We start from the raw sequence: 102772 nt of genomic DNA on the forward strand, positions 1-102772 counted from the left end.
GGTAGGACAAACAGGAGCAGTCCCTGTTTCGGGGAGAGATAGGAGCTGGGCAGAGGCAGCGCAAGAGCAGCTGAACAGGCGCTGGCTGGGGCGAGCCCTCTATGTCAGTCTCTTCTGCCCCTATATTCTGGCAGGCCCTCTGGCAGGGACAGGGTCACCTTGGCAGTGACTGTGCATCCCACACCCTTGTAGACAGGGGCAATGTCTTTTGGGCCTCCCAGGAAGATAAGCTCTCTCCTAGCTGTTCCTGGCTTTTACAGTTCAACAATGTCAATTTAGGGTTTTGGCTGAGAACACATGTCTCCAAAGGGGCAGTTGAAGGCACATGATTATCCAAAAGGATGTGGCCAGCTAGCCTGGAAGCAAGCTTCCTGCAGTCCTTGTGGCAATGGGAAATCCAGTTTGCGTGATATGAGGAGAGAGGCTCTTGAAACTTCTGAAGTTTAAGAAGCCTGGAACATTCCATATTTGTATTCTACCTACACTTTAGACCCAGTCTCATCCCACCATAGAGTGGGACTCTTCCCACACAACATCAATCTTTTCCTTCTCTGAGTTATTTGAGCACTAATAACCAATAACACAGACTTAGTTCTCAGCTCTCCTCCTATTGTTCTTTCTCTTTGAGTTATTTTTGACCTTTTGGATTGTAAATTCTAGAGCTTCTTGGTATTTCCCAGGTTCCTGGTATAACGGGAATGCAGGAACAGTTGGCTTTGGGGCTTGGTGAGAACGCACAGATGACTGTTGGATTGGCTCTCCCAGGTCATCAGCGTGTTGTGATTTGAGAATGTTGAAAAACCTGGTGAACCAAAAATATCTTCCTCTCCCCAACTGACCTGCCTTCCTTTTATGTCACTTCCTGACAGCTTCTAGAGAAGTGCTTATTTTATTTTTATTAAACATTCACCTTTTTCTAATACATTTATTTATTTATTTTTGGCTGCATTGGGTCTTCATTGCCGTGTGTGGGCTTTCTCTAGTTGCAGTGAGCAGGGGCTACTCTTCTTTGCAGTGCGCGGCCTTCTCATTGCGGTGGCTTCTCTTGTTGCAGAGCACGGGCTCTAGGTGCACGGGCTTCAGTAGTTGTGGCAGGTGGGCTCAGTAGCTGTGGCTCATGGGCTGTAGAGCACAGGCTCAGTAGTTGTAGCACACGGACTTAGTTGCTCTGTGGCACATGGGATCTTCCCGGACCAGGGCTTGAAGCTGTGTCGCCTGAATTGGCAGGCAGATTCTTAACCACTGCGCCACCAGGGAAGCCCAAGAAGTGTTTATTTTATTTGGACAAAGTATTCTGTCACCTGGGAGGGGTAATATGTTAGTCAGCTACCACTCTAGCAAGAATTACGTTCCTTAATTAATTGTTTTTAAGACAAAAAGAGTAGAAGCCTTAGGGACTGAGTCCTAGACCAGGAAGTTTTGGGTGTCAGAAGGTGGGGGAGAGAGGCAACGAGGGCTAAAGTCCTAAGGCCTTGAGTGGTGGGAGGTAAAGGCACTGACTGGGTCAGGGAGGGTCCTGGACACGAGTAAACACACACCAAAGACAAACTGATTTTATTGTTTCGCCTTCTGTAAGGCCGCCTGCATAGCAGAGGTAACTCATTCAGGAGACACTGTCTTATCCATTAGTTCTCTGAGGGCAGGGATGGCCAGTATACATCCCTCAGTCTGATCCACAGTACATGAGTGCATGTTCTCTTGGGTGACAAGAATGGAGCCAGCTTTGCACTTGCTCTCCATCTTTGTAAACATACTGGACTTATGGTGGGCCTGGCTTCACTCAGTGAGGCCTCCCCGTTGCCCCAGAAAGGGATCTTGAGATGCCTCCCTGCAGAGCTGGACTCGTACCCTTCTAGTGACTCTGAAGGACTCATGGCAGAAACCACAAGCAGAATTAAAAAGCCAGAACAGCTCTACTAAGTGCTTTAAGGAACACATTTTTTCCAAAAAGTATAATTAGTAAAAATATACTAGTTTTCTGCAAAACAAGAGGGTGATCTCTAAGCCTCCTTCTTAGGCCTGGTGGTTACTCGTGGTTCCCATTGAATCACAGTTGCTCAAGACGGGGGAGGCCTTTGGAAGCCGTCTGGTGTCCTGTGCTCCCGGGAACTTGTACGCCTGGCTGGTGGGGCTCTCCCAGACTGCTGACACCCCCATAATTTCTGTAAATCTCTGCTTTGTCTTTCTCCTCGGGGACCCTATCCTGTTTTCCCAAAGCCTGCTTCCTTTGCACTGACTCCTCAAGAGAGGAGTCACATGAGATACTCTGCTTCATTTAATTTTAGGTTATTGTTGCTGCTGTCAGTCTATTGAGGTTCTGTAATGAATGCCTGTATTGTTCTCAGTCCCCAAGCCTTTTTCAAATGATCAGCACATTATAAAACACAATAATGAGTCTAATTCCCCACCCCCCAATACACACATGCACACACACACGCACACACACACGCACACACACAAAATGACACTGCTAAGTCCTCCAGACATGAACGGTAGTGGAAAGAGTCTGGGATTTGGAGGCAACAGAGCAAGGTCACAAGCACTAAGTGGTCATCCATTTAGTGCTGGTGACCTTGGGCAAGTCGTTCATTCATTCATTCATTCATTCAGAATAAGCATTTATTCAGAATCTCCTTGTGTCAGTCTGCTATATAATCTCTGCAAAATGTTAACAACACCCGCCCCACTACCTTCCAGGACAGTTTGGAGGAGCTAATGAAGTCATACTTATGAAGTGGTCAAGGTAAACACTAAACAAGAGTACGTTGACGGTATTAATCAGCAAAAAGATAAAAACAAAATTGGAGTGTGGGGGACAAGGGCCCAAACCACAACACCTGATATATCACTTGTGTGAGAAATATACCTATTCTGCTGTCCGGTGGTACTTGCGCTTTTGGAGCCCAGCCTCTCCTCAAGCTGGACCTGCTTTGCCCAGGATACCTTTCTCTACATTTCTGTCTTTGGAAGCCCTGCTCTTTCTCCAAGGCCCTGGTCAAAACTTCCTCTTCGAAGAGGAATTAATTTCTCCCTCCCTCATGCCCCTCCTCTGCTTCTGCAGTTTGTTTCTAGATGGAGCCCTGTTACTACACTGACCAATGGTCTTGAGGGAGGTGACATGTTCTCCTCCAGGAATCTTGGCTCTGCCCTTTAGCTCATGTGACCCTGGTCAGGTGCACTGTCTTCTCTGGGCCTCTGTGTCCTCTTCTGTAAAACCTGCCTCCCCTTGCTGACTGTGGCCTTGTGCTTAGTGGGCAGGCCTCTGATGGATGTCTTCTGAAAGAGACTGAATGGCACGCATACTTTGCTGTTCTCCTAAGAATGTAGAGGACGTTCCACTTAACTGTGTGCAAGTGCAAATGAGGAATGCTAGGATCATACCCACTCAGCATTTGCTTCCTGCACTGTCACCAGGAAAGAGGAATTCCTCTTCAGAGGCACTCCTTTATGTTTCCATACCCCTGTGCGAGGTAAGCATTAAATTACTCAGCCTTTCAGAGGCTTGGGTGTGGGCAGCATTGACTGCCAGCAAAGAGGTGGACGTGGTCACAGGGAAAGGAGGTGAGGAGTCTGAAGAGAGATTTGGCCTAGGACTGGCCTTGCTTAATGGCACATGTTTATTTGAAACCAAATGTAACATATTTATTTAAAGTCAAAGTTTAGGATCCTGTGTGGTTTCTTTTCTGACACCAATTCTCCAACAACTGGGTGTCCAACCATTCAGTTCAGTTGTGACACTAACTGCCCAGAATTAGTGCAGATCCCACAGGTTCAGGGCTCAGTCCCATGAGACTGTCCCACTTCAGACGCCAGCCACAAGCAGGGGCCCTGGGCTACCCACACTTATATTCTGCAGACTATAAATTCAGGGGTTCCCATGGCTCCTCCTTAAGTTTGATAACTTGCTAGAATGACTCACAGAACTCAGGAAAGCACTTTCCTTACTATTGCTGGTTTATTATAAAAGAAACAAGCCAGGAACAGCCTGTGGAAGAGGAATGTGGGAGTGGGACTGCCAACCTGGCAGCTCTCTCAACTCCATCACGTAGGGGTTATTATCCAGGTTTTATTATGTAGGCATTGTTAATTAAATCATTAGCCATCGGTGATTGAAGTCAATCTCCTTCCCGGAGGTGGAGGAGGGGCTGAAAGTTCCAACCCTTTCTCTCTTCAAAGGTTAGTTCCTCTGAGAAGTTGCCCCCCTCCTGAAGCTACCCCAGGGGCCCATCAAGAATCACCTCCTTAGCAAATCAACTATACTTCAATTAAAAAAAAAAAAAGAATCACCTTCTTAGCATAAACTCAGGTCTCTTGCAAATAACAAAAGGCACTCCTATCACCCAGGAAATTCCAAGCATTTTAAAGGAGCTCTGTGCCAGAGACCTGGGACAAAGACCAGATATGTGTTTTTAATTATACACAGATCCCCTGATGTTGTTCTTACTTAAATACTGCAGTGTTTGGAGCTGCAGGGAAGGTGCAGGACTGGAGATGTTCTCCTCAAAGCTGATGGTGATCAGAAGCTTTTACAAGTCCTTTCTTCCAGATCATTCTGTGTCTTTGGAATGCCACCCACAGGGAAGGTCCCTAGGGCTACAGGCCCTTCCCTTCTTTCCTAACACCTTCTTTCTCGCTTGCAGACGGCAGTTCTTGGCAGTTCTCGCTTCTCCCCTCCCTCCCCTCCCAGAGGTCCACATGTCCGCTGCGGTGGTCAGCCTGGGGTCAGTGCTCTCCTTCCTCTCCAAGTTGTTAGTGGGCCACGACAATATGTTTTCTGCTGGCTTTGACCGGAACATTCCCTAGAAGTCTGGTGAGAACTTCGGACCCTGCTTGCCCCATTAGTGCTTAAAAATGAAGCCCAGACTCCTTCCCCTCACATTAAGCCCCAGACATGCCTGCTGGCCGTCTCCCGCTTCATCCCTCCGCTGTTCAGTCACAGGCAGCCGGGCCCTTGGATTGTTGTCCTTCAAACATCCCAGGGGCTTTTCCACCTCTTGTTCCTTTTCCCTGTTGACTTAAAAAAAATGCACAACATAGGGAGTGGCTGCAGTCTGATGGCTGCTAGATGACAGGTATTCTTTTCCTTCCTGAGTTCCCTCAGGACTCACCAGCTCATCAGTTGGCAGTGGCTGTAATTGCTGATGACTGTGACATCCTTTGTTTATAGGAAAGATTCTATTTCTCCTCCCCCAAATGTCAGCTTCTCTGCACAGCTGTCCTTCAGTCACAGACATTTATTTCCTTGCTCTGTCTGCCATTCCCTGTGCTGGACACCAAGGGAGCTGTGAGGGAGGACTGCCTAAGCTTTGCCCTTGAGGCACTGACTCTTCTTCCTTTTCAACAACTGTCTGTCAGGCCTCCTACCCTCCTCACAGCCTCTCACCCACTTGGCATCTGGTGCCACTTCCTTGTTTTGACATCTTTTCAGTTTCCTGTGTCTCCCCAGCTAGATGCTTAGATGGATTTCTTCCATCCACACCTGTGCTGAGTGTGTCCACTACAGAGCAGGACAACATGACCTGGCTCCCTTGCTACTCTTTGGTGTGTCAGATGGATGAGAAAGAATATTCATGACAGGTGCAAAGGAGGGGAACAAGCAGGTGTGGTGACGGGTGGTGGGTGCTAGTTTAGATGGGGTGTCAGAGGAACTCCTCACCCCTCCCACCCCAGAGGTCCCACAAAGCTATTCTTTTATTAAAAAAGAGGCCAATACATACTTGTTGAAAAATTTAATACTGTCCTTTGCATTTATTTCCATTTTTTAATAGACTTACAGACTTTCCATATAGAAGGGGTGTCACCTGATTGGAAAGAGGAACTTGGAGCCCAAGACAGAGGCACCTCCACCATCCACCCCAGAGAACTGTATGGGGGCTGCGGGTGGTGCCGCTCCCAGACACCCCTGGCCACCGCGTGACTCCACCTTCATGGCATCCTTCTGCCCTCTTTCATTCTGGTTCCACGTGAACTTGTTGCTCTGGAAATATGAGTCCCTAGACACCGTACTTGACCAGTGTGAGTCTGTGCTTGTAGGAGGTGCTGGCCTGGAGTGTTGCCGTCAGAACAACGGCCTTGTTGAGAGTGTTCTCTCTGAGCCAAGAGTTCTGCTGAGAGCTTTACACACGCTCATTTCGCCCTCACCCCTCGCAAGAACCTGCAAAGTAGTATCAGGTTTCGCCGTGTTTGACAGGTGAGGACGCTGAGGCACAGTGAGGTTGCAGAAGTGCCCAGAGGTCACTCTGCTGAGGGAGGCAGAACCCGGTCCAAATCAAAATCTGTCAGGCTCCAGAGCTCTCGGTCCTGGAGACCATGTCACCTTCCACTACTTGGAATTCTCAGGCTGCTTCCGGATGGCCTTCCATATGGAGGGCATAATTTAATTCTGTGGAATAATGCCGTGGGGCAGAACAGGTGATGCTAACTCTGAACATGGTGACTTGTCTGCAGTTATGTGGCCACCAGGGTCAAGACGTTCAACATCACCCCTCCTCCTCATTCAACTGTTCAACTGTCTTATAGCAGGTGCTGGGGGATTGTAGTGGATGCTGGTTTTGCGGGTGGGAGGGGGGAGGTAATGGTGGTTACACTGAGGGAGGGGTAGCCTAGAGCTGAGGTGAGGGTTCCATCCCTTGGATCCCCGGTTTTCCTTATCTAACGAGTGGTTCTAAAAACAGCATCCACCTTACAGGGGCAAATTTTGGAAGCTGCCTGCTCAGTCAGAGAGAACAGACTATAGTCAAAGCAAGGCCAGCCACATTGTGATGCTACTGCTTAGGCCACGGTTTCTAATAGGCACCTGCTGCAAGCCCAGCCCCAGTCCCAGTGGTGCATCAGGTGCAAGCAATGAAGCTGAAGGGTGATTCAGATGGGCTTGGCCTTGGCCTCCAGGGTTTATAAAAGAAATTGAGCGTAGAACCACTGATATGATCCAGTAGTAATACTACAGATAGGCCAAGGGGTGGACATGTTGGTAGGACAGTGTCTGTGAGCAGAGGAATCTTGAGAGAAATTTCCATAGAGGCAACAGGATGGAGGGTGGGTGATGGTGTGATTTGGACTGGGCTGGTTTTATGCGGATGGGATTTCAGGGGCTGGGAGAGCTGAGTATGTAGTGCAAAAGAGATTCTAGGAGACAATTCCAAGGCAGAAGTAGGATCAACTGCCCAGCCCTTCCTGCTCCTACAGAAGGGGAAGAAGAAAGCAGGTGCCCTATTTAGCAATCTAAATATGGCAGTAATAGGGATGTTAGTAATTAGTATATCAAACATCCCAGACTGAAAAAAAGCAGTCCATTCACTGTAAGGAATTGACTTGTTGGTATCAAACAGAAGGAGCCAAGATGGTACCTCAGTAGTCAGGGGCCTACCTCAGCATCTCTACAGCATTGATGAGATAAGACCATCGAGGGGCCATTTTAAAACTGAATGTATTTGTCCATATTCATTCATTCATTTCCAGACTGACAGCTGTGATTTTAATAGTTCTTTTCTTTTCTCTTTTTCTCCTGAAAGAGACTGGGCTCTTGTCATTACCCCACAAACTCTCAAATTCCTTGAGGACTAAGGAAGCAGGGAAATAAATAAATGAGTGAAATAACATACAGAGACAAAATGTTTATCTGGCACACAGTATGTTCTCAGTGAATTGCAAGGAGGCAGTTGGTAGTGGTGGTTGAGAATGCAGGCTCCTGACACTTACCGATGTGTGACCTTGGGCAGGTCACTTTATCACTCTGTCTGGTTCCACTTTTGTCATCTGGGGCCAGGAATACCACCAAACCCATAGACTTGTGAGGATTAAATGAATGAATCCACTTAGATGCATAGTATAGTTCCTTACACGTAATAGGCATTCAGAGAAGTTAGCTATTAATTGTAAAACTATTTTATCAACTTACTCATTTAGAGATGGAAAATTCCCATGCTTGTGGGCAGTTAGCATAAATGAGAGAAATGGGGGAGCTGGGGGGCCTGATCTAAACGGGAGACTGATGTTAAGGGGAGCGTGGAGCCGGCGCTGTGATTTTCAGAATCTCCTCTAGGAGAGTGTCACCCCAGGTCCCAGCATGGCTCCTGAAAAGGTAAATGCCTTTTACATTTTCTCTTCAAGCCCTTATGTATTCATTTATTTCTCAAAACCCTGCTTTTAGCGAGCGCAAAGCCTTGGCCAGATCTTGAGTTATGAGGTTTGTCCTTTCTCCTTAAGCCCACCTTACCTTTCTTCCGGGTAAGCGTCCACACGTTTCCTTCACGATCTCAGACCTCAACGAAGGGCGTCGAAAACTCAGGGCTCGCTGGTGCAAATCAGGAGTGACTGCAGAGGTGGAATTTGGGGCGTCTGCATCGCGCGTAGGGGCGGAGCGGGGTCTCCCTGCGGGACCCTGACTCACCAGCAGGTGGCGATCGGTCTGCGAGGCGTGCAAGGTTCATCCAGAAACTTGAACGGGATGTTGATGCCACTGCATGAGAGAAGCACAGCGAAATCTCGCCGAGCCGAGCTGTCGGCATCCGCGAAAAGGTGGGGAGAGAACGGAGCGCAGTCCCTCCTGGAGTGACACCACAAGTCTCATTCGGGAAGGCTTCAGGAGGGGTGAGTACTGAGCAGCGAACGGAAAATGGAGCGACGTCCTTTTCTTAGGGCATTGTCCGTGGCTTGTATTGACTGGCTTTCCGACCCTTTGGGAAATTTCTGGAAGGGAGCTGCCTGAGCAGATGAAGGGAGAGCGGGAAAGAAGCCCAGGAAGCCTGTGCTCCCACGCCGGGCGCTCTGCAGCTGTAGGAGCGCGGGTCAGCCCAGCCAGATGGCGCTGTCTGGCTTTCTCTGGGCCTCCCGTTCGAGTGCCTAGAGGTCCCAGCCGCAGCGGCCCCTCTAGCCGACTGGCTCAGGCTCTGTGGTTCCGGGCGGAAGTGAGGCGCCGAGCGGAACGGCCTCTGGTGACATTTTCTCCGGGCGGCTCGGACGAGTGAAGGGACTTGGCGGTGGAGGCTGCGGAGGTGGCGAGATTCGCTTTGGCCCCGGTGGGGCTCTGACCGCGACCCCCTGCTCGCCGCCGGGGCTTGTGCAGAGGAAGAGAAGGCGGCGGTGGCCGTGACGTTCAGAGTCGCCGCGGCCCGGAGAGACCTGGCCCGGAGGGGGTCGGTGTGTGCCCCGACGGGGCGCGCGGAGCGAGCGAGGAGGTGCGGGGCCGCCGCGGAGCGCAGGTGAGGTAGGAAGGGGAGCAGGGCCGCGGCCGGCTACCGGTCGAGCCGCGGGACCCGGGTTGCTTCCCGGGAAGGGTCGGGTTGAGTCGGAGGGGTGCGGGCCGCGGGCCGCGGGCGAGGCTCTGCGGCGTCTGGGCGTCCGGGTCGTGACGGGCAGGGCTGTCGGACGCCGGGTGTTGGAGCCCGGGCGTGGCGGGAGGCGCGGCCCGGGTGGGGGCCAGCGAGAGGGGCAGAACAGCCCGACCCTTGGCTTGCTCGCTCGCTGGTAATCCTCGCGCCCTCCGGGCCCGGCCGAGTTGGCGGGCCGAGCCCCCCTCCTCTTCCCTGGCCCGGCGGGTTCCTTTACCAGGCGGCGGAGAGGAGGCTGGAGGTGCCGCAGCCCGTGGGCCGCGCGGGGGAGCGGCTTCGCCGCACTGGAGTTGTCTTCACGCAACTTTCTGGGGCCCCAGGTCGCTGGGGGAGCGGCGGCGGCGGCGGCGGCTTTGCCAGCTGTGCTGGCCCCGCGAGCCGGGATCTGGCGCCGACACCTGCCCCGACTCTCGAGAGCCCGGGCGGCCGCCCCAGCACCGCGGCTGCCGAGGCCTAGGAGAAGGGAGGAAGGCTTTCTCCGGCGTGGCGCCGCCTGCGTTTCGGCAGTGCTTCCACTACCTTCGGCCTCCGGTCAATGGGAGGGATGTGTCAGTCTCCAAAATTGACCTCTTCTGGCCAGTTCGTCAACTTTATTTAGAAACCTGGCGAGGATGTAAACTGACGAGCCTCAGCTTAAAGATCATCGTCTTCTCTGACTCTTTTCAGAGAGAATTCTCCTCTTTTCCGCAGTAGTACTTCGTACTTTGTACTTTATTAATTGTAGCACCGATCTCAGTGTATTGTTGGGGCAGCAACCCCCAACAGAACTTCACGTCATTCATTCTCCCTTTTAAATCGTCCTCTCCGCTGTCACAGAATAGATGCTCACAGGTTGAAGGAATGAACGTCTGTACTTGTTCCAGATTGAACCGCTTGAACAGTTTGTGCTGAATGTGCTTTTCGTTTCTCGCCTGAGCTTCTGCTTTCTGAATCCTTCCACCCAGTAGGATGAAAAACCCACTGATGATGATGCTTTGTCAAGGTTGGACCTTTTAATTACAAATACATCTGGCAGTTTTGCTTAGGCTGTTATTGTGTAGTGTCGTTGGGCACAAGTTAACAGTTTGAATTACTCCTTTTCTTCTCCTGCGATAGTTTAAGGATGGAGGCTATTAACTTTATAATGCGGTGTTGCTGATCCTAGCAATCAAGATTCTTTCAGTAAGAGCATTGCCTTTTGATTTAACAAGCATTTTTAGAGGCCTACAATTATTACCTGATGTCCTGAGGAGTCACAATGCTGATCTTTTTTAGTAGGAAGTGTAATATTTTGGCCAAATAATCTGGCTAATAAAATGCCTAATTGAGTGCTTTATGCATAGTAGGTGCTGAATAAATAAAATTATGAATTAAGTTTGAAATCAGGAAACTAAGATGATATTTACTGTGATGACCTGTATGCTGCTTTATGAAGAACCTTAATGAAATTTCATGCAGTTCCATAAAATGAGAAATAAAAATATTTTTAGATATTTCTAAATCAGATTCTTTCAGAGTGCTTTTCAGTAATCTTAAAACTTCAAACTATATCTTTTTCATAATGTTAACAAAGTTTCCAAATAGGTGATAAAATATGAAAGGAAGGGAGAAACTTCAAGGTAATTATACTTGAGGTATCAGCTAAATATGATTTTCTAATGGAAAATTTTTTTTTTCTGAATCATTTTGTGAAAAATGAGGTGGACTAAACTGGAAACTTTCCCTACTGTTAGCTTCATATTAAGTTCACAGTGTAGTTGTTACATTACTCACTAATTCAGTTTATATTACTCTTAATTGCATTTATGAAAGTGTCATAAATGCTTTTTGTTTTATAGTCTTCATGATGAAAGATAGGTTTAGCTTTAGATTCTAATTTAATGCAGTTCTGAGAGAACTGAGTGCTCAATGTTTGTCCTTCAAAGATTTCTGTTTCATATATGACATTGGTACCTTAAGTGTCCTTAGTGTATGACTAGTAATTTCTGGGAGGTGGTGTAGTTACTCATTCAAGGGATTGTTTTGCCAGGATCTTCAGTCTTATGGTTTTATTTTAATGTGTGCATGAATAAAGCTGATATATGGGCGATTAGAATGTTTTTGTTTTTTTTTTTAAAGCTTGGAACTGGTGTGTGTGTGTGTGTGTGTGTGTCACACACACACAGTAGAGACCGAGACCGTATGTTTATAACTTCGGTAAATCAGCTTAATTTTCCTCCAGGTAACTAGCAACATGAAAACAGTGTATATTCTTGTCTACTGAATTGACAATACTTAAGAAAATCTGTAAAAGGTGGAAAATGTACTATTAATGTGTTTTCTTTTGAACCACAACTGATTTCGGTATTCTGTATTATTTTAGAAAAGAGTTTAGGGCCAAATAAAGTTTCTTGTGTAATTGAGAAGTAAAAATGAAATAAATGTATTGATAACTGGGTAAAAAGGTATGAGACTATAGAAGAGGGGAAGAGCTATTGAGGAAACAGAACAAAACATTCAGGTGGAACTTCTTTATTCTCACAACACTAATTTATTGATTGCTTACTGTGTGCCAGTAGTGCTCTAGTTGCTGGTGCTCTAGTGGTGAATATGACTGTCAGGTCTTGATGCTAAAGAAACTTACACTTTTTTTGTAATTTTAAGTTTACATTACTGTTTATGCTTTGTGTTGGACATTCTGTAGGTTTGGATAAATGTGTAATGACATGTATCCATCGTTATGGCATCATACAGAGTATTTTCACTGCCCTAAAAATGCTCTGCCTGTCCTTCGCTCCTCCACCCCACCCTACCCCCAACAGCCCCTGGCAACCACTGATCTTTTCATTGTTGCCACTGTTTTGCCTTTTCTGTGACGTCATATAGTTGGAATCATACAGTATGTAGCCTTTTCAGATTGGCTTCTTTCACTTAGTAATGCATATCTGAGCTGCTTCTGTGTTTTTTCATGGCCTGGTAGATCATTTCTTTATAGTGTCGAATAATATTCCATTGTCCGGATCTACCACTGTTTATTTATTTATTCACCTCCTGAAGCATATCTTGGTTGAAGGAACTTACACATTTAAACCTGGAGTTTGAGATGGATTTACACGTGGGCATTCCAGGCTAGGGAACAGCCTAAGCAAAGTTGTGAGTATCAGTGATCTTGGATGGTGTGGCCAGTGCCTTGAGTTTACAGAGGGATAGATGTAAACTCTGTGGGGTAGAGGAAGGTAGGGCCAGGATTATGAAAGTACCTTAGTCTGCTAGTGGGTTATTAATTTTTTTCTTTAAGGGGAATATGAAGGATGAGGTAGACATTCATTGGAAGATTTTTCTGTATCCTTAAGTTCACTGAGTAGAAGTTTTGTTGGTATTATTTCTTTATTATGGGTTGATTCTTGACAGCCAGACTAAAGTAATTTGATAGTTATTTTTCTTAAGTTGTCAAATTCCAGTCTTAAGTTTAAATTTGATTGGTGTCATGAAACTTTTCTCAATCCTATTTTAGCCTTTATCTTTATTTATTTTTCTTTAAATATTTATTTATTTAGGCTGCTCTGGGTCTTAGTTGCGGCACGCAGACTTCTTAGTTGCAGCATGTGAACTCTTAGTTGCGGCATGCATGTGGGATCTAGTTCCTTGACCAGGGATCGAACCTGCGTCCCCTGCATTGAAAGCTCGGAGTCTTACCCATTGAACCATTAGGGAAGTCCGAGCCTTTATCTTTAATTGAAACTAACTTACCTTACTCTTTCAGAACTAATGATTGAACTTAGGGAAGTATATGTTTTCTGCTTCTGTGTGGACACCTTCTCTTAGCAGAAGTGGGACTGATGTTCAGTCAGTTTTCACACATAGCCTACCGGCCCTGTGATGAAAGGAAGGAGCAGGGTGAAACTAAAATTATCTTGCTTGTTTTACTCTTTTATATTCCTAAACTGCTAGGAGAGAAAATGTGTATTATATATATTGTACATATTTATCATAACATATTAGTAGAAACCAATAATAGTAACTGTGATTTAAAAATACTGTGAAGTGACCAGTATGACTCAGGTTTGGTGGTTGTCTTATTTAAAATTTGTGGCGTTAATTTACAGTGAGTGTTTTTTATTGAAGTATAGTTGATTTACAATGTTGTGTTAATGTCTGCTGTACAGCAAAGTGATTCAGCTGTACATATATATACATTCTTTTTTACGTTCTTTTCCACTGTGGCTTATCACAGGTTATTGAATGTAGTTCCCTGTGCTATACAGCAGGACCCCATTGTCCATCCATTCCACATAATACTAGCGGGCATCTGATAACCCCAATCTCACTCCATCCCCTCCTCCCACCTTGCCCTGGCAACCACAAGTCTGTTTTCTATGTTACAGTGTTTGTTTTAAGTTTTGTTTCTATTCTCTTTTATGTCTTTATTGCAGATAGATACCTCATACCTCTTTGCTGAGATTCTGTCACTTAAAATAGCCAATAGATGGTGTAAGTCCTAAGTTACTAATTTGACTTTAATTTAAAAACTACCTGAATGAGTATTTTCTAGTTAAGATTAATCAAAAGTAGAAATTGGGGCTTCCCTGGTGGCGCAGTGGTTGGGAGTCTGCCTACCGATGCAGGCTGGTCCAGGAAGATCCCACGTGCCGCGGAGTGGCTGGGCCCGTGAGCCATGGCCACTGGGCCTGCGCGTCCGGAGCCTGTGCTCCGCAGCGGGAGAGGCCACAACAGTGAGAGGCCTGCGTACCGCAAAAAAAAAAAAAAAAAAAGGAAAAAAAATTTATTCGAAGAACTTAATTTGTATGTGGGGGCAGTTATACCTGGTTAAATTAAAAACCCATTTACTGAGCACTCAGGTGCCCAGGTGGAGATGGGTACAAAGATAAAAGAAATTTCTGCTCAAGGAACTCAAATCTAGGGAACCAGATGATTTCTAAGTTTCTTTCCGGCTCTGAAATGTGGAGAAGAAAAGTAGGCTGTAGGACAAAAAGTACTGTACAAAATAACTAGAGTATGGAGTTAGTTTATTTCTTTATAAAATAATTTAAAATTAGGTATTGGAAAATAGCATTTTTTTCTTAAATGGGTCTCTAAGATTAAAAGAAAATGATTGGAGACTTGAATGTTCATTTTTGTACTGCCAGTTCATGTACAAAATAACTTTTTCCTATGCCTGGAATACAAGTCCATGTATTAGTAAATTAGTTCTGATTGTTGTCCAAAGAGCAACAAAATTAAATGTTAGAACTTATTATAGCAGCCATTCCCAAGAATGTGGATAAACTAGGATTGTGTTTAGGTAATCTAGAAATTCAAGTTTTCATCGACATGGTTAACATTAGGGAAACCAGATACTGACGAAAGGGATCAGTAGAAGTTATTTTTTACTGAGTTGTCTGGCTTAAAAAAATTAACTTCTGTGATGTTCAGAGTCAGCATTTTGTTAGGTGCCTTATAATTAGAGAAGGGTATTGTTGGGGATAGGGAAGTTGGGTATGGACTAAAACTCTAGGAAAACAGGACTGTTTTCCTTTCTGTACTAAGAACAAAAACCTCGTGTGGTTAGAATTTTAAGCAGTATCTTGTCTGCCTTAGTTTTGACCTAGCATAGAAGCATAGTTTAGTCTTAAATCAGCATTATATCAAAAAGGGTTTCCCATTATTTATGTCCACTGCGATCCACTAAACAATTTGCTCTGAGCCTGAGGGCATGTATAGTAGATAGGATTTTGGCAGTATTTATTTTGAGGACCTCAGATCCCAGCATGTGGTGACCCCTCTTTATTTGTACTGTCTTCTGAGGGAGATAGAAAATGGCCAGAGGGAAATCTAGAAACCTGTATTTTAAATTATTCTTGATTTACGCTGATGGTGCTTTTGAGTCTCTCATTAGCAACGGTGCATTCTTTGCATTTGGTAACTTCCTTGGCTTCTTACTTGATGGTAGTTTATTCACAGCCCTGGTGCTAGGCCAGATACTCGTCAGTAGTAGTATCCGCAACATGAAGTGATTTGAGCAGCCATTATCACTCGTGGCCTATTTATAGCGCTTATATCAGTGGAGAAAAGGTTGGCTGGCAAGCAAGCAAACTGCTCTCTTCCCGTGGTTGCAGTCTTGCAATTTATATTTCAGTTCCAGGTAGGCCACATCTATTCATCTGCATTAAGTTTTAGTGTTCCCTTTCTGTACTCCAAACCTTTTGCACTCCAATTTCTTTCTTTTTTTAAAAAATTTATTTATTTATTTATTTATTTATTTATGGCTGCGTTGGGTCTTCGTTGATGCGCGCAGGCTTTCTCTAGTTGCGGCGAGCGGGAGCTACTCTTCATTGGGGTGCGTGGGCTTCTCATTGCTGTGGCTTCTCTTGCTGGGGACACAGGCTCTAGGCCCGCGGGCTCGGTAATTGTGGCCCACAGGCTTAGTTGCTCTGCACGGGCTTAGTTACCCTGTGGCATGTGGGATCTTCCCGGACCAGGGCTTGAACCCGTGTCCCCTGCATTGGCAGGCGGATTCTTAACCACTGCGCCACCAGAGAAGCCCTGTAGATGTTTTTATTTGTTTCAATTTTTGATTCCTGTACTGTCCACATTATCCATGCTACAACTTCTCAGTGGAAAAACTTACCCTGAATCCTGACAAATAATTGAAAGAAGACCTTCGAAAGCAGAATTTGTTTTGAGATGGTGCTTATTTAAGATAAGAATACTGTTGTCATTAAAGTATCTTAGTATTTATGTATACAAATTAGAAAAGAGGTTAATTTTTCTATTTCAAACAGTTTGAGACCATCACTGTTAAAGATGCATAGAATCTCTTCCTAAAACTGAATATCTGGGGAGAGGGGGCTTCATTTTGATTTTTGATACAATACTGCTTTTTACATTATTTGTGTTATGTGGCTTAAGATAGTTTCTGGTTTTGCATCTTTATGAATATACAATCACTTTATATAGTGTTCTCAATGTAAGGAGGCAGCTTTACTAGGCTGTTAGCAGTTGTGTCTTTTGTCTTATGTTTTTTTTAAAAAATAAATTTATTTATTTATTTATTTATTTTTGGCTGTGTTGAGTCTTCGTTGCTGTGTACGGGCTTTCTCTAATTGTGGCAAGCGGGGGCTACTCTTTGTTGCAGTGTGCAGGTTCTCATTGTGGTGGCTTCTCTTGCTGTGGAGCACGGGCTCTAGGCACGCGGGCTTCAGTAGTTGCAGCACATGGGCTCAGTAGTTGTGGCTCGTGGGCTCTAGAGTACAGGCTCAGTAGTTGTGACGCATGGGCTTAGTTACTTCGTGGCATGCGGGATCTTCCCGGACCAGGGCTCGAACCCATGTCCCCTGCATTGACAGGCAAATTCTCACCCACTGTGCCACCAGGAAAGCCCTTGTCTTATGTTTTTATCTGGAAAGATAAAAGGGGAGTTACTCTATCAGAAATCATGCTGATTCTATGTAATGGAATATATATATTTTTTAAACTTCCCTATTTTAATTAATTAATTAATTTATTTATTGGCTGCCATGTAGCATGCAGGATCTTTAGTTCCCTGACCAGGGATCGAACCCATGCCCCCTGCAGTGGAAGCACGGAGTCTTAACCATTGGACCACCAGAGAAGTCTCTGTTATAGAATATATTTTTATATACAAGTCACTAGTACTATTAAGCAAACAAGGTATGTATTTCATTAGTGGTCTTGGTGATATTTAGAAATGATTTGATTCATCAACCAATATTTGTTAAATATTATGTGTTAGGAACTGTGAGCGAACCGAAGATGATTAACATAATCTCTGTTTTCAAAGAAGATTGTGATATAATGGGGCTGAGGAGGGTGAGTAAAACATTTATACCAGTAAGTTGTATCTTTTTTTGTTGTAGTTTTTTGGTTTTTTTTTTTTTGCGTTACGTGGGTCTCTCACTGTTGTGGCCTCTCCCGTTGCGGAGCACAGGCTCCGAACTCGCAGGCTCAGCGGCCATGGCTCACGGGCCCAGCTGCTCCGTGGCATGTGGGATCTTCCCGGACTGGGGCACGAACCGGTGTCCCCTGCATCGGCAGGCGGACTCTCAACCATTGCGCTACCAGGGAAGCCCCCCTTTTTTTTTTTTTTTTCTTTCTCGGTACGCGGGCCTCTCACTGTTGTGGCTTCTCCCGTTGCGGTGCACAGGCTCCGGGATGCGCAGGCTCAGCGGCCATGGCTCACGGGCCCAGCCATTCCGCGGCATGTGGGATCCTCCCAGACCGGGGCACGAACCCGTGTCCCCTGCATCGGCAGGCGAACTCTCAACCACTGCGCCACCAGAGAAGCCCCAGTTGTATCTTTCAAATTGCTTTCCTCATGGTGTGTTATTTCCCTTCTCCCTCCTGTATAAGGTTAGCTCTTAATTTCTTGGGGTTAAATGTTCTCAGTCCTTTGTGTGTGTGTGTGGTTTGCTTTAAAAATCACCCTCTTACAGCAGTGTGTTTGTGTGCCACAAGTAGAAAATTCAGGTAATAATTGTTAGGTGCTAATTTTTTTGATGATTACTGCTTTGTGATTCTCTCCCACCATTAGAATTGGATTGTCACAATATCTATTTTGATATTGAACTTGTCTAACACTGTAGAATCTTATTATAATCTTTCTGTGACAGTTGCCCACACCAGCAGGAAGTAGGCACACAATACTTTTTGAAAGCCCTGCTTCATTGTAGTTTTATCTTCACGGGTTGCAATTTGTCTCTGGTCCTGGTCTCCTGTTCTTGTTTATATTTGAAAAACAAAACCAAGCAAAACTTCAGAACTCTTTAGGCCTTTTTTTTAAGTTTCTGAGTGTAGAGTAGGCAAATTTTGACAAAAACCTAAGAGAGTGGTTTTAAAAACCCATGACTGATTGTCATGGATTTTTTTTTTTAAACCTTGGTCCCAATTACATATTAGGGAAGTTACTACTGCTTAAAAAAATGAGTTAGCAGTAGACGCAAGCTATAATCTATTTCATATCATAACTGTCACGAAAGCAGAAACTTCTGTTATCTTAGAGTTAGCTACATTCTTATTGGTGGTCTCATGACTTTTTTTTTAAAGTCTCATCCATGTAAGAAGTAAATATTTTAACAAAAGTGTAGAAACAGTCCAATTGATTTGATTTTTACTGCTGGGAGAGTGCATTATTTTTGAATCATAAGTTCAGTAATAAACATGCATAGTTGAATATTTGAACTGTAAGGCAGCTAACAATTTTTAGATTTTGAAGCTAAGCCTATTAAAAAAAAAAAAATAGAAAACTTGTTTAGGGACTTCCCTGGCGATTCAGTGGTTAGGACTTGGTGATTTCACTGCTGTGACCCTGCGTTCAGTCCCTGGTAGGGGACCTAAGGTCCCGCAAGCTGTGTGGTGTGGCCAAATAAAAATTAAAAAATAAAAGTAGGGACTTCCCTGGTGACACAGTGGTTAAGAATCCGCCTGCCAATGCAGGGGACACGGGTTCAATCCCTGGTCCGGGAAGATCCCACATACTGTGGAGCAGCTAAGCCCGTGCCCCACAACTACTGAAGCCCGCGTGCCTAAAGCCGGTGCTCCGCAACAAGGGAAGCCACCGCAATGAGTAGCCTGTGCACCGCAACGAAGAGTAGCCCCCCCGTCTCCGCAACGAGAGAAAGCCAGCGCTCAGCAATGAAGACGCAACGCAGCCAAAAGTAAATAGATAGACAATAAGTAAATTTTAAAAATAAAAAATTCGTTTAGACTAGATTGCTGTGAGGCTATTTAAACTGCAGCTCCTTTGCTGCAGTTCTTATTAATTATTCTTAATAATTCCTCTTTTCCCTCCTTACATGGCATAGTTTTTACTTTCATTGATTAACCATTTCACATCATTGGGCATAACGTTAAGTCAATGCGTATGGAAAACTATACCATTTTTTTCAAATATAAAGATACTGAAGAAATGGTGGTTGTGTGGTTTCTATAAGATGAATTAAAACAAAGGATGTTTTGTTTTTAGGGAGAACTATCAAAGGAGCAGTCTTGTGTACCTTCTTGAGTGTAAAATGTAGATATACCTTGATTTACACAAAAGATGTGTATTTGTGGGCGAAGCCAAATTATGAAGTGACTTGGGTTTTTTATTTTTTGGCTATGCCGCAGGGCATGTGGGATCCCAGTTCCCTGACCAGGGATGGAACTCGTGCTCCCTGCAGTGGAAGTTCCTCAGAGTCCTAACCATTGGACTGCCGGGGAATTCCTGGTATTGGTTATTTAAATATTACTAGCTTGTACTAATTGAGCCATAGATCTAAGCAAAGATATGGCATGCATTTGCATATCTGGTAGCTGCTGTTTTGAAAAATAAGTAAATCATTTCTAAAGCCTTGTATCATTATTATGCATATCTGAAAGGACTCATGCTATGCTAATGATGCGTTTGTAGTTAAAGTCAGTGCTGAAGTAACTGCACTGTAGCAGAGTTTGTACTTAAAATTTTTTAATGGTTTGGACGTTATTAACAAATATGTCAGATTTTAAAATGTCCACTTAAAAAAAAATCAAGATGTCCTTAAGATTCTATTTTAGTAAAACATTTAATTTTTAAGTGATATGGGCCTTATCCACAGGGCCTAGCAAAATGTCTTTTGCTTAATAAATTCTGACTGTAAGTATATGTTCAAGAACGGGACTGCACTGGTGGTCCAGTGCTTAAGACTCTGTGCGTCCACTCCATGGGGCATAGGTTTGATCCCTGGTTAGGGAACTAAGATCCTGCATGCTGTGTGGCGCAGCCCAAAAAAAAAAAAAGTATATGTTCAAGAAATATTAAGTGTCTCCTATGTGTTGGGTATTTTTCTAGTGGTGCTGGTATAGTAATCAAGGAGACAAAATCCTTGCCCTCTTGTGTCTTATATTCTATGAAGCAGATAGGCAATAACCTAGACACATAAATAAGCAAGATAATTTTAGACACTTTAAAAAAAGAGAATAATGGGGTATGGGTGAGAGGATGCATTTAATGCATTCAGGGAAGGCCTTTGTAATGTAAATTTGAATTGATGCCTGAAATATGAGAGCCAGCCTGAAAAAGAGCTAGGGGAGTGCTTTCCTGGCAGTGTGAACAGCAAGTGCAAAATACCCTGAATCAGAAAAATTGAAGATTTTGGAGCCTAAAGAGACAAAATGATGCTGAAATGAGGATTGAGCAAGACATACCTTGTAAGCCTCAAAAAAAAAAATTCAAATTTTATTCTAACCGTAAGGAAATATATATAAAGAAACTGTGGGTCTAAGCAAGGAGCAGTCTTGTTTACCCTCTCCGGGGTAAAATGTAGATGTGCCTTGATTTACACAGGAGATATATTCTTGTATATTTGTGGGCAAAACCAAATTTTAGCACCAGGTTCCCCACGAATGTGTGTGTGTGATGGGTGGCCTTTCTGGCTGCCCAGGAACAGGTTATCTGTAAATGGTTTAGCAACAAAAAATGAATTTTAAATATCAGACTTCAAATATATTACAGAAACTTCAAATATATTACAGAAACTGTTTTAAAGGAATCTGTATTAAAACCTTATCTTTTAAATATATAACCTACTTTGTCTTTTGTAAAGATCTATGTGTTCAGAACTTTTATTTTGGTTACAGGAGGCTACTTGTGTAGCATGATCTAGTCTTAGGTTAAGAAGCAGGTTGGAAATTTGGAAACAGTTCTAAATATATCTGTCTAAATATATCTAAATATAACTTGGCCATTGACCTACATATTCTTTTCTTAGAAATGAGGATTATACATTCCAGGTTAACTATGAGCAATAATTAATAAAAATAATTAAAATGCTCTGAAAACCTAAATAGAATTGTTTAGATATGTTGTCAGTGTGGGTAGACCACTTTATTCTGTGTATCTTTTTAAATTACGGCTTTTATAAAGGCCTACAAATAAGCAATAAAACATTTATCAATTTCTTTTTAAAAATTGTTAGTGACTGAAAGAAACATTCTTTTAGTGGGTTTTTAAAATGGAATTGACTCTATCTTTTTAAAATAATCCTTGAAACTTTTTGAAAACATTGAGGTCTTGGCTAATTCATGGTTGAATATTTTATGCTGTGGCTAAAATTGACCAGCAGCACCCGTAGTGCCACTTGGAGGCACTGGTTTTCTGATGCTGAGAAGTAAAGGCCAGGGTAATGCAGATTGCGCTCATGTTACCTTTTCCATGAAGTCTACAAGGAGAGCCGCCAACTACAGGGTTTTCTATATGTTGTGACCCTAGTTCCTGTGAAGCTGTTTATTCAGGAGATGACTAAAACATGTGTGTGTGATCATACGCATTTTTTAAAAAGCAAAAATGAGATTTAATAGGTTAATTTAACTGTGGTAACTCCAGTGTGCATCTGGCCTAGCTGAATCTAGGAGTTCATTTGATATAATCTGAGCACTATTTTTCTTTCTTGTATACTGGCTCTTTATTGCTTTTACTTGTGGGCTTAATTTCCAGCCAGGCTTTCCTCTCATGAGGACAGAGTTGGCCCCCCCAGCAGCTCCAAGCCAACAAGTTTCCTCAGCATTAAAAAAAACCTAATAGACTTTATTTTTTAGATCAGTTTTAGGTTTGCAGAAAAATTTAACAAAGTACAGAGAGTTACTTTAACCCCCCTCCCCAGTTTCTCCTGTTATTAACATCTTGCATTAGTTTGGTACATTTGTTACAATTGATGAGCTAATATTGATACATTGTTAAAGTTCAAGTTTATATTAGGGGTCACTCTTTGTGTTGAAAAAGAGATACTCTGTTGAATAGCGTGAAATAACAGTTCTGTGGGTTTTGACCAATGCCTATCCATCATTATAGTATCTAACAATAGTTTCACTTCCCTGAAGATCTCATCTTGTTAATTCCTCCCTCTTCTCTACCACCCTCTGGCAACTTCTGATTTTTTTTTTTAACAGACTATTTAGTTATTTATTTTAATTGACTTAATTTTTTAAGAGCAGTTTTAGGTTCACAGCAAAATTGAATGTAAATTCAGAGATTTCCCATGTACTCCTTGCCCCATACATGCATAGTCTCCTCTATTATCAACGGTTCCCCCCCGCCCCCGCCCCCCCAGTGGTACATTTGTTACAACTGAGGAACCTACATTAACAGGTTATCACCCAGAGTCCATAGTTGACTTTAGGGGTCACTCTTGGTGGTTTATGGATTTGGATAAATTTATAATGACATGTTTCCACAATTACAGTTTCACTGCCCTGAAAATCTTCTGTGCTCTGCCTATCCATCTCTCCCTACCGCAAATCCCTGGCAACCACTGGTGGTTTTACTATCTCTCCATAGTTTTGCCCTTTCCAGAATGTCATACAGTTGGGCCCATACAGATGGGCTTCTTTCACTTAGCATTTAAGTTTCTCCAGTGTCTTTTCATGGCTTGAGAGGTCATTTATTTTTAGTGCTGAATAATATTCCATTGTCCCGATGTAACAATTTATTCATTCACCTACTAAAGGAGCCGTCTCCAGCCTTTTTGGCACCAGGGACTGGTTGGTGGAAGACAGTTTTTCCACTGATGGGGTTGGGGGGAGATGGTTCAGTAATGTGAGCGATGGGGAGCGGCAGATGAAGCTTTGCTCGCCCACCTGCCGCTCACCGCCTGCTGTGTGGCCCAGTTCCTAACAGGCCACGGACCAGTACTGGGGGTTGGGGACCCCCGTACTAAAGGATGTCTTCTTGGTTGCTTCCAGTTTTTGGCGGTATATTCTTAAGCATTTTTGGCTGAAAATCAGTGTTAAAAGTAGAATTATAGCAGAAGCATACTTTTTTTTTGATTATTACTATCACCAATAGTAAATATTTATTGAACACATTATTTTAAGGTATGGTGCTAAGTGGGTTATACTTTGGAGTGATGAGTAGGGAAGAACTTGGACTCTGGAGTTGCTTTAGTTAAAATTCTGACTCCAGTATTGGCTCTGTGAGTTTGTGCAAATTGCCTAACTTTGTACCTGTCTTAAAAATGGGTTAATAGTACAGTTGATCCTTGAACAACATGAGTTTGGACTGTGTGGGTCCACTTATGGGTATTTTTTTTTCCAGTAGTAAATATTACAGTACTACATGAGCCAAGGATACGGAGATCCGGAGGATATGGAAGAAAGGAGTATAGGGAAGGCTGACTATATTATACTGGATTTTTGACTGTGAGTAGGGTTGGGGTTGGGGGTGGGTTATGCATTTAAATGCTTAGCTGATTTTCTAGAGAGTAGAGAGTGCTTGATTTTAATAGTTACTGAGCATATATGCACACATCCACCCCCCCCACCCCCCACAGATAGATTGTATCCTTGGCCATCAAACAATCGATCCAGTCATGCCAAAGGCTGAATTATTTGCAGTTATTTTTACAAGAATGTAAGATTAGTACTAAAATACTACTTAAACAACTGTTCTGCTTTCCTACACCCATACAGGGTATATATATTGAGAGGTGTCTGAGCTGTGTAGTGCTTTAGAGTTTTTAAAGCATTCTGTAAACATTGTCATGTGTACATGTTTGTTGCCCTTAATAACCATTAGAGTCTGTATCCTTACTCCCTACTTCTTCTTATCTTTTTTTTCTTTTAAAGCTTGTATATTAGGAACTAAAGAAAAAAGATACTCATCCTTATTTATATAGTTAATGGTAGACCTAAGATTAGAATTCAAGTTTCTTAAATTATTTTTTTTCTCTACTTTGCTGCCTTTATTTTTCATCTGTCATTACTTTTAAGTATGATGAGAGTCAGCTGCAGAGAAATAGAAGAAAATGGTACTGATTCTCAAAGATTTGAAATTTTCCAGTTCATGATTTTATTTCATGTTTTCTTAGGAATGCCAAGGATATTTTAGTATTATTGGCAGGAGAATCCATCCGCACCTCTCCCAAGCATTAGATCTAAATATTAAATATCTTAGTGCTTCCTCAACATTTCTTTACATGTCTCAAAGGTACTTTAAAAAAAAATTGAAGTATAGTTGATTTACAATGTCTTGTTAGTTTCAGGTGTACAGTGATTCAGTTATATATATTCAGTTATATATATTCAGTTATATATATGTGTGTGTGTGTATATATATATATATGTATACACACACACACACACACACACACACATCTATTCTTTTTCAGATTCTTTTCCCTTATATGTTATTACAAAATATTGAGTATAGTTCCCTGTGCTCTACAGCAGGTTCTTGTTGGTTATCTACTTTATATATAGTAGTGTGTATATGTTAATCCCATCCTCCTAATTTATCCCTTCCCTCACCTTCCCTGTTGGTAACCATAAGTTTGTTTTCTGTGTCTGTGGCTCTATTTCTGTTTAGTAAATAAGTTTATTTGTATGTTTTTTTTTTTCACATTTCACATATAAGTGATACCGTATGATATTTATCTTTGTCTGGTTTACTTCACTTAGTATGATAATCTCTAGGTCCATCCATGTTGCTGCAAATGGCATTATTTCATTCTTTTTATGGCTGAGTAATATTCCATTGTGTGTGTGTGTGTGTGTGTGTGTGTGCGCGCGCGCGCGCGCGCGCGTGCGTGTGTACCATGTTTTCTTTATCCATTCATCTGTCGATGGACATTTAGGTTTCTTTCATGTCTTGGCTATTGTAAATAGTGCTGCAGTGAACGTTGGGGTGCATGTATCTTTTCGAATTAGTTTTCTCCAGATATGTGCCCAGGAGTGGGATTACTGGATCATATGGTAACTCTCTTTTTAGTTTTTTAAAGAACCTCCATATCAAAGGAACTTTAAACTCCCTATGCCTGATACTAAAGTCTTTGATGTCCCTTTCCCCTCTCCATTCACTACACAGGTCTTTCATGTTCCCTTAGTGATTGGTTCTTCCATCAGTCTAGTTGCAGAATCTAGAAACCAAGAACTTGTCGTTGATACCTGTCTTGATTTATTGATTGATTGATTGTATTGGGTCTTCATTGCTGTGAGCAGGCTTTCTCTAGTTGTGGCAAGTGAGGGCTACTCTTTGTTGTGGTGCGCGGGCTTCTCATTGCAGTGGCTTCTCTTGTTGCGGAGCACAGGCTCTAGGCGTGTGGGCTTCAGTAGCTGTGGCTCGCAGGCTCTAGAGCGCAGGCTCGGTAGTTGTGGCACATGTTCTTAGTTGCTCTGCGGCATGCTCTAGGTGTGTGGGCTTCAGTAGCTGTGGCTCGCAGGCTCTAGAGCACAGGTTCAGTAGTTGTGGTGCACGGGCTTAGTTGCTCCACAGCATGTGGGATCTTCCCAGACCAGGGCTCAAACCCGTGTCCCCTGCATTAGCAGGCGGATTCTTAACCACTGTGCCACCAGGCAAGTCCCGATACCTGCCTTTTTCACCTCCCGTATTTGCTCTATGATCTCTCATATTCACCCATATCTCTCTGTTGCCACTACAGTCAGTCTAGAGTTACTGAAATTTTTAGCCTTGCCTTTGAATTGTTCAGCTGACATTTACTCTTACCTTCCTTTTCCATCCATTCTCCACTGTGCAGCCAGAGTGGTCTTTTTATATTTATTTGTTTATTTATTTGGCTGCATTGGGTCTTTGTTGCTGCTTGTGGGCTTTCTCTAATTGTGGCGAGCGGGGGCTACTCTTCTTTGTGGTGTGCGGGCTTCTCATTGTGGTGACTTGTCTTGTTGCGGAGCACTGACTCTAGGTGCGCGGGCTTCAGTAGTTGCAGCACGTGGGCTTCTGTAGTTGTGGTGCACAGGCTTAGTTGCTCCGTGGCATGTGGGATCTTCCTGGACCAGGGATTTGAACCCGTGTCCCCTGCATTGGCAGGCGGATTCTTAACCCAGAATGGTCTTTTTAAAGTACAAATCAGCTTAAATCTATGTCTGCCTTCCCTATTTGAAACAGTGGGTTCCTATTTATTCCTCAGGAAGCCGTCCTAGATCTCCCAGACTATGTTACATTCCTCTTCTTTTTCTCCTTTCATGGTGCCAACATACCTTTTCTCTGCTGGACTTACCGCAGAAATAAATTTAATATTTGCGTGATTATTCACTTGTGTGATTATTTGTTTGTCTCTCCCTTAGACTCTAAGTTCCATTAGGAATGTACCATATATTTCCCAGTGCCTGGCGTAGTAGCTAACACTAGGTACTCAATAAATATGTGTTGAAAGCCTGAATGAATCCTCATGACTTTGGTTGTAGAGAAGTGACTTGTTTGTTCTGTGATGGACTTGAAGTGAAGAGGAAGAAGAGAGAATAAAAATATTAAAAAACACTATTTCTTGAAATTTGACTTTGTGCTTGTTATGTACTAGGTGCTTTAAGTGTCATTTATTTCATCCCACCAAGAACTGAAGTTTTACAAACAAGGAAAACCAATGTTAGAGAACATCAGTTTGCCAGTGGACACAGCATTTCCCTTTTCTCACCTTAAGACTGGTGTTTTTATGAACTTTTATTTTCATATTTGAAAGACATTGGATTACCATATCTCATGGCTGTTACCATATTGTGTTAGTGCTTAGAGTGACATTGATGAAAACTGGCAGCAGTTTTGTTTCTGTAGGATTATTGTCTTTGCCAGAATAGACCTGTCATCTAAATGTAATCAACTTTTAAAGTAACTCAAATGAAACTTTGAAGTTCCTTCTTGGGTTTTAAGTCAAGTACCTTTGACCTTTCTTGTTTCCTTTGATTTTTTTCCCTCATGTCTCTCATTATGGAATATAGGTTAAGATTTTGTAGTAGCCCTGTTACTCTTGTTTTTATTTTTTATATTTTTAATAAATTTATTTATTTATTTTTGGCTGTGTTTCGTCTTCATTGCTGTGCGTGGGCTTTATCTAGTTGCGGTAAGTGGGGGCTACTCTGTTGCAGTGCGCAGGCTTCTCATTGCGGTGGCTTCTCTCATTGCAGAGCATGGGCTCTAGGCGCGCGGGCTTCAGTAGTTGTGGCTCGTGGGCCCTAGAGCACAGGCTCAGTAGTTGTCGCGTACGGGTTTAGTTGCTCCATGGCATGCGGGATCTTCCCAGACCAGGGCTCGAACCCGTGTCCCCTGCATTGGCAGGCGGATTCTTAACCACTGCACCACCAGGGAAACCCTCTTGTTTATATTTATTGAAATCATTCTTATCTTTCCAACCCAGTTAAATTATTATCCTCTTTGTAGACACTTTTTCTAGTTCTGATCTTATGAATGTCCAGAGTTCTTTATACTTTCCTGTAGTACTTACCTAATTCTGTCCTACTTGTACTCAGCCAGTTCATTTGTGTGAACTACTTACTGTCTTTAATTGCCCTGAAACATTTGAATAGTAAGTTTTCAACAGATCTTTATTTTTGATTACACTTGAGTGTGAGTACTGTGACTTTTTCATTTTGTAGTCCCAAAGCTAGCATGTTGCCTGACACAGTAAGTACTTAATACATATTAGCTGAATTAAATAACGTCTGTCCTAGTCTTTTAAAAATGGTTTTAGGGCTTCCCTGGTGGCGCAGTGGTTGGGAGTCTGCCTGCCGGTGCAGGGGACACGGGCTCGTGCCGCGGTCCGGGAAGATCCCACATGCCGCAGAGCGGCTGGGCCTGTGAGCCATGGCCGCTGAGCCTGCGCGTCCGGAGCCTGTGCTCCGCAACGGGAGAGGCCACAACAGTGAGAGGCCCGCGTACTGCAAAAACAAAACAAAACAAAACAAAACAAAAACCCCCAAAACTTAGAGGAGAGTGTGACTGCTTTGAATTAAAGAGCGGAGAACCCAGTACCCAAATTTGTTTTTTAGTGGTCTGATGCCTATGTACTAGTTTTGAAAATTTGTGGGTATAGATTTTTTAGGGGGAAGAGAAGTGACTAAAAAATTTAAACATTGAAATTAAGAGCAGACTCACGTGAAGATTGATCTTTATTGTGTTTCTTGTAGACTTTTTATGTTGGGTGGTTTTGGGTCACAGATATAGATAGCTTTTTAGTATCAATTTTAAATAAAATGAATGGCTGCAGTAGACTAAATCTTGGAAAAAAACATGTTATAAATTCTATTTGGAACATAGTGATCTCTCAAGGGAGGTTGGTATAAGCCCTATCACTTGGTACTTGAAGCTAGATTAGATAAAACAGTAGAAGGTCACCTGTTTGGACCAATCCTGCATTGCAAGGGAATAGACAGGATCAGTTGTAAGACTTTTTGTTTTAAACTTAAATTTCTGTGACAGGGAAAATGTTATAGCCTCTACTCAAACGGGCAGAAAAGAATTCTTATTTTGTCAGTAAAATATTGACAAACTTTAAACAACCCTTTTTAAAGTTGCTTTTTTGTCTAAATAGAAAGCTGTTTGTTTTGTGCAAGAGAGCAAAGTGGGAATTCATGAATTATCTAATGCTATGGCTTGTACATGTCAGGAAGCAGTGTAAGTTAACTGGTTCATCTAGCTCATGTTTGAGGCATTACCTGCTTGTGTTTCTTACAGTTCTAGGGTGGTGATATGAAATAAAGATGCAGGAGTTCCCCATTTTGTAGACTGTCGAGCAAAATCTTGTCTAGAAGCAGTTTCACTTAGTGGGCTGTGCTTGTGTCAATTTGTGGTTTCAACGGAAAAAGTGCCTGTAAGTAAACTTGTAACAGCAAATGACTTGTTTGCATTTGCCGCATCAGGAAGGACAATACAGTGTCAGTTTATTCATTCATTCATTTTTGTGTCATTTCATGCAGTGGTGTTAAAGAATGGTTAACGATGGTTGTTCAAGGGCTTAAAATGAGAAGTGTGAACGGCAAGACTTTCTTATGTTAGGTGCTTAATGATTTTATACATAGCTATGTCAAAATCCTCAGGAGGGTTCCCTATAGTGGTCTCATCTTAGATAAGACCTCACTTATCATGGCCCTTTCTCACACCTCTAAGCGTACTGGAAGTTGTTAAACATCCAAGAATATACTACAAGAAGGAAGACTTTCTTCTCTGGGTGTGTTTTATGGATGTCTTTGTGGTTTTTCTTCTTCCAAAGATAATTTCTTACTTACCAGTTTATAGACTAAAGCAGCTGGTTCACAGTTGTTTTTTTTTAATTATAAATTTATTTATTTATTTTAATTTTGGCTGCGTTGGGTCTTTGCTGCACACGGGCTTTCTTTAATTGTGGCGAGCGGGAGCTACTCTTCATTGCAGTGGCTTCTCTTGTTGCGGAGCACTGGCTCTAGGCGCAATGGCTTCGGTAGTTGTGGCACGTGGGCTCAGTAGCTGTGGCTCACAGGCTCTAGAGCGCAGGCTCAGTAGCTGTGGCGCATGGGCTTAGTTGCTCCGCAGCCTGTGGGATCTTTCCGGACCAGGGCTTGAACCCGTGTACCCTGCCTTGGCAGGAGGATTCACAATTTTTAAAAAAGACTGTTAAAGTCTCTTCTCTGTTCACTCTGTTTTCTCCTTGGATGAGCTGATATATTCAGCTATCACCTCTGCTTATATTGATAATGTCCAAGTTTGTATTTCTGTTTTTTTTTTTTTCTTTGAGACCGGTATTCCTATGAGCATTATCTAATTCAAATCAAAGTTGATTACTTCTCTTTTTACTCTTCCTATAGACCACATCTTAGTTGGGGGGTTACCCTGTACCCAGCTGTATATGCTAGTAACCACCCAAGGAGTGGAGTATGTGTCTTATGGGTTGAGTTTGTGAATAATGTTCAAAACTTCTATATTTTTGCTGATTTTCTGTCTAGTTTTATACATTTAGAATGAGGAATTGAAATCTGCAGCTGTTAGTGTTGAATTATCTTCTTTCTATTCTGTCAGTTTTTGCTTCATATATTTTGGACCTTTGTTAAGTGCATATATATTTATAAGTAATGTATACATATACATATATACATATGTATACATATTTTCCTGGTGTCATTTCCTTTGTATCGTTATGAAATGTCCCTCTTTGTCTCTAGCAACATTTCTTAAAGTCAGTTTTGTCTGATGATGTGTTTTAGCTTTCCTATGTTTACTCTTTGCATAGTATAGCTTTTTCCATTCTTTTCTTTCAACCTATTATATCTTTGAATCTAAGATACATCTTTTGCAAACTGCATAAAATTAGATATTTTTTATCCAGTTTGACAATCTCTGCATTTTTTTTTTTTTTTTGCGGTACGCGGGCCTCTCACTGTTGTGGCCTCTCACTGTTGTGGCCTCTCCCGTTGCAGAGCACAGGCTCTGGACGCGCAGGCTCAGCGGCCATGGCTCACGGGCCTAGCCGCTCCGCGGCATGTGGGATCTTCCCGGACCGGGGCATGAACCCGTGTCCCCTGCATCGGCAGGCGGACTCTCAACCACTGCGCCACCAGGGAAGCCCTGTAGTGGTCTTTTATTTGTTTCACTGCTATATATGCTCCTTCATTGTAGGAATTTACCACAATTTATTTTACCGTTCTGTTGTTAATAGATGTTTGGTTTTTGTTTTGTCTATCACAAAACAGTGCTTTTATGACACATATGTTTCTCTAGACAGTGTTTTTCAAGCTTCAGGTTGCCAACTATTAGTTGTGAAATCATTTTACTGAGTCATGACCAGCACCAAATTTTTTAACTATATAGAATGGAAAAGAAAATATCTGAGTGCTTTACATAAGTTTTTTGTTTCATGAATATCACAAGAAGCTCCAGACTCCTTAGTCACCCTGTTTCCTGCACTCTAATCTCCAGAAAGCACTGCACATTCCCTGTTCTGTTTCTTCCCCTCCGTCTTCAGCTTCCTTCCACTTTGTTTTATCATCAGCAAAGACACCAATATTCTCAACCTCCTCTCTGAACTTTCCCTTTATCTTCTGATACTAATAACAGTTTGGCTTTCCCCTGAGGGCACTGCTTCACCTTGCAAGGGGTGGCTGTGCTTTGTTTTTGTTTTTTAAAAAATATATTTTATTTATTTATTTTGGCTGTGCCAGGTCTTTGTTGTGGCATGCGGGATCATTAGTTGGCGGCATGTGAGCTGGGCACGTGGACTTCTTAGTTGCGGCATGCATGTGGGGTCTAGTTCCCTGACCAGGGATTGAACCTGGGGCCCCTGCACTTGGAGCGTGGAGTCTTAACCACTGTGCCACCAGGGAAGTCCTGCCACTGACCCCTTTATATTGTGATGATTTTTGTTCCTTGCTTAGTGTCATTTTGTCCATTATTACTTTTGTCTTAATTCTTGGTCATTTCAATATACGCATAGATGCTTCCTCTGACACTGCCCACTCAGTTCCCGTAATGGTTTTGTTCTCTTCTCTACCTCAGCCACGTATTTCCATAGTCATACTCTAACCTATGTTTCTTGAACTGTCTGTTGTAAAGGGCCATTATATTTTTATTTACAATCCATCGTTGGTGGATTTTTTGGGTAAAATACAGTCAAAATCAGATACTAGGAAATCGAAATGCTCTTTGGTTGTCATGACAATATCAAATTGCTGTAAATTTCTAATCAGTTACTCTTAATTTCTACACTTCCCTCATTGCAGACAGTCATTCAAGGACAGCACTTTGAGTGCTATTTTAGATCTTGTTAGTTACCAGTAACTGCAACCCTTCTGTAATCTCAATTTCATTCACAGTGCTCTTGGACTACCACCTTCTATCTTTCCAGTTCAGTGTATACCCTTACTACACTGGGATGTCCATTCTGTTGGTCCTAGCACATTTTCACTACCCCATACCTTCTTAATGTGATCATTTAAATCATATTCTTGTACACATTTGCTTTTTCTTGCTTTGTTCTAGTTGCTTGGTGAAACTACAGTTCAGGTTAAATCCAGTGTCTACCTCCTCTGCACTTGGACTTATACAGCTGAACTTGAAAGGAGGAGTCACATCCATGTATACCAGTTTCACTTTACATTCATGGCTATAGCCCTTAGAGTGGGCCCTTATTATTGTCTGGAAATCATTTACTGTACTTGCCTAGTTTCTTCACTTTCTCACTATTGTTTCACACCTGGTCCTCTGATCAGCCTCACCACCATCTTACTCATCCTCAATCTTAACTGATGACCTTGCTTTCTACTTTCTTGAGAAACTTGTAGTCAGAAGAAAACTTCCACAGATTCCCATCATGTTTATCTTTGGGCCATGCAAGATTAGAATGACACCTTTTGTTTTGATGATAATTTTTGTGTTAAGGTCTCTTTTGCCTGTTAATCATACAGATAAATCAGCTGGGGGGAGTGGTTATATAATTTTCAGTTATTTTCCTTTAAACCTTTGTATGTCCTTACGTATGGGGGCTGGACATTAAACAATGACACAATTACTTAACTACAGTTATGCAAAGTGTCCTGAAGGAAAATAGGTGTGTAATATGTAGATAACAAGGATCTTATTAGTCTGTAAGGTACCCATGCTACCCCCAAGGAAGCAGTGTTTATTCTGATAACCTGCAAAGAGTAGCCAGCAAGAGGTCCCGCACAAAATGAGTGTGAAAGGCCAGAGATCTGAAAAAATTGTTTTTGTGACAGTTTTTGTAGCTAAAGAGAGCTGGGGTGTGAGTGGCCCAAGATGAAACTAGAGATGTGGACAGAGATTTTGAGCAGAGAAGAACAATCACATTTTACCTCAAGTTTCTGTTAATGGTTTCTACATAGTTTAGAAATTGAGTATTGTGAATTCTTTTTCACCCTGTTTAAGTCATTGTATTTAGCAGTTTTATTCTTTGTCAGATTTTCTGTAACGTATGTTAAACCCTTTTCCATTTTTCACAAACTCCCAAACCTGCCTTATTTTTCACCTTGTGTTATGCTTTGCTGACCAAGAAGGAGGTCTGATATGATACAAACTCCCTCCAGATTTTCCCAGTAGCCTAATTTACTCTTATACTTACTTTATACTTACCACTTCCTTATCTCCTCAGAGCAGGCAGTGTACTGCTTCCTTACCATGGTTTAACTTTTCTTCCTGTCCTCAAATTCTTTTGTGTTAGTTTCTTAATTATTACAGGACTAATAAAACAGTGCATTTTCATTGTCCAGAATTGACAGCCAGGTTTTGAAAATTATTGCATATGATTCTTTTTTTCTCTTTTTCCCTGTGTTGGGTCTTCGTTGCTGTGGCGGGCTTTCTCTAGTTGCGGCTAGTGGGGGCTACTCTTCATTACGGAGCATGGGTTCTAGTCATGCAGGCTTCAGTAGTTGTGGCAAGCGGGCCCTGGAGTGTGTGGGCTTCAGCAGTTGTGGTGCGTGGGCTCAGTAGTTGTGGTGCATGGACTTTGGGGGGGCCCAGGCTTCAGTAGTTGTGCCTCGTGGGCTCTAGAGCTCAGGCTCAGTAGTTGTGGCTCACGGGCTCTAGAGAGCAGGCTCAGTAGTTGTGGCTCATGGGCTTAGTTGCTCCGCGGCCTGTGGGATCTTCCCGGACCAGGGATCGAACGCGTGTCCCCTGCATTGGCAGGCGGATTCTTAACCACTGAGCCACCAGGGAAGCTCCATGAGATTGTTTTTAACTTATAAATGTTTCCAGTGGCCATGAATGTTCTGGTTTTCATGAATGTGTTAAGGAAAATTCATCAGAATGCCTGTTTTATCAGCAGCTGAGAACAGGACCTGAAAAAAACCCCAGATATATTGAACATTTATGTTTATAGTAAGCAAAAAAGTAGGCTTGTCATGTTAGATCAATAAATAACTCCATTTTTCAGATATCTTCTAGTTGCTGTCTACCATATAGTGAACTATCAAGTAACTTGATGGAATGAAGTGACAGAGATGTCTTATTGTGCCTCACTGACATACCATCTAGCTTAATGTTTGTGTCTGTCTGTGACTTATGGCACATGATCATTGCCTTCCTTAACATCAGTTGTTCAGGGTGAGGTATTTACTTGCTTTGCACATTGTTAGCCTCCTCTTAAAAAACCACTAGTTAATGAAGTTTGCACTGTATAGGTCACAACTCTTGTGGTTAAAGATTATGTCTTGTTTGTCTGTGATTAAGTGGAGTTGTAGCACACACAGTGGTGGAAGGATATTAGGTTCTAAAGTTAGCGTAGGAGGTGGAGAATGTGTGTAGGGGGTTTTCTTTTAACCCCCTTAAGTCATTCATAGAATAGAGAGTTTTAGGTTTTTTGGGTTCACAAAGTAGTTAATCTGTATTTAGTGGCTATTTTTTATGAAACAAAACATATGTTTAAACATTAGACTCATCATATTCAGCATGATGAGAGGTTTGTGGGAACTAGGAAGAACTGAGGAAATAGCAGATTCAGGTTTTTCATCTTAATGCCCCTCTAGAGCAACTCCTGTTGAGAGGAATGACAGCTTTGATGCATGTAATTACTTTTGTTGCCCACTTGCCAAATGCACGTAATTGGTGGTTTTTTTCCCCCTTTAACATAAGTGTACATTTGATGTCACTCCACTGTAACTCACTCCCTTGCTTCCTTTCTTTGAGGATTTGAATGTAAAAGTAATCATTCCAGTTCACTTGTTGTAGACCAGTTTTTTTGGAGCATTCCTTTTCATTTAAAGTTTACATACTTGCTAACTATATCAAAGCTTTGAGGATCCTTTTCTTGAACAGTTTAAATAAAGTTTTAAAGTTGAAAATCCTTGTTTGGTTGCTTGCTGGTCTTGCAAGTTCAGTAATAGAAGATTAATATTGTGCCATTTTTAGTAGCTGTGTATGCCAGTATTTTGGTCGTATTAAGTCCTCTGAATTTGACTGTTGTTCAAGCAAATAATAGATACATGTATTTTAAAGGCCTATATGATGGTAACTTTTGCTGCCCACTTAGAAAGGTAGGAATGTTGTGTTGATTAAATAATCTGCCATTTCCGTTTATTGATTTTTGTGTGTTTTCGTACAGGTTGCTTTCCCGTTGCATCTTTGACATAGTTTCCTAGACTCTGCTCCATGATTTAACTTGAAAGTCTGAAATGAAGATGGAGGAGGCAGTGGGAAAAGTTGAAGAACTCATTGAGTCTGAAGTCCCACCAAAAACATCTGAACAAGAGACAGCTAAGGAGGAAGATGGATCTGTAGAACTGGAATCTCAAGTTCCGAAAGATGGTGTGGTGGATTCTACAGTTCTTTCTTCAATGCCCTGCTTGTTGATGGAACTGAGAAGGGACTCTTCTGAGTCTCAGTTGGCATCCACGGAGAGTGACAAGCCGACAACTGGTCGAGTTTATGAGAGTGACTCCTCTAACCACTGCATGCTTTCCCCTTCCTCTAGTGGTCACCTGGCCGATTCAGATACACTGTCTTCTGCAGAGGAGAATGAACCCTCCCAGGCAGAACCAGCGGTAGAAGGAGACCCTTCCGGAGTGTCTGGTGCCACAGTTGGGCGCAAGTCTCGCCGGTCCCGATCTGAAAGTGAAACATCCACCATGGCTGCCAAGAAAAACCGGCAATCCAGTGATAAACAGAATGGCCGAGTCGCCAAGGTTAAAGGTCATCGGAGCCAAAAGCACAAGGAGAGAATCAGGCTACTGAGGCAGAAACGGGAGGCTGCTGCACGAAAGAAATATAACTTGTTGCAGGACAGTAGTACCAGTGATAGTGACCTGACTTGTGACTCAAGCACGAGCTCATCAGATGATGATGAAGAAGTTTCAGGGAGCAGCAAGACAATCACTGCAGAGATACCAGGTAGAGGATGTTTTTTAAACTGACTGTAGAGCACCTGATGGCATTTCTCAGCTCTCAGGCTCAGTTAGATGAGTGACACTTGAAAAAATCCAGGAGACCTGCAGCTCTGTGTAAATTTGAAGACTGCAGTGTATTAACAAGACATGGCCAATTTAAAAACCTGTTCTGAGGTTTCCAGTGCACTTTAGCACAACAGCCAAAAAAAATACTTAATGATAGGGACAGGATTATTTTTAAGTAATGGAATTTCTCACAAGTCTCTTTCTCTGTAACACATTACCTGAATTCCCATCATTGCCTTTCTAGCACTACTTAGATTTAATACTCACTGTTCAGCATTATTACTAAGTACGTTTTCCTCAGGAATAGGCACCTTGCTTTATTATATAGCCACTGCACTCGAGCTTATGGTGTCTGAAATAACATGTTCTACCTTTCGTTAAAGGTTTCTAATAACTATTCCTCCTAAAACAGTAGTTTTATGTGTCCCCCCCCATTCAGTGCATGTTTAGCTAGTTGTCACTTGCATTGAAAGGAATGTTTTTTGCAAAATTTCCCCCTTAACGCCCCCAAGTTTAAAAAGTACAGAAAAATCTGCTGTTCCAGCTCTTATTGGTATAAGAGTCTGTAATTTATTACATGTTTGACACATCTGCTTTCTCCATATTACTACGTCTGGTACTGTGTATGTACTACGAAGGCAGTCTTGAGATTTCATAGTGGAAGAAAGGTGAGGTCTGAATGGTTCTTGGGTGAATTCTCATTGAAGAGACTCTTTCGATTAGGAACATTCTGTAAAGTACATGGCATTTAATAGATCATGACAGCATTATTTATTGCTACGTTAAAGGGGGAAGTTTTGGTTTTCAAAGTTTTATGGGTGACTTTTTTCCTCCTAGTTTTCTGAAATGTTTCTGTTTCTATACGTCAGCATATTGCTGCTATACAAAGAATATTTCAAGATAAATCATATTGGTTAATTAAACCTATAGCTAACCAAACTTACAGAAACTCAGTAATAAGAATGATTTTATAGGTGTTCAACTTAAAATAAAACCATCATCCATATAGTATATTAAATATGAGTTTTTAACCATCGTTGGAAATGCTTACTGTTTTAATATCTATTGAATTCCTTTGGTAGTTCCTTATGTTAAAATTACTGGGGGAGGGGATTTAATTGAAGCTCATCAGATGACTGCATGAGAGAAGCAAACTTTGGGGTTGTTCTAAGGCAGGTTCTAGGTGTATTTCAAATTTACATTTAATATTTTAAAGAAAGCTATATTAACACCTATACAATTGTTTATGCATTCTTATGTCCTGTTCTAAGCTATTAATCAGGATCATGATGGATCTCTTGATATAGTGCTTACTTAATTCCACTCACTAAATAGATTTTTATGTAACTGCCCAATACTTTGTCTTTTTATGGAAAGGGAGAAGGTGGGTGAACAAAGTGCTCTTTGAAGATAGACCCCATTGAAGAGGTGGCATGAAAAATATCTTCGTGGGCATTCTCCCTATTTGGCTTAAATAGGTTAGGTGTGCTTTGTTCATATTTTCCAAACCTCTTTGCTAATTGACTACCTTGACCAGTGTCTAAAACTTCTAAAACATCAGTCTTCTGTTTCTTGTCTATTCTGAATTGTATACTAACCAAAACACCAAATTATCTGAATCTGTAATTTAGTTTCTGTTGTGCACACCACTTAATAAGTTGGTGGATTTTGAAAATATGAAGAGTTTTCTAAGGTAATCATGGAGAATCAAATGGGAGGTAAGCTGTAGGGCCACTGTATATGACTGCCTAGGCTCTGCACCACAGAGTTACAGAAGGCGCTGTACACATAAGCAGCTGTGAATGGTCTTTCCTGGAATTATGCAAAGCAAAGGTAGAACATCCTAAGTTTAAATATTAGGAAGTTCATTTCAATTATCCACATTGTTACCCCCGAAAAATTTTGACATTTTTCATTGCTGATGTCATAATTATGTATACCTCAGTTTCTTGAATCAGATTATAACTTTGGGGCAGGGGGGATACACTCTACCTTATAGCAAGGCAGTTGTTGAAAAGTTGTATAGATTGTGAAGATAGGATAAATTGTGAACTGACTTATAAGATGAGTGCAACACCATGGACATTCAGGTGAACTTAAACTGGATGTACCTAACAGCAAATCTCTTGGAATTTGAAATTTGAATCCAGCTGATTATACAGAATGGAAACCAAGAGGAAAAGTTAAAAACTGAGATTCTTGCTATATGCTTTCATCAAGGTACAACTAATTTAGTAATTCAGAATTGCTGTATTTATAAACTTTTTTTGGCAGCAGCTTAAACATTGAAGGAATTATGCTAAATATTCACTTATGCCAAACAGTTGAACAATTAATGCATTTTCTTTTAAAGAGTGGAAATAATTAATGCTGCAGACTTATATAGTGCATGGTGATGATTAATAATTGAGTTTGATATTTGGACAGTAGATGTTTATGAAGTGGTTTTGTTGTTGTTGCTTTAGTTAACAGTTAACTGACAGGCAGCTTAGTATCCACACTAGATCATTCTTTCTTTGAAGTTTTTGAAACTATATTGCTCTTTTAAGAATCTGGAGGTATCATATCAAGATAATTCTGGTACTTCTTTCATTTGGGGGACTTAGAGATGAGCAAAAATAGAGTATTTTGTAGTGCATATTAATGTGAAAATACTATGTGGTAGTCTTGAGTATTCAAGGCTTTTGTTGAGTGTCTCATTTATAGGTGATATTTTTGTATTATTAATCTTTATACTTTATTATTAGAGCATTATTTCTTCGGGGGTTGGGGGGGGTCAGTTTTTCTGTAAAATCACTTTGAGACTAGAGCTGTAAAGTCTGCTCTTGCAGGGATTTTTTTTTTTTTTTTGGCCATGACACACGGCTTGTGGGATCTTGGTTCCCCGACCAGGGATTGAACCTGGGCCCTCAGCAGTGAAAACTCAGAGCCTTAACAATTGGACTGCCAGGGAATTCCCTGCAGGGAGTTTTGATTTTAGTGAATGTGAATAAGTCTGTGACATCAGACTTCAATTCAAAAATTCTCTGAACAGACCAGCTTACATGCATCATTGTAGGTGGGCAGCAGGGAAGAGTTTTTCCAGTGACCGTTGTTTTTCATAAATATTTAGTATAGAATAAACCTCAGGGTAGCTTCATCTTGTCTTGGCTATAATGACCTGCTTTTGTGTGGTTTAATAGTCCACCATGCAAGTGCCCACTCAGACTGAGGTTCCAAAAATAGTATCCACCTTGGTAGGTAAGGGTCAGTTGTCTTGGCTGTTTTGCATTTTAGAAAACCTAATCGGTCTTTGTTGGAGAATGTCAGGGAGGCTGTTGAGGACACCTGTTTAAGATCATCTGAATCCTCAATCCATGTGGCCAGGCGCAGCTCAGTCCTACTGAAGCTAGGATCTCAGCACTCACTACTCACCCCACACAATTATACAGTGAAATTCCTCATGATAAGCTATCATTTTACCTTACAGTTTTTCTGAGGTAGAGGCTTATTACACTTGATCAATTAACTCTTACTTGGAAATGAAAAAAATTTCTTTAGTAAATCCTTTGTAGGAAATTTTGAAAATAGAAAAATGTGATGTATAAGATTAAAATCCTGCTTTTGTTAACATTTAAGTATATTGCCTTCCATAATATGTAACAAAATTTATCATACTATGTATACTTCTTTCTTTCCCTCTAACATTGCATTTTGAGCCTTTAACCAAAACACAGTAGTCTCCCTAAAACCATGTATGGATTTTGAATAATTTAGCTAACTATAAAATAACTTCCCTACTCCTGGCCCTTTGGGCTGTTTTTAGTTTTTGCTATTATGAGGAAGGGTATGAACACTTGAAGGCTCTTGACACATACTGCCAAACTACTTTTTAATACTTTATTAAGTTTATTCCATCCAGGAGCTTGAGTATTTGTTGCATTATATTCTTTCTATTGAGTGTTTATAAAAATGTTGCTGGTTTGATGGATGAACTGTATCTTTAATTTGCATTTCTTTGATTACTAATGAAGTTGAAAAATCATATTGGCCATTTGTATTCTTTTGGTAAACAGTCTATTCACGTTCTTTGCACATTTTCCTCTTGCTACACTTTATTTTTAAATTGATTTGTGAGGATTCTTAACCTACTGGGGATTGAATTACTTGAAAAATATTATTATTAATTTAAGCAGTAGCAACTCATGGTAGAAGATAAGACCCCCAAACCCATGTTAGGAATTCCATGACCTTTTTCCTATATTGAATATGAAGTGACTAAAAGCCCCATGTCCCCAATTTAAGCCTCTGTAATCTGATTGTATTTTGGTAGCTATTTAGGAGACTCACTAAATACATTGATAACAAGACACCGAGACTGAGTAATCAGTTGAAGACTGCCTGAAAAGTGATTAGTAAATGCAAACAAAGCAGGTAATATCTGTGCAGTTTTCAGTCTGGCTATATGTTAGAATCACTTGTTGGGGGTTGGGAGCATTTAAAACTTATGATGCCCAGACCCCACTGCAGACCAATTAAATCAGAATCTCTGGATCTGACCCAGGCATCAGCATTTTTCTCCCAGCTTTTTTGAGATACAGTTGATATATAACATTGTGTAAGTTTAAGTAAGGTATACGTGTTGATTTGATAAATGTATATACTGCGAAATGATTAGCACAGTAGGGTTAGTTAACACGCCTCTCACTTCACATAGTTATAATTTGTGTGTTGGGAAGTTTTAAGATCTGCTCTCTTAGCAGCTCTCAAATATACAATACAGTATTGTTAACTATAGCCACCATGCTGTATTACATCCTCAGAACTTACTCATCTTATAACTGGAAGTTTGTCCTATTTGATCACCTTCACTCATCCTTGCTGCACCCCGTACTCTCCACCAAACTACTCTGTTTTTTTGAATTTGTTTTTTTTAAGATTCCACATGCAAGTGAGATCATACAGTATTTGTCTTTCTCGGACTTATTTCACTTAGCATAAAGGCACCAGCATTTTTAAGCTCCCAGGTGATGACAGTGGGCAGCCAGGCTGAGAACTACTCAATTAAGCAAAGTGATATGTTAAGTCTCCCATAGCTAAAAATCATTGTAAGACTGGTAGTCTGCTTCTGTTAAGTTCTGAACAGTGTCATCTAGTTTTTAAATATGTTATTAGTGATTAATAAACATAAGCACCTTTAAATTTTACTCCATTTAAGTGATTATTTTAAAAGCATGCATTGTTTAAATGTGGTTTTCTCTATGCTACAGTGTCTAGATAATGTTACCTTAAATTTAGAAGCTTTGAAATCTTACTGGTGGGTATCCTTTGGCAATCTCTAATGTTAAAGCACCAAGGTATTATTTTCAGCCTGCTTTTCCTAGCTTATTTCCTAAAGTGAGTGCCTTTAAAAGCTTTGTGTATGCAAAAGCATAAGCTTTGCTTTTGATGTCTTTCTCAAAGTAGGATATATTTTAGTGTTAATAAAAGGACATATGTGTGTTTAAGGTGAGAATATGGTCCCTGGTTGTTGTTTGTTTTTTTTAATGTATTTTTTAGAGCAGTTGTAGGTTCACAGCAAAATTAAGCAGAAGGTACAGAGATTTCCCACTTATTCCTGTCCTCACATGCGTACAGCCTCTTTCACTATCAACACCCCCACAGAATGGTACATTTCTTATAATTGATGGATGTAGATTGACATATTATCACTCAGAGTCCACAGTTTACATTAGGGTTCACACTTGGTGTTGTGCATTCTGTGGGTTTTGTTTGACACGTATCGTTGGGTCCTCTTTTTAAGACTTCAAAATGTCTTGTTTTCAGTATTTATTGCTGGTAGTCATCTTTATGAGGCTGCAACTTATCTCACTGTCCTTAGCATAAGTATTCTCACACCAGTTTTTTGAATTCAGCTTTTAAATACTCATTTTCCAGTGTTTGTTGAAAAATAAGCAGCGCCAGAATCTGAAACATCAAAGTAGCCATATCATTTCCTGTCCTGTACACTTCAGTTTACCCAGCACTTATAATGGGGATAAACTGTTTAAAGAAAGTTTAGTATTCTTTAAATTCCATTTAGACTTTCCGTAAGCTAAATATGTTACACTTCGGGGAAAGATATGCCCTTCTTGAGGAAGTTTACTTATAAATAAGGTGTTTTTTTAAAAAAAATTATTTATTTTTGACTGCGTTGGGTCTTCGTTGCCGCGGGCAGGCTCTCTAGTTGCGGCTAGCGGGGAGGCTACTCTTTGTTGCGGTGCGCGAGCTTCTCACTGCGGTGGCTTCTCTTGTTGCGGAGCATGGGCTCTAGGCACGTGGGCTTCAGTAGTTGTGGCTCATGGGCTCTAGAGTGCGGGCTCAGTACTTGTGGCGCATGGGCTTAGTTGCTCCGTGACATGTGAGATCTTCCCGGACCAAGGCTTGAACCCATGTCCCCTGCATTGGCAGGCGGATTCGTAACCACTGTGCCACCAAGGAAGCCCTTTTTTTTTTTTAATGTGAAGAAAGGGGATGGAATGCAGTAATCAGGGGAGGAGGAATGAAATGAAGTTAGAGGGAAAGTTGATAACAATAAACGTTATGAGGTTTTTGTTTGCTAGGTAGAATTGGGCTAAAAATTTGTCCCATAGCCTTTTAGGCATTGAAAAGAGGTGGCATGACATAAGCAGTTCTCATTTTCTAGGAGAAACACTTCTTTTCTTGATACTGAGACCTGGGAAATTTTTCTTTTGTCTATTCATAAAAAATCACTATGAGATAAAGTAAACCATATTTTCAGAAATACCCTGAGATAAATGCAACAGAGCATTTCATAGGGTAGTTCTTTCTAAGACTTCTTGGTATAGGTAGGTGGTATAAGGCCAAGATTGATTGATTCCATCAGTCATTCATTCAGCAAATATTTGGGCACCTACTATGCGGCATTGGGAATGCAATAGTGAATGAAAAGTCCTTGCCCTCATGAAACTTAAATCTTTTCTGAGGAGACAGATAATAAATGAATTCATCATATGCTATCAGGTAGGGATATACACTATGATAATAAAGCAGGATATAAGAGATGAGATAAAGATGGACTAAGGATGGGGTAGAAAAGCTATTTTTTTTTTTTTTTTTTCTGTACATAGGCCTCTCACTGCTGTGGCCTCTCCCGTTGCGGAGCACAGGCTCCGGACGCGCAGGCTCAGCGGCCGTGGCTCACGGGGCCCAGCCGCTCTGCGGCATGTGGGATCAGCCCGGACCGGGGCACGAACCCATGTCCCCTGCATTGGCAGGAGGACTCTCAACTACTGCGCCACCAGAGAAGCCCAGAAAAGCTATTTTAGATATTGTAGTCAAGAGTGGTCTGAGGAGGTAACATTTTTAATAGCTCCCTGAAGAAATGAAGAGTTCAGTATAATTAGTTTTATTAGAAACCCAAAGTATATGGGACCCAAACCAAAGCTGATCTGGCCTAGTTCAAGGATAAAACACTGTATGTAGAGGAGCATATCCTAAAACTAGAATCCTATGAAACCACTGTTCTACTTGCTATTAATAGCTGTACACTATTCACACGTTTGGAAAGTGCTGGATCATGTGGAAGCAGATTTCTTTACTGCAGGACAACTCGGAGCCGTTAATGTGCTCTCCAAAGTGGGGAGGTTATGATTTGTAGCATATCCCAAACTTAACCACAAAACTTTTTTTTTTTGAGGCATACCTTTTAGCATCTTGCACAGACCAAGGTTTATAAAAAACTGACCCAGAGGTATACATGGATTATGCATATCCTCTGTGGGGTTTTTTGTTTTTTTTTTTAATTTGGCTAAGTCACGTCTTAGTTGCGGCACGTGGGATCTTCGTTGTGGCATGTGGGAGTTTTCCTTATGGCACTCAGGCTCTAGAGTGCGCAACCTCAGTAGTTGCAGCATGTGGGCTCTCTACTTGTGGCATGTGGGCTCTAGAGCGCGTAGGCTTAGTTGCCCTGAGGCATGTGGGATCTTAGTTCCCCAACCAGGGATCGAACCCATGTCCCTGCATTGGAAGGCAGATTCTTAACCACTGGACCACCAGGGAAGTCCCCTCTATGTGGTTTTTCCATAAGGAAAAAAAAAAATTTAACTTAAAACAAGAGCATTTGATAAAAATCAATTAGCTGACAATTATTGTATACTGATTTATTATGGGTCAGCTGTCAAAACAACTTTTAGAATTTTAAAGTCATAGTGTGAGAATATTCAGGGATGCAGTGGTTTTCAATCAAGGCTGTACATTAGAATCACCTGGAGAGCTTAAAACAAAAAGAACCTGTAATGTCTGGGAGCCACCTAGGTTTTGGTATTTGTTAAACCATTCCAGGTCTTTATGTTCAGCAAAGGTTGAAAAACACTGTTACAGATTAATAGTTAGTTGTATAGTAACAGAATACACAATCCTCCACAGATTCAGTGAAGCTATGAAAAATGGTAGTATCATGTTGTGCTTCTCAGAATTACCAACTTTTGTTTGGTTAATTAATTAAAATGCCCCTTATGAGTGCTATACCTATATGGCTGTTCTTAGTAATGCTTATGCCATTTTCCTGAATAAGCTTGTCTTAATAAAAATACAGTTTTCTGATTTAACCATGTTTTATCAAATGGCCTCAATGTCTTTAAAGCTGACTTCAGTTGTGCTGGGGGATCTGAAGGAGCGCCCAGGGAAATTCCAGGATTACTTGACAGGGGTGCTGTGTGTGATAGGTGCTGCATAGGCAGTGTCCTAGAAGAGGCCATGAGCTGTTTTTCCAAGATGCAGAGGCAGAAAGAGGAGAAGTTCCTGGTGTGGATGGAAAAGGTAACTCTACTTGACACTGGTGAAGAGAACAAGCAGCTACTGGAACCCAGGGAACTTAAAATGCAACTAGTTGGCCAAAGAATTTCCCCTGTCACCCAATCAGGTGCTTACATGCAGATGCCTGATTCCCAAGAACTGCCACAGCAGCCCTTTGTGACTTGTCACAATGTTGACAGTACATTAGAGTTCTCAAAGACATTACAGTTTTCCAATTAACTTTGCTGAAAATGGGAATATTACAGAACAACCTTTATCTGCTTTTTGAATTGTGTAAGAAAGAATATGCTTTTGCCCATTGTAAGTTTCTTTTGATGATGTTTAAAAAATGATAATAGTAAACAGTTTCTTTTTAAAAAATTCAGAACAGAGTTTGATAAATTCTAGCTTGAGTTTTGTTACATGTGGTTGGAACGTAGAACCATATTTATACGATGGTAGGGGTGATCCTCATCTTTATGCTTTTTTCATGCAAAAATATAACTAAAATATAAAATAGGGAATCTTAGTGAATCCAAGGTGGGTAAGTAGTTAATTCCCTGAGAGCCTCTTAGCATTATTCTCTACAAACACTGTTGACTCCCTTCTGATTCCAATAGGAGGAATGATGTAATTAATTCCGCTCTGGAGGTCATGAGTGAATATATTGCATGAACACTTTTCTATCATTCTTTCGTATGTCATTTAATGAACTAATTTGTTGCTAGTCTTTAATGAATTATATTAAATCGCCTTTGTATGCAGGAAGAATGAATTATTTTCAAGCAAATTAATGCTCTGTACCTACTATGCAAGATACTGTAGGGAAAGCGGATTAGAAAGGAGTTTGATTTCATGCATGAGAAAAATAGTAGTTTTCATTGTTACATAGATAAATTTTTATTTTGAGCTTTAACTTAAAGCTCAGTGCCTGAGCCAATTACCTGGCAGACATCATCCAGAGGAATTGTTTGGTGCTCTGATGTAAAGGGTACCTCTAGAGGATACAGATGAAATGGTCACTCTATTAAGGGTGTGTATTGAATGGGTTTTTAAATTACTAGTGACTAAGTGTATTGGCTAATGTACTACCAATTTAATTTTGTTTTCAATCCCTGGACTGAAAATAAATGGCATGTTAAAGAGCCCATGGAGTGTGTCAAAGGGGAGAAAATAGCACAGCATTGAAAGGTTTTGCAACATGATAGATTTTTAATGTGTGGCCTAGGACTGGGAGATACTGGTATTTTATCTTTTCTGGGTTGGTAGGAATATTGTGAGAAAAAGCTAAATTAGGAAGAAAATTTTCAGTAGGACTATATAACTTTGCTAACATTACCTGTTTTTTTAAAATTGTACTTTCTACTGGGTTTACTTACAATAAAAATTTAGTAGTCTTTCCCTTCAAATTTATAACCTAATAACTTCTCAATATGAATAAGGTTAATTATTTTAATATTTAATGTAGTTGCAACTTTGGAAAAGATCTAATTCTGTGTTTTGCAAGAGGAAAGATAGGTGGCATATTTGGAGTTTCATGTATAGTTAACACAAGAACAACAGGATTTTGAACTGCATAGGTCCACTTATATGCAGATTTTTCTCACTAAATATGTGCTGTAGTTCTATACGATCTGAGCTTGATTGAATTCGTGGATGCAGAACCAGAGACTGTAACATTTTATGTGGATTTTCTTCAACTGTGCAGCGCGGGTGGGAGCCCCAACCCTTGTGTTGTTCAAGGGTCGACTGTATAAACAATAAAGACCTCTGTTTTATTTTAGTAATTTACCAGTAACCACTCAGAAAAATTGTCACCACTTTTTCTATTTAGTTCTATATTCAGACATTTATACCTTGTAAATTAACTGTAATAGACTGAGTCAATTTATTTTGCTCTTCTAGTTTTGAAGTGAAAAATGACTATTGTGGTTTTTTTCTTTTTAGAACTTGATATATGAGAATTGGGAGTTTCTCTGAAATGATAGTGCAACACTTGTAAACTACTTCAGCCAATTTTTTTTTAAATTAAGTTTTATGTCAACAGGAAGAGCAGTTTGGTTTTGGGTGACTGACAGGTTTTTAACTAATCTGTAATCTTTACTTGTAGTTGCGATGTTTTCAGGGAAGTTTGTTCTGTCTTCAAATTCTCCCTGGCATCACAGATTTTACTAGACATGGATTCTTAGATATAAGAAAATGTTAATTTAATTTCAGCATGTTAACATGACTGCTTTTCTATGCATGTATAAACTGCTTCAGGCACTTAACAGATTTCTTTTTTGTTTCATGATTTAATATTTCATATATTAAGCATATAGTGGAATGCCTTTTAATTTTAAAATAGAAAATAATTAATGAATCCTTTAAGAATAACATATAGACATATTCCTAGTATTGACTGGGATGTATTCTAATTCTTGTTGTTACTAGATAACAGAGTAGGAGATTTACAGATTTTTTTTTGCCTTTTAGAGAAAAATGTCAATTTAATGGAATTATCAGACATAGGTTTTAATAATTGATATTCAAGGTAAAAATAATATTTTGAATATTTGAGAAGGTGTTAATAATTTTGGGAAGCCTTTTCTACATAATTTTGGATAAAGATGTGGACAGGTTTTGATAGAAAGAAAAGGAACACCAGAATATATTGATTTAATTCATAGAATATATGCCAAAATATTAAAATTTATTCTGAAGTAAAAATTGACATTCTGTGGTTTTGAGAGTTTAACCTTAAGAATAATTTTATAGCAGAAACATATATACAGGTTTCCCCCTGATTTTCAGTTTCTCACAGTGCCTTGAAAATGTGTTGCTGTCTTAAAGAGTATTGTTTTGAAAAACAGTAGTTTTTTTTAATATGAGTTGTGCTTTAAAGTGATTATACCTTTTCCAGGTTGCACAATTTAAAAATTCTTCTTTCAGAAAAATTTGTTTTTGTATTATGGACAAAGAAGTATTAAGTATTTGAAGTAGTTTTAAAAAAACTTGACTGCTGTTGTGGATTGTTGAATTCTCTTTCACTGAGGCAAAGTCTGTATTCCTAAGATTATAGTACTTATATGTACTAATACAAAGAAGTGGGAATTATTTTTAGATTATGTGGTGGCATTTTTATGTAGGTATTCTTTTAGAAGTGCCTAGTGGTCTTCCCTTAACTTCCCTTTAATTCCCTTAATTTTCCTAGAATTTTAAGAAGGTTAAGAAATATATCCTGTTTGGACTTTTTGTAGTGTATAAAGGGCTAATGCTGGACAGAAACTTCTTTCAAGTTATAGCATTAATCTAGACATGGTCCAAATGCTTTTTATTTAAGAATATAATCCCGTATCTGGATTATGTCATCTCTAATGGGTACATATGGAATTTAGTTGCTGGTATTTGAAAGGGGGGGCAGTGAAGATAAATGTTTTCTAATAATCTGTCTATAGACTGTTTTCTGCCTAGTTTATACTAGTTCAGTGTTCTAGGACATTAGATTTCTAATCATTTTAAGAGAATTTAATCAGCAGGTTAGAATTATCAGGTTATGCGAGCCACTCATTAGATGATAACTTTTAATTATATTGATGTGTACTTTGTGTGCTTATTAAAACTTGAGTGTAATAAGAGCTCAAATAAAATTTTAATTTAGAACACAGTTCAGTAAAATTAAAATCTTAAAACTTAATATTTTGCATGAAGTGTGTTTTTTTTTTTAAATTTAGAATAAAGGTTCTGTCATTTTGGGGCTCCAAGAGAAAGCCTGTTTTTTGTTACCAAGTCAAAGGAATAAGCCTAGTCTCAAGGGGGTATGTTTGTGCACGTGCTCGTGTATGTGTACCCACCTTCAGAATTTTGAAATAATTAATTCTGTATTTTTATTAATGTTATAGTTGGCAGGTTGCTGGAGACATAACTATGCAATAGTCTACAGGGATTTTAATGGATTCCGGTCATTAATGTATCCATTTATTGCTTCCTAAATGTGTGTTGAAAAAAAGTTGCCCACATACTAGTTAGGGTGATTAGTTAAAGGGAAAAATTTATTTCTTAGATTATCAAGTAAAGGTTTGGACCACTTGTTTGTTTCATTAGCCGACTGAGTAAAAGAATATACATGAACTAGTTTATTTTGCATCATTGCTTTTGTCATTCCTTAGTGTTAGGTATATTTAACAGCAGAGACTCTAGTCTCTGGGTCAAGGTATAGCTCAGTTTAATTAGATTTATTACTTAAAATTTGTATGCAAGTCAGAATATTAGAAATGAAGTCATTTTAAATGTATTAAATCTGCTGTTAATGAAAGAAATGCTATAGTGATTTCTTTTGTTGAGCAAAACAAAACACCCAGATTGATATTACTGATAATTTTCATTTTTAATATACAGCTAAATTTGCCTGATGGTACAGTTATATGAAAATTATAGGAAAGATGGTGAATAGACTTCATGCTATGTATCATCATTTGTTTAGAGTAACATATTATAGGCAAGTTATTTTACAGAAGGTGACTTTTAAAAATAATTACCTGTTATATTTTGTTTAACTTGTATTGATTTCCTCTCTTCTGTTGCTATTATTTAAATGGTACAGTGAGGGCACAATGAGAAAGATTTTGTGGAGTTCCACATGTCAGAAAATACAGTATCAAAACAATTTCAGCAAATTTATTAAACTGAAAATTTATTAATTTATTATTAAATTTGTTCTAATAAAAATTGTTCTCAAAGAATAATTCTCAAAATCTTCTCTAAAAATGGTGTATGTGCCCTTAATCACTGTACAGATAAGAAACTTGTCTTTTTAATTTGTCTAGAACAGTTGTATGAGTACATTAATTGTAATCAACGTGAATAACTTCCGAGTTCTATACTTTTCATTTTTTTCTTGATTTCTGTTTTTAATTTCTCTGACGTTTAGGAAAGTTAGTGGGGATTGAAACCAAACTGTTAGTTTACTAGTAATGAGTAGATCTTTTCATAGTATCTTAAATTACTACATCTTAAAATAGAAGACATCCTAAGAAATGAAGGAATAATAATCCACGAGGAAATGTATTCTTTGGTAATGAAGGTATTCATATTATAACTTTAAGATTTGGGAAGAATGTTATCAAATTACTGTGATTTTAATTTTTATTGCATTTTCTTTATATCTTTTACCTAACTCTGCATTTGAAGTGTATCAACTAACCTAGATAAATAAAAATTTTAAAAAAGAAATGTTTCTTGTTACTCTCTTTAGGATCATATTGCATTAGTTATAGTGATTCCCTGCCAGTTAATTCACATTAGGTGTTCCTGAGTCAGGAAACCTGCTTTTCCATAATGGAATTAGGTATCACTAATAATAGATTTTACATGATGTTTTTCGGATAATTTTCAGGTTTTTTTGTAGTTGGTATATCAAAAAAGAAAATAACAAAATACCAGTGTTAACATAAAAGGTGGAGATTCTTCTCTTTTATATGTCCTTCTAAGTTATCCTATTAAAAATTTAGGAATATTTAGAAAATATCAAAATTTAGACTACATTGAGGAATAATCAAAAAGCCGGAATGGATGTGTCTTTTGCAGGGTACATAGACATGAGGATGTAGCTAAAGTCATATCTGATTTTCATCTTCTTCCTTCGTGTATGTAGTACAGATATTTTAGTTTTGTTCTCTATAGATCTGAATCCTCAAAGCAGTAGGTTGTGGATTTGTCCCTGAGATACAAAGATAAATTGAAAGATGGTGACCTCTTCAAGTGCCCTGTTTTCTGTATTTAATCTTGAATATTTCCTTTTACTTCCTCTTTGATACTTTCAAAGTTAACTCTTCATCAGTATCGTAGGTAACTTTTCTGGGTGGGCAAAATGACCTGTTTTTTTGTCAGTATGATGTAAGAACAGATGTAATCCTTAAAACTTTATTCCTCCCTTGGAAACTATAACATCTAAATTTTTCATAATTGAGATGAGTATAATGCGAAAAGTACAAAATAGTTATTGACTCAATTTTATTTTTAAAATGTTTTTTTAACTCTTAAACATAAAATTTCAGTGCATATTGCTGCATTTCATTTTCATTTAGCACTATCTTCTTATTTTTCTTTTTTCTAAAAGAGCTTTATGCTACTGTTATAAAGAAAAGATACACAGTTTTGGTATTTAAAGTTGTTTTTCTAGAGATGGCCCTTTTCTATATAGATTTTTTGTCTTTTCTGGTTGATGTAGTTATCTTTTCCAAGAGATGCTTTGAAAATGACTGTTTTCTTTTTATTCGAATTGTTCTCGCTCCATGTGTGTATATATACTGATAGTAATAAAATACAGCATATGTATTCTCAAGTATTTTTTCTCATTTGCAAAATAATCAGTTTTCATCTTGGTAAATATTTGGATGTGTAATGAAAAAGCTGTTTTCTTATTGGATAGGTTCTACCAAAATGCAAATTCCCTTCTGCAACTCTTGAGGTTTTCCCTTTTTCTCAGTCCCTCAGGCCCACACCTTATTCCCCCTACACTTCTTTTCCTTACTTAGTCACCGCACACATGCTCCTCCTTCTTAGACTCCTCGCCTAGGTAATTTCTAAGAACTCTTCTTTTAGATGTAACTTTTTGAATCTCACTATCTGGATTGAGGCTGAGTGTGATTTCCACCCCCTCCCACTCTCTCTAGATGTTGTAGATAATGGCACTGGGTTTATTAGGCCCTTTAATGACTGGGGCAACAGAACCTCTGTGGGGTCCTTTGCAGCAAGGTGGATTTTTTTTCTCTCCTACTGAGGGGTTTGGGGAGATTGGCTGTAGTAAAGAGGAGAGAAGGGATTTATTCTGGGTTTTATTGTATATTACTATAGCCATTGAAATGGGAATTGAATGAGCAAACACTGTATTTGTCCATTTGCCCCACCTTTTCTTGGGCCTAAGACTTAGCAATAGAGAGAGAAGGAGGAGTGGTGTTTCCAGATGTCTCTGGGATACAAGAGGAATTCTGTTTCCTAGATTTGATTAGATTTCATACTGGGAGACTGACAAAACTTGTGTTAGTGCAAGGGCTCTCTCTGTAGGCAAGAATGATGCCAAATATGAAATAATCCCAAATGATCTCTATTTGGCTTTGAAACACTTTCATATGAATACATCCAAGCTGGCATTTCACTTCAAACAAAAATAAAAATACGAAAGCCACATGTGTGATGACCTCATTAATCCCAGCAAAGCATTTACTTAACAAGTGGGTTAATCTATGACCAGTAGAAGGCACCAGCCCAGTCAGTGATGATTTCTCAAAGCTTCTTGCTTGCAGGCTGTGTACAGCAGAGTTTACATACAAAGATAAGCAAGCAAATAATGAAGTAGGGTAGGTGCTAATTATAATGGAAAGGTGGGGCATTGGACCAGTGTTTGAACTATTGTGTTCTGTGTTATGTTTTTAACCTTAACCATAACCCTGTGAACAAACAGTCATACAGTTAAGTAGGCAGGACTTTAACCTACGTATTTGCTGCCAAAAATCTGTGTACTTCCTATGCTGCTCCCAGTCTCATTCTGTATATTTCCCATTCCCTCATCACTGATAACAACTGTAAACTATTCTGGTTTCACCTACCGAGGACTCAAATTTCTCATCTGTAAAATGAGCCTGGTAAATTATGTATTCTGTAGTTCTAAAATTCTGTGCTTTTTGTTGTTAACTTTGAAAAGAGGGATTTGTCAGAGATAAACGTAGTAGAGGATGTTAGGCTTTGGTTTGCTTTGGTTTTTTGTTTCTGTGATTCAAATTTTTTCCATGAGATTTAGAAGAGAACATATTTGAATAAAAGGAAACTAATTCATAAAATTAAACATTTGTCGATAATAATACAGAAGGTTTAAAGTCACACAGGGGTAAACTTCACTGTATCAGGAATGTGTGATGAACAGATACATCTGTATTTTGGTATTTGAAAAGTTAGAACCTGTTTATAGACTAGGAAGTCAGAGAGAGGACACAAACCTATCTAGCATAATATAGACAAGTTGATGTTCTGAAATAAATCATAGTCGGTGGATTGCTTGACCTTTTATTTTTCTTCCCTTGTAATGAGCAGCAAAAATTTCAAGATATTTCAATCAGGAGAAGAAACAGCACTTGGATTAACTACAGACCAAGTAGTTATTAAATAATTGTGTTAAATTTACCTTTATAGAGAGATGCTCTTAATGACTATAGAAAAACTAGTTAAGTTCATCATTATAAATTGATGTTGTAAGATTGACAGATACCAAATGGGAGAATGTACGGTTTGGATAACCTTTTATGTTGTAAACATGGACTGCTTAGTGACTACATTTTAAATTGGAAATGTTTCCATGTGTAATTTTACTTGAAGTGACTCTTTTGATGTTTTTGAAAGTCAAAATAATCTTAGTAGCGGTGCAGTTGTTTTAACAATCAGCGAGAGGAAGGACAGTAGCTTCATGTTTATTCCATCCTGTAATGAATTGGTGGAGTCAAACTGGAAGCGTAGCTAGCTGCTTCTGTTATTAATATGCTGAGTTTTTCTAGCTCCTCCTCAGTGGTTTGATTTTATTTTTTCCTTCAAGAGATACTTATTTTAAAAGGATCTTACCTGTCTCTTAATTCTGCTGTGTAGCAAGAATCGTGTTTTTAAAGAATATCAGAGATTGTCCCCATCAGTTAGCTAATATTCACACTTAGCGGTTCAAAGTCCAAGCCCTGAGGCTAAGTGCTTTGAACACATCTTATTTAATTTTGGTTTGCTAATAAGTATAAGATGACTTTGGAACACAAGATCCTTAATTGTGGTTTCTTGTTGGAAGGCAAAGTTGGAAAGGCAACCTTTCCTTTACTTTATTAAAGTTGATATAGTACTGACTTGTCATTGTTTGAATATACTAGATATAAAAATTGACAGTGATAATTTATTTTAATTTTTAAGTATAATTAAAATGTGAAAATATTACTGTCTTTGTTTATGATGAATACTAAATTTAAGCTAAGCTATAAGGTGTGCTGTTTGGAAATATGGAAGATACAAGAATGAAGCCAGATAACAAGTTTATGCTTGTATATCCTACTGATGAAGACTTTCAGACAAGTTATTTCCATGGGTAGGTGATGTTACTCTGCATGTACATATACACTTATACTTTTTGCATGATTTCACATGTAGGAGTGGTACAATTTTGACTTGACTGTTGACCTGTTGCCTCAATTTGGTTGTGGTGGGGGGAATGTGAGGGCAAGAGGTTGTGAATGGTATTTGTGATATAAATTTTAAAATAAATCACTATTTTTTTTTCAAACACAAAACACTTAATAAAGCCCTTTTAAAAATAGAACATTTGGTCAAATAGTCAATATTGTACTTGACCCTCATATTTTCTGCAACCAACTATTTGGACATCACACAGTATCTTATTATTCCATAATAATCATTTTGAACTCTGACGAGAACTCCATAAATGTTACAGCTTTCTTTTCTTTTTTAGAAAAGAAAAACCTCAGACATGAACCAGTTTTTTGCTATTTGATCTAAAATCCATTGCTAACTGATACCGAGGCCACACTCTTGAATTTTATGAACATGATTTACCCTTTTGGGAATTGGAAATTATTCTTAAGTAGTCAACTGAAATTGTCATGATCGTCAGAATTTCATATTGTGACATGTCTGTTCCTTATACGGTGGCACTTAACAACTCATTTGCTTTTATGTTTGGTCATTTTTTATTTTAAAAATGTTGCTACATAAACCTATGGCTTGGGAACTTAGTCTTAAGGGATAAGTACCCCAAGTGTGTTCCATGTTTTGTTTAGTGACAGTTTACACAATGGATGTTTGTATTAAAACAGTAATCCTTCATTGTGTTCTATTTTAATGATTCGTTGGCATATGTATTCCTTCATAGTCAAGAGTTTCATAAAATAGGTCTGTTTAATGTTAATTTGTTGGATTATATTAAGAAATCTTTATGGAAATAAGTGATTTGCTTGCACTTCATAAATAGCTCTTGGGGGAGGAAAAGCATTTTATTTTAAAATGGCAGTAGTAGTAAGGGATGTGTTTCATAGTTGACTGAAAACTTTATTTTTGCTTTCTGCTTTTATATTAGAAAAGGGTAGCATTTTAAAGCATGTATCTATTTTACAAGCATGAATATTGAATTATTTTAGCATGAATCACTGCAGTATAATTACTTCAGAGCTCAGCTGCCATTTTCAGCTAGTTAGGGTGATTTGGAGGTAGAAGGGATCTCTTTTTTCTAAGAATTTTAACATCTTCCTCTCAAATAACCCATAAGGTTGTGTATCATTTTCTTGGAGTATGAGCTGGTTGTTTTTCTCAGGGAAAATAAAATAGAAATATCCCTCATAAGACATCCAAAGCAAAATCCTGAAGATGGATTTCATGAGCATTGTCTTTTTGTAGCATATTGTAAGATGCATAACATCCCTACTATTATAAAAGAGCTTTACTGGAAATAGATGTCAGTCAAGTAGAGCTCTTAAAGTAGAAAAATATATATTTGATTTTCTTCTCTGAATCTATTAGGGACTTCTAGTATTAGCTACTAAGAGGAAGAAACTAGATTCATTCTCTTAAAATATAAATTGAGCTTAATAGTTTGCCTCAGTGTTTTTCTTTAAAAAATCAGTTTCACTTTCACTGTAGAGTCTTCCCCTTTTTCTTAATCTTTTGCTCTTTAGGAGAATGACAGGAATTCAGTGTAACTTTTGTTCAGTATATTCTTGTCTTTGTTCTTCATAATAACACCCTTTTTCCTCCTTGCCAAATGTGTCCCTCATCTTTGTAAGCTCGGGTTATCTCTTTCACTTTCATATCATGTACAAAATATTAGATTGTATAAAGTGCAGCTTTTCTGACCATGTAGAATCATAAGATAAAGACAACTGGCATTTAGGGGGCTCTTAGTTGCAGAAGTATTTTTCACCCCACAAGTTAGATACAAGTATACATTTTCTTTCCTCCCTAGATGGACCTCCAGTTGTAGCTCATTATGATATGTCTGACACCAGCTCTGAGCCAGAAGTGGTAAATGTGGACAATTTATTGGCGGCTGCAGTAGTTCAAGAGCACAGTAATTCTGTAGGAGGCCAGGACACAGGAGCTACCTGGAGGACCAGCGGGCTTCTAGAGGAGCTGAATGCAGAGGCAGGTTGGTCTCCCTCCCCCGCTCCCCCCTTTCTCTGATGGTATAGTATGCATGTGTCCTGGCAGCTATTTTCCTTGCTGAGGAGAGCAGGCCAACTAAGAGACATCTGGCATTAGATGATTGTGGCTTCCAGGGTGCCCTTTATAACAGAAAAGATTTGGGTAGCATGTCATTCGTCTTTCCTAATCACAAGAAAGCAAAAATGAGAATATCTAAGACAGTAATTGTAGGCATCGGTAGATTTCAGTATATGTACTTCTTGAGTTAAAAATGCCTAACATGTAAAAATTACCCAGATGACCTGATACTACCTCCCACCCCCACCCGCAATCCCATCCCCCCTTCTTAGTGGTTTCACTCACTTATGGACCTTATAGTTTGGGGAGGGAGCTGTTACAATTTGCCCTGTGGGGCTGTTGCAGTGCAGTGCTGCACTGTTTCTTCTGCCTCAGTGTGCAGTGTCCCTGTTAATTCCTTTACAGTTGTTCTCATTTTGTCTTTTCCAACTCCTTTCCGTTGCTGTCTCTGTTATCTCAGGAAAATCTCTCTACCTGTCTTACATTGTTTATCTTGGTTCTGGGATGATTCTTAAGAGTGATATTTTATTCTCTGAGAAACCTATTGCTGTTACCTTTGAAAACCTTGCACAGTGCCTCCAAGTCTCCTTCATTATGTTCCTCAAAACTCTTTCTTCCAACATTCTTTCTAATTTAAACCTTTTTCTAAAAGTACTAGTGCTTTTAGAAAAGTTTAAGAAAAGAGGTAGAAGGGATTGAGAGACAGACTGCTTATGTAGTGTGTATTTTCTTTAGTGCCATAGAAGGATTATAGTTTTCTAGTTAAATTATAAATTGCGTTGGCTTAATAACTACCTAAAACATTATTTTTATGGGAAATGAGTTTTTATTACAAAAGTAACAGTGGGTTATAATTTAGAACTTTTTATATTTAAATTGTTTAAAAGGGGAGACAGAACTCCACAGATCATTGTCATTAATTGTTCATTTCATAATCTTTGATTGAAACTGAATAAAAAAGTTCCTCTTATTTGTTGAGCTTCTGATTAATTTATTGTGACTAATTTTGGAACAGGACCTGGATTTAGTTTTAACTGTGTTGTGACTGCTAACTGCCTATTTAACCTTGGACAAGGCGATTCTCCTCTGGACTTCAGTTTTTATATGTATAAATGCTTGATTTGCCCAACAAGGATCTTTTAAGTATTTATTAATGTGTATAAGTACTTTGAAAAGAATCAAGTAGTAATACTTTATATCAAAGGGGAGTAGTTTATCTTAATTTTCATCCATTGACAGTTAAGTGATCCGTTCTACTTCAATTTTACTACCCTGTTTCCTTAGTCTTGCCATGAAATGTAGACCACTTTATAGTAAATTCTTAGGAAAAATATGAACAATTACTTTTTGTTATTTTGCTTTTCATACAGAGAATTTTAATATTAGTTTGAACTATATGGAATTGTTAATATTTGACTTTCTCATCTACAACAAATTTAGAAGTTTAATATGAGTTAACCTAAAAGTGCAAGGCTTGGGGTCTTACAGTATCATTAAAGTCACTAGCATTGGGTGGGGGGGGGGGGAGCATCACATTTTCAGGTTCAAGTAATTGTTAGCTTGATTATTTAAAAATACCACTAGCCTTTGGTGCTTAGCTCTAAGAAATAAAACATGGCAAAAATATTTGAGGAGGGGAACAGCCCCTCTCTACTCCAAAGCTCCCCTGAATTTGGTATTTAATGTCTGGCATTCCTGTGTATTCCTCCATACTTCTGCTGCATTTGTTTTGTATCTGTAAACAAGCATGTTTTAATACTAATTAGTATTACATAGAAGGCAATCATTTGCAACTTGCTTTTTTAGTTCAACATGTTGTGAAGTTTGTTCTTGTTGATGTGTTGCTATAGTTCATTTACTTTTCACTGCTATTTAGTATTCCAGTATATGACTATATCATAATAGACTTACCCATTGTCTTCTTGGACAGTTAGGGTACTATTCCAAATGATGCTGCCATTGACATTTCCTGTACATGTCTCTTGGTACATGTGTAGAGAAAGCACATGTGTGTGCTTTCTCTATATATTACAAATCATGTGTAGATCTTTGTATATTGTAGGACATGGACATCACTGTTCAAGAGATCCCCATGATATTTTCTTATGAAGCCATTTATTGTCTCATTCAAAGTTTTGGGTTTTTTTTAATATCTAACATGCAGGTCTGTGAGTAATAAATAAAACTTAATAATACACTGTAGTCTTGATGTAATTATCATAGTGGGAACCCATCTTGTGAATTTGAATATACTTACTATATCATAACAAAATGTTCATAGAATTTATTCTCAATTGCCAGTTTGTAGTTTTGATACTTGGGAGTATTAGTATCAATAAGATGGTCATTCTTGAGTTTGGAGTTTAAGATAAATGTTGTAATGGTTAATCTGAGTTTTCCTTCTCTCCCTCCCAATAAAATAAAAACCCAGTCACTGAACTAATTAATTAATAGCAGCAGTGGCTAACTGATAGCAGCATCTCAGACCAGGTCTACAGTCCCACTCCATTTAGAATCACATAAGCAATCATTAGGGATAGAGTAGCTTATCTCTTTTTCTAAGCAATTAGATGATGTTCTTGTATGCAAAATAGTTCTTACTGTTTAGTTTTAGTTTCAACCAAGGAAAAAGAGTTGAAATTAGGAAAGCCATTGGTCAAGAAAACTTTCTGACCCAGAAAACTTTCTGAACTTTCCATTTCAGCTCTTGCCATATGTTTACTCCTTCTCACTTGATGCTAGAAGTGGACAGTATAGTGGGTGGCAGCCTGCTGCCAGCAAACAGCCTGATTTTGAACCAGCAGAGCCACTTGCATACTGTGTGACTTCAGGTAAATTATGTAAAGCCTCAGTTTTCCCTATCTACAAAACTTGGATAAAACTAGTATCCACCCCAAGAGGTTATTATACTGTTATGTGGAATAACATATAATGTGATTCATATAGGATGAAGTACACAGCAGGCCCTCAGGAATGCTAACTGGCATTATGTTAATACATTTATGCTGAAGTAGACTAAGGAAGTGATTTATGGACCCAGTCAGTGGATTTCTAATTTATTCTCCTGCCCTGGAATGAGTTGCTCTTGCTGCAGTATTTCCTAAACTTTACCTGAGCATAGAAATTACCTGGAGTGCTTATAAATATTCAGACTCCTAGATTTCTCCCTGAAAATCTTGTAAATAGATCTGAAATGGTGTCTGGGAATCTGTTTTTAATAACTTTTGCATCGGACATGTTTAGGAAACTGTACCAGTATATCTGAAAATAGCTTGATTTTTGCTTATTGCTAATAACAGCTCACTGTAAACATAAATGTAGATGAGGCTAAAAGAAGCAGAAGTCTGAAGTACTCTTAGTGTGGAAGGCTTATAATTATTACACTAAATTTATTTATGTATTTATGCCCCCGGAAATTAAAAATTCTAAACAAATGATCTCATTTTTTCCATCAGCCTTCTTATTAAGAAGGTAGACTATGAGCATTTTCCCCATCCTTAAAATAGGTCTGGTAATCTTGATTTGTCCATAATACAAGCTTAGTTGTAGTGAAGAGAAAAAAATCTTGGGTTTCCTGTTCTTAGAGTAGGGCTTTTTATGATCAGACCAAAATGACCATGTTTCTATTGTTAGCACTATTATTTTTTAATATGTTTGTTTATTTATTCATGGCTGTGTTAGGTCTGCATTGCTGCGCGCGGGCTTTCTCTAGTTGCAGTGAGTGGGGGCTACTCTTCGTTGCTGTGCGTGGGCTTCCCATTGTGGTGGCTTCTCTTGCTGCGGAGCACGGGCTCTAGGTGCGCAGGTTTCAGTAGTTGTGGCGTGGGGGCTCAGTAGTGGTGGCTTGGAGGCTCTAGAGCGCAGGCTTCGTAGTTGTGGTGCATGGGCTTAGTTGCTCTGTGGCATGTGAGATCTTCCTGGATCAGGGCTCAAACCTGTGTCCCCTGCATTGGCAGGCGGATTCTTAACCACTGTGCCACCAGGGAAGCCCTCTATTGTTAGCACTTTAAAATCATTGTATCAAGTCTTGTGAAGGAGATCAAGTTTCCTCTTGTTCAGCTGGTACATGTGGACTGTAAGATTTTAGATTTCTGATCTCCTTTTCTCCCACTTTTTAAAGTTTTTAATATTTTTGTTGAAAAAATTTAACACACGGTAATAATTTGTTTGCTTTAAAGCTAAATGAGTAGTGATTTAAGATAGTAATCTTTTTTATACCTAGCATGCCACTGTCATCCAGTATGTAATAATTTTATATACTTCAAATAGTCTTAGGACTAGTTCTTAGTAGATATATGATTTAAAAAGAAAATGTTTGCCATGATAATTTAATTACTACCTTTTCTACTTTCTGATTTATTTATGTGTTGAAAAGATCTGTAGTGGGAGGACAAAAATTTAAAATTTTCTTATAGAGTGAAAGCAGTTATCTTTCCAAAGAGCTACACAGGGAAAGACCTACACAGAGACGGCCAGATGCCACAATAACTAAATATAAATCCTCTGCTTTATTTTCAGTTTAATATATGGTAATTGTGGTATTTACACTTTTTCTACAGAGCTTATTCTTGTTCTAGAATAGGAGTAGATTACTACCACTGACAGTATTTGAAGAACCTTATAACATCTTTGACTCACTTTTGTGTATGCTTTAGGCACTGCTTTGCCATTGGATTCTTTTGAGGTCAAGGGGGGCTGGTGCAGTGTGCATATGGCCCAAAGGCCAGAAGAGTGTTGGGCTCTGCACTAGAACTTCCAAAAGAATGTGTGACTTGCTGAAGAGGGTTACATTGAGAGAAAAGGACTAATTGTCCTGGCTCTGAAATAGAGGAGGGGATGCATTCCTGGCTGTTGGAGAATGCCATGGTGTCTCTTACAGAGCATGGGATCCCACAGATTTTGGTGTAGATCCCAGCTGACTTGTTACCTGAGTGGCACATTTTATTTAATGGCTCTGAGAGGAAATGTGGTAGAACACTCACACCATTAGTCTAGAGTTGTTAACACTCACTAGGAAATTCGTTTGTACCTTCCCACTCCACCTCATCCCCTGCCCTGCCCGCCTCCCCTGTTTTATCTTGTACTGACTTTTAGACCAAGCAATAAAGATAATGGCTACAAGAGCAGACCCTGATTTTAAGTGATCAGTTTTAGAGCATCATACAGGTTCTTTAACAATACTAAATGCCAGCAAATTTGGATTATAAATTTTATGGCCAAAAGTGCACCGCCAAAATGGTTTGGATTGATCTGATAATGTAAAAGCAATATGTAAATTATTAGTTTCTGAATACATAATGGATGAATAAAGTTAGAAGAATCTTAAATTTGGGTGATACTTAACTTGCTTTTTTTTAAAGATTTTAAAAAATATATTTATTTATTATTATTTATTTTTTGGCTGTGTTGGGTCTTCGTTGCTGCGCGCGGGCAGGGGCTACTCTTCATTGTGGTGCACAGGCTTCTCATTGCAGTGGCTTCTCTTATTGCAAAACACAGGCTCTAGGCACGTGGGCTTCACTAGTTGTGGCACGCGGGCTCAGTAGTTGTGGCTCGCGGGCTCTAGAGCACAGGCTCAGTAGTTGTGGTGCACAGGCTTAGTTGCTCCGAGGCATGTGGGATCTTCCTGGACCAGGGCTCGAACCCGTGTCCCCTGCATTGGCAGGCGAATTCTTAACCAGTGCACCACCGTGGAAGCCCCTGCTTTTCTTAAGATATAAAATTATGAGCAAAAGTTAGCATAGTAATTTTTCATTTCGTTCCTCTTTAAAAAAGAAAAAGGCAGAGTGATGATATTTCCTGATCTGAATTGAGGCTATGTAGGTGATAGGGTCAGGATGAGGGACCTAATCAATGAAGACTCGTTATTTGGAAATATTGATGACTGTGACATTTCACAGAACATTCCACAAATTGGAATTATAAATTAGAACTATGGAAATAGAGCTGGACACAGAGCTACTAAGAATTAACTAATTCTGTCATGTTCTTGTTGTGTTTTCTTAATTTCTGTTGTTTAAAAGCATTGAGTAATCAAGGAAGAAGAGTTAGGTTATAGCAACCATGACTTCTTACAATTTGCCTTTTCAGTTTGGTTTAATTCAATTAGCTTCTTTATTTTTAGTATGGTTAGGGCTGAGCCCGTTGCTGTGAGTCTGCCACAGGGGGTTTTAAGTATCTCTTGGGGCTCTCTACTCTTTGCTTCTTAGTGAGTAGGCATGGAGAGCTTGGAGGTGGCTGTCCATACAAATAATGAGCATTCATATAATAATGAGTAATAGTGATAGCAGGACTTAAAGTGGAGAGGGGAAGGAGAGAGGGGGAAGAAAGAAAGAAACTAAGTGCCAATAATGTTTCACATTGAGTGAAACTTCTAGAGTGAAAGGAAAACTTGGAAGATAAGGACTGCTGGTGTTGGTACTTGAGGATGGAGGACAGTAGTTTGTAAGTGATCCTGATCCCCAACCTGAGGTGTAGGAGTCAGAGGCCTGCAGGGGAGGCAGCATTTTCAGGAAAGTCAGGTTTCCACAAGGAGGTGAAGAGAAGGTTCAGTGCCGTTTTCCATAGAGCTAGCACTCCAGAGGGCAGTGGAGTGGAAGAGTTGTAGGAAGGGGAGTAATAGGTGGCTGGGGCAAAGGAGAATAACAACTGAGTAGGGGACAAGACAGACAAGTGGATGGTCCCAGAGGGTTGTATATTTTGTGAGTGGCGAGGAGGGTGGAAGTACGTTTTACTTCTCATAACCATTGGTTTTCCTCCTACCTCTTCCTGATGCTTTCTCATTTCGAACTGGCGGCGTTTTTGGACTCATACTGTTACTTCCACTGCACTATTCCTCTACCTCATTGAACCTATCACCCAGTCCTTTTTCACCTCCCCCTAGCTGCATTTCTTTACCTATCTAGCATATGTTAAGCCCAACTCTCCTTTACCGATATCCTCAGCTCCTCGTATAGTTGGCTTTCCTGTTGTACCCAGCTGGCCAAGTCTGATCTCTGGATGCACACTCACAGCCTTTATCCACACTGGAGTTGATTTTTCATGTAGTTGGAAAGTTGTGGGTCATATTAACTTCCTTATCTGCAATCTCATCCTGGCTCTCAGTGCTGCCCAGCACCTTCCCCCTTTCCGTAGGCAGCATTCTTTCTTCACAGTGGCTACTTCACTTTTCTAAGCCGACTCTGCTGCCCTACCCACACCTGTGCTCTGCAGATGGTCTTTCTGCATTCTTCTTTTTTCTTTTTTTTTGCGGTATGTGGGCCTCTCACTGTTGTGGCCTCTTCCGTTGCGGAGCACAGTCTCCAGACTGTGGAGACTGTGCACAGGCTCAGCGGCCATGGCTCACGGGCCCAGCCGCTCCGTGGCATGTGGGATCTTCCCAGACTGGGGCACGAACCCGTGTCCCTTGCATTGACAGGCGGACTCCCAACCACTGCACCACTAGGGAAGCCCCTTTCTGCATTCTTTACAGATCAAGATTACCTCAGCTTTCTGCCATCAAAGCTATTCTCTGCCTTTTTTTCTAAATATGGCCAGTAAAAATACTACATGCACATACGCATCCCCCTCCCTCAAACCCATATTCCTCTCAGTACCGTCTATTGCCTTTTCCTCCATAGCCAGACTTCTTAAAATGTGTCTGCTCTTCCTTCCCTTCCATTCTTCTTCGGCTTGCTTTGCTACATTAGCTTCAGCCCCATCATTCCTCTGAGGTTCCCCTGGCCAAGGTCATGTATGGTCATCCTTATCACCAATTCTAGTGGCCTCTACTTAGTTCCTCCTCTTACTGGGCCTCTGTACTGGGCATTGTTAAGCACTTCTTCCTAGAAATGCTCTTTTTATGGTGCCCTGGCTTCATATCTTCAGGTTTTCTTTCTCTGTCTCTTGCTGAACCTTGGTGAGCTCCTCTTCCTGTGCCCGTCCCTTAATTATTGGTGTTTATCAAGGTTCTCTTCTAAGCCCCCTTCACTCCTCTGGATGACCTTTATCTCCCCACCTGTTGGGAGGACTTATCAAATCTGTTATTTCCTCTCTAGACCTCTGACCTGAGCTTTAGAACAGTAGTACCTTCAACTGCCTATTGGACATCTCAACAGCACATTATCATCCTAAGCAACCACCCTCACATGTTCATTGGTGCACTGAATGGCACTGTATCCAGTTACCTAAATCAGAAACCTAGGCATCGTTTTTACTTTGCCTGATTCCCAACATTACTCACCCTTTGTACTTAGAGAAACACAATATTTCTCCTTTTGTTTCATTCCTAGTTCAGCCATAGTCATTTCTTACCCAGGAAACTATAGCAGTCTAACTGGTTTCCTTGCCTCTAGTATTTCTTGCCCTGCTACTGGTTCCATTTCCATACTCCAAAAGGAAAAATTTCAAAATACAAAATCAGATCATGTCATTCCTCTACTGAAATCCTTCATTGGCTTCCTACTTCTTAAGGTCAAGTCCAGACTCCTTACGCATGATCTGACCTCTGCTGACTTTGCCAGCTCATTTCTCATTACTTTTTTTTTTTTACTACCATTATCCCAAATCTCACCAAACTTTTATACCCTCAAGGGCACACAGTGTTCCTTATGGTACTTCCCTTCACCTGTGCCTGCTCTTCCCCGAGAGCTCAGTGTCCTTGATTATCCTCAAGTCCAGGAAACATTCCTTTTCTCTGTGCATCCAGGGCATTATTATTTACCTCCCTGTCAGACTAGTTTTCAAGCCATAATGCAGTGGACTGCTTTTTTTATCCCTGACTATATTGTAAGCTCGTTGAGGGTGGAAACTGCCTCCCTTGTTTATTCCCTGTAGTATTCCTGGCACTGAGCACAGTGCACAGCATATCATAAACAAATATTTATTTTAGAAACAAATAGATAAAGTAGACTGTTATAGCTGCGCAAAGCAAGACTGCTCAAAATACTGAATATGGGCAAGTTGAAGGTTTGGGAAAAAGGGAGGCTCAATTTGTATTCCTCCGTAGCAGTGCCGTAGGAACCGTGTTCATGACGACAGTCTTAACTACAACATTTAAGTAGAAATTGGATAAAAGACTTGGCTGCAAGCAAAGTATTGGGGTCAGAGCAAGAATCTAGGTATACCAAATCCAGACTTAACCAATTGCACTTAAGTAACCACCCTAGCTTTAACAAAACTGGTTTTTGTCCGGTGGATGCCACCTTTTGTATGCTTGTAGGGTTCAGTACCACTGCCCACACCACGTAGAATGCTATCTAGATTATTTTTTAATACAGAAGGTGAACAAGCCTATGCAGACTGTAATACAATCTCAATCACCAGTTGTATCTAGAAGCCTTTTTAATCTTCTGTTTTCTCATATGTGCATCATTTTCAATGGAAGAAAAAGAGTAGAAATAATATTAGAGAATTGTAAAAAGAGACCCACAATCATATTCAAATTTGATTACTTTTCATAGTTTTTAACTAGCCCATACATATTTTTATCTTGTTATATATGTAACTCTTTGTATGCTATACTTACACTTTTCCCAAATTTCTGCATAGCACTCCAGTGACTATCGTTTGACATCATGACACTTTGCTTATTTAAAGTTTTTGCTGTTAGGCTAAATTCTCAGAGATGGGATTATAGGGTCAGAGAGTGTAAAAATTGTAAGGCTTTTGCTTTGGAATTGTCCATGATTTTCCAAAAGGGTTATACTAGAAGTTGGCAGGAGTATGAAAGTACAAGGTGTCTTAATGACCTTGAAGCATTGAAGTGATGAGGTGAGAGGGGAAGAGAAAGCTGTGTACATAAAATCTTATTTATATTGGTTTAACTTTTATGATGTGTCACAAAGGATTTTTTTTCAAGTAGGGAGAAATAATTTTGTATCAGATGACAATATATTCAATTAAAAATACCCTTTAAAGAGTAAATGAAAATTTGTACCTGTTACGACTCTATTTATTCCATGTTAACTCCTAGATATTCTAAAATTCATCCTTTTAAGTCAGAACATTCAAGAGCTGAGTACATAGGTTGAATTTTAACCCTTTTTTTTTTGGCCCCAACCGGGGATTGAACCCACACCCTCAGCAGTGAAAGCTTGGAGTCCTAACCATTGGACTGCCAGGGAACTCCCTTGGGTCCGATTTTGTCAAATCTACATTCCTTAGGAGAAAATTGTTAAAATTGTTTAAAATTGAGATAAGATTGTTAAATCTTTCATAAGGCATCCCAGTATAAATATGATATTAGTGATCCTATTATTTACTCCATTTGTGCCGTTGAACTTGCTTGCTTGCTTGCTGCGTTGGGTCTTCATTGCTGCGCGTGGGCTTTTCTCTAGTTGTGGCGAGTGGGGGCTACTCTTCGTTGCAGTGCACGGGCTTCTCATTGCAGTAGCTTCTCTTGTTGCGGAGCACGGGCTCTAGGTACGCGGGCTTCAGTAGTTGTGGCACACGGGCTCAGTAGTTGTGGCTTGCGGGCTCCAGAGTGCAGGCTCAGCAGTTGTGGCGCATGGGCTTAGTTGCTCCGCAGCATGTGGGATCTTCTGGACCAGGGCTCGAACCCATATCCCCTGCATTGGCAGGCGGATTCCTAACCACTGCGCCACCAGGGAAGTCCCCTTTTGAGCTTTTCTGGTTTAGAATTTTGTTCTATTAAAATGATAAGCAGTAGAGAACCCCATTGACCTCTAAGTGGTGACAAACCTGTCATATGCAGGTCATTTAAAAGCAGACTAGATTTGAATGCATAAAGCATTATAGAATGAAGTAGAGTATAATTACAGTTTATATATACCTATAGTTAGATATATATATTTGTCAGAGTACTCCAAAGTTTTTTCTCCTAAGGGATGCGAGTAGAAAGTGAGAGACTTGAAGTTCTTACTTTTATATACGTCCATGTTGTTTCAGCATTCATTTAACAATGTGCATGTATTCTGTTTAATAATTTTTTTTTTTTAACAGAACACTGCCCAGTTTCCTTCACATGGGTAACAATTTTGCTGAGGCAAGCTTTCATGAGGGGATTCTGTTTCAGTGATTAAACTGGGAGGAGAAATCTGTCAGTGAGTTGTTTCTGCTGCTTATAAGGAGTCAAAATGTAGTGCTTATTTTTTTTCCCCTTCTGTCTCAGGTCATTTGGATCCAGGATTCCTAGCAAGTGACAAAACATCTGCTGGCAATGCACCACTCAACGAAGAAATTAATATTGCTTCTTCAGATAGTGAAGTGGAGATTGTGGGAGTTCAGGAACATGCAAGGTAGGATATTAATTGGAGAGAAGAAAATGGTATGGCATGCCATGGCATGGCTGGCATGAATGGTGGGGCTATTTCTCAAATTCCTGTGGTTAAAGAAATACATTTTGATTCTAGACACGTATGAGCTTCAGAATGTGTTGCATATTGTCTTATATGAAGAACATCTCGGTCACACATGTATGTGAAACAGAACTAATGTTTGTCTCTTATTTTTAACAAATGTCTAGGTGGCTTGACTGAGTTTTCTGGTATGGCATAAGTATCACCGTACTCCCCCCCACCCCCAATCCATATGTTCTTGCCTTTCACTTTATCTTGAAATATTTTGGAAGCAAATAATTGAGAAATCTGCATTTGACATCATACCTCTTCCTAGAGCACCTCTTTTTTTTTTTTTAACATCTTTATTGGAGTATAATTGCTTTACGTTATTGTGTTAGTTTCTGCTGTATAACAAAGTGAATCAGCTATATGTATACATATATCCCCATATCCCCTCCCTCTTGCGTCTCCCTCCCACCCTCCCTATCCCACCCATCTAGGTGGTCACAAAGCACGAGCTGATCTCCCTGTGCTATGCGGCTGCTTCCCACTAGCTATCTATTTTACATTTGGTAGTGTATATATGTCCATGACACTCTCACTTCTTCCCAGCTTACCTTTCCCCCTCCCTGTGTCCTCAGGTCCATTCTCTACGTCTGCGTCTTTATTCCTGTTCTGCCCCTAGGTTCTACAGAACTATTTTGTTTTAGATTCCATATATATGTGTTAGCATACGGTATTTGTTTTTCTCTTTCTGACTTACTTCACTCTGTGTGACAGACTCTGGGTCCATCCACCTCACTACAAATAACTCAATTTCGTTTCTTTTTATGGCTGAGTAATATTCCATTGTATATATGTGTCACATCCTCTTTATCCATTCATCTGTCGATGGACACTTAGGTTGCTTCCATGTCCTGGTAGAGCACCTCTCCTTATCTTTCATGAAAGGTTGCAAGTTACTTTGGTCAGTTCCTGATAGTGTATTTCTAGTGATGTTTGTGTGATTTAGGGAATCTTGTTTCTTAGGAATTAAAAAAAAAAAGCCACAAGACATCAAATTAGTGTACAGTATTATGGAAATAATTTTATAAGGTTTGTCATTCTTTAAGGTAGTGGTGAGCAGATTACAGCCCATGGGCCAGATCTGGCCTGCTGCCTGTTTTTATATGGACCTCAAGCTAAGAATGGTTTTTACATTTTTAAATGGTTGGGGGAAAAAAAATCGAAAGAAGACATCTTTTGTGACATGAAAATAGTATGAAATTCAAATAGAATTTATTTATCCATAAATAAAGTTTTGTTGGAATAGAGCCACGTTTGTTCACTTACATATTGTCTATGGCTGTTTTGCACTCCAGTGGCAGAATTGAGACGTTTCATCAGACACTCTAGGGCCTGCCGAGCCAAAGATATTTACTGTCTAGCTCTTTGCAGAAAAACTTTACTGACTCTTGCTTTAAGATACAGTCCTAAGAATTAGTTGCAGCCCTCTCAGAGGTATACCTGAGGAACATTTAACACACACACATATATACACAACAAAATCTAGTGTTTGGAAAAATCTGTATTCTATGTAGAATTTTTCTCCTATGCCACAAGAGTTAAGTTGTGATTTCCTCAGGTAGGTATATAACATAGTATCTTACCTTATTTTTAGATCTGATTTTAATCTTTGGTTAGGAAGGTAATAAAACATTCACCAGCATTCTTCTGTTACTTATTTAAAAGGTGAATTTAGGAGTGGAGAGTGGGGGCAAAATAGACATGCACATAAATTGAGGATCCTTCTTCTAATGAGAACTGATTATACTTTCTGAAAGCATTTTTTAGTTAAACAATTGGAACTTTAAGTATGTAGATTTAAGTCATAATTTAACATGCCATCTCCCCAGAAGTGGCTAATTCTCTGTCAGAACTAGTATTGTCCCAGCACTTCATCCTCTATCCTATATTTATGCTGTAAGTATGCCTGTATAGCTGCTTCCTTTTTTCTTTCTAAATGGTTATTTCCCCTATTCTGGTGGGAAAGAATTTTCATTCTTTAATCTTTCCTTTACCTCATTCTTTTTTCTCCTTTTTTCTGCCTTAGTCAAAAACTTTTTCCTATGAAGTTCTCTTTCATTTCCCCATCTATTTCCTTCAAGCTGACTTATCCATGAGATGAAGAAGATAGAACTCTTGTTTTCTTCCTTTACTTCATTATATGTTTGTCATTATTTTATTTCAGCATTATATAAGTATAGAAGACATTATTATATTTTTAAGCCCCATGCCAAGATCTTTGTAGAATATTACAGTATTTTTCATTTCAGACTGTGTACTATAAAACTTATTCTGCATATCGACTGATAGATTGATGTAGGTAAATTATCGTCAGTTGTGCCAGGAGCACATTATCCAGTTACCAACTTCCTCTTGACTTACTTTTCAAATTTTAACTCAGTGTTACTCATGTGTTCCTATTCAAGTAGGAAAGAATAGGTTATAACCTGTGCTGTCTTGTCTAATCTCTTACTCTGTTCTGAGACATATCAGTGATATGGTCCAGTTCTCTATTAACTCCTACCGACTCTCCCTTCTTTATTGTCTCCTTGTGCCTAGAAATGTTACAGAGTGAGCTACCCTTCTTTTCAGATTCTTTGTTAAACTTTCCTTCCATAATGATATCTTGAGCTTCTTTTTCTACAAATATTTTTGTTATCTGGAGTTGAAATTACTATATTTCTATTAAAACTTGGAAATTTAAATTCCAAGTTTCTCTCACCTCCAGCACACACACATGCACACCGATTATCTCTAGTACACCTTCTCTGAACTTGTTAAAGTCTTTTATCCAGATTGTCATTTTACCCTATAAACATCTTTGTTTCACTCTTAACTAAGTCAAGTGACTTTGGGTACATTTTAAATAACATGCTATAACATTACTTTCAAGGACTTTTTCATACAGGTTCTGAAGCATAAAGATGTGTTTTTTTGGTTTTTTAAATTCTGATCCTTTAATTTGAATCCTGGAGAAATCATATCTTGGAGGTGACAGATCTATCTTGAAATCTCAGTGGTGGTTAATAACTGTCCATAAAATGGAATGTAGAGTTGACAAATTCTGTTGGAGTACTTTGAATGGACTCTTGTATCATTTTGAGGGGATCTTTTATTTTGGCCCTTGGGTCTAGGACTGAGCAGGATCTCACTGACTCTGCTGTGTCTTTCTGAAAAATTTTTCAGCAGTTTCTTTAGAAGAAGCATGATAATCTTTCAAACATTGAGATTAAAAAGCTGAGAAGTGGGACTTCCCTGGTGGCGCAGTGGTTGGGAATCCGCCTGCCAATGCAGGGGACACGGGTTCGAGCCCTGGTCTGGGAAGATCCCGCGTGCTGCGGAGCAACTAAGCCCGTGTGCCACAACTACTGAGCCTGTGTGCCACAGCTACTGAGGCCTGCATGCCTAGAGCCCGTGCTCCACAACAAGAGAGGCCACTGCAATGAGAAGTGCACCGCAACAAAGAGTAGCCCCTGCTCACTGCAGCTAGAGGGCCCGCGCGCAGCAACAAAGACCCAAAGAATAAATAAATTAAAAAAAAAAAAATTAAAAATAAGCTGAGAAGCAGGTGGGGGGAGAGCCTTTCTTGTTGGTTGCTTCAGAATTGCCCCTTTAGCTGCCTGTATCTCATCTGGAATTTATTTCTTTTACAGGTCTAGGGTTGCAGTTATGAAGTATTGATGGGCTTCTGGCAGGGTTATCGCTTGGAAGAAGGTTTTAGGTTTTGATCCACATCTTTTTGTTCTAATTCGATTTGCATGCATAGATGTTTTGTTTGGATTTAGTTGTCCTGTTCTTATTTTTCCTTTTGGTATTCTACCTTGTGGGCTTTCTGAGAGCTTTAAAAAACTCAGACTTGGTTCTTGAGTTGTTCTCTTTGGGACTGTGGTTGCTCTGACTTGGGTTTGGGTGCCATTTTTCCATATTGGAAGCATTCCGGTTTGTTGACCTTTATATCAGTAATTCTAGTTGTGATGTGCCTCTTTTTTCTTTTTCTTTTTTTGTTAAACAGTTGTTTTTCTTTTCTTGCATGCTAACATCTTCCCCTGCTCTTTTCTTTTAGATTTTGGTATGTTCACTTAGCTTCTGTGTTTCTTCTAGTCATAGACTAGAAGGGCATGCCTGCCTAACTAATGGTTGAATGCATCTTTTATGGCTGCCTTGGATTGCTGTGATGAACTCCTGTCATTACCTAGATGTCATTTCTAGGTGTTAATTTTTGGACAGTCCAGTTTCACAAGATGCTCTTTGCCAGTGAGGTGGAGACTTTTCCATCATCTCTAGTTCTTCTGTGCCCGCTTAATTTTGCCATAAGTTTTAACTTATGACCCTGTTGCTAATATTTTTCTTTATCCTTGTTCCATTTTCCTTCTTTTCTTCTGCAAGCTTCATTGGTAATTGCCCTAGGAAGATGAATGCATGTATCTTTATGTCATGGAACTGTGCTGAAACAGTTCTTTCAGTACCTGTTCTCTGAAGCTTTTATGAATAATCAGACCCTTACCTCCTTTCACATGGTCCTATGGTCCATTGGTTAATGTTGGTTCACCCTTCTTCAGAAGAATTGCTGTGGGGAGTCTTTAGCATTTAAGACTGATTGCTGCTTAGAACCAATTGCTAACATTAACCCTAAAAAAAGCAAGGGAGGCAGATTAGCATTTCCCTGAAGCTACAAGAATTCACTCTACCTTCAGTTAGGAAAAATAAGTAGGAATGTTATCTAAGAGGTCACCTTCAGAATCTGTAAATGAGAGCAAAAATGATTAATTTTTAATGTTGTTTTCTTAGAATAGTAGGTTAACTGTATCAACAGCTGATCATCAGAGCCTGCCCTCTTTTTGTGTTTTTCTTCCTTTCTACTCTGAAGTCTCCTTTTTTTGGTTTTAATATATGAAGAGCAGGAAATTATTCTATCAAAACTTACTGTTTATAAATAGTGGATGGGGGGGGCGGTCTATGGAAGTGAGGCCTAAGCAGTTTTTCTTGGTTATAATACTCAAAATGTGACTCTAGTTGTGCAAACCTATTGCCAGTCATATGCAGATTAAATGCTTTGTGAGAAAAAAGCTGGTGTCTGCACTAGAATCTGATTGGACCAATTATAAAACAGCTGAGTATGTTCCCACCCCATATCTTTCATAATAGAAAAAGGATATGTGATAGTACATGAAACTGTGCTTTGTTAGTTGCCTTAACAAAATTTTGAGCCTCTCACATCCTTCTTTAGAGGGCATCTCTGTAGGGCTTATAACAATTGTTGTAGTCGCATTTCCTCCTGAAATTTTTTCCCCCTCTGCATCTGGTATAAGTTATTCTGTAATGTACCATCTTATAAAATAGGGCTCAACCTTTTTTCCCCTGTACTTAAAAAAAAATGTGTTGAAAGTCTTGTTCTGTCCTCATCCATCTCCTAGCTACCATTTTATTCAAGGTGGCTGAAGTCATTAAATCATAAAAAAAAATTTGAATGTTTTATTGGCTTATAACACACACAGAAAAGTAATAAGTGTACGCTTTAGCTTTTGTACCCATACCCAAGTAACCAGCTCTCAGATTAAGAAACAGAAGTCCCTCTTGGCTCCACCTTGCCCTCTGTAACCACTATCCTGACTTCTAACAGGATAGCTTTGCCTGTATTCAGAATCTTACTAACATTCCTGACAGATGCCCCAGCAACTGCTTGAATGTTTAAAAGGCAGATTTTCTATTTTGTAGTGGCTGTAATTGTTGTGTAGTAATGATCATCCAAAAGTTGCCTTCTAGAAACTGATTCATGGTTGTTATTCTGCTCTCAAGATCTCTGTACTGGTGAAGGAGCTGCCTTCCATGATGATTCTCACTTCTCTGGCAATTGCCCTTCCAGTTGCAGTTAATAGGAGACAGGAAAGCTTTTGACCAAAGATAGGATCATCACATTCTCCAGAGAATCTAAAATTTTGAAGAGAAACAGACTAAGGATTGGGCTTGAGTCAAATGAGTGAGGCCAAGTTGTTCCAGCATCATTAGGTTCTTTGAGGTACTCAAGTAAAGGTGCTTTTCCAGTAAATTCTCTTTTTTGCTTAAAGTAGCCCAATTTGGTTTCCAGTAACTGGAACTATTTATAACCTCTTTCAACCATTCCTCATTAGTAAATACCATCTCTAAACCTCTTACTCTCCTACTCTGGACACTTTCTAGAATCTGCTTTGCTCTTTATTGTATTACCCGCAGGGGCTAGGCACTTCCCCTTACAGTCAAACATAGTGTATAGTAAGTACTTCGGGAGCAGTCTGAGAAAGACATAGTTGGAAATAAACTCCCCAGTGGAGACCTGATTTTGTTCTGGTTCCATGTTTTACTTCCTTAAGACCCTGGGCAGTTGTCTTTTGGTTTTGGTTTTCTCTTCTGTAAAATGGGAAGATTGGATTAGATCCCTTTTAAAGCTACTACCTGATGTCCTGATGTTACATTGTATGATTACTTAAGGAGCAGTGCAGAGTAACAGTTGGGACTAAATACTGCTTTTATTTCAGAGTTATTTCTACGAATTCTGTCAATGATTACATTGACTTTTTTTGGTAGTCATTCATTCCCTGATTTTTCTAAGTTTCTAACCAACTTTACTTCAATTACTACTTGACAGATGAGCTTTTGAACAGCTTTATATTTTTAAATTGGTGGTCTGGGCCTGTCTTTGCACTCTGCTGACTCTTGCCGTGTTTTGCCTTACTGAATTTAATACACACATTTGTAAAGCAACAACATGATGTGGAAAGCATTGGACCAGAAATCAGACTTGGCCTGAAGTTCCTTTGCCTCTACTTTCAAACAGTATGACCCTGGGCAAGTCATGTAACCTCTTTAACCCTCAGTTTCCCTGTCAGAGTATGGATAAGAACTTCCACATCTACCTCATAGGTCTGTCGGGCATGTCAGATGAGGAGAAACTGCTTAATAATCTTAGTATTCTGTTGTCATCAGTCATCAAAACCATTCCTTTAAAATGTTGGATGGGGCTTCCCTGGTGACGCAGTGGTTGAGAGTCCGCCTGCCGATGCAGGGGACACGGGTTCGTGCCCCGGTCTGGGAAGATCCCACTTGCCGCAGAGCGGCTGGGCCCGTGAGCCATGGCCGCTGAGCCTGCGCGTCCAGAGCCTGTGCTCCGCAACGGGAGAGGCCACAACAGTGAGAGGCCCGCGTACCACAAAAAAAATAAAATGTTGGATGGACTCCTTTGGCTGACGTTTTTCCGTGACTACTCGGTCATTTAATCTGAGTGTATTTAAGGGGTGGACAGATTTGGATTAGACTTTGGACTTGTTTTTCTTTTTTTTTTTAAAGGTTTAATTTTATGTATTTTTGGCTGCGTTGGGTCTTCGTTGCTGCGCTCGGGCTTTCTCTAGTTGAGGCGAGCGGGGGCTACTCTTTGTTGTGGTGCACAGGCTTCTCATTGCAGTGGCTTTTCTTGTTGCGGAGCACGGGCTCTAGGCGCATGGGCTTCAGTAGTTGCAGCACACGGGCTCAGTAATCGTGGCACACAGGCTCTAGAGTGCAGGCTTAGTAGTTGTGGCGCACTGGCTTAGTTGCTCCGTGGCATGTGGGATCTTCCTGGACCAGGGATCGAACCTGTGTCCCTTGCATTGGCAGGCGGATTCTTATCCACTGCACCACCAGGGAAGTCCCTGTGTGTCTTATTTTAATGCTTTTTACTAGCTAATCTTTGAAAATATGGTCGCCTCTGGGTTAGTAGCTACTCTTAGCCCATTTCTGAAAAGATGATGGCTCTCTGGTACTGTAACAAATCTGCAGTCTACCCCTACTCTGGCCTCAAGGGATCTGTTTTTCGGCACCTCTCTTGGTAAGGGAGTCATTTTCAGGCTAGCCTTTGTAGGAGCAGGGCCTCTTTCCATAAGCCTGAGGGTCCTTAAGGGCAGTTCTGCAGCTAAACCTTGTCTGTTGTTACTCTAATGTTTTCTTTTGAACCTATAGGTTCAGGTAGCCTGGGGTCGAAGCTGGAGTTCTTAAGTGATTCAGCATCACTCATCGTATACATGTTGTCAGAACAGCTGCTCACGATCCATTGTAGTAGTTTGTGTGATTAGAATCATGCCACTTGTCACTTCACACATATGCTGCAGGGAGACAGGTCTATAATTTACATGTGTGGACCTCAGGAGCAGTGATAACTTGAGCTGCCTGCCTTCCTTTCATATGAATCCAAACTTACTCAGTGGTTCATCCTGGAGGTTCACAGTTCTATCATTTGACTGCAATGTGGAATTCAATATGTAGGTATTTCTGAAACAGTTCTCTCCCGATCAGTGAACTCATGAGATTTGTCAGCAAGGCAGTTCTGTCCCTCTTATAGGATACTTTTAGAGAATCTAAACTGAGTACTTCAGCCTTGTTATTTTCACTGAAGCATAAGTGGTTGTGATGAACTAGCCAGGTGTTTCTCTTGTCACCTTCAGGTTGAGGGAAATTGATCTTTAACTCATGACCTAGTACTTAAAGATGTTTAGACATCTAATCTGTAAAAGGGGTATTACTACTTCTGTTTTTGTAAGTACTATTAACAAATATGGCACAGAACTTATTTTAAGAACAAGTTTCACTTGTATTTCTTACTGTTTCATTAGCTCAGACTAAGATTGTCTGGGCATCTTAATTTTGCTCAGGATTTATATGCTGCCCTATCCTGAAGACCCCAGGGGCTTAAATGAATTCAGAGAAGCATCATCTTATCCATTTTCAGTACAGATCTAGACGTAACTCAGGACTTTGTGGCTGAGACAAAAATCTTGGCATTTTTAAGGCTAAACTGAGAGAGGTGGGGAGACAGACCAGACATGGAGGGAAGGAGGAAGAGGGGGAGGGATATTGGTTATGGGTTTGATGAACTTGCATAGTAGGTTTATCTCAGTACAACTGAAGCCATTTTGCCTTCTGTAGGATTAACCATGCTTTTGCTCTTCATTTCAATTTCAGGTGTGTTCATCCTCGAGGAGGTGTGATTCAGAGTGTTTCTTCATGGAAGCACGGCTCTGGCACGCAGTATGTTAGCACCCGGCAAACACAGTCATGGACTGCTGTGACTCCCCAGCAGACTTGGGCGTCACCTGCAGAAGTTGTTGACCTTACATTGGATGAGGATAGCAGACGTAAATACCTACTGTAATGCAATGTCACTGTGTTTCCTCTGCACTGTTCCCTTCCACTTACTCCTCCTCCTCTTTGTGACATGGAAGTTCATTGTCATAGCTTCAGCTTCAGAAGCTGTTTGTGGCATTTGTATAATTGAAACTCATGGAAAATTGCCCCCTTCCCTTTTTTTTTTTTAAATTAAAAGAAGTCACTTAGGAAAGTAACTTATCACAGAGAAAAGAATTTCTTCTTTCCCTCAGTAGGAATCTGAGAATGATGAATTTTATTAGACAACTTCATTTTACTTGGTGACTTTCAATCTTAGGAAACTGCCTTCCTTTTAGAATGATATTTTAATTACCAGGTGAAATGGATTTCAGTTTTTGAATCTTGTATTTATTTTTCTGTGTAATAAAATTAATATGTAGACTTGACCACTGTCAGCCCACCCATTGGCACTCCTACCTTAGGGCATTTGCACACATATTAGTCAGTTCCTTTTTGGCACCTAGTAGGGCATGTGCATTGAAAACCTGTCCTTAAAAATAGAAGACAGAAGTGTTACTTCTCTTTTAGCTTAAGTCTTCTGCCTTTTTTCCTGACTTTGCTCCTGGCTGAATTCCCACAACACAAATAATTGACATGACCCTTTGTGTTTATAAATACTGCTAAGGTGACTTAGTTGATCTCCTTGTTGCAATAATTCATAACTCTGGAAAATACCTCCTTGTGAGGTAGAGGCATTTCAGATAGATACCCCACCATGAGGTTTGGGCATCTGAGGAGAGTATTGAGAGATCCCTTTTCTCCCCCTGGTTTGTTCAAATAATGGGAGAAACATAGAACCTGTTACTTAGGTAGAATATGAAAAGTTGTGTGGCTTCTAAGGCTTTGGGCACTTGAAAAATCTGAGAGGGCAGTGCCTTCTTCTGTAGCTGGTCTCTCTGTAAAGGATGTAATGACAACTGTTTGATACTTGAGCTGAAGTTGACCTGTTGCTATATTTGGGTATTTTTCTCCTCTACCTTCTAAAAGTGGAAAATTCAAAATACATCATAAGAAACCAGATGCAAAACACATTAATGGCCCTGTAGGTTTTATAGTATCTAACAGGAATAACAAAGGGTAGTAGGAGCATCAGGGAATTCAGGAAATGCCGGTGTTGGAGTTTTGTGGCATTAGTTACTACCTTTTTTACTATAACATTGTAGTTACTAGTGAATTATTTTACAAGCAATACCTAGAATTAGAACACTATGTACTGTGCACAGGGAGGAGTGAAGTAATGCTGGCTTAGAAGACCTCACTTTTTGTTTTTCCACAGTTTTTGTCTGCTTTTTTGTTTGCTTTTGTTTCCATTTTTACCATATAATGGGGCTCTAGCCCTTTGCCTCCCTTCCCAAATGCCTTGGCGGCTCTTCCTTATCATACGAGCATGAGAACGACCATTTTCAGTTTCCACTCAGCGGACACACATTTATACCAAGTGCCTGTTCTGCCTAAGGCGCTGTGGTGGTGCTGTGGGGCTGCTGCGGAGAACAGGACACCCACCGCATGTGCGTGCGTCCGGCTGCCTGGCTCCAGCTGCCTGGCCTTGTCTCCTGTGTGTGTAAAGACTCGCTTATTTCTTTACCCTTCCTGCTGCTTTAGTTCGTCCATACACCTCTCCATGGGAATGTATTTAAGCATGTGTTCTTTCACCTTCTCTGATAACATCGCACTTGATCTGGCCTCTGTTCTTCATCAACTTTTTATTTTCCTATCATTCTACTTTTAATAGATCAGGCTTTTAAAGAGATCTTGAATCTCCAGTTTTAGCACCTCATGTCTCAAGTCTCTCACGTGGCCACAATTCTAGACAAAAACCAAAGACCCAGAGGCCAGAGCGAAATAGGACCTTCTGCACATTCACTACTGGTGTATCCTTGGACCTTCACATTTTACTTTAGGATTAATTTATTGAATTTTACTGTTACACGTTGTTTTTGACTTGAATTAAAATGCTAGACAGAGCAGAAATGTACAATTTCTGGTCTATATTTTCCAGGAAAATCATTGGGGAAAGAATAGAGTGGATTCTATGACTTGAAGTTTTTGCAGTTTATTTTCCCCCCACTATCAGGGCAGAGCCCCATTTTAAAGAACATTTTTGCATTACCTGTTCTTACGTTAGCAGTATGTTTGGTCCAATTCCGTATAGCAGGGGATTTCCCAGGGCATATTTTCTTTAGTCCCTAACAGTCATCCTCTAACGAGAATTCTTTGGGTGTGCTGTGTGCACTGTGGGTTGGGAGTGGAGAGCGGAGTTGTAACCAAGCTCTTTTCTGGCCTTTTGCTTTTATATTGGGTTACACTTTGCCCTCACCTGTCCCTTTTCCAGCACCCTATCTGGCTTGATGCACCAGAACAAAAATTAATATGCAAAAAGCGGGGAGGGGAAGGGATGGTAGAGATAGCTTTTCTCCCTACTAGGTTGGGACTTTTCCACCTACTAACTAACTATAGAGAGACTATGTTTCAACTCTTCTTTCATTGCCAGATCCAGGAGAGTAGGGATGTGGTTTCTGGCAAGGTATTAATGATAAAATTCTGTGGTAACAGTGAGAGGCCCACGTACCACAAAAAAAAAAAAAAGAAAAAAAAAATTCTGTGGTAAATTTAAAATTCTGACATTTAAAATTTCTTTTAAGGGGGTCTTTTTTAACCAAAGTTTTGCATTTGGTAGCATAGACACTTTATGCTTCACCGTCTCTTCAAAGTAATATCTCCACTAAAATGGTACACTTGGGTCGCAGATTGGTTTTTGGCACTAACTTGGTTAAGTGTCCCCCTTCCCCCAATTGGAAACCACAGAGCGGTAACTTAGCTATTGCATCAGTACAGCAATATTGATACGTAGCTATTGCTCGCCAGTAGTTGTCTCTTCATTTTGATGGAAGGGGCCGGACTGAATGGACTCCATTATTCGTAACAATTGAGCATCCCATAAATTCTGCTTTTATTATTATCAATTGTGAATATGAACCATCTGATTTGCTAATTTAGTCAATTGTTCATTGTTACTTTTAGCAGATTAGCACCATAGGCAATTTAAAAATGAATTTGTTGCCTGCTTTTTATACTGTGTCACAAGGTTTTTGAAAAAGCTGGGGACACAGTATTGTCTTTCAGTTTAAAGGTTTTTTTTTTAAAGGCAAAGAGCTCCCCTCCATCCCTGTTTTTCAGTATGTGTATGATGCGACTTCCATGTATATATAAAAATGATTGCGCCCTAACCAAACTTCCTCAGATTGTGCACTGTTTGTTTAAAATAATCACGTATTTTAGTCCAATGCTGTTGTATTTTTTCATTTTATTTAAAACACTACGTACTTCTTATTCTTTTAACAAGTTTTAAAGGGTAGTGATCTTAAAAAAAAATCACTGGATAACTAGGAAATATTTTTGTTGTTTAAAGAGTACAAAGGTCATTGAAGCCTTTTGCTCCTCTTACCGTGAAAATGAAATGTTAGCCATTGTATGGCTAGGAACCAATGCACTTGGTGGTTAACAGATCTGCTGTTGCTGGAGTGTGAGCGTGGACTTGATGCAGTGACGACAAATCATTGCTTAGAATTAATGTTTTAAAATGTGTGACTCTAGTTTTTAAAACAAAATTTGGTTCTTCTTTTCATTATTTAGTTTTTGTTTCCATTTAGTATTTAATGGTCTTTGGAGAAAAAAAAATAATAAAACAGAGTGTTATATATATATTTTTTGGTGCAAGATAAGATTTTCTGTTTTTTGAAATAAGTCTGTAGCATAAAGGTTAAACTATTTTAAGACAAAATAAAATAGAGTGTATTTAAACAAAGATAATTTCTGAGGATTTTTTTTTTCCATCTGCTTCAGTTAATTAGATGGTGCCTGGAGCAGCTCCCAAGTTAGCTTTTGGATGTGAAAGTGAATTATATTTTGTTATCAGATCTTATTGTTAAAGTTCCCTGATTTTTTCCAAGCAACAGCTGTATCCTACTCCTAGAATGTTTTGCAGGTGGCCTTTGGTGTGTTAGATTTAGATAAAAATAGTTTTGCATTAGCTTTCCTGTAGCCCCCACTTCCCTTTCCAGTTAGAACCAGTGAGATTTCAAAGCTGGCGAAAGGCTCCCTAGTGCTAGGCCCCTTTGCTCCTGGGAACAAAACTCAGCTGATAGTTACTTCCCAGAGACCAACGTGCCAGGGTAAGATGCTGTGACTGTGTGCACTTTGCTCGTGGTTGAAGCAAATACAGGGTGTTTCAAAAATAGCCCAAAGAACTTTCCTCCTAATTTGGTTCTATTTTCAGGGTTTTTATTTGGTTATCAAAATGACAGGAACTACTTACTGCGTTAACATCTCATGACTTTTGTAACTTACTTCATGTAAAGGAGAATGAGGAACCAGACAGAGTAAAGCCTGTGTTTATTAAAATATTCACTCCTGGATCTCTTTATGTTCATCAAATTTTTAGTCCTACCTGCACTGGAAAGAGATCTGTTAACAATTAGGAAGTACACTGTTAACAGTTAGGAAGTGTTTTTAGTTTTGGGAAATGGTTCTTTTATACTACTTTGTATCTGAGACCTAGACATGTTAGTGCCTATGAGAAACTTCTTTTCTTGGGCTCTAGAAGAAAATTTTTTGCTTAGGGTCTTGTTTTTGAACGCTTTTGCCCTTGGACGCTGCTTTTGAAGAATAGACAAAGCATGAGTAAGTAAAATAATCTGTGGCTAGTACTTAATCTCATTCTGGCTTCCTCTTTCTATTCTTTGCTGGCTTTTGGCCTTGCCTTCCCTTGTTTGTATGTTTTTCACAGTAGATGACAGCTATTTATAACTTTAGTCCAAACGGAAAAATTACATAAATCTTTACAAAATACATAAACATCTCTTCAGCTCCAATTTTGCAATTGAAGTAAGGTGAATTTCTTCTAGGTTTAGGTTTTGTTTTAACCATTTTGCTGATCTATGGAGTGATCCTGCTAGGTCACTGGTAGGTATGATTTTCTTTACTTTCTTGACTCCGTGTTTGAGAGCAGTGATTTACAGAATTAGAGAAGTTCCTGGGCTATACAGTGGAGCTTTGGCTGGGAGAATATGCCTGGAGCAAAAGAAGGCAGTGTCAAATATTGGAAGGAGCAATGCGCTCAGAAAAAGGTGCAGGTGATGGTCATGAACATGATAGTGATGTGGAAAGAGCATCCATTAGCCCAACAGAGGTTGTAACACTGCTGGCTCAATTCAACTGCCATTGCGCTACTTTGCGGGTAGCATGCCTTCTAGATGGAGATGGCTTTAGGCAAGGATCCCTTTGTGTGATGAGGATTCACCATTTCTTTCTTTCCTTTCTGCCAAGCCTTGAGATCCCATTTGGTAGGTGGATGTTAGTAAAAGATGAGAGCGAGTGCTGGCAGTGAAGTCAACCCTCAGAAAGAAGGTGGTGACAGCAGCTTGTGTGATCTGCTCGTAGATCCTGGCCTTCAGGGTGGGAACACCTCTTGGTTGTAAATTCTGTTGATCTAACTTCTTATTCTTTGGTAAAGGAAACTATCTGGTACCAGTTTTTTCCTTTGTGCTTTGATAATCGACAACTCGAAGGAGTCATTTCTGTTTCCTTCCCGTGGCTGCTCTGTCCTAAGAGTGGGAGGGTGAAGTGTTGTGCACCATTGAGCCCTCACTCTTGTGCTTGAGTCTAAAGCAAGCAAGTGTGACTTTAGGATGGATTTTGGCACCTGCAACAGGAGGGAAATCGGACCAGAGGGTAGAGGGACTGATGTTTAAAAAGCCTGAACCAGAGAGCAGGAGACTGCAGAGAAAGACTGTCTGACCGCTAAGGGATTTGATTTCTACGCCTTAAAATGGAGAATTTCTAAGATTTATTTTCTGAGACTGAAAGACAGGACTGTGTTATTTTAGGGAATAATTCATTGTTCTGCAGAGCCGTCGCTTTTCAGGCAGGAATTGAGGAGAGTGGCTTACTCCAGAAAGCTGTTTAAAGGACTACAGTTCTATCATCTCACTTAAGTTTTGGAAGGCGTTGGATGACTAACGCCCACAAAACCTTGAATTTCTACAAATTCTTTATTTTCAAAGTTTTAAAAGAATATGTATTTCAAAATTTTCACATGGGGGTAAGAAGTGGTACAGATTGTTATCCTGATTTTGCAGATTGGAAGACTGAGAACAGAAGAATAACATATCCAGATTTACATAGCTCGACTTAGCAAGAGTAGATTTTTTTCTGTGGTCCAAATTAGGACTTTTTAGCTTTAAGAAAAACAAAGCCTCTTTTTTCCACCTGGTTTTTCCTTCATTGTTATTGCTGCTGATTCTACTTTGTTCTGGCCTGAGAAGAATTGGAAGAAGTCTTCCTGAGAAGGTAATGTTTGATTGGTTCCCTTTTTTCTTGGGCAAGTGGTCACAGATTTAAACATCAGAACCGCACACCTGCATATGCCTCTCAACTCAAGCTCAGGAATGGCCTTGGAAACTTTTCCCGTAGATAGATTCCCTGTCTCATACGTTATGGAACAGGAAAATGTGGATGGTCAGTAAACATAAAAAAGATGCTCAGGCTCACTACTAATTATGGAAATACAAACTTACAGGACACCATTTCACATAGGCAGAATCAGATAAGAATACATTTAAATCCAGTAAGGAGGCAGGACATTGGCAATTCACTTGTCTTCTTGTATGAGCATAATTTGCTACAATTATTTTGGAAAACAGTGGAATTGTCTAGTAAAAAGCTGAATATGTGCATATCTCAAGCTATGGACTGAAGGTTTGGGTTTCCCCTCCCTCCCATTCATATGTTGAAACTCTACTGCCCAGTGTGATGTTATTTGGAGGTAAGGCCCTTGGGAGGTAATTAAGTTTATATGAGATCCTAAGGGCAGAGCCCCCATGATGGGATTAGCACTCTTATTAGAAGAAGAGGAGACATGTAAGACACAGTAAGAAGGCAGCTGTCTGCTAGCCAGAAAGAGGGCTCTCATCCAAATCAGACCATGCTGGCGCCCTGATCTTGGACTTGCAGCCTCCAGAACTGTGAGAGAAAAAAAAAAAAAAAAAAAAGCTTGTTGTTTAAGCCACCTACTCTGTAGTATTTTGTTGTGGCAGCCGGAGCTGACTAAGAGACCCATGACCCAGTAGTTACACTATCTGGGATGATACCCGTGAGCAACTTTTAAACTGTTGTGGTAGCCTAGGTAGGGAAGTCATGAAATCAGTTCAGTGTCTGTAAACCATCTTTTGTTTATGTAAGGAAATATTAACAACATAGAAATAACAGGAGACAATATTGTTACATGATACTTTTGTTATATACTGATAAACATCTACACACAAACATGTATGTGTACGTAGGGTCAAGATATAAAATGTATTTTATTTATTTTTACTGTGGGTTGCAGTAAAAAGATATGGAAAGCCCTGGTTCTAGAGAAACTGGTTTACATGCTCAGAAATGTTTAGTGTCATTTTTCCCCAGTCTTTGGCTATTTCAACATGGATGTTCATCTATAGGATGGATAAACATTGTGTTTATAGAAGGTGTAGCCACTGTGAAAATTAATGAACTAGAGCAATATTTATACACGTATATTAGTTATATCAACATGGATAAAACTCAACACTGGAGTGGAAAAAAAGCAAGTTGCAGAACCTTACTACATGATGCCATTTACATGAAGTTCAAAAAGACAAAACAATACTACATATTGGTAAAAAATTGATACACACATAATAAGAGTATAAAGAAATGCATGAGAACAATAAACACCAAATTCAGACTAATGGTTGCCTCTGGAGAGGGAGGTAAGGAGGGGTCACAGGGACTTCAACTTCACTGGCAAAATTTCTTAAGCTGGGTAGTGGGGACACAGATGTATGTTATTATTTGTACCTTTATGTATATCTTAAATATTTCATAATAAAAATTGTTCTCTGTCTCAAGCAGAAGGAATAAAAGCTCTTTATGACGTTCCAGATGATATTAGTGGAAATGAGTAAGATCTGAAGCTGATTCCTTTTAGATGCCCTCAGTACTTTTTGGATATGTCACCATAAGCAACAACAAAAAATAAATTTGATAAATTGGGCTTTAACAAAATTAATTTTGTGCTTCAAAGGATACCATCAAGAAAGTAAAATGACAGCCTGTGGAATTGGGACAAAATATTTGTAAATCCTATATCTGATAAGAGACTTGCATCTAGAATATATAAAAGCTCTTTCAATTCAATAATAAAAGACAAAAAGCCCAATTAAAAAAATCTGAATAGACATGTCTCCAAGGAAGATATACAGCTGGTCAGTAACACATGAGAAGATGCTCAACATCATTAGTCATCAGGGAAATGCAAATCCAAACCACAATGAGATATCACTTCACACCTACCGGGATAACTAGAATCAAAAAGTCAAATAACAGCAACTGTTGGTAAGGAAGTAGAGAAATCAGAAGCTTCATACATTGCTGATGGGAATGGTCCAGCCGCTTCAGAAAACAATTTGTTTCTCAAATGGTTAAACGTAGAGTTTCCATGTGACTCAGCCATTCTATCCCTAGGTATACACCCAAAAGAAATGAAAACATATGTCCACACAAAAACTTGTACACAAATGTTTATAGCAGCAGCATTCATAATACCAAAAGGAGGCAACAGCCCAGATGTCTATCAGCTGATGATGCTTTATGCTACAGCGTGGATGAACCTTGAAAACATATGAAAAAAGCCAGTTACAAAAGACCCCACCACATATTCTTTCGTTTATAGAAAATGTCCAGAATAAACAAATCTATAGGAACAAAGAATAATGATTGCCAGGGGCTGGGGGGAGATGAAAGGAGGGAGTGATTGCTAATGGGTGAGAGGTTTCTTCTTGGGGGGTGAAGAAAATATTCTGAAATTCCATAGTGGTGATGGCGCAGCACTCTGAATTACACGGTTTAAAAGGGTGAATTTTATGGTATGTGAATTACATCTAACTAAAGCTGTTACTAAAAAAAATTCCCAATTACCTGAGGGTACCATGCTTTAAGCTGCTAAGACCTTGGCATGAATGGGTGCAGGCACACTGCAGAAAATGGATTTAGATAGTTGGGGCATAACGAAGTTTCAACCCAGCTTTGAAAAGGGACTCAGGAGACCAACATGACAGTAATTGAAGCCAGGCATTACCAACTTTCTCACTGGGTGTGGCCTGCCCTGACCCTGAGATGCAATTTTAGGAGGGGATCTGCCCTCTGTGGAGAGAGGTGTGGCGTGCTGAGGGTGAAGATTTTTCAGAAAGAAACCAACCCTTCCCCACTGAAATGTAAGTGATTGCCCTCAAGGCAAGGTCAGGACCATTTCCTGTGAACTCCTGGGACCTGCCCCTGGTTTTTGCCCAGAAAGTTTACAGCCACCCTGAGAGACCATTCCTGATAGCTGACATCCTGCTAGAGTGGCCCTGACTGCACCGTTTGGGCAGTGAGTCACATGGGGTTAGAGTGGGGTCAGCGTCTCACTAGCTACGCCCCTGCCGCCTGGGAGATTCTGCTTTAACTACTCACACGCTCTCTCGGTTGCCAGCCCCTGAGAGTCGGTGTCACTGCTGAGAGTTTGTGGTGTCCTTCAGGGGTGCTGAGGCAGAAAACACGTTAGGACCTTAGTTTTATGCAGTGCTGGGTAGTACCTCTCCTCTTTCATCCAGTTGGTAATTTTCCACTTCCCAAAGCAGACGGCTGAATTCTACTGCTTAGCTCTTTGGGCTCTTGGCAGAGTACATTCGTTTGTTGTGACATTAAAACTGTATACCATTAAAAATGTGAATCTTTCACTCAGCGGTGAAATATGCAGAATCTTCAGCACAGGCACCAACCAATCAGAATTAGCACTGGAAGTAGGGCTGGCACAACCTCCTGTGGCAGGTATGGGATTTACCCTCTCATCGCTAGACTGCAGATCCTGGGGAGCGACCAGGGCGGTGGGAAGGGCACTCCAGGCAGCTCCAGGAAGGGGCTCTTTGCCAACTGCGATTGAAATGTGGCCTTATTTTAACAACTGATAGAACCAAAGTAGTGTATACTGTCAGAGAGTCAGTCTTGCATTCACCTAACCTGTCTGTGCCTCTAGTTCCTAACTCATAAAATGGGGATGAGAGTACCCGCTTTATGGGATTGTCATAAGGAGTAAATGAATGGGGGCCATCAGTCGATGCCATCAGTCTCGCCAGCTTTGCACCAGTCAACATTGTTTGGCTAGCTCAGCCAGGAAGCGTGTAGACCAAATTAAACTTGTCTGTAGGCTACTAACAATCTTACAGCAGCAAAGTTAAACCCTCAGAGCATTTTTTTCAGAAGTGAAATACTTCAGAGAAAGCAATCAACAGTTTGTTTATGTGATAACTGGCATGGGGTGGTGAAAAATAAAATGTCCCAAGGTCTGCCTTAACTGCTAACAAGCTGTGTGACCTACCAAGTTCATCCTCCTCTCTGGATCTCAACTTCTTCATTTCTGAAGGGCCTGCCACTTGCAGGCCTACCACTGTGGTGGCGTGGGGCAATGAAATAAGGTAATAGAATAGTATAGGATGATTCAAAGCACTTTAGAAGTTTGAGACCCAAATGACTGTGGAAGCAAGGCTGTAATGGAAGTTAACACATTGGGCCAGACAAGTGGGGGACTGTGGCACACTGGAGAGAGCATATGCTTTGTCCAAAGGGGAGAGCTGTGACTTGTCATGAGAGAATACAGGCTTGATGTTGCCAGATCTGTGGAGTTTTCAAGAAAAGACATCTGGATTTTAAAAACGTATATGTGAAATTTCTGATTTGTAGACACTCTTGTGTGGCCATGGTCGGACCTCCTGAGTATACAGCTTGAATAGAACTGTTGGTACAGGAGTACTCCCTTCAGTCCTTCAGGAATGGGATAAAAAGGGACGAGCCCGGGGTGGCCCAGTGAACTGACCCTTATTTTGTAGAGGCTGCTGAGACTACCAAGCTCCAGGTGCATCTCTGTTGTAAGGGACAGAGGATGCCTCACGGAGCTGTGATCAGTTCCCATCCTTGGTCTCGTGTACTGCCTGAGTACATCTCTCTGGTTGGCTAGACAGTCAACTGAAGAGAATAGAGGCCAATTTTGTGTCATCAATCTCACCAGCCCTGTAACCTAAATCAATCCTATTTGATCTAGCTCAGCCAGGGACTGTGTGGGCCAAATAAAACTTGTCTGCAGGCCTGATTTAGCCTGCAGGCTGCCAGTTTGCTGCCTGTGTACGATGCAGATTTCACTGGTTCAGCAAATACTAAATACTTGCTATGTGCTAGGCAGTGGGCCAGACTCCAGGGACATAAAGGTGACTGGAAGTCAGTCTTCCCCCTCAAGTAACTTTGGTGTAACAAACCATTGTCACAAAGCCTGACAAGTGCTGAGACAGAGCTCAATGCAGTGGGAACAAAAAGAAGGCTCCCTGAGCCACCTTCGGGGTGGAGTGAACAAATGGAGGAAGAGCTCCTGCAGAAGGTGATGGTGAGCTAAGTTTGCAGGATGGGTAGGAACTATGAGGTCAGAGGAGGTAGAAGGTGGAGGGTGTGGGTGGGTGCTGTTCCGAAGCTCAGGCAAAGCATGGAAGTGAGAAAGCATGGCTCATAGAGGAACTGCATTTTGGGAGGAAAGGGGGTGAATGGTGGGGAGTAAGCTGGAGATATAGTTGGGAGCCATGAGGCAAAGGGCCTTGAATGCCTCACTAACATCTCACAGATGCTCTAGCTGTTGGTCTCCACTAATAGAACGTGTATGTTACTCTCTAAAAGCCTGCACTTTGAGGCAGAAAATGAATATCTAAACACATACATGCAATGGAGGTGTACCTCTGAAATGACGGGAACACTAAAGTATTGTATGGAGGGGAGGAATAAGAGCAGCTCCTCCTGGCAGTAAAATGGGGAGTGAATTAGAGGGAATGGAATTGGAAGTGGGGAATATGATTAGGAAGCTTCTGCAGGAATTGAACAGATAAGAGAACAAGGCTGTATCAGGTGGTGGGAAGGAGAGAAGGGAGGAGAGGTCAGAATGAAAAAATCAATTTAAGAGGTTGACTCTGGAGGACTTGGTTACGGAGTGTTGAGGGTACTCAGCATGTGAGTGAGGAAGGAGGAGTCAGGAAGAGAGGCTCCCAGGTTATTACATCCACTGAGTAGGAAATGCAGAAAAGGGATCAGGTGTGGAGAATGTAGCAGAGGTTTTTGAGTGTCCCATGTCATAGACCTCTAAGACAAGGACAGGTTATTGCACTTTGCACTCTCTGCCTTAAGAAGGAGACGTAGCACTTGGTGGACCTCTTTGGCTTTGGGACACAATACATACCATATTTGGAAGTACCGTTCCCGCCCATTCATTGAGCGACTTAGAGCAAGGAAGGGCTCTGCAGCAAACCCAGGCTACAATGCAAGCTGCGTTGCTGCTTGGACCATTATGATACAGCAAATCCAGTGGTGCTAGAAGCATTCCTGGTGGATTAGAGTACAGTGTGGAGTCTCTGGCAAGCCCCAATAGAAGGGGTGTATTATGGATCCTACAGGCTTTGGAGCAAGGCTATGCCTTCTGCAGCAGCGAGCTATTCACCATTTGTAAAGCAGCTCCCAGCTTGCTCTTGGGCCCTGACCATGCAACACCAAGTGACCAAAACATCAACTGCTCATCATGAGCTGGGTTTTGTACCATTCACATTATGAATCCAGGCAGGCCCAATGACAGTCCAGTCTAAGATGAAAGTAGCACATCTAGGACTGGGCAAAAGGCCAAGGGGCACAAGTAAGCTGCACAAATAGGCTAGCTGCACAGGCTTCTTCCTCAGACCTCCAAGGCAACCCCCCTGTTGTATAGATGACTCTCCCACAGTTGACACCAAGCATTTTCTTGTGACCAGCTGCTGGAGGAAGAAAGATCCCAGGCCTGGTTCAATGTGTTGGTGTTAGCCAAAAACAGGCTGCTGGTTTCACGAAAGCCCCAGTCAGGGTAGCCCTGAAGGACAGTGGTTAATGGAACCTCTCCCAGTGGGCAGAACTTCTAGAAGTATACCTGTCCATCAGTGTGGTCTAGAGGGAGAAGTCTGTATTCCATAAGGATATGTATTTTGAGCAGTGACAAAGGGCTTGGCTGATCGGTCAGACCTGAAAGGAAAAAGAGAAGAGAGACAAGGAGGTCTGGGGAAGTGGCATGTGAGTGATCCTATGGGAGTGGGCACAAAGCGTGTGGGTCTTTATTATGTTTCTGCTAATGTTTGTCAGAGAGCACCCAGCACAGAGGAGGTGCTGAACAGCATGGTGCCCTGTGGAGGTCAGTCTTGACCTCAGCCATCCGGGGCTTGCACGATGAGCCCACGAAGAGGGTAGCCATGGTGAGGCATGGAGGCTAGGCATGGGCCCAACAGTGTGAGCTCCCTCTCAAGGTGGCTCTGGTCACTGCCATTGCTGACTGGTCTGTCAGCACAGAGACAGGCCCTGGGTCCTTGACCAGTCAGCTACCTGATGACAGTTCATTACATTTGGCCCCTTCCACCTTGGAAAGAGCAGCGAATCCACCTTCCTGGGATTGATACCTATTCTAGCGTTCATCTGAGGGTTCACAAAGTACCTGATTTATTTACATATGATGCCTCATAACATCACATCTGACTAAGAGGCCCATCTGACAGCAAAGGAAGTGTGACAATGGGTATGTGATCACAGAATCCACAGGTCTGGTATATACCAAATCGCTGGAAGCCGTGGACCTAATAGGATGATGGAATGGTTTGTAAAAAACTCAGCTAATGTTTTGGAGGCTGTCTTTTTTCATAACCAGTTGAGGAAGGAAATCATGATGCTGTGTACATCCTGAGCACCCAGATGCCAAGGATCTTATGGTGTCTTTGGAACTTCTCTATCAGTGGGAAAGGCTGTATTTTACAGATGGCAACAAGGTCATGAAGAAGAGATGTGAGGAGTTACGACAACTCACCAGGCTGCAGCCCATTCATTAGTGGATCCAGACTTAGGGCTTGAGAAGATTCTCTGCGTTTGCCCTGAGTCTCTCACATGTCAGCCCCGTGTAATAAACCTTGACTCTCCCTAACACCAGCAGGGATAGGTATAAGAGTTTGTCTCCCTTGTCGCTGAGCTGGATTTCCTGGTCACAAATGCCTCATTCAGAAGCCGTAAAATGCAAGTCATTGTGCAGTAAGATAAATACATCTAGAAAGAGCTAACTTGCTACCTTGTGGTTAAACTTGGAAAGTAGTTTGTACAGATTTCGTGTCAGATAAGATTCAGCTTGGAAGGTGACCAACCCTCACTAATTACAACAGTGGAGAAAGGAACCATCTCTAAGATGAAGACATCTATTGACCCTGCACTGAAACACATTCACATCAATTAAAAACCTCATTTAGTTTATGCATAAAATTTTAATTTTGGTATAAAGTTACACATTAAAGTAGCAGTTTATTGGGGAAAATTGTGTTTTTTAACATTAAGAAATCTTTATTGCTAATTTTCAATAAATTTTTTAATGTTTTCCATAAAAACAACAACAACAACAACAACAAAAAACCTCAGCTATTGTCCCAGCTCAAGGATGACACTAGGGTTAGGTGCTGTCATCCAGAATAGAGCTGATCTATGGCACTGTGTCCCCAGTTGCTAGAATACACAGGTCCAGGAATCAAAGGTGGATGTAGAATTGGTCCCTCTCCCCATCACTCTCAGTGGTCCACTTGTACCAGGTGAGAGGATGTCTGGAACTCAGGAGATTCACTCAGGAATATGTCTAGAACTCCCGGCTTCCATGCCTGGTGACATCAGAAGAACAGGCCCTTGCAACAACTATGGCCTGACAAGGCCAAGTCCATTGAGGTCTCAGCCCTCTCAGGGATGTAGATCTGAGTCACCCCATCAGGCAAGCAACCTAGACCAGCTGACAATGAGGAAAATCTGGAAGAGGTAGTGGAGAAGGAAGACCATGATCAGCAGTGTCAGCTTCTAGACCTGCTGCAGCTGTGAGTTGGGTTGTAACTTGTCCCACTAACTCTCCTGTACAAAGCATTTTCATTGGAACAATTACGGCTGGCCACTACCTTGAGGCCTCAGTGACTGAATAGACTTAATGTGGGGGCATAAGTGGATCCGAGTGGTGCAGAGGGCAGATTGAATAGACTATTTGGGGTGCCCTACCTCGCATCCCCTTCATCAGTCTCTGATTTTAGCTGCAGCCGTGATAGTTCTTTGTGAGCTTAGACTCATGCTGACAGCACCCCGAATTTAAGCACGTGTGTGCATCATTCTGATATCTATTCTAGAGCCTTCTTCAAAGCCACAGGGGTCTGTTTGGCTTGCATAGCACAAACACAGCCCAGAAGTTGGGGGAGCTAATGGCCCTGGAACAACCCTCTGCCATGGAGGATGGGAGCCAGTGGGTGGATGCTCCTGCCTCACCTGCCCTAGCTGGGGGATAAATGCCCAGCCTCACATTTTCTTGCGGTGGTGGTTAGACAATTCTGGGAGGCATTCCGCATGCTTCTTAGGAGAGCCCAGTGGAACTGAGCCCGCACTGCTCACAGCAGTGACTTTGATGTTGGACCTTGTATTGGCTTTTCCTCCTTTGCTCTCCCTCCTCCATTCCTCCCTCCTGTTTCATGAGACCACCTCCTAATTAAACTGCCTGCACCTGAGTGCTTGTCTCAGGCTCTGCTTCTGGGAGAATCTAAACTAAGACAGGGAGGAAGAGGCTGAGTTCACTCTGAACTTGACATGCTGTAGAGACATCCAGTGGAAATAGGCATCAGGCAGCGGCCGTATGACTTTTGGAGGTGTAAACTTACATATTAGCATAAGGTGGCAGATAAAAACCACAGCCACCCCACCCCTCCTCCAAAAAAAAAAAAAAAAGAGGCCAGTGGAAGAAAGGCACCCTTCTAGGGCAGTGGTTCTCATCCAGGGGCCATTTGACAATGCCTGAGGTCATTTTTAGTTGTCTGCAACGTCGGGGTGGGGGATGGGAGATCGATGCTACTACTGGCATCTAGTGAGTAGAGGTCAGGGATGCTACTAAACATCCTGCAATGCATAGGTCAGATCTCCATAACAAAGAATTGTCCAACCCCAAATGTCAATAGTGCTGAGGTTAAGAAACTGTTCTGAGAAGATTGCAAAGGAGCTGTGGTAGGAAGAAAACCAGGAGAGAGCAGTGCTGTGAAAGCCAGAGTTTCCTAGAGCCAGAAGGGCCAGCAGGTCAGTGCTACAGAGGGGCAGGAGAGATAGGAACTGATAATCGTCCATTTAGTTTAGCAACAAGGACATTTACTAATGTAGTTTCATCAGCAATATGGGGGCAGAGGTCAGTTTGGAGTCAGGAAAGGAGGACAGGAAGGCAGTTAGTGAAGACAAGGACAGACTCTTTCCAGGAGATTTGAGATGAACAAAAGGAAGGGGTGTTGGGATGAGCTACAAGGAGCTATAGAGTGGAGGAAGAGCTTAAGAAGATATTGGAAAGACAAACACCCTGTAGATGCTGATGATAAAGAACAAGTAGGGATTTGGAAAGGGCCATCTGCAGGGGAGAGGTAGTAGGGTAACAGGCTATGAATAACTACTTGTTGGTTGATGATATGCGGTCGTTTAGTGCATTGAGATTTGTATTGCTCTGCTCTCCCGAAGGAGTCTCCTTGGGGAATTCCCTGGCAGTCCAGTGGTTAGGACTCCGCGCTTCCACTGCAGGGGGCACAGGTTTGATCCCTGCTAGGGAACTAAGATCCCGTACGCTGCATGGTGCAGCCAAAAAAAAAAAAAGTCTCCTTGGGGAGTTGCCTGGTAGTTTTCAGAGGTGAGCACAAGGCTATTGAGGATACTCAGGTCCCTCCAGGATGTCAGCTGAGCCCGTCCTCTGTGGAATGCCTGTGGAAATCCCAAGTTCCCTTCAAGATGTTTGCGGACTTGTGTTTTAGGTTTTGGGGGTCACCTCTGTCTCTTGGTTCCTGTGTCTGTATGTGCACGCCCTGTTCTGCCGTGGATTTAAGCTTGAACATGAACTCCTTCTCTCATTCTGCAGAAATCACCCCACACCAAGCATTTGGGCGTGTGGCTGCGTCTGGGTTCTTGCGGTGCCCACACCTGCGCCGTTTGGTAAGCGCCTTACTCCTCCTCTTGCCTTCCCTGCTCCTCATCTGTCTCCTGCAAATTGCCCTCATCTCCAGATCCTTCTCCGCCCGTATACTCAGCCCTCCTGAGCTCCCAAACAGGCGTAGCCCAAATCATCCTGGTGCACAGTAGACAAGAATGCTTCCCTTAGATTCATCCTCCAGCAGAAAATGGTTATGGCTTAAAATTGTGAAAATGTGCTTTCTGTAAGACTGCAAATTCAGTCTTAGAGGGTTTGGGGACCTCTAAGATTTATGCCCAAACCCACGACAGTGACTCACTCTAAACCAGGATAGCCCCATGCTTCAAGACTATTGTGTCACCTTGTAAGGTATCAGCTCCTCCAGTGACAGTGCAGGGAGAAGCTGGGAGCAAAGCTAGAGGCGAAAAAGAGGCCCGGCTGGGAAAAGGGTCCAATTACCTCGACTTCCTCCTCTGTCTCCAGGTGTGCTGGCCTAGAATTCAGCAGGCCCAGCTTCTGGAACTTGTTCCTCATCAGCCTCGTGATCTTAAGCCCCGGTGTTCTCGTCTGTAAAGTGAGGATAATAAGGGAGGAACAAAGACTTGATGAAATAGGATCTATGAATATCTGCCTCATAGTAGCTACTTAATATGTTCTAGATGCACGTCTCCCTCTGCTTTTGCAACCCATTTCTTGCCTGGGTGCTCAGAATGATTAGCTAAGTGTTTGGTGACCCTAGACAACTTCCTTCTTCAGTACTGGCCGATCAGTCAGCACGTGGGAGTGGAGCACCGCACCTCACCAGTGTCTCGGGTGGGACGCAAGATCCCAGCGTGCCCCCAAGAGCTTCCGCTCTCCCTGGGGAGATGAGAGCGGTCAGAGCACAGGGAAGACACTGTGGAACTGATAACATTTCATTACAATTTTTATTGAAAATTTTTTTTTGTATTTTGAACTCCCATGAGGCAATTGGCGCTGCTTTCCACACCTACTCACCAAGTCAGGGCCAGGCCACCCCCAAGCTCACGGCGGTGGAGGCTCCTGGTGCAATACTGGCAGTGCCCAGCAGGGGCCGGCCTAGCTCTTCTCGGGCTGAGAGCCGCAGATGGAGATTTGATGGAGACTCTGCCTCTAAGAAAGGGATTTGCAGACTTTTTGGACCATGATCCACAGTAAGACATGCATTTTACCTCACGACCCAGTAAAGGTCTGCACGCACGTGCATTTTGCTAAACAATACTTACTCTTACTACCTGGGTGCATTCTGATCTAGTTTGTTCAGTTCTGTCCTGGATTAGATCATTTGAAAAATACCGCTCACACCTACCAATAGATGGAGACCTATACTCCGAAACTCACTGGGAATCTAAGATGGGGGAGTGAGGACAGCAGGGGATGGGGAGATTAGGTGTCACCTAGGAAAGGACCCCTCGGTACAGCCGTTGAAAGTGTGGGCCTGGGGCTGCCACGTGTGATCCCAGCTCTGCCCTTTTCTCCGTCTGTGGCCTGAATGACTTACTCCACCCCTCTGTGCTCAGTAAAAGACAGCACTGGTTATAATAACAGCTCCTTTCCCACTCAGAAGCAAGGATGGCTGCAGAGTGCCAGTCAAAGCTTGCCCGGTGTGTCGTGGGTTCATTGATTTAACATGTGTTGACACCTGTCACTGAAGATAATGGAGTAGAAAGCTCCCGGCCTGGCCAAGGTGGCCAAGAAGCACACAGACGATGACAACAGATGCGATGGGTGCAGAGGTGGTGATGATCACTGAGCACTCTGGGAACACGTGGGTATCTGGAGGACTCCTTAGCTTAGGGCCTCTCCAAGCATGATCCCAGGGCAGCAGCAGAGCTCAGGAACTTGTTAGAAATGCACGTTCTCAGGTCTTAACCCAGGTATATGGAATCAGAAACTGGGGGTGGGCCTGGCTATCTGTTTAATAAGCCCTCCTGCCAATGCTGATGCATATTCCAATTGGAGAGCGACTGCCGGCAGTTACCTGACTTTGCCGCACCTTAGAGTCATCTTGGGGGCACCCAGAACCAACCTGATCACATCTGGGAGTGGGATCAGGCATCAGTAGTTTGAAAAAAGATTCCCAGGTGATTCCAATGTGTAGCAAAGTAGGGCAACCACTGCCCCCAGCCAAACCTATGGGGTGGGGCATCTGAGAAAGCTTCCTGGAGGAGGTGCCATGTAGGTAGAAGCCTTAAATGCAGTGGGGGCTTGTGTGTAAACTTGGGATGGAGGGCTGATGGGGGTTCCTGGTGCCCATAGAAGTTTCCAAAGGGACCGTAATCTAGTTTGAAGAAGCTGGGCTCTGGAGACAAGCCATCTGGGTGTGAATCACACTGCACACTTACTGGCTAGTGTGACCTCAGGCAAGTCATCCCAACAGTAAGAAGTGAGGTTTCTTGTATGTGCTTAATCCTCACAGCGACCCCATATCTTGGGAGCTTAGTGTGACAAGACGTGACACTGGAGAGATGGGGGAACAAAGCCGCAGAAGGCGTTATCACCGTGCTCTTGACCTGAAGGCCCTGGGAAGCCACTGGAGAGTGTCAGTGCAGGGGAGGCGTGTGGAGATGTGTGTGGAGAATGTGCTAGAGAACAACATGCCTGGAGGAGAGTAGTCAAGGAGGGGGCCCGTCGCCACCACACAGGTCATATGTGACGGTGGCCCGCCTGCCAGAGGGATGATAGAAGACCTGTCAAGATGGTGAAATAGGCAGGACTTGGAGGTGAGGAAATGGCCCATTTCTGGGCTCGACGAACTGGGTGGTCTGTGTCCAGAGTTGGGGAAACCCCTACACCTAGCCCTACCAGTAGGTTTCCTCTTTGTTCTGTAGACGGAGGGCTGGAGATAGGCATGGTCAGAGCGGGCCTTTTGACACCGTGGCGCCCCGCCTCTGCACCCCCACACACACATACTTCCTGATAACAGTTTGGGCATCTTAGAGTCATTCCTTGGCTGAAGGCCGTGAAGGCCCGTCCAGGCAGGTTGACTTCTTGTCTCTGAATGTGTCATGCATGTTCCCACCCCCAGGCCTTGGCCCATGCCTCCCTCTCCTCCCTATCAGAATCCTGCCTTCAGTCCATCCTCCTCCACAGACACACTCCAGGGCTTGTGTCCTTGAAGCCCTCCTAAGCACAGTGACTGTCCTGCAAAGGACAGCGTCCCAGATGTGCCACTCAGTTCTGTTGTCAGGCCTGCACCTGTGGCACCTGGAACAGAAGCACCTGGAGTCTGAGGAGGGTCTGCACACCTCTGCCTGTCCCACTAAGACTGGCCCAGGGTTTTGCTGAGCAGATGTGCGGGTAAGGCCCCCTGATTGGGTTGGGAGGAAAACATAGGATTCAATTACTGGCCAGGAAGGCCTGTTGAGAATTAGATTATCAGAATTGTCAGCTGAGGCCTCGGGCCCTTAGAGGCTCAGTGGGAGAGAACAGAAGGTGGAAACTTGAGAGTGTCATCCTCCTAGGGTCTTAGGGGGCTGGGCACATCCCTCTGGTTTCTGTGATGTGGTCCCTTCTTCATCCTGAAGTGAGAGGTGGAGACAGCTGGGCCCTTGGTGCCTCCCTGCCCAGCCCCCTCCAAGGCAGCTTCTCCCAGCGGCTGGCCATGGAGGTGACGGATGCTGCCAGCTCCCAGCAAGGGACAGAACCAGGGGCAGTGTTCAAGAAAGACCAGTTAGCTGCTAAGGGCCCACTGACTGTGCCTAAGGCCATGTTAGGTGCTGCCCAGGAGGTGCCAGAAATATTAAGACCAAAGTTCCAGAAACAATAAGAGAATGGTACAACGTGAAGGGCTAAATTGTGTAACAGAGGTGCTAATACCTGGGGGATAGGAAGTGAGAGCTCAGACTTTGGACCCAGACAAACCTGAGCTTGTTCACCAGCTAAGGGACACTGAGCAACACAGGAACCTAAACTTCTCTAAATCTCAGTTTCCTCATCTGCTAAATGGGGGTGATAATAGCACCTGTTATTCAGGTGATTAAAAGTTTATATATATTCAGAAGTATGATACAGTGATTAATTGATACACATGATAAAGAATGTAAAGTCTTTTAGCCAAGTGTATGGCACAGAACAAGCTCTAATAAGTGGTAGCTGTTGCTATTGCTGCTGCTTCCTTCTGGTTATGAGTCATTACAGGAGTTCAGGAAAGGGTGAATCCACTGATCCTGATTGGCCTGAAGAGACAGGACTTGTAGGATGGGTTAGAGAAGAGAAGAAGGACTAACCAGCCAGAGGGAGCAAAATGTCCTGATTTTCAGAAGGAGAATAATATGGTTCCTGGGACATAAGCTTAATGTCACTCAACAGCATTCTAGAATTATTAAACAGATGGTCTGGGAGCACTTTACAGAGAACCATACTCATTCCAGAATTAATTCATTAAATCATGTCAAACCCAAATCCCCATTACCAAAGGATTTTTTTCAATCATTCAACATATTTGTTGTTAGCATGTTAGGAAAAGCAAAGGTTATCTTGGCAAGCACTGAGCGAAGCTTCCCTTGCTGTCCGTGTGGACATGAGAGAGACATGTGAACAAGGTGAGGCAGAGTGAGGTGAGGTCTGTAACAGTATGAACAGTTTTGCCCCAAGAGCTGGACCAGTGGATGGCTGTCAACCTGGAGCTCTGTCCCTGGCGGCAGCCACGGGACTCTGGTCCAGCCACTGAACAGCCAGCGGAACACGTGGGAGGGAGGACACAGTAGAGTCATTGTGACACTTCAGGATTCAGCTAATTAGGAGCAAAAAATAATAGCAGAATAGCAGAGAAATCACATTTTATGTTAAATGTTTTTTTCCAGTGGGATAATATAAGCTCATGGTAGAGAATCTGGAAATTATAGAAGATTAGGAAGATGTACCTAAAAGATACCTGTAATTTTCCCTGAATGGCATAGTTTAATAGTATGACTAAGAAGAATGATGGTGAGAATGGGAATTCAGGGGATACCTAAGATGAGGAGAGTTCAGGATTGTTGAACCTAGAAATGGGTTCATGCTGTATCAGTCTTTGAAGAGTGGACAGGCTAACGGGAGGAACGTGTAGGCTCTCCTGTAGTGTTCCAGAGAGCAGAACTAGAACACAGAGCCTCCCAGAGGCCCGTCTCTGCTCACCAAGAATGAAAGCACTGTCGAAGAAGCGCCCCCCAGAGGACGGGCTGCCTTGGGAGGGAGAGGTTCCCACTCATCAGGGGTATTTAAATGCAGAAGCTGGTTCTTAGGCACTCTCTTCTCTGAATGTTAACGAAGACCACTTGCCCTGCTCTGGTCCCTTTCACCTCTCAGATTTGTGTATCTATAGGTGAAGACATGGAGGCAGAAGGAAATGTGTTATCACTGAGAGAAGAGAGCATGTTGCAAAATGCTGTGCTCTCAACTTCACTGAAAGCAGAAAGTTAAGCATGTGTTCGTTGAAAAGAGATGGCAAGAAAATGAACATTAATGTTTGTACTGTGCTTTGGTTCGTTTTGGTTTTCCCAACTTTTCTACAATTGACCTGTTTAAAATACAGTCAGCGTCATGTTAAAGTAAAGTAAATGTGTCTCTTACACGTGTGAGGCTACTTTTTCTTAATTTTTTGGCCGCACCGTGCAGCATGTGAGATCTTAGTTCCCCAACCAGCGATCAAACCTGTGCCCCTCACTTTGGTAGCACGGAGTCGTAACCGTTGGACTGCCAGGGAAGTCCGAGGCTACTTTCTTTGCTGAAACAGTAAACTAGGGAGGGGGTAAGAGGGAAGAGTCTAGATAAATATTTAGGGCGGGGTTGATTGTAGAAGGCCTTGAAAGTCAGGTAGACTGTTTAGGTTTGATGGTCACTACAATGGCAATGACAAGGTCAGCAAATGACTATTTGCTGGGCCAAACTAGGACTGATAATTGGACAGATAACAGCCTATTTGTGGGGATGAGAGGACAGAATACAGTATCTGAAACTGCAAAACTCACAGAAAAGCATTATCACAGTAGGAAGCCTTATGGAGTCCTTAAGGGAGTGATACTCATTTGCTGATTCATTCATTCAGTCGAGTATCATTTATTAAGCCCTATCTGTATGCCAGACACTGTGCTATGTGCCTGATGCAATTAGGTCCTTTGAGAGCTGAGTGCAGGACACACTAGAAGATAACGTGGGGATAAAATGTCCTATTAGATGGTCCCTGCAAATCTAGGTGAGATGTTCTGAGTCTCAGGAGTTGGGGTGGTGAGAATCGAAATTCTAGTGATACTTAGAGGTAGTCTTTGCTTGCCTTGCAGTTGCACTAAGGGTCTTTTTCAGCACTTTGACCAGGGCGGAGTTCACAGCAGGCACTCAACAAACATGTGGCAAGTAAATCAGAATGTGGTGGAAGAAGGGCTTGCAGTCACTTCATGTATACAGTCATCCCTCTGTATCCATGGGGATGCTCAAATCTCTTACATAAAATGGTGTAGTAATTGCATATAACCTACAAACATCCTCCCATATATTTAAAATCAGCTCCAGATCACTTATAATACCTAATACAATTTAAATGCTATGTAAATAGTTGTAAATAAAATATATTTAAATAGTTGCTGGGTGTGTGGCAAATTCAAGTTTTGCTTTTTGGAACTTTCTGGAAATCTTTTTTCAAATATTTTGATCAGCAGTTGGTTGAATTTGAGGATGTGGAGCCTGAGAATATGGAGGACTGACTGTCGTTAGCTCATTGCTGGTCATGCTGGTGTAGAAATGGCTACTGGGAACATTCCTGTGGCTCACTGTGAAAGGTGCAGGGCCAGAGATTGTATCACACTAAGTGTGTCCCCCTGAGGCTGGGCTGTGAACACGTGGGCACTGTAGGAGAATAAACTTTGAAATGATGAAGCCGGAAGCTAGTCTGGGGAACATTCTTCTGATCTTCAAATGCATAAAATCAAAAACTTTTGTTCTTATCAATTCCTATTCAAAATGGAAGTGCAATCCTAGAATTGATAAAGATTCTCTCCTTGACCAAACCCTAGTCAGGCTCCTCTGAATTCCCTTATCAACTGGGCCCTCACTATTGGGCTTCTGTGTTTGTCTCTGCATTGCCCAGTTTTAACAAGAATCCTACTACGTCAGTCAGTTTAGCCAGAATCCGCCCCTCCTTATCTGATCACCCTCGTCCTCCAGCATCCCCCACTGATGTCTGATCACCCTGTCCTGCCTTCTGCAAGAAACCGCTCCCCCTGATGCTTCCTCTTAGTAATTTTCCATCCACTGACCAACACCCTGTTCCTTGGCTATAAATCCCACTTTCCTTGCTGTATTCAGAGTTGAGCCTGATCTCTCTCCCTTCTACAAACCCCATTGTAGTAGCCAGCCCCCCTTGAATAAAGTCTTCCTGACCATCTTTAACAAGTTTCAGGAATAATGATTTTTTTTAACATAATACACACTCTTTTTCAAAATGGGAATCACATGAAATAGAATTTATCAGATTTTTGGTGTTTAATTTTTTGGCTGATTTGAACAAGAAAACTTGAAATGCCCTGAATTCCTATAGTTTACATACAAAAGAAACTGATAGAGGTTTTCCCCAAACTTAACAACAATCCCAAACATTTACATGCCAATACCAATAATAATTTGTGAATGTGAACATTTTCTAAACTATCCATAATCAAAACACAAGTTTGGGTCAGCCACGTTAGAGGAAAGACTAGGCTATCTTTCCATTTTCTCTGTGGAGAACAAAACAGTTACAGAATTGTCTCAGGAAGAGGTATTCAAAGAGTATACAGACAAAAAAAGATAGAAATACAGTAGAGGGACTTCCCTGGTGGTCCAGTGGTTAAGACTCTTCGCTCCCAATGCAGGGGGGCCCGGGTTCGATCCCTGGTCAGGGAACTAGATCCTGCATACATGCTGCAACTAAAGATCCCGTGTGCCGCAACTAAGACCCGGTGCAGCCAAATAAATTTAAAAAAAAAAAAAAAAAAAAAAAGAAGAAATACAATAGAGGTAGATTGGGCTGGAAATTAATTAAAATGTTATGTTATTTTTCTGGATTTTGTGATGTTTGTGGTACTTCTCGGCTTTTTTTTCCTTTTTCTTTTTTGGCTGCACCGTGTGGCATGCAGGATCTTAGTTCCCCAACCAGGGATCGAACCCATGTCCCCTGCAGTGGAAGCACGGAGTCTCAACCACTGGACTGCCAGGGAAGTCCCCTCTTGGCTTTTTTTTTGTTTTGTTTTTCAGGTACGCGGGCGTCTCACTGCTGTGGCCTCTCCCGTTGAGGAGCACAGGCTCCGGACGCACAGGCCCAGCGGCCATAGCTCACGGGCCCAGCCGCTCCGCGGCATGTGGGATCTTCCCAGACCGGGGCACGAACCCGCGTCCCCTGCATCGGCAGACGGACCCTCAACCACTGCGCCACCAGGGAAGCCCCGGCTTTTTAATATTTGTAATTTAGTATGCTTTTTTCCTCATTCTAGATAAATTTTCAGGTTTGTACTCATTTTAATTGTATTTTTGTTATTTTGTATTCTTTTTCTTTCAGAGCCCCCCCTTCAACCAAAACAAATGTACAAACAAACAAAATAACCACCCTGTGTAAGCTTCAGGCCCCTCTGTCCCTGCCCCACAGATGCATGGCTTTGTGACTCTCGTTGGGCCTCCGTGTCTTTCCTCCCAGTGAGGGCTGTTGCCCTGAGCTTCCACCAGACGCTCTTCCAGGGAGAATTAAGAGATGAGCCAGATAATCCGGCTGTCAGGCCTCACGCCTGCACAGGCAAAGCACAAGACATCCAGTATTTCATCCGATCCTTACTGCAAACCATTCGGAATAAAACCCAATTTTTAATTACGGAAACGTTCACATTTACGCACAAGTAGGTGGAATAACTCCAGTCCATGCTATGGGCTGGGCTTGGTGAGGTGAGGGGAGTGCTGGGCTAGGCATGGGGGCCAGAAGTTAAATCTCTGCAGGCTGAATCCTCTTTCTCTGCACCCCCTGCCCCATGCTTCTTGGTGCTGGGCGTGTGTGATTATGTGGTCACATCTGCACACTTCTGCCCGGCTTGGAAATGGGCAGAACCTCTGGTCTATGGGAAAGGTGCAAGAAGCCGCAGCAGCCTTGGGGCTCCTTCAAAACGTGAGATGGGATAGAGGCTGCTCCTCCCAGGGGCCTGATGGGCACAGGTCCCCGGGTGGCAGGCCTGGGGACCGGCAGGGACAGCACTGGAATCACTGGGGGAGCTTTTGCCACTTATGTGCTGTGCACCTCACGCAAA

At 41.1% G+C, this 102772-nt stretch overlaps 1 protein-coding gene across 3 annotated transcripts; it reads left to right on the top strand.

Moving 5' to 3' along the window:
* Positions 1-8938: 8938 nt before the first annotated feature.
* On the top strand, positions 8939-84408 carry ARK2N (arkadia (RNF111) N-terminal like PKA signaling regulator 2N). 3 transcript variants are annotated; one of them, XM_060028989.1, is made up of 5 exons: positions 8939-9200; positions 35063-35847; positions 55663-55845; positions 67030-67156; positions 76211-84408. In XM_060028989.1, exons 2-5 carry the CDS (start codon positions 35133-35135, stop codon positions 76398-76400), a joined length of 1215 nt encoding a protein of 404 aa, XP_059884972.1. In that variant the 5' UTR covers positions 8939-9200; positions 35063-35132; the 3' UTR covers positions 76401-84408. The 3 variants fall into 3 exon arrangements, with proteins under 3 accessions (XP_059884972.1, XP_059884974.1, XP_059884973.1); XM_060028991.1 differs by lacking the exon at positions 55663-55845 and having other exon boundaries at positions 76211-84407; XM_060028990.1 differs by lacking the exons at positions 55663-55845; positions 67030-67156; positions 76211-84408 and adding an exon at positions 44533-49861.
* The last annotated feature ends 18364 nt before the right edge of the window (positions 84409-102772 follow it).

The sequence above is a fragment of the Delphinus delphis genome, chromosome 13 (assembly GCF_949987515.2).
Source record: "Delphinus delphis chromosome 13, mDelDel1.2, whole genome shotgun sequence".
NCBI classification, from domain to species: domain Eukaryota; kingdom Metazoa; phylum Chordata; class Mammalia; order Artiodactyla; family Delphinidae; genus Delphinus; species Delphinus delphis.

Excerpts from the sequence above, each read along its gene's own strand:
- ARK2N (XM_060028989.1), top strand. The coding sequence starts at position 35,133 with ATGAAGATGGAGGAGGCAGTGGGAAAAGTTGAAGAACTCATTGAGTCT. Across the intron at positions 35,848-55,662 it reads AATCACTGCAGAGATACCAG|ATGGACCTCCAGTTGTAGCT; the intron begins GTAGAGGATGTT and ends TTTCCTCCCTAG. Across the intron at positions 55,846-67,029 it reads GGAGCTGAATGCAGAGGCAG|GTCATTTGGATCCAGGATTC; the intron begins GTTGGTCTCCCT and ends CTTCTGTCTCAG.